Below are 144,179 nucleotides of genomic sequence, written 5' to 3'. Positions count from 1 at the left end.
CCAGCAGTCACTCCTCTTGAAGGACATTGGGTTGGGGATTTTTGTATAATTTATTTAGGCACAGGTGAAAAATAAATTGTTTTTTGTTGATGGAACCGCTTTCTGGTTATTTTTAGTGCTGGGTCCTGTCTGACGCAGGTTCGCTCCTCAATCTGCGTCGACACATAACAATGCCCTTGAAATGGGTGTTTCAACAATACAATGACCCCAAGCACACTAGTAAATGAGCACAATCTTGCTTCCAAACCAACAAAATTAATGCCTCGCAGATGTGAAAAAAATCATGAAAAACTGTGGTTATACAACTAAATACTAGTTTAGTGATTCACAGGATTGCTAAAAAAGCAGTTTGAACATAATAGTTTTGAGTTTGTAGCGTCAACAGCAGATGCTACTATTATTGTGAACACCCCCTTTTCTACTTTTTTTTTTACTAATAGCCCAATTTCATAACCTTAAGAGTGTGCATATCATGAATGCTTGGTCTTGTTGGATTTGTGAGAATCTACTGAATCTACTGGTACCTTGTTTCCCATGTAACAATAAGAAATATACTCAAAACCTGGATTAATCTTTTTAGTCACATAGCACTACTATTATTCTGAACACTACTGTAAAAAGGATTCATGCAGTGTTTTACAGAAATGTAGGAAGCAAGACAAAACGTGCCAACCACAAAAAACCTGAAATCCAAGGGGCAAGTATCAAATGTGCAAACACTTTAGTTTTCAACCTGGGCCTTGAAGACATTTCTTCAGGATTTCAAAGGGAAGGCTTGACTTTGATTTTTCATACCTCCCTTCCCCCTGTAAAATCTAATGATAACAACTAGAGATTCCGAGTTTGAATCGTCTTTAGTAAAATACCAAACTTAAAGTGTGTATCAATTATTGTATTTTTGGATGCTGTCCAGAGTATCTGCAAAGTCATATTTATGACCTTTGCACAATGAAACATGTTGGATCAGTATCCTGACATCCTGGGAATCTTAACACTCTTCTGTGAAATGCTATGACAGGGTTTTATGCTGTTAAAAAGGCGAGTATCACTCTTCAGAACATTTAACGCAGCAGCTCCACATCCACATCTTCCTCCAGCATGTGATCGAATATGTTCTTATAATGATGAAAAGAAGGTTAAAGAAATTTTTGCTCTCTGTTAAGCGGTAATATCTTTGAACATGAGCCCCTTTTGCACTGAACCAAAAAGCTATTCTAATACTTCACTGTGGGTTACGTGTCAGTATTCTATGAATCAGAGTACCTCACATATAGCAAATGGTGCAAAGCTATTTTCAAAATAACAATCAGGGAAAAACAAGAAACCTAAACTAGGTTACAGAAAAATGCAACTTCAAGGAAGTTCGAGGGGTGTAACAACAGATGTGAATTGATTTTTAAAGTAATGCATACTGTAAGTCTACATAGATACACTGACCCCTGAATCAATCTAAATGTACCATGAACTGGTCAATGTGGGGCCTGTGGCATAATGGATAAATATATCAATTTGAACTTGTTAATACTGTCATACTGGTTCAGAATAGGAAAGTTATGCTGTGCTATATGTGCCATGCTAACAATAGCTACTTCTATGTTGCACTTTTATTTTTTCCATTATCATGAAAAACCTCATAAAGATTAGATTTGATTAGATTAGATAGAACTTTATTGATCCCTTGGGAAGAATCCCTCAGGGAAACTGAAGTTCCAGCAGCATTGTTAGCAGCACACAGGGTAAGAAGTACACAGAGTATCAAAAGTGAAAAAAGAAAGTTTGCAAATATAAATACAAATACACAATATAAATTCGAGACCTACTGATCAATACTGGTTTACTGGCTACTACTGTTCCTCTCATTCTCATTCCCGACCTCTGTTTTTCTGTTACTCCTCCTCCCTCTGAATGAGGAGTTGTACAGTCTGATGACCTGGACCTGAACAAAGGAGTTTTCCAGTCTGTTGGTCCTGCACAGCATCATGATACTGAGTATGTATAAGCAGAGGTGCAGTTATGTATAGTGAGCAAGGTTGGGTAGGATTACTTTGAAATGTAATCCAAAAGTAATCAGATTACAAGTAATCCACATGTATGTACATACATACATGTAATCCACATGTATTCTTTCAAAGTAATCCTACCCAAACTTGATAGTGAGTCTATGTCCAAGGAAGTGACAATACTGAAAGGGAAACTATAGGATAGCCACTCTGGCAACAGTACTCTTGAACGAATCCAGGAGTGCTGGGTGCAGATATCTGTAGATCTCAATCAATCAGTCAATCAATACTTGACCTCACACAACTTCTCCTGAGGTCCTCCACAGCAGGCCGGTCAACCAAATCCAAAGCTTTGCCAAAATCATTGTAGGTTGCAAAGAGAAGTTTAATAACACTGAAATTTAAAGTGCGCCTAGAAGTGATGTAATCAGGAATCAATGAAGGTATGCTTTAGCCCAGGGTCTGTTTTGTTTTTGTTAGATTTATCAGGATTGCATCATTATAAAATATAGTCCTTTGGCTCATTTCCCCCCCAAAGAAGGCAAGCTTTCTGCAGATATACCTATACTGACATTTAATGAAGAAATGGTGATTATAAAGCGTCACAAATTATGCTTTTAAGATTCTGGGCACATTCCTGAGCAGCTAAAGTTTTATGGGGTTAAGTTGGAAAAAATAATTAATAAAAATAATAAAAAAACAACAAGATAAAACTGGGTCTTCAATTTCAAACATTTATTAGATCCCCTTCCCACATAACACGATTGAAGCCGACTAGTGCACGAATGAAGAATTGCATGCCATTTGTGAAAATTCAGAGCTGCCTCCAATGCCTCTTACACCTGTCGCTCAAATTATTCACGCACACCATCGCGGCAGGTGTCAGCCACATTCCAGGTGACACACATGAACATCCAACACCGCTCACTTGACACTTAGAGAATGTGTGGCCATTTGCACTGTCAGCATGAAAATAGTGAGCAGACGATCACTTTTGAGCTGGATGTGAAATTTGTCTAAGTGCCCCCACGAGTGTGGCGTTGCAAAAAGCAACACACATGTGACCTGCATGTGTATCGCATGTGTGCGTGTGTCACCCCCCCGAAACACATGTGGCGTACGTGTGTTTTTATGCACACTTGCATAAAATGCTAATATGTATGCACAGACATGATCACATGGGGGTTGGACAGCCATGTCAGAGCGCACACAGCACGGCGAGCTGCCTCCCAGCTGCTGATCAGAGACTCACTGACAGCTACAAGTGAAGTCTCAGTGCACACGATGTGTCACATTAAAAACACAGAGACCACAGCCAGGACAGGCATATTAATAAGTACGACACTACCTACATACACAATTACATAACATATAACTAAAAAATATGATCTGTTGCCCCCGCAACCTGATCTCAGATAAGCGGTTGAAGATGAGTGAGTGATGAGTAACACAGAAACAGAGTGACACGTTGGTGTGTGTGCTGAACTGACAGGGGGCGTGGCTAATGACAGCAGCAGCTGTTGAGATCACTGGTTCTGGATGTCATGGCTGGGGAACACATACTGTGTTTGGTTGGACATAAACTTACAACTGTCCACTGTGACGTGTGTGTGTCTGCTTGATGTCCTCACGTGGACATACATAAAACATATATCGCTGTTGCGACCGGCTGCAGCGAGCGAGTGCACGACACGTACATTGACAGGCTCTCCCAGGTGAAATGGACTGTCAGATCATACACAGCAAGTGATCTGAATGTCACGTCACCTACGTGAGCTCTGTTCCACATGACGCAGTGTCTGTCCTGTGGCGCGCTGTCCACAGGACACGCGTGTCGGGTCGGACACGCATGTGGGGCCGGGTGAACATGCCGGGCCAGCAGATGTGAACATGATAAGAATGCACTGCTTCATTCAAGTCATGTCATGACCGTAAATGTTTGACCATGGGTCATCTACAGAGGAACAGATGGTTCATACTTGTATTGTCCACTCAATAAGAGGGATTCAATAAAATGCAGTGTTTTTTTTAATGGTGTGTGGTTTTATTTTGTTTTCTCCACAGCAGAGGCGCGATGTGGTGCAACATGTTCCAGCTGTTTTTTTCCCCTTCACAACAGGGGCAATCACGACGCTTTTTTCACCGTCTACATCATCTAATTTCTTTTTTTTAAATACGTTTATCTCCTTGTTGATTTAAGTCATTTTACGCTCCTGTTAAAGGACAGCAACAGTAGTGCAGTGGTAAAGTTTCTGTCTGTTAATCAGAGCTTTTGTAAATTGCAGGTTCAAATCCCGCGGGTGCCATGTATTTTTTATTTATTTATTTTTGCCACAGCACCTGCACAATGTGGTTCGACATGCTCCAGCTGCTGGATCATTCATGCCTGCCCAACCTTGTGTCTCTACCGACGTCGGCTTGATGTTTTCATGGTTCGCTCATTAGGGCTGTTTCGCCGTGATTCACCCTGATTCCTACTTATTCGTGCTATGTGTGAAGGGCTGATTAGTGTGGTTCTCTTGTTACTTACATGGTGCTTTCAATCAGTAGCCTAATTCGAAGGCTTTATTTTACCAATCATTCACTGGTTTGCTTCGTCATGGCAGCTCTTGATGGAAACACAGACTTCGCCAAGACTGAACAAAGCTGTCCTGTTAGACTGTGTTGTACATTACTTATTGTTTTCTTCCTTTTTTGTGTCTAATGTCAGTCAGCTGAATTGGTTTTGACTAAATATTCTTGAGATACTGAGTTTAATAACTCAGCTTTGATGCTTCAAGACACAAAGGCTCTCAATTCCAACTCACTGCAAGCCCCAGTTATGTCAGCAAACAGTAATGATCCTTTCACATTTGAACTCATGTAGTGCAACTTGTCAAGCTTTTCAGAATAATTCTTTGGTTGCCTCTTCGAAATAGAAGCTAATGAGCTGTGCCCAATTTAAAGGCCACCGGAGAAGGCGAGTCTTGTCACATCTGGTCTTTGTTCTCAGATTTTGAGGGTATTTGCTGTGTGCATGTAGAAGTAAATTGCTCTACTCCAGAGTGAAGAGAGCTGCTAAAATATGAGGTGAATATTCAGCGGGTGGTTTGATATACAACCCCAATTCCAATGAAGTGGGGACATTGTGTAAAATGTAAATAAAAACAGAATACAATGATTTGCAAATCCTCTTCAACCTATATTCAATTGAATACACCACAAAGACAAAATATTTAATGTTCAAAGTGATAGACTATTTTGTTTTTGTGCAAATATTTGCTAATTTTGAAATAGATGCCTGCAACACATTTCAAAAAAGTTGGGATGGGGCAACAAAAGACTAGGAAAGTTGATGAATGCTCAAAGAACATATAATTGGAAACAGGTGAGTGTGATGATTGGGTATAAAAGGAGCATCCCCAAAAGGCTCAGCCGTTCACAAGCAAAAATGGGGCGAGGATCACCACTTTGTGAACAACTGCCTGAAAAAAATAGTCCAACAGTTTAAGAACAATGCTTCTCAATGTTCAATTGCAAGGAATGTGTGGATTCCATCATCTACAGTCCATAATATAATCAGAAGATTCAGAGAATCTGGAGAAATTTCTACATGTAAGGGGCAAGGCTGAAAACCAACATTGAATGCCCAAGACCTTTGATCCCTCAGGAGGCAATGCATTAAAAACCGACATCATTGTGTAAAGGATCTTAACGCCGGGGATCAGGAACACTTCAGAAAACCATTGTCAGTTAACACAGTTCATCGCTACATCTACAAGTGCAAGTTAAAAGCAAAAGCCATACATCAACAACGTCCAGAAACACCGCCACCTTCTCTGGGCCAAGCTCATTTGAAATGGCCAGACGCAAAGTGGAAAAGTGTGCTGTGGTCTGATGAGTCCACATTTCAAATTGTTTTTGGAAATCATGGACGTCGTGTCCTCCGAACAAAAGAGGAAAAAGACCATCCAGATTGTTACCAGCACAAAGTTCAAAAGCCAGCATCTGTGATGCTATGGGGGTGTGTTCGTGCCCATGGCATGGGCAGCTTACACATCTGTGATGGCACCATCAATGCTGAAAGGTACATCTAGGTTTTGGAGCAACACATGCTGCCATCCAAGCAACGTCTTTTTCAGGGACGTCCCTGCTTATTTCAGCAAGACAATGCCAAGCCACATTCTGCACATGTTACAACAGAGTGGCTTCCTGGTAAAAGAGTGCGGGTACTAGACTGGCCTACCTGCAGTCCAGACCTGTTGCACATTGAAAATGTGTGGCGCATTACGAAGCGCAAAATATGACAACAGAGACCCCGGACCGTTGAACAACTGAAGTCATACATCAAGCAAGAATGGGAAAGAATTCCACCTACAAAGCTTCAACAATTAGTGTCCTCAGTTCCCAAACGCTTACTGAGTGTTGTTAGAAGGAAAGGTGATGTAACATAGCGGTAAACATACCACTGTCCCAGCTTTTTTGAAACGTGTTGCAGGCATCCATTTCAAAATGAGCAAATATTTGCACAAAAACACAGTTTATCAGTTTGAACATTAAATATCTTGTCTTTTTGGTGTATACGTCCCAACTTCAATGGAATTGGGGTTGTAATTTATCTTGAAAATAGCAGGCAGGTACTGCAGATTGTTGCTTTAAAGAGAACGTTAAAACACAGGATTCTCAGCAGTGAAAGCTGTAAAAATGGCAAAATGTGGCATATGTCTAGGATGAAAGATCACCCACACTCTGCTTTAGGTTGGTAAAATCAGTGACAGTGGAATGATGCAGGATTGTGGAAAAATAGAGTTGCAGGAGGAAAATAGGACTGTAAAAAAAAAAAGAAAATTCAACATTCAAGCTATATGTAAAGCTCACTGATGGACCTGGGTTACTGAGTTACCTGTATAGCAGCAGTGTGGTGGCCAAGTGCTTAGTGGACTTGTTTCCAGTGGAGAAGGTTCCTGGTTCAAGGTCACCCATCCCCATTCTCAGTGTACAATCCCAATTCCAATGAAGTTGGGACGGTGTGTAAAATGTAAATAAAAACAGAATACAATGATTTGCAAATCCTCTTCAATTTATATTCAATTGAATACACCACAAAGACAAGATATTTAATGTTCAAACTGATAAACATTATTGTGCTAATATATGGTGCTACTCTGTTTTCATGCGGGTTAAAGCCACTGTCCACTTTGATACTTCCATGTTCTCAGAGTTCTGCATGATGTCCAGTAAACATCCGAAACATCCGATGGTCAGTAAACATCTGTCACGTTTGTCTTGTTGGATTCTTTCATTTGTCTGCCCACATTCAATAAGCAGGTAACATCACTAACATGAACATCCCGTGTCTACATCACGGCTCTTCCTTTGAGATTGCAAACAGAGCCATCTGCTGTCATCACCTGCCGTCACTTTCTGTCCAACTCTGTATGGTTATATAAAATCGGATAAAGTTGTGGTGTAGTTTTCCAGTCGAAAAAACACCCATTACAGCAAGAAATGTTTTCAGCTGTGGGACTGTTATACTCCTAAACATTTTTGCGCTTTTTCATGATGAAAGACTTGGAGATAATGCATGTGAAAGTAACAGTAAACAAAAACTCAGACTGTTACAAAATAAGCACATTAGCCAGGCGCTCCTAATTGAAAATCGCCACTGTATTAATGCTACCGGAAGTGTTGATGTTGATGACACAATGCATTGTGGGTCATTTTTTCCTATATTCGTTAGGGAGAATTGCATTTGACCCACTGCCATCAGTCCTGGTGGGTTTGTATCACATGTTGCACTTGATATAAGTACAAGATTTGCTGGCAGTAGATTGCCATAGAAAGATACAGCAGTTTAGAGGTAGGTGCAAGAAAAGGGAGTTAGCTTTTTAGACTGTTTTCTGGAAAGCCTTAACACTGGCTCAGCCCTGTGTGCTTCATAAGGTCAGCAAAAATGATACCTTGGCTATCACAGCACAGCTCTGCACTATGTAGCTGCTGCTGCTTTAATGTCAAAATGCTTTTATTGGGAGGAATTTTTTGGAAAATCTGTTCTTAACAGCAGCTATACACATTTCACTTATTGTCTGCAGCAGGTCTCGACTCAATCATGTTATCTTTTTTGAATTTGTAAGTGTAATTTCTTAAAATTTGAACCCTAGTGGTCTCCGTCTTCAGCCCGGCAAATTGACCTATGCAGTGGTTCAAGAAGTCTTGAAAAATAGGTTTTGTGGGTTGATCTTACAAAGACATTTTTGACATTGTTCTGCAACATTTTTCAACAGTTAATTATAAATTGTGCAAAAATGCACATTTGAAGTTTTGAACTGTGGTATTGAATTTATATTTTCACAAAACAGGGGTTTTTAGCAAGTGCCCTCCAACTCCACCTTCCCAAATCAAGAAGATACACAGATACTTTCAACACCTCAAATTACATGAAGATGTCTAGCAGGAAGCTGTTCTGTATTGAGCTGGCAGAAGCGTAGAGCAAATATCTTAAAATATTTAATACCTGGTTTGATGCTGAGTGCCATTGTGAAGTGAGACAGTAAAACACAAGGAGCCAGACTGATGCAGACTGAATGAGCCCATTTTCTCTGGAAGCATGAAAGATGACACAATGGAAATACTTTGATAAGTCACATTGCATAAAATCAGCGGCAGTGTGATTGAAGGGATTTACTGCAATCTCTCATAATTTCCCTGAGAGAATCTATTTCCAGCAGAGCCTATTTCAATGGCTCTGCATTTGCTCTGATTATTGTCTCCTGTTCTCCAAAGTCAGGCCATTAGTTTTATAATTACAGACGGTTATATTCTGGAATCATTCATTTTTTTCTCTTTTCTCTGAATGCCTGCCTGCATATTAAGGGTCAATGAGGCATTATATCAACAGACCACATCCTCCAATAATGTTTATGACACCGGTGGCATTTTAGTCACACCCTGAAAACAATCATGATGGCTTTATGGTTCCATTTCAGTAGGAATGCCTTCATAAATCTTAGCATTACATTAATAATTTTGCCAGATTAAAACAAACACAACCTGACATCTATCTATCTATCTATCTATCTATCTATCTATCTATCTATCTATCTATCTATCTATCTATCTATCTATCTATCTATCTATCTACCTACCTACCTACCTACCTACCTACCTACCTACCTACCTACCTACCTACCTACCTACCTACCTACCTATGTTTGTGTGTATGTGTGCACCCGTGTGTTTGGCTTTGATCACGGAAAACCTGGGGAGGATGAACACCGTAAAAACGGAAAGCTGATACAACTAATATTTTTGAAGAAATAAGGGATATTACCTCACAAAAGTGAACAACGGACATTGATAATTACATTCTAGACTCAAACAATAATCCAGCAGGGGGAGGAAAATCATCTATATGTTAAAAGCGATGTGGTATCTGTGTGTGTGTATGTGTGTGTCTGTGTGTGTGTCTCTATACCTACGTTTGATCAAGGACAAACTGGAGAGCTGACATTTGCCGTTTGGTATGTTTATGTATTTTAGGTCAAGGATGAATGCCACTAAAACAGAACATTGATAGGACTAATATTTTTGGAGAAACTACAGATATTAGCTAACAACAGTGAACAATGGACATTGATAATTACATTCTGGACTTACACACTTCAATCCAGCAGGGGGTGGTAAATCACCTTACATTAAAAGTGAAGTGGCATCTGTGTACCTGAGTGTGTGAGTGCGTGAGTGCATGCGTGCGTGCGTGCATGATTTTATTTAGTAAGTTCAGTGGAAGTACATAATATAATTGTAAACACATAAAAAAAATACATGGATGACAGAAGAAAGTGAAAACATTTATATCTATTGTGGCCCATTTAAAAATCAAACAGCAAAATAGAAGTAATAATAATAATAATAATAATAATAATAATAATAATAATAATAATAATAATAATAATAATGACAACAACAAGAACCTAAACAATTTATAAATACATTAAGCCAGTAAATTAACATTAAAAACTTACATAATTAACAGGAAATAAAAGGGGTGAGTTTGTCCTCTAAAAACACTTGAGGTCTAATGTTCTAAAACATTCTGGTCTCACACACCATTCCAACTCTTTATGAAAACTTTGCATAATTTACCACCCTTGAAAATATAAACACTATCTGTCTAGAGCCCTTGGATCCCCACAGGCAACACATTATATATATGGTAAATGGACTGCATTTATATTGCACTTTTCCATCTGCAACAGACACTCAAAGCGCTTTACAGTAATGCCTCACATTCACCCCAATGTCAGGGTGCTGCCATACAAGGTGCTCACTACAAACCAGGAGCAACTAGGAGATTAAGGACCTTGCCCAAGGGCCCTTAGTGACTTTTCAGTCAGGCTGGGATTTGAACCAAGGATCCTCTGGTCTCAAGCCCAATGCTTAATCACAAGACTATCACCTCCCCCATATGTGTGTGTGTGTGTGTGTGCATATATATATATATATATATATATATATATATATATATATATATATATATATATATATGCATGCACCACAGTGTCTGTAAGATGCAACATGGTACCTTTTTTTCCCTCTTTTGCAGGTGTTTGACAAAGTCTAGCAAGTTATTATTACTACTATAACTTCCTATTTGTAAGAGCATATTTTATTCATAAAGACTGAAAGTAAAGTCATTTGTGTTAACAGTGAATGACACACAGAAGTCCCGTGTGTGCCATGTGCAACACACTGGTACAGACAGTACACACAATATTAGAGCAGTGGACCTTGACCTGTGCTGCATGGGGCACAAGATAAAAACATGTTCATCTTAGTGGCATTCATTCTTCTTCTTCATGACTGATAATAAGAGGTAATAATTTAGTTCTCTGATTAAGTCCATTTCTGAGTGGAAATGGTGTCTCCGATAACCACACCTGCTCCTAATCCATCATCAAGCCAACATTCACTAACCATCCAACAAGTGATACACACATCTATGGGATGATACATAAGAAGACCAAAGTTGATTTTTGGATTGACTTGGTGCATCAAAGTTCACCAAGTTTTGATTATCTATATTATAGCAGCCGAGTGGCCTCTTTGTGTGTGTATGCGTGCGTGTGTGGATGTATATGGCTTCGATAAAGGAGAACATGGGGAGAGATGTCATTTGCCATTTGGCATGCTTATGTATTTTGGTTCAAGGATGAACACTGCGAAAATGGAATGTTGATATGACTAATAGAAATTCGTGATACTAGCTAACAACAGTGAACAATGTATGTTGTGCTGCAATGCACCATGGGAGTTCTAAGTTTTAGGGTCTTAAATGTTATTGTGGTTCATGTTAGTTTAAACAGTGTCGTTAGTGTTGTTGATTTATCGTGTCTGTGCTTTAACTTGAAAATTTACAAGAGGAGTTTTTGAGTTATTGTGTTAACCTTGTGCATGTTTACTTATGTACATGGTTGGGAGGGTTACTTTAAAAATGTATTCCAATACAGTTACTAGTTACCTGTTGAAAAATGTAGTCAATAACGTAATCCAAGTACCATAATATTAAAGTAATGTAATTTGATTGCTTTCAATTACTTGTGGATTACTCCAATATCAAATATGCTAATACAGACAAAAGAAACTAAATATAAATAGTCTTGACCACATAGTACAGTTTATTAAGCAAAAATTAAACTGTTGCTTTTACATGGCATGCTCTGTTTTACTTCACATTATGAATTAAGAGCACCACAATATTGTTTTAAACACACCCAGTGTTCACCTGCTAAATTTTCAACAAAAAATGCCAAACAAATGAAGGATAATGAAAACTCAGGCGTTTCCGGATGAATATGTAATTAAAAGTGGCTTGCAGAACAATATACAAAAAAAAAAAAAAAAAATCTGCTACTTGTTCAGTAAACATAACATTATCTTACTTTAGTCTTTCACATAGCATTCGCATCATGTTTAACATATCAGTCCACTTACTGAACTTTCAAAATAAGAACATCAGCATAATGAAAACCATTAGGTAAATACTGTCAGTAAGGAGGCGTGGTCAAGTGATTTGCGTGCATAGAAGTTCAAGAAACAGGTGGAATGTGCCAGAAAGCTGCACATGTTGGCAAAGCCACACAAAAACAAAAAATAATGAGATTATAATGACCCGCGCTGTGCTGCTCACAGTCACACCCACACACAGAGATGTGTACCCACACCACTGACTTTATGAATGAAACTCAGTCAATAAAGGATAATTGTGTAAAAATATAATGTATATATAAATGTATTGTAATGGTTTTAGGAGCCGCGCTGCGCTGAACAGCTGCTGCAGCAGGACGCCTCAGCTCAGCAGCTTGAACAGCGCAGATCTGTGTAACTTTCAACACTAATATTTGGGAATTTTTGTGTGTCAGAGTAAGTTTAATACTTTCCTGACATAATTTAATGTCATTTCATTTTACTGGCTCGATATCCAGGTGAAAATGACATTTTAACATGTATTTTGCAAGCATTTTTCTGAGTGTATTCAGTCGCGGATCTCCATTGAAAATGCATTAACATCTGGGTACTTCATCAATATTTTGCCCGGTTAGGAGACGTCATGTCGCTGTCCATGAAGGGACGTTTTCGTTTCAAAGAAAAAAATATATTATATACAGATAATATCATAAAATGCATTAAAATTGTAATCCCACAAACTAATCCCCATTTATACTAAATACGTATACCTGTAATCTGAATACGTCTTTTTTTTCTGTAACTGTAGCGGAATACAGTTACCTTTTTTTGTATCCTAATTACGTAATGCCATTGCATGTATTCCGTTACTCCCCAAGCCTACTTATGTATCTGTCTGTTTGTCTATCTGTTTACTCAATACACTTTATAGGGGTCATAGATCATATGTGACATATAGGAACACATTACTGAAGTTTTTAAATGTGATTTATCAGTGCTACTCACTGCACTTAATTCCAGAATAATGTGATGTTAACAGTTTCTTTTCCTACAATGTGGAGTTTTGTGCGCCTCTGGTTCATGATGCACTGACACTGAAAATGGGTTCAAATCAGGTGCCCATGAGTGTATAGGTTTATAGGTGAAATGGTTCGTCAATTCAGGACCTTCAGCGTGCAATGGGGCGGTTTGCAGCCGAGTGTGACGCATCCGGGATGAAAATCAGCACCGCCAAATCCGAGGCCATGGTTCTCGACCGGAAAAAGGTGCTTTGCCCTCTTCAGGTCGTTGGAGTGTCCTTGCCTCAAGTGGAGGAGTTTAAGTATCTTGGGGTCTTGTTCACGAGTGAAGGACGGATGGAGCGTGAGATCAACAGATGGATCGGTGCAGCATCTGCAGTGATGTGGTCGCTGTATCGGACCATCATGGTGAAGAGAGAGCTGAGTAGGAGGGCAAAGTTCTCAATTTACCGATCGATCTACGTTCCGATCCTCACCTATGGTCATGAGATTTGGCTCATGACCGAAAGAACGAGATCACCATTACAAGCGGCCGAGATGAGTTTCCTCCGCAGGGTGGCTGGGCGCTCCCTTAGAGATAGGGTGAGGAGCTCGGTCACTCGGGAGGAGCTTGGAGTCGAGCCGCTGCTCCTCCACGTCGAAAGGAGCCAGTTGAGGTGGCTCGGACATCTTTTTCAGATGCCCCGTGGATGCCTTGCTGGAGAGGTGTTCTGGGCACGTCCCATCAGGAGGAGGCCCCGGGGAAGACCCAGGACACGCTGGAGGGACTATGTCTCTCGGCTGGCTTGGGAACACCTTGGGGTTCCCCCGGAGGAGCTGGGGGAGGTGTGTGTGGATCGGAAGGTCTGGGCGGCTTTGCTTGAGCTGCTGTCCCCGCGATCCGACTCCGGATAAAGTGGAAGAAAATGGATGGATGGATGGATGGATGGTTGGAATTTAAGATGGTTAAGTATACAAACCATCACAAAGTTGTAACAATTTACAACTTTATGACACTGAAAAGTTACAACTTTGTGACACTGAAAATGGGTTAAAGTCAGGTGCCCATGAGTGTATAGGTTTAGCTGTGAAATGGTTGGAATTTAAGTTGGTTATAAGAATACATACCATCACAAAGTTGTAAGAATTTACAACTTTGTGATGTTATGTATTCTGTTGTATGTGTCTCTGGGTTTAGATACATCTGCACATATTCCATAATTGTTGAAATGAAAAATATTCAAACAAATTAACAAAAACAAGCTACAGTTGGAAACCACTTGGGAAACAACACCACAATATTAGCCAAGCTGTTTCAGAAATTCCCCCTTCCTATTTTATTATATAGAACAATTAAGAAGAAATGCTCTGTATCCGTATTTGGCTGCTGTTACCTGGAGCGCATTAAAAAAGGTAAATGGCTGGAGGAAGTGCTATTCATATTATCTCGCTTATTTTTCATTTTGCCTATTGTGTAGGTCTTCAGTGAGCTTTCCCTCCTGTCTGAGGCTATTTTTCCCACGTGCTGGGATTTAAAATGTTTCCGAATCTGTAAGGTTGAGCTGCTTATATCCCAGGCTGGCAGGCTGAGGGGTTTGGCAGGAATGACAATAGCGGTGAAAGCTGAACCGTCAAACACGCTGTGAGGAAGAATCCTTCAGCAGTATAACGACTTAATTATCTAAGTTACAGACTCAGATGGACTGCATATATCAGGTATCCTGGAGAGCTGTCTGTTATCACTGCGTACCCCTCATCTCCTCCGGGGTTCCCTCAGGTGCACTCCTGTACGCTGGAATGACTTCCTGTGTGATCCCACCATTAAATGGAAGGCAGCAGACAGAGTGCACCAACGCCCAATAATTATCCGATGTGCATGGCTGCAGTCTCCTTAACAGTTGGTTTATGATTTGTTTTGTCTGTAGACTGAATCTCGAGCAGAATAGCTTGTGTTTGGACTTTACAACCTGCAGTAAAATGTACAAACATTTACTGAAATATATAACAGCCCAAATATTTTTTAAATAAGAAGAAGTGCTCTGAGAGCACATACCTCCACCAGCACTGAAGTAGACGTTTTAACCACAGGTTTCATAAAGAGAAATCTGAGGGAGAAGAATAATATAGGAATCTCCTCATGCTGCACTTTCCTCATCTAAAAACTGGCTTCTTCACTTACTCTATACTGGGTCAGTGTAAGTCAACAAATTGTGCTAGAAAGCTGCAATTCTATTTTTTTCCCACATATTCTGTGAGATTATAAATGTAATATTTATTTCTGGTGGAATTACCACAAAAAAAAAAGAAAAGAAAAAAAGAATAAATGTTTAATCATTAATCGACGGGCTTATGAACACCATCATGCTGTTCCTAATGTGACACTGGCAGCAGAAATAAATATTAACTTTCTATTCTCACAGGTTTTATGGAAAAAATAACAGTTGTAGATTTTCAGCCCAATTTGTTAACTTACACTCACCAAATATAAATTTACCACCTTAAAATCCACCTTCTTTTATTTTTTTTAATTTATTTTATTGTTTTTATTTATTTATGTTTTAAATTTTTTATTGTGTTTTGATCTTGTTGATGTTGTGATTTTTATTCTGCTTTTTAAATGTTTGTGAAGCGCCTTGAGGCGACTAGTCGTGATTTGGTGCTATATAAATTAATACATTTTAAATTTGATTTAAAATTCATATTTTTATTCATAAAATCCAATGACCATATCCACGAAACATCCTGAGGCTAAAAGTAGCTCATGTCATTCCAAGAAAATTCTTAAGAGTTCCTCAAATTCTCAGGCATTTCTTAGAATTTTCCCTTGGTAAGATAAAAGTTATTCACAAAGCATCTTAGGCCTTAGGAGAGGTGCCAAACTGTTAAGAGTAGGTAGGAGGCCTTTTAAGAAGCATAAGAGTGCTTTAAAGAGACAAGATGGCAGAAAAGACAGAGAGGAAGGAGAGATATTCTCCTTATGTTGAATGGCAGTGATTCAGTACCATGCTACCGGCTTGATAATGTTTGTGGTTGACCTCATCAGGAATGAGCTTACTTTTCTCACCCAGTGTAGTAACATAATAATGCTTGAGATGAAGGTCATCACAACACGGCAATACCTGGCTATGGGAAAAATGTAAATTGCAATATATATATATATATATATTCGAGGTCTATTAGAAAAGTATCCAACCTTATTATTTTTTTCAAAAACCATATGGATTTGAATCACGTGTGATTACATCAGACATGCTTGAACCCTCGTGGGCATGCGAGAGTTTTTTCACGCCTGTCGGTTACGTCATTCGCCTGTGGGCAGTCTTTGAGTGAGGAGTCGTCCACCCGCTCGTCGATTTTTTCATTGTTTAGGAATGGCTCAGAGACTGCTGCTTTGTTTGATCAAAATTTTTTCAAAACTGTAAGGCACAACTGAGTGGACACCATTCAATAAATTCAGCTGGTTTTCGGTAAAAATTTTAACGACTGATGAGAGATTTTGGTCTGGTAGTGTCGCCATAAGGACGGCCCACGGCGCCTGACGGCGATCTGCGCTTCGAGGCGGCAGCGTCTCGCCGTTTCAAGTTGAAAACTTCCACATTTCAGGCTCTGTTGACCCAGGAAGTCGTCAGAGAACAGAAAACTTTCAGAAGAAGTCGGCATGAGGAGTTTATTCGGACATTCCATTGTTAACGGACATTTTGTAATGAAAGAACGTGCGGTCAGAGTCGCATGTCGGGCCGGACCCGACCGCGGGGGGGTCGCGACAGGAAAAACACCTCCGTTGGAAACCTTAACGGGTAAGTTGGAACATGCCCAAGCTGTTAAACAATTTCTCAGTTACTCACTTGTTGAAAGCCATCAAAAGCCGCCTGAATTTTACAAATGGTTTTCAACACGGAGGTGTTTTTCCTGTCGCGGCGCACACAGATTTGCCGAGTCGTCATGGAAACGACTCGGCGAATTTGCGCGCACGTCTTTCATTAAAAAATGTCCTTAAACAGTGGAATGTCCGCATAAAGTCTCATGCCGGCCTCTTCTGAATCTTCTCTGTTCTCTCACGACGTCCTGGGTGAATTAAGCCTTAAATTAGGATGTTTTTAGGTCGAAACAGGCCGACGACGGCGCCTGGAAGCGCTGCAGGACGTCCCGCTCCGTGGGAAGTCCTTACACCGACAGAAACACCCCATAATCTCTCATCAGCCGTTAAACTTTTCACCGAAAACCAGCTTAATTTCTCAAATAGTGTCCACTCGGATATTCCTCACAGGTCCAGAAAAAATTTTGATAAAGCAACGCGTGCCGTCTCGTGCAGTGTGTGAAACAAAGGAATTCAGCCGAGAGGGCGGGACCACATCTCACTCAAGGCCTGCCCACAGGGAAATGACGTCACCGACACGCCTATAAAAACTCACGCATGCGCACGAGGGTTCAAGCCTGATTGGTGTAATCGCACGTCATTCAAATCCATATAGTTAAAAAAAAAATAAAAGGGTCGGTTTATTATCTAATAGACCACGTATATGGATTTTATACTTAGAACTATTTAGACTTTTTTGTACTGTATCTGTTTGCACATTTTGTATAATGACAATGAAGAGCATTCTATTCTATACTCTATCACATTCATAGTAAGTAAGTCCCTTCAGCTGCTCCCTTGTTTGCACTCGGGGTCGCCACAGCAAATCCAAGGTGTATCTGCATGTTGAATTGGCATAGGTTTTACGCCGGATGCCCTTCCTGACACAACTCCACATTACATGGAGAAATGTGGCAGGGGTGGGATTTGAACCTGGGGCCTTCTGAACTGAAACCAAGCGCATTAACCACTTGGCCACCACCCCTGTACTCTATCACATTCATACAAATATTAATATATTAATATCAAAGTAAGCGATGCCAGCTGCCAGAGCCTAAACTCACCTGTTTGAGACAAACTTCGCTTGTGTGCTGCAATCTCCCCTCTTGCTTTGGATTGCAGCATGTACCAGCGCTTCTCAGACTTGCAGCTTGTGTGCAATTACCAGCATGGAGAGAAAACATAACAATAAGCTAATCAATATAATAATCAGCATGTGAATGAGGTAGGTTCAAGCATTTTGAAGCCATGTAATAATTCATTTAATTTTGCTGAGTTTCATTTTTTTTTTTTTTTTTTTCCTTTATATAGTGCCAAATCACAACAAAGTTGCCTCAAGGTGCTTCACACAGTTAGGGTCTAATCTTACCAACCCCCAGAGCAACAGTGGTAAGGAAAAACTCCCTCTGATGAAGAAACCTCATGCAGACCAGACTCAAAGGGGTGACCCTCTGCTTGGGCCATGCTACAAACATAAATTACAGAAATAATTCACAGAACAATTCACGGACGAATATATAAGAATTGCTGTTGGTGCACAGGACAGGAGGGTCGCAAACACAAACACAACTCTCATCTCTGGATGGAGCTGCAACTTAGAGAAAAAACAGAATCAGGCATCAGAAAGACAAGAAATACTGTCTAATTTGCCAGCATTAATCAACAAGAAAAACAGAGAAATACTAAAGTGATCGCCGGCCGCTAGCCCTAAACTTCACTAAAAGACCCAGAATTTAGGTGAGGTTGAGGCTGCTGCCCGCTCCAATTACTAATAACATGAATTAAAAGAGTAAAAAGCGTAAAACAAAACTGTACCAGTATCCTAGCCATATGAAAGGGAAAATAAGTGCGTCTTAAGTCTGGACTTGAAAATCTCCACAGAATCTGATTGTTTTATTGACGCAGGGGGATCATTCCACAGAACAGGGGCACGATAAGAGAAAACTCTGTGACCCGCAGACGTCTTATTCACCTTAGGGACACAAAGTACTTGTAGTCTTGCACCCTGAGAATGTAAAGCCTGGGCCAGTACGTAAGGTTTAATTAGGTCAGCTAGGTAGGGAGGTGCCAGTCCATGAATAATTTTATAGGTTAGTAGCAGAACCTTAAAATCTGATCTCACTGGGACAGGAAGCCAGTGAAGAGATGCCAAAAGCCATTTCAATTTTAATATCATCATCATGATATTAAATTATTTTCTTGATTACAACATTTCTTAATACAGTTCAAGTTATATGATCAGTTAATTTTACTGTCCATTCATGACTAAGACTACAGAGCATGTATGTTTTTTCTCTTTCCCTTTTCGTGACAACAATCACAGCTCTTAGAGGACAGCATCATACCTAGCAATTGGGTCAACCACGCCTCCTCACATCCCTGCCCTCCTACGTCTCCTCCTTGCTCAGAGTTGCTCTCAAACAGTTCCTGGATCACTCTTAGGCTAAGATTCTTTTTTACTTTCACTTTTAATACTCGGTGTGCTTCTTACCCTGTGTGCTGCTACACAATGCTGTTGGAACCTCAATTTCGCTGAGGGAGTCTTACCAAGGCATCAATAAAGTTCTATCTAATGCAGTCTGATCTAAAGTAATTCCTTGCCAGGAATTTTTAGGCTAAGTTAGGGGCTCTCTGAGAGGACTCTGAGATGCTTCATGGATAAGGGCCTATAGATCTTTATAATGTATAAGTGTAAATGTGAATACCATGACTGTCTATGCATTACTTCCTGAGAAATGTTAAACACAGGTCCAGCAGGGAGAAAGAAAGCAAAAATAAATTCTGCATCTGCCCATTCATCAGCTCATCTCCAAAAGCTAATGATTTCCTCTTTGGCGTAGACTCCACCATTCGACAAAGTTTAAAAAAATCTTTTCAGCAGTTTTAACTACTGTTGGCCAAAGAAGAAACAGAAGGGAAGAGCTAATCTTGATGCAGCATGAGAGGAGGAAGGGTCCAGATGTGGAGGTGAGAATCGGAAATTTGAATGATGGTGGTGTGATGGTTAGTGGAGGTGAAGTTAAGAATGGATCACTGGAGGTGGGTTGAATTGTTGTGCCATGCTGTGAATGGAATGATAAATGGTGTAGGGCTAATTCTGAATGAAGAGTATATTAAGAGTGTGTCAGAGGTGAAGCCAGTGTCTCACAGAGTGATGAATGTGAAGGTGGAATTCAATGAGGTGATGATGTGTGTCATCAGTGCATAAGCCCCACAAGTGGAACATGAGATTGAGTTGAAGGAAAATTTAAAAAGTGAGTTAGATGAGGGGGTGAAGAGTGTAAAGAAGAGACACTGATGCTTGGAATGGAGACTTCAATGGGCATGCTGGTGAAGAGAACAGAAGTGAGGAGGAGGAGGTGATGGGTAGATATGGAATCAAGGAGAGAAATGTGGACATGCACATTTTGCAAAAAGGATGGAAATGGCTTTGGTGAATATATATTTTAAGATGGAGGAAGACCTGGTGGTGCATAAGAGTGGACGAAAGGGCATACCGGTGGACTATATCATATGCAGAAGATGCAACTGTAATTACAGTCTGCAATTTCTTTTAGGTTGCATGAAGTGGCAGGAGAGAGAACGTACCTCAACACTATTGGATAGTGGATTGTAGGACGAAGAAGGTGGAGGTGAAGGAGGTGAAGAAGAGGAAGCAAGTGAGAGGTGAACCAAGGGTCAAATGGTGGAAGCTGAAGGAGGAAGACTATAGTGTTAAATTCAAGGAGAAAGTAAAGTAGACAGTGGATGGAGGTGAAGTGACACTGGACAAACACTGTAGAAGTGGTGAAGAAGACACCCAGGAAGGTACTGGCTGTGATATCTGAAAATAGGAAGGAAGACAAGGACAACACAAAGGAAGGAGAAAAGGATTTATACTGACTGGCCAGACAGAGGGACTGAGCTGGAAAGGATGCTCAACAGCAGATGTGGCTAAGATACTAATTCTATACAACAAACATTAGCTTCAGCTTCTTATGCTTTTCATTCAGGGTCACCACAACATATTGATTTGGTACAAGTTTTACATTGGATACCCTTCCTGATGCAACTCCACATTCCATGGAGAATGGGAAAGGGTGGCCTTGCACCGAGAACCTTCTGCACTGGATAGAAGCATGTGTAACAGTTTGGTCACTACCCTATACTATACAACAAATATATTCCTTCAGTACAATCTCCAGGGTGTGTTACAAGCAGACAAATTGACTGAGTCAATATACACTGCAAAAAAAGATCTAGGATTTGGTCGATGGTTAACTTTTTTAAGAGAGAAACCAGACTGTTCTGATTAGGAACCTGAATAGAATTTTATTAAGCCTGATGCTTTCAAGTACATACCCTGCAGTGTAACAGCAACGTTATACCCCTGTAATTATTCCAGGACAAGGAAACACCCTTTCCTTTCGCAGAAAGTGACAACAACTCCTGTCTTCCAGTCTCTTGTGATGATACCATGTTTCCAAATGGAAATATTACACAAATTGTCAAGAACATCTTGTGATATTCAGCACCAGTACCACAGGTCCTTGCAGCTTTTTCTGCATTCTGCTGTTTCACTACCCCTAAGGTGTAGTCACACTATGACAGATTGAGTAAACTGATTAGTAACAGATTTAAATAATTTGTTCGGTGCCTAATCCATTAGTCTTCTCTGATATGGGGCTGTGATGGAATGAGTGCACAACTAATAAATGCAGAAGCACAGCTCTTCTGGACACAAACAGAAGATTGTTAAAACCATTGTCTACCAGATGTCAAGTAAGCTAAAGAAGATGCACAGGACAAAATGGTAAATAAACACAAAACTACCAGGGAAGCTCTCCGTCTCATGTCCACTCAAAGTTTTGAGCATGCACAAAACTTTCTGACGGACTCGCTGGACATCAGCTGACATCGGCTGACATCGGCTGACAAGGAACACATGAGAAGAAGATTTGTGCAGGACAAGAACAGACACAAACTGATATCTAAATTTCATTTCTGTGGCTCATACGTTTCCACAATCCGTCACACTGTGACAGCTGCTTTACAATGTCACCAAGAGGAAAACTCCATAATTGCTTCCGCTAATAAAGTAAATAAATGTTATCAGCTCAGTTTGTTTCTCAGCAGAATATCTTCCAAAGGCTTAATCAGATTTCAGTGGCGCACAGGCAAGCTTTCAAGGAAGAGTTGGTTAAATTTCAAGATAATATGGAGACAGCAAGTCTCTTCGGCATCTCAAGTTGTTTTTAATCATTGTCGCCACAGCAGAGCCGAGATGGAGCTGCATGTTGATTTGGCACAAGTTTTATGACCTTCCTGATCCACCTCCATATATCATGGAGAATGGGCAGTGGTGGGTTTGAATTGGGAACCTTCCACAATGGAAACAAGAACACTTAATTGCTTGGACACCACAAGGTAACATGTAAATAATATGTATTAATTGGTAATATGTAGACCTAGTTCGAGTCCCTGTCATGCTAAAACATTTCCTTTGTATTGTCCCCGTTCCTCCAGTTGGGGAAATGCATCAGACTGCATTTGCTTCACCCTATGGAACCCAGAGATAAGCACCAGCACCAGTGAGCCTCAGGGCCTATATAGGACATAGTTGTTCTTCCACTGATTTCCATGTTGTTTGTATTTTGGTGAAGCAGTACCCTCCAGTACCACTTAAGTGCAGTTAAACACAAAAAACAACAACCCTGGACTGTTGGGTCTCAACAGAGGTATGCCCTTTAGCTTTGCTTTTAATTGCCATTAAAGGTTTTTTATGACACGTTGACAGTTACTGTTTGCCAACATTGCTGCCAGACACTTTCTTGTTTGCAGTGCAAAGCTTTAAAGCTTTATATAAACAAAATTTAGCATTTGAATTCTCTTGCTTCTGTCAAACGTGATAATGCTGCAGTACTAGAAAAGAGGATTACCTGATAAAATCAAGATGCTGGTGCCATTATAGCCATTGTTTCCTTCCATTCCAGGGTATTTTTCTGTAAGAGAATAATGTAATACAGACCACACACTTTCTTCCATTTGAAACAGTGTTTGATATTCCTGAGTGTGGCTACTGCTGCAGTATCCACGGAGCTTGTGTGCGTATATCCGTTGACTGATGCCTAATTAGTTGTATGCCTGGAGACCGATGCTACACTTGACCTTTGTGAAGGTAAAGCAACAGCAAATGTTGGCCAGACCACAGGAAATGAGGCAAGAGGGAAAGGTTGACTTGGTTTAAGGTGTTTGTTCACATGCAGGACGCGTGCAAGAGTGAGTTTTATTCCATCACTCCTGAGCCGCGCGGCTTCTTTAATGGGAATCTTTTCATTAGTGCGGAGCTGTTCCTGTCAGTTGTATTCCATCAAGCATGAAGAAGCATCGCAGACATCTACAGATTGTGAAAAATATCAACATGCATCTGCAGAGGAAATGTAGCCATTTCCATGCACCTTTTTAATTTACAGTCGGAACCGCTCAAGGTGTGATACACAGTGGTATAACATGTTCTCAGAAAAACCTTGGGGAATAATAACATATCCAGAAAGCTTTATTGATGCAGGTAGAGGTGAGGTTGCATGGCATTTTACTATTTAATGAGATTTCCTCTGGAAGAAGTTCTGGCAGCTGAGCATCACATCACTGAAAGGAGAACTTGCTCCTCGTGTTGTCCAATGGAGAAAGGAGGATCCTCATTACCCTCTGAGGCTTTGACTCATTAGAAGCTACCAATATGCCCCCCAACCCCAACAACCCCAAAGTTTCTCCTAGTTTTCAAAACATGACATTTTAATTGACACCGTAAATTGACGCAGATGAAGTGTATTATAACATCAGTTTTCTTTTCCTTCTTGATAATTATGAGTATTTTTTTAATGTCATTTTTATATCACCATCACTGAAGCCCTTGGATTTAATTGAACACATCGCTGCTGTTCTTTCTGGGACATGGTGCATTTGAAACTGTTTTTCTTTAGATACCATCCGGCAGCACAGAGATTATAGACGTGAGCTTGTAAAGGCTGAAGTTTCAGGGTTGGAACTGCAGCAGAATTTCAACTGGTTTTCAAGGTAGGAGTTATAAAACACACTTGAAACATGAAACACATATTTGAATGTTTCCTCTTATTCCTCCTCCCCCCCCACCTCCTCCTCCCTCCCACTGCCACCACCATAAATGAAATTAAAGATAAAAAAGAAACTATATTAATTGGTTTTATTGTGCAGTGTTAGATATTTCTGATGAGTGGTGCAGAGGCGTATTTTACATCGCTATTTCAAAGTTCATGACATTTACAGCCACTTCTTTGGTATTTACTTTGAAGGTTAGAGCGGCGGGTCAGCTGCAGATTTCAGCTATTACGTGCTGTTCAGACATTAAATACAGTACACAGAAACACTAATAATGTATGGTTACATTTCACAAAATGACATGACAGTTGTGGAGTGCTTTTGATATAAAGGATTGTGTAAATATTTTAGGTACTAAAACTGTTTTTTTTTTTGTTGTTTTTTTGGTGGGGGGTGGGGTGTAGGGAGAGTTAAAGTTCTAATTTTGAGGTGAGTAGAGCATCTATGCCTTAATTCTCAAAGTCCAAGATCTGTGTGTATGTCTTATTTTGGTTAGCGAGTTTGTGAGATTGTTATTTTTTCATGCATGTAAAATTACCTGAAGATGTGCAGTTAGATTTCTCCAAGCAAATTGTAAAGTATAAGCATGTTTTTTTAAATTTCGATTTCAATTTCAATTTCAATTTCAATTTATTAATTTATATAGTGCCAACTCATGACAAAGTCACCCCAAGGCGCTTCACACAATTCACAACAACACAAATTAATCTAAAATCAAAATTAAAAGCAAGAAAAGCACAGTAAAAAGATAAAACACAGAAGAATAAAATGAAATTACAAAGCAAACACAAACAAATTAAATTAATGATAAGACAGTCTAAAAAAGTGGGTCTTCAGTCTTGATTTAAAGTCTCCACCATGTCAGACTGCCGAATAACAGCAGGTAGATCGTTCCAAAGAGTCATACCACGGTAGGAGAAGGCTCTATACCCTACAGACTTCTTGTTCATCCTCGGAACACACAGAAGCCCTGCGAACGCAAGGGCCTCGCAGGTACGCAGGGCTTAACCAAGTCCGCCAGGTAAAAAGGTGCCAGTTCATGAACAATTTTATAAACCAACAATAAAACTTTAAAATGAAGGGATGCCAGAATTGGAGTGATGTGGTCAAACCTTCTACTTTGTATCAAAAGTCTGGCAGCAGCATTCTGTACCAACTGAAGTCCTCGAATGCTAGACTGCGGCAGGCCAGAAAATAAAACATTACAATAATCTTACCAAGAGGTAGACTTACCAAGAGGTCTGGTTCAGAAGCAGAGGGTAGCCCTGTGGTGGAGACAGAGCAACACGTTGAGGAGAGTAAAAGGAAGGAGAATAAAAGGCTGAGGATGATTTCCCTCGCCCTGCAGTGACAGAGGCATGTATTTCTGCTGCTTCAGCCTATTATACTCTGGGGGCGGTGCCTATATGCAAAAGTTGCTGGAGTAACGCAGGATTTGCCTAGATAAATCCAGCGGTACACAGGGCATTATCGGTGGCAGCAGGACACCGCCGTTCTCACGCGCGTCTTAACCTGCGATTGTAAAGGATAGAACTGGGTATTAACCCCCGTTGCCTGATGTGTGCCGGATGCTATGGCATCAAAACGCCGCTTTATTCTGCGGATTTAGCGGCGTTTTACCCGCGTATTTGCGGATAGTACGGCGGCCAAAACGCCGGCGAAATGCTCTGCCCCTTTCCACCACGAAAACAGCCGGAACTACCGCGAACTTCGGTCTACGTACTGCCCGCCGACAAAACTGTGTAAACTAGGCTTTAGGAAGACAAGAGGGTGTGTTTCTCCATGTGAAAGGGGAGTTACAACAGGAAGGGCATTTAAACCTTGCACCAAGTCCTGATGTGGCTCTATGCTTGCACTGCTATGGTGACCCTGTTTAACCCTGTTAGTCAACAACATAAATCCTGTTGCTCACACTGGAGTCACCCAGCACTTGCTAATGTTAACATATTAGCATTATGTAACACTAGTAAATTTTGTATGTCACTGCTTAAGTGAATGTCTCCAGCAAGTTCAACACTGTCACCACATACTGGCCGAGACAAGGAGGTCACAGAATCCCTGGTTCTTAGTCTGGATCCAGAGCAATCACAAGTTCAATCCAGACAATGTGAATCAATTGATTCCACAAATATATTTATCAAAATAAAATATCAGCAATATGTCCGTGGTTGCATATTTTAAATGGCGTCACATTCTTGTGTATACATCATGCTCTGACTCAAGGAAGGAATATGTTTGTTTCCAAAAGGTTTTTCTCATAAGCTGGTATGGAAATATTCCGATCAGGTAACACTGGCAAATTCACCTTGCATCATTCGGAGGCAGTGGTTTCCCCCCCAGTGTCATGTCATTCAGCCCTTAGCATTCTTGGAGGAAGTTATAATTAACTGAGCTGGGATAAAGCTGTCTGGAGTTGGATCAATATGTAGCCGCGGACAGCACTGGCAGCTTAATCAGAAATTAATGAAGAATATCACAAATGACACAAAATGTACGGCTGATGGCCAATGGATATGTGCTGCATGAGCGGTTGGAATTTCAATGATCATCTTCTTTCTAAAGGTCTCATTGGCATATTTAAACTAGAGCAAGTAAATTGATGAAACCTTTCCCATTTCTCCATTTGTGCCATTATTTTGCTTTTTACACTGTTTCCAAGACAAATAAATTGCCTCATAGTCAAAACAGAGACAATTTTCCTCATCGAATTTTAATGATATCTACATGTATTTGTGAAATGTCTCTAATGTCAGTCATCTGTTATTTCTCGAGCAGCAGATGCCTCCTCATATTACTGGGATAAAATATTCAGTTGCACTGCATTTTTCTCGTGCAGCTTCAAACAGATGCTTCCAGTTAAAATAATCATTATGCACATTGTATAATTGGCAGGTCGGTGCTCCAGGTGAAAGCAGCATACGACAGCTGATGCTATTAAATGGAAAATGTTTGCCAGCTTTGGATCTCGTGTTCCTTGTTTTTAACAGGTGTACCATGTCCACAATAAATAAATAAAAAACAAATGTTCCTCATGCACTGTGCTTTGTGCTCCAGGCTGCACAACTTGCAGAATTAAAAAAAAAAAAAACAAAGAAAGAAAAAATACAGAAAAAAAGAAGTTTGCCATAAACCAAATGTTTTGTGCAGTATCACCCAGTACTAACAAATCATAGCAGGATGAATGCCTGGACCCCTCTGCAGCACCAATATTGTAATATCATGGAGTAATGATTCATTCAAAACAAAATATTAACATGGGACAAATATTACTGTGGGCTTTTTGTGACTTGTCTAGGGATGCTCTCCTTTCACTTACAAAATGATATGTAGACACATGGGCTATCATATTCAGGAACAATATTTTTCATGATGGAACAATTTGATGTGATTCATTTTGGTACAGTATGATGCAGTCTGATACAATTATTTGTTTAATATAGCCATCCATTTACCATGATAAATTACTGTAGAATAAGCCAAAACCTTCAGTGAAAAACCAGTGCTGCAGTGCTGCAGTATCTTGGCACTCCCTTTGCTCACCTTTTGTTTACCATGGGGGCAGCACCACATACAATACCAGAAGGTGCTTCCCCAGACCCCCAGGCCTTCTTGATGCCCTGCCATTTTAAACATTTTTCGTTATTTGCCTCTCACATGCCTGGAAGTTCCTCATCATATCATTTAGGGCCATCAGACTTTTTTTTTCAGTGAATGCTTCTGGGGAGCATTAGCATGGTTAAAACCATTCCACAAGGGGCTGGACTGATTGTGAGATACACACATTTATCCAATATAGCTGCTACATTCTCATGTCCAAGTCCTCATGTTTTTTTTATGAGATGAGAGTAGAGATAAGAGATGAGATGAGATTTATTGTCATTGTCATTACACGAGTGCAACAACAATGAAATTACATTTATACTCCAATTACCTCAGACAAGATACAGCAATTAATCCACAATTATTACTTGTTAACAGTAATAATGGCACGCATCAGGATTAAAGACAACACATATACATTTGACATTGTTTATGTGCACTAAACGTGAAGCAGTCCGTCATCTGAATTGAGGTAAAGTAGGTGAAGGCTACAGCGGTAGGGGCCCGCACCGCCCAGCTTGGGGAGTTGAAGGCTGCAGCAGTAAAAAAAGAGCTGCCTTTGAGGTGGCAGGGAGGAAGCCAGGGTGAGGGGAGGAATGCGACTGTCCTTGCTGGAGTCCCAAGCTGAAAAAAAAATGGTAAGTGCCCATTTTCATCACAATATGATGATTTAGGTTAGGGAAACACATTTTTTTAAAGGTGTATCATTTCTCTCTGACAGTGCAAGGAGCATTCATCTATGTTTTGGTTATGGATATGGTTGAGGTCATAGTGAAGGTTATGGTTAGGGTTAGTGTGTCCCTGCACATCACACACCGATGCAATTGGAGTACCCAACTTGTCAAAATGTACCATTTGCATTAAAATGTGATGGCTTGTGTGTGAGGCCACGCTGTTATACCACCTATCACTCTCGGATCTTGATTTTAGTTGAACCTCACAAACTTAACATTGCTGTGACCAGTCTTGTGAGAGCCTCAAGCCCACCTTTAAACTTTATGAAAGTTATAACATGTGGACATAGTGGCAGCAAAACAAGCTTTATTCAACAATTCACAACATTAAAATTGAGCCATTTATGATTTAATCAGCTGAGTCAATTAGGTCAAATCAGGGTCCGTGTATTGACATTATTGTATCTATTGCTTTCAAGTCAATTTTTGATTAGTATCAGTTAACTGTTTCACCCATAGTATGTCATTAAGTTTTCAGTTGGTCTTATTTGTCAGAGCAAGTGGCTCTGTTGGCTTGAAGTTGTACTACCAATATGTAGACTGGAGGCTGTGCCTCTTGGTACCTATATTTTTGGAGAAAAACAATTCAAACTACACAGACCCAGATCATCAGCTGTAAACACATTGGATGGGGAAGGATTTCATCTGCGTCACGCTGTGGCCCCGGATACTACTCATGGCATGTATAGGATCTACATCTTCTTCTTCTGATTATATTATTATTGATAATGTTCAAATTTTAGCAAAAGATTTTCTTGAGCCAAAATTACAAAAAATGTGGGCCTGTCCAAGTTTTTATGGACCTGACTGCAGATCATTAAAATTGGGTTCTGAAGGTAGGGGGGAAAACAAACAACAAATATGAAACACACAGCAGTTCAGTAACCATGGACAGTGCCTATGAGAGACAGCATAAATCTCTATCATCTGTATCCTTGCAGCCGTAAGGGTATTTTCTCGATTTTGACATACCTTATCAAGTTCCCCCTTTAAGGTAATCCCCCCTCCTCACACACACACACATATACACACTTACACACACTTATCTAAGAATGGCTGTGATCATATGACAGGTTGAGGACCAGCCGGGTATGGGTATACTGTACAGTCATTCAGTGTGGAGGAGAAAACTTTACAACAGCGATGAGTTGCATTTCTTTATTTTTGTAACATGAACATGGTTTTGTGACTTCAATTCTGAGCAGGACAAGAACATTCCATATGAGATGAAGAGTAATCCTTAGCAACAAACAAAACAAAACAAAAAACAAAACAACAAACAAAAACACAAAGCATAGATATACATTTTTCCTTTGATTCGTCCTTGTAAAATATTTGGTGATCACAACAAAACACGAACATGTGCATTGATATAGCTCTTATTTTGGTTTCGGTCACACTTCAGGAGATATATCAGTGTAACCCAATGAGCTTTTCTTTCAACAATATGAAGATAAATTCATTACAGAATAACTCTTAACTTTTTACTATCATTTGACATTTTGCTGCACCTTGACAGGGTGCTCATTTAAACTCTAAAGTCAGTGTCTCAGTTTCAGTAAATATGATGAATAAGTAATCTGGACAGTGAAGTCAAGGCATGTAGGTGTTGTGTAAAGTTTTAATGACTGGGGTTTTCTATATCTCATTCAAATTATTATTATTATTTTTTAAATCGGAATAAGCCTCAATTTTTTTGATCTGGTGACAATGACTTCTCACATTTGTCATTTTCATTTAGATGTTCTTAATCCCACTTAAAGTCTGCCCCACTGTTTCATAGAATTTGACATTGAAAGGCACGATAAAACTCTTGCAACTGTTCAATGACCTCCTGGTCGATCTGCACATGAGTTCTGCCCTTGGACTTGCCAAGGCAGTGAGGTTGGCTGCTGCTTCTGGCTTCTTCAGAACGGAAATCCTTTAGTTCTGTTGAAGTAGAAGTGTTTTTTCTGTGATTATTCTTTTCAATCCTAAAAAATCCTGAACCCGGCCCATTTCCCCTGCTGGATCTGTGATCAACCGTTCCCCGCTCACAAAGTGGATCTGTGGCAGGCGAAAGTACTGTAGCCAGTTCTCCAGGTGCAGAATATACATCCCAATCCGAATGGCATTCCAAGAAGTGTCAACAAGACCTAAACTTCTGTTCTTAAAGGCCAGTTCTTCAAAAGTAGGGATGTCAGGCTTCTTGGAAAGAGTCTGTGTGTAATCAGAGATGGCTCTTGTGACAGGGTTGCGCACCACAACAATCAGCTTGGCCTCGTGGGACATTCTAGAGATCCGCCTTGGTGCCTCTCTGGTGACAAAGTAGCTTGGTGTCTTTTCTAATGTGATCTGGCTGTCGAGTGTTCGTGGCATCAGCCCCCTAGGGAGAGAAAAAGGAATAAAACAAACAAAAACTTAATATTTTCCTGTCCAGCAGAATGATCACATACTTTTCGGTTTTATGGGTGACAGTAAAACTTTAGAGCTTAAGGGTTTAGTTTAAAATGAACAAGATCAACATTAGTCCTTTTTGCATACAACCTAGAATTAGCAAACATTGAGCCAATATGATTAATACAAAAAAAAAAAAATTACCCCCACAGTGATTCTCACATTTACTTTGACTTGTATTTCACTGCAGACAATATGAACTCAAGATACAATATTTCATGCTTTTTAATGGCCAGCTTCATTTTATTTATTGATATACACTACCAATTAAAGGTTTGGATACACTTTCCCGTTCAACTGAATGAAAAATTGTATCCAAACGTTTGACTGGTACTGTACATCTGTTCTTGTCTTTAAAGCCTGCAAGAGATTCCAAATAAACATTGGGATGGGGCAATTTAAGGATAGTAATGAGGTAAACAAGCAAATAAATCTTATTCAATATATATTATCTCAAACAGGTGGTGTTAACAGGTGAGAGTAATCATGATTTTGTGCAAAATCAGTATCCACCAAAAGTTGTTTTTAAGGAGCAAAGATGGGCAAAGGATCTCCAGTTTGTAAACAAATGCATGATAAAAAGTACTGAAATATTTAAAAACAATGTTCTTCATAGAAGTATTCAAATGGATTTCTAAATTTCCCCATCTAAGATGCATAAAATCATTGAACAGTTTAAAGGATCTGGATGTATTTCAGTGCATGAATGAAAGGGACACAAGCCAATGTTGAACAGTCATGATCCTTGATCCTCTGACTGCACTGCAACAAGAACCATCATTCATCAATAGCTGATATAACCACAATGGATTACTTTGGGAAGCCTTTGTGAAGCACAACAATGCAGAGCTACATTCTTAAATGTATCTTCAAACTTTACTGTGTACAAAGAAACCTTATATTAACCTGGTCCAGAAGTGGCATCAACGTCTTTGAACATTGACTTTGACCATGACCCTCATCACACCTTTGATAAAGAGCCACCTGTAGACCATTTTGCACATCTTGATTTGAATCATACCGTAATAATGAAAGAGGAGTACTAATTTTGGGTTAATTCCTGGCCCTCTGAGAAACATTGTGCTGAGGTTTGATTCAGATTAGACTCGGAAGAGCAGGAATTTTTTGAGAAAATCATGAAGTGGACGTAGAATCTGACCTTTGACATTGAACATGTGTGAAGCGCCATGAGACAGCATTGTTGTGATTTGGCATTATAAAAGTAAATTTAATTGACCTGAATTAAACATGACATTGATTACTTTTTGATGGAAGACCAGCCTGAGGAACATTTAGACAGTAGGGCAAAGGCTGGTTTCGCAATTTCCAGATTGACAGTAAAAACCAACATTATACATTGATTATGGAGCAGCTGCTGTGAGAGAAAACACCTTTATTCTCTAATTTGTATTGTCCCAACAATGAAATAATCTGTAAATTACTTAAATGTCATTTCAACAAGACTTCTCTTTGCAAATAAGCTGTCACTGATTTAATGTTGCTACTGCTTCATTTTTTATTTATTTATTTTAAAGATCCATTTATGGAGGCACATCCAACCAGGAGGAGGCCATGGGGAAGACCTAGAACATGCTGGAGAGATTATATTTCCAATCTGGTTTGGAAACGCCTTGAGATCCCCCAACCAAGAGTTACAGGATTTGGCCAAGGATAGGGAAGTGTGGGTTGAGCTGCTTGTTCTGCTACCACTGTATTGCCGGACCCAGATAATTGGCTGAAAATGAATGAGTGAATTTAGGGCATGGCACTTTTTTCTACAATACATGTTAAAACAAGTAGATTTAACATATAGTACATTACTGTTTGGATTTCTTAAAAATTGATGTAAATGAATTCCAAGACATACTCAGTGACTTGGAAATGATCATGCATTCATCCATCCTGTAAAACCTATAAATAACAATGACTGGAAGTCATAATTTAGTTGACTGATAGTAGCTGGTTCACATATCATTATTTTGGCTTTGACAATTTAATTACATTTATGTTGTTGTAGAGATTTGTCCAGATGTACACCACTGAACATGGTATTCTAATACTGGCAGTGTTGCCAAGCAGACTGACCATGTCCCTATGGAAAAATGTTGAAGAATTCTGTAGAACTGTAGAGTCTACAGACGCACCCAATTTGTGAATTCCCTGAGGATTCACTTGAAATTTCACAGGCACTGCTGTGAGATGCCTGCTCAGTGACCAAGAGAAAAACGGCTAGACTTCAAGATCAGACTGTCTCACAGGAATTTGCATGCAATTTGGCTGGTAGACTTACTGACATGGACACAACTGGTTATCCAAATAGGTTGTGGGAGTTCTTTGGCAACCAGATCTTGAAAGTTGCAGAGGACTGTACTGGAGCCATGTCCATATCATGAGGTGTTTCATATTTTAGGACACTCTAAATATCAGAGGAGTCAGATTGCATGAAATCTTAGTATGTACAGGGAGCTATGAAACTGGGCTGTGATGACCCAGAGAATGGACAAAGAGGCGTTTGTTACAGGAATTTGGAATCTGTAATCATGAGACACACCATCTGTGGTCTAGAGAACCTCAGCCGGCTTACAGAGTAATCAAAGCACTTTGCTCATCCAGACCTACACCTCATCCTATTACAGTTATGGCAGAAGATGGATGAGTTCTGACAGAGGCCTCTGCTGTACTGTCACGTTGGGCTGGCTATCATAAAGTAGTTTAAATGGTGACCATATAGATTAATACTGCTCTCTGTGAAGGGGAAGGTGCTTACAAAGATTATTATTAATAGGATTCAGTTTCAGTTACTTGCTGCTTAGTGATGGAACAGTCTGGCTTCACACCCAAAAAAGTTAATTTTCGAGTGCATTCAAACCCTGCGGGCACTCATAGAAAGCAACCGTGAATATCAGCAGTGCTTCTTTGCAGCCTATGTTGGTTTTTGTAAAGCAGTTGATTCAGTTCATTATACTGCTATCTGTTACATCCTGAGAGTTTGTGGGGGCTCCAAGATATTACTGGACATCACAGCCAGGCTATACACAGATACTGTATCATGCAGAAGCCAATTTTCCAGTGATAATTGGCGTTTGTCAGGGTTGTGTTCTGACTCCTACACTGTTCAAATGCTTGTATTGACTGGCTGTTGGGTAGGGTTACGGAGACCAATGACTTGGGTGCTTTTGTTGGCAAGGAAATGTTTACTGCCCTTTACTTAGCAGTCAATGTTGTGATCTTTACTGAATCAGTGGAAACTCTGACTGCGTCCATGACAAAATGTTTTGTGAGTGGATGAGCTTTTCAGGTAACTCTGAAAACCATTAGGGGACCAGTTATCTTCATCAGTTGCTGTTGTGTTGTGTTCTGTATTGTAAACCTTTTTGGCAGAATGGCCTAAGCAGTGGGTCACCCCTTTTGAGTCTGGTTTGCTTGAAGTTTCTTCCTTAATATCGTCAGAGGGAGTTTTTTTCTTACCACTGTCACCTGTGTGCTTGCTCTAGGGGTTGGTAAGGTTAGACCTTGAGGTAGCACCTTGAGGCAGTTTTTTTTTGTGTGATTTTGCACTATATAAACTAAATAAACTGAAAAAAGTCACTTTGAGGCGATGGAGGAGCAGGAGGCCAAGCCAGAGGAAACGCATTAATTAGAACTGTACAATTATTTTCTGTGTATTTTGTTTCTTATTAGCAGGGGTGGTGGATGAGTGGTTAGTGCACTTGGTTTCGGTACAGCAGGTTCCTGGTTCAAATCCCACCCCTGCCACATTTCTCCATGTAATGTGGAGATGCGTCAGAAAGGGCATCCGGCATAAAATGTGTGCCAATTCAACATGTGGATCCACCTCTGATTTGCTGTGGAAACCCCGAGTGCAAACAAGGGAGCAACCGAAGGGACTTACTATTTTGTTCCATATCAATTTAATACTTAATACTTTATTCACAATTAATTTAATAATTGTGAATAAACAGCATGTTAAATGGAAAATATGGTTTGCTTTCATTTGTTCCTTTTATTATTAATACACATATTGGTCATCATCTGACCTTGTCATGCTAAACTTTTTTTTGGGGGGGGTGGGCTCCATGTTTACAATTCAACTTAATAAAAGTTCAGCCCTTTAGTTCTGTTTTTCAGGGATCTACTCTTTTTATTGACTTGTCTGACATTTTATTCTATAAAAAAACATTGATTTAATTTCTCTGTGAGTGTATGTAAATGTGGAATTTACTCTGTGTGTGTGGGGGGCATTAAAAATCTTGCCTAGGGCACCACATTAGGGCCGGCAACTGAACGCTACCACAGTTAACTTTCAGTTAGCAGATCAGCTAACTTTTAAATTAGTCGTGCCAACACCGGCACTGTAGAAAGAAAAGCACATCACAGAATGGAACTTTTGTAATAGTACATTCATACAAAATAACCTGGAGTTAACGGTGTTCTTTCAATTTCATTGGAGACAAAACATGTTGCACATCCAAAACACACATTATTACAATCATCATTATACTGATGAGGTAATGGATGTGTAAACTCTCATTAAGTCAATGTCATGTGCTTTGGCAATAACAAAACTAGCACTAACTAATAAGCATCTTGTCATGGCTGGTAAGACAACACATTCCTTGGCCAGGAGCTCAACTATGCTTTGTTCTTTTGAAAAAAGAAAGAAAAGAAGAAGAAGAAGAAAAAAAACAGCTATTCTACCGGAGCTTCAGCAGAATAACTTGGCAGCTTGGTAAGAATAATTTCAAAACACTACTATAAAATGGCCTTTTAGAGAAGATATAGAACCTGAATTTCTCTTTATTGTAGCAATTGTGAAGGTAGATTTCGGGCGTTAATGCACATTTCTAGTGATTTAAAACAGCACTCTTCATTATTACTGCAGGATGACTTCGATTGAATTCTAACCTCCCTCAAAGCTTTTTTTCTCAAGGTATGGGTAGCAATAGGTTACATTAAACTCTTGGCAATATTGATCCATTTAGCTTTATTTATGAATAGCTTGGCTACTTCAGGGTCACTCGGCCACGATTAATCTTTTATAAGAACATCACCTTTTCAAGCAAACAGTTTTGTTAAACACAACTTGCAGGCATTTGGTGAAGAATTTAAGAAGTTCTTTGGTGGTGTGTTGAGGAAACCGTCCTCATGACCTGGTTCTATACAGTGTTTCCATCCGCGCAGGATGATGATGAGACGATTCTGTTCGAGGTGGTTCAGATGTGCAGCATATCATTTAACGAAAGCCTGAAACTTGTACACATATCTGCTTAAAATAGCTCCACAGTGAAGATTTTACAGCTCTGTGACAGCACCAAAGCACATACAGCACTACTCTAGACATCGTGTTGACTTTACACTAATGTGAGAACATTGCGAGTAGAGGTGAGTGCAAAAATAACCTAATTATGTTATTTTAATTAAAAAAAAGTATTTTTTTTTATCGGGCATGCATAACAGTCCTCAAAGTAGGCTTGTTAATGGGAGTATGTTAGAGCTTGTTTTGAATGAATTGCCATAAGAAATAGAAGAAGTAGAGCTACTTCCTATACAGGCCATGAAGCCCATTGGTGCTGGTGCTTATACCCATATTCTGTAGCATAAAGCACATGATAGCCTGAGACTCCCCGTGGATGGGACACCAGTCTGATGCAGGTTACTTCCCCAACCAGAATCAAATTTATCGAAGTTATTGCCAAGTAATTTTTCACATACAATGAATTTGATCTCATGTTATTGGTGCATAAACAACAATAAAAAAGAAAAGGAAAAAATACTTCTGAAGGACGTAAAAGAGTCAAATAGTCAAATAGGTAAATCTATGTTCACTGTTAAATATAACATAGAAGAATGGGGCTGTGCAAAAGCATGTGATTGGTGTGCAGATGTACACTACCTTTCAGTGCAGGGATGACCAATCTGTACTTTGCATATATGTGTGTGTGTGTGTGTGTGTGGGGGGGGTGTCTTGGGCATTATTTATTAAGGCTGGCACCCATTTACAGCTGGGTAGAGTCCAACAATGCAGATAAAGTGTCCCGTCCAAGGACATAGACAGGTTGTGTGACTAAGACTCAAACCCAGGGCTATTATATATTCAACATTTTCTCATTCAACTATCAGAACCTAGGGTTAGGGTTACAAAAGGACAATTCTACGGTAACACAAACAAATTTCATGCTATTTCTAACAAGAAATGCTATTTCTTGTTAGAAATAGCATTTTAAATGAATTGCAGTCTGGTTTCAGAAAAAAACAGTACTGTCACAGCCACCATGAAAGTCTTAAATGATCATATAAGTGCTACTGAGTCTAAAGAATACTGCGTTGCATTGTTTTTATATCTGTCAAAGGCTTTTGATACTGTTGACCACTTGGTCTTGTGCCAGAGACTGCGCGATATTGGAATGTCTTCAAAAGCCGTCATGTGGTTTGGCAACTACTTGAGCGGCAGAACACAAAGTGTTCAGGTTGATGGTGTGTCTTCCAAATTTTTGTTGACTCAAAATGGTGTCCGTCAGGGCTCCATATTGGGTTCAGTTGTATTTACTATTTATATAAATGTCTTGTGTCAAAACGTAACTGATGCTAAATTTCACTTTTATGCAGATGACACTGTTTTGTTTTGTTCTGCTTTATCATTAGCAAGTGCCTTAGAAAAGCTACAATCTGCTTCTAATGTTATTCGGAGTAATCTTAATCAATTAAGACTTTTGCTCAATTCTGACAAAACTAAAATGATGTGCTTTTCAAAATCAGGGAAGAGAGATGATGTTTGTCAGATTGTTACACAAAAAGAGAAATGATTGATTGAGTTTCAGTTTATAAATACTTGGGATTTTACTTGGATGAAAATCTGTCTTTTAACTACCATATTGAGTGTCTTAGAAAGAAACTCAGGGTTAAATTGGGTTTCTACTATAGAAACAAAAGTTGTTTCTCATTTAAGGTGAGAAAAAGACTGATTCAGGCTTGACTTTTGTGTCAATACTTGACTACAGTGACATTTTATACATGCATGCAAATCTCTCCTCTCTGAAAATGCTGGATTCAGTGTATCATGCAGCATTAAGATTTGTAACAGATTTAGGTTTTCATAGTCATCACTGTAGTCTTTATGAGAGTGTTGACTGGCCTTATCATCGTAGATGGGAACACTGGTATTGTTTTCTTTATAAGGCTGTCTTATGTGATTTGGCTCCTTATTTATGTTCTCTCTTGGTTCCTAAAGTCAATATCAAAAGCTGTAGTCTCTGGCTCGATAGATTGATAATGTACGCTATTCATCGTACACGGACTGTCTTTGGGGAAAGTGCATTCAAAGCATTTGCACACTCATCCTGGTATAACTTATAGAGTCATCTTAAATCGGACTATCACCCAAGTATAGAAGATTTCAAAGCTAGGATCAAGGGCTTTTTGACAACTGCATGCACATGTCCTCTTACCAAATGCAGCTGGTGATTATAATGTAATGATGTGATTTGCTAAATTGTTTTAACTGTTTTTATGTTTATTTTGTTGTTGTTATTTCAAGTGTGTACTTTATGTGGAACTACTGTGCTGCTCTCTTGGCCAGGACTCCCTTGCAAAAGAGATTCTGAATCTCAATGGAATTATTCCTGGTTAAATAAATGTTAAATAAAAATAAAATAAAACACAATTACAGTCTGAGCAAATAGAGAGCTAAAATATGGTCAGATTTTACGCTCATTGTAATTACATTAATACAAAATTACCTACAAAATTCTTTTGGCTTCTTTGTTTTTTCCCCAGGATTGCCCAAGCAGAAGTGATATGGATCTATATGTTGATTTGGCACAGATTTTAGGTCAGATGTCTTTCCTGACTCAAATCAATATTACATGGAGAATATGCATGACTGGTCTGGAACCCAGAACCTTCTGTTTCGGAAGCAAATGCATTAACAACATGGTCGCTGTTATGTGCAGACGCGGGTTGAGGAGTGGACCAGCGTCTGACTGAACCCAGCGCTAAAATAACCAGAAAGCGGTTCCAAAAAACAAAACATTTATTTCCCTTCTGTGCAATAACTGTGTACAACATAAATGTGCGGTTTGTCTGGCGAGGTGAAGGATGCCGCGCTCTCCAGCGCCCAAATGGATCGAAGCCCGACGCTTCTGGACCCAGACTCACCGCCGAACACCCCCCAGGTGGACACGACAAACTGACTCTGTGAAGGATGGAAAAGGTGAGGTAAGTCAACAGCTACAACAAATATCCTTCAAAGGCACACACTATCAGCAACACATTCAGGTCTGAATTTAAGCTTTATGTAAATGAGCAGCTTCTCACAACAGGTGGAGGATCATCATTCCATACGCCACGGCAGTGAGAAGCGAGCTGCACAATTCTCATCAATGTTCAAATATACTGCGTAACAAAATACCAAATTACTGTTAACACTTATTCAGACAATCATCACCTCTGATGTGTGCTGACAGCATGTGTCCCTCACCCTTCCTCCTTCACAGGCACGATGTGTCAAGCCCTGGCGCGGTCCTCAGCGTCTCACAAACGAACGTCACAAGGTCGAGTTTCCGGCAATTCTGCTTGAACCACTCATGGCTTAAATGCAGAATGCCATCTCATTATCTGCTTCAGCTGAAAGTCTTTAAGTTTACACGTGAGCATCATCCACAGGTGCAGCTGATAATGCTGATGAGGGTGAAGGACTGTTCTGCCAGCACCGTCTCCACAGACAAAAACCAGTTTGCATACCACCTGGAGAGCAAAGAAAAGAAAACAACACAAAAACATCCAGCCAAACCCCCAACACACAACAGTCGCTCCTACGAATGAGAATAAAATTACATGTTCATAGCCTTCAGGCTCATGTTTACATGTGCTATGGACAAACTTATAGTTACTTTTCTGAGTACTTAATCTTAAAAATAACCAAGTTAGATTACTAGTTACTTTGTTAGTTACATTCAGCAGCTGCTAACAAGTTGTCCGCAGCTGCTAAAGAAGTAACTGTATAAGGCAGAGGTGGGACGAAGTCATCAAGTCACTCTCAATTCATGAATCAACAAGTCCCCAGTCAAGTCTCAAGTCATAATGACCACCAATTGTTTGCAAGATGACTTGAGACTTGACTTGGGACATGCAGACTGATGACTTGAGAATGACTTGACAGTGACTTTGTCAAGTCATATATACACTCAACAAAAATATAAACGCAACACTTCTGGTTTTGCTCCCATTTTGTATGAGATGAACTCAAAGATCTAAAACTTTTTCCACATACACAATATCACCATTTCCCTCAAATATTGTTCACAAACCAGTCTAAATCTGTGATAGTGAGCACTTCTCCTTTGCTGAGATAATCCATCCCACCTCACAGGTGTGCCATATCAAGATGCTGATTAGACACCATGATTAGTGCACAGGTGTGCCTTAGACTGCCCACAATAAAAGGTCACTCTGAAAGGTGCAGTTTTGTTTTATTGGGGGGGGGATACCAGTCAGTATCTGGTGTGACCACCATTTGCCTCATGCAGTGCAACACATCTCCTTCACATAGAGTTGAAGAGAACACCTCTCCAACGTGCCAAACGCCAGCGATTGTGAGCATTTGCCCACTCAAGTCAGTTACGACGATGAACTGGAGTCAGGTCGAGACCCCGATGAGGACGACGAGTATGCAGATGAGCTTCCCTGAGACGGTTTCTGACAGTTTGCGCAGAAATTCTTTGGTTATGCAAACCGATTGTTCCAGCAGCTGTCCGAGTGGCTGGTCTCAGACGATCTTGGAGGTGAACATGCTGGATGTGGAGGTCCTGGGCTGGTGTGGTTACACGTGGTCTGCGGTTGTGAGGCTGGTTGGATGTACTGCCAAATTCTCTGAAACACCTTTGGAGACGGCTTATGGTAGAGAAATGAACATTCAATACACGAGCAACAGCTCTGGTTGACATTCCTGCTGTCAGCATGCCAATTGCACGCTCCCTCAAATCTTGCAACATCTGTGGCATTGTGCTGTGTGATAAAACTGCACCTTTCAGAGTGGCCTTTTATTGTGGGCAGTCTAAGGCACACCTGTGCACTAATCATGGTGTCTAATCAGCATCTTGATATGGCACACCTGTGAGGTGGGATGGATTATCTCAGCAAAGGAGAAGTGCTCACTATCACAGATTTAGACTGGTTTGTGAACAATATTTGAGGGAAATGGTGATATTGTGTATGTGGAAAAAGTTTTAGATCTATGAGTTCATCTCATACAAAATGGGAGCAAAACCAAAAGTGTTGCGTTTATATTTTTGTTGAGTATATATATATATATATATATATATATATATATATATATATATATATATATATATATATATATATATATATATATATATATATATATATATATATATATATATATATATATATATATATATATATATATATATATATATATATATACAGTGTTGTCACTGTAACTTTTAAAAGTTACTTCATACACTTACTTTATACCAGAGGTGGGACAAAGTCAAGATGTTTCTTGTCTTTGAAACACTGAAATAGGCACAATGCACCTTCTTTGACTTATTTTTGTTCACTTCCCACTGGCACCATCTGAGGATGAAGTTCTACCTTGACACTAAATGTCACGTTTTGCTTAGAGAATATCCACATGCCCCTGTACCATCACCTCTATTCTTATGCCATTTAACATATAAACGTTTGTGTGTTTTAGGTTTTGAGAATCAGTTTGACCTTTCAAGAGACAGTCCAAGAGAGCGATGTGCCGCACGCTGATCACGGGTCAAGTACCAAGTGTCTTGGAGTGACTTTAATGAGGGAAATGACAGGGTGGTTTCTCATTGTTCACGTTCATTTCTCTACTTATTACAAAATCCACATCCAAATATAAGCCATCTTTGGAAGCGTACGACTTCAGATTAACATTTATCAACTTTTAAGCCATGCCACAAACAAAATTCAAACATTATAGAGTCATTTCTTGTCATTAATTGATAATTTCCTTTGCTCATTCCCACACTTGGCAACATTAGTCTCATTTGTACACCTATTTTTATTTATTTATTTATTCTGTAGGCGCAATTAGAAGAAAACGTGACACCAGAGGCTGGTATTCTTAAAAACAAGAAAAACACCCGAAATGAGTTTTGCACATCATCACCCCACCTGTCGCGCAGCACATTTAGTTGGATTTTTATTAAAAAGCTGTGCTGTTTTATCTCAGATAGAAAATTATTTGCAATTAGAAAATCAACATCATATTAATTCCATTTGATCCCCTCCAGCAGTAATCGCTGAGCTTATGTAAAACTTCAGGATCTTTTATCAGCATAGAGAGAAACTTTTAAAATGCTTTTTTTTTTTTTGGTAGTTGGGGGGGGAGGGGGGGTCATGCATAGACACACTGCGACACAGTGAAATTTGATGGGAGTGGTGATTGATTGATTACCACCTTCTCACTCACAGTCAAAACCAAATTCACTGGGGTAATTTGCAGCACGTCTCCGACTCTTCTGCACACTTTAGAGAAACTTTAAGTCAGGATGCATTACAGGCTTGGCAGTGACATTTTAATCACTCTGGGGAAATGAACCGAGGTGTGAAAGATCCACTCAATACAGTAAATAAGACCCGTTTCTGTTTAAATAGACACGGTTCAAAGCCAATACACATGATGTTGACGCTTTTACATTTGCTCCCATTTCAGTAATTCAGCTAAAGATTCTGCTTTCTAACCAGCCCCCCCCCCCCCCCCCCCCCCCCCACCTTAATTTTAAATGACAGTACCCAAAGTAAAAGACAGGCTTATTTTCATTTAATTAATTGAGGAGGAAATCTGCACAGTAAAGGAGCATGGCAGAATTTTCAAGATGGTAACAATTACACAACTGTAACATCTTAAACTATTAATTTATCAAGGTAAAGGCTTAATTAATATTTTTTTTCCCATGAAACTTTATCCACATGATTAGATTCACAATGAAAATAAGGTGTTGGATGAAGATAATTTAAATTACTGGATGTATGTTTATCTTGATCAGCTTTGTGATGTCATATAGTAAGGATGGTAAAAAACATGAGACAAAAGGAAAAGCAATTTCAAAATGTTAATAATAATAATAATAATAATAATAGCTAGAAGCACTCAGAGAGCGCAAACCTCAGCCAAGGCCATAGGGTCACTGATGTCATATGGAATACCCTTTGGCAAAGAGACTTATTCCACATTGTTTCACACATCTACCGTCATGTTTCAGATTCAGTGGTTAAACCCTTAGATCTTCAGCAAATGTATTTATAAAGAGAAACTACATGAACTACACAAGGTTTTTTATTTTTTATTTTCTAATAAGTTTATTCAATGAGGAGAAACAAATGCTAAATTATTGTTGTGTTGTAACTTAATTTTTGTTCAGCCTTTGTGACCCGTCTTCATCAAGTTAGATGCAAAAATGCTGAAATTGGCTCTATCCTGCAATGATAAAGAATCCATAAAAAAAAAATTACTGTATCCGGATCATGTTCCGGATCATTACCAAAAGTTAATGACTTCTACGTTAGGCCAAGATACACCCCTGGTAAAAATTTCATTGAAATCCGTTGAGGCTTTTTGAGTAATCCTGCTAACAACCCAACCAACCAACAAACGGACGCGACCGAAAACATAACCTCCTTGGCGGAGGTAATAATAATAATAATAATAATAATAATAATAATAATAAAAACCATAACCGGGGGAATGAAAATCCACCAGTGACCGTTATTTATAGGTAGTTAAGGTCGTGGAAAGAATGCCAGTGACTGCCATTGGTTAATGAGCTGCAGTGTGCTTAGAGCTAGTCTGCATATTGTAGAGACCCTTGTCAGGAAAGATGACTTTAAGCTTGCTTTCAGCTTGTTTTCATCTTGGAATATAATACGAGCCATGGAATTAATATACATACTGTTGGATTAAACTGCACAGTTTTTGGTACCTTCCAGGAGTAAGTGAGGTCATACCGGACTTTTCCATTGCAAATGGGGAGGCCCACGGAATGAACTCAGTGGTGAAGACGATGGAATATGTCTAAGAATGATTCTAACATGACAAGTATGATCAAATGAAGTATTAATGTGTTAAAATTAAGAGTTGATTAGAAAACGTATGTTACAAATAAGTGAAATGAATGATTATATGAGTTGTTTTTCATAAAGATTGCAGAGTCAGAGAAAAAGAGGAAGTGAAGATGTTGCAAGTGGGCAAGAAAAGCTGATATTGAACAACTGATCAAATGATTAAGATGTTGGTAAAAATGAAATGAATAATAAGGAATGAGAATGTTTGTATATGATATATGAATTGTTTTTATGTGAAAGAGAGTTGTAATGAAATGATTGAATATGATTGATGTGATTTTGAAGAAATGATTTAAAAGAATGAAATCTCGGAAAAGCTGAAGTGTTAACAGAAAAGAGGAACTTGAGAAATAAGTTACTGGTAGGGGCTGCGGGGATTTCCAGTAAAGCAGAAGGAGAAGGGAGGAGGTTTTGAGTCAACAGCGTCCCCATGGTAACCAAGATCATCTGAGGACGACAAGAGTCAAGAACATATATAACCTGTTGAAACACCAGAAAACGGGGTTATTCTTCCAGGGAGAGGTGCTGTTGCCACTACTCCCCTGCTACGAGGAGATCACAAGACTTGACCATCTTGTGAGCAGCAATTGGAATCGTGGAGTGAGAGGACTGGAGCCATAAAAGATCATTTGAGAGAGATTTCAACTCCCACTCAGGCCGTCCAGTCACGGAGTAGCAGAACAATGGAGAATAACCACTGGCCTTAAGTCTGAGTGGGGAATGTTCAACGATTTCTCTCTCAAGGAACATCACCGCATACCAGAATGGATTAGATCAACTTTTGGGTGATTGAAGACGGAATAAATTCTTATGTGGATTAACTTCCTGAAGGATTACAACATCACACAAGGATCGTGGTCAGCTAACGATTAATAGCTGATGAAGAGGAAATCAAGTTCATCGAGCTGGGGACCCTAACCTCAAAAACCTCCTTCCCTCACTCCTAGAAAAAATTGTTAAGAAGTCAATCCAGTCCCAGTCAAAGTAAGATCAGTCAGAATTATTGAATTAAAAACAAAAATCTCTGCCAATCATTATTCTAATTATATTTGAATTACTATTGTGAAATTATCACTATATAATCTATGTTGATTATGTTATTGGCACTTGCAAAACCTGCAGTAAATTTCCAAGCATGCAGTTAAAGTGTTAAGGCTCGGACATTGGATTATTGATGCTTCTTAAGGTGTAAAAGTTAAAGTTTATTGGGTGTACAACCTCAAAAGGCTCTAAAAGGTTAGTCTGGTTTTTTAATGAAAATAACACATCCTGGGGACTTGCTGTACGAGTCACTAAATTTAAAATCTAGCAACATTCCAAGAGCCCTGATCCATAAGAGGAGAGCTGCCGTTAACAGCGTGGCTGGTTCGTATCCTGGTTCCTGAGAAGGCTATTCGACCGGGGTGCGAGATCAGCTTCAGCGGGGTGGACGTCCGGATAGAGGCAGTGAGCAGCTAGACGAATCTCCTCGCCACCAGCTTGAACAGCCTTTGTGCAGCCCTGTCGGGTAATACCCGTGGAGACACGAAGGTCGGACCCCAGAGACAGAGAGCTGGTTTTTACACAAACACACTCATCGGAGGGTGAGCATGTGCCGTGCATCTAAAAAGCGGGATCTGACACCCTGAAAGAGCCTGCGGGGTATCTTACAAATGATTTATCTCTGTGTTGGTGCAGTGGAAGCTAGAGGTCTGAAGTTCATACTTAGCTTCCTCTGGACGTGGCGATGTCATCATTATTATGGAGGAATAAGCCCCAAACATCAGTGCCTTTACTTGAAAGTATCAAGGGATCCACAGTATACCCTGACAGTGCATTCTCATGCAGCTTACATTTTACAGAGGAAGAACAATGTGCACTTTCTACGACACTGAAGCCGATACAGGCGATACAGCTGGCTCATTCTGAGGACAACAAAAGTACTTACATTGTGAAAAAAGACATTTCTAAAGGAATTCTTGCAGAGTTTTGCAGAAACCACAATTTGTACTTATCCTTGTTGCTCTCTTTACGACCACAATTTGCTTTCAAATGAAGCCTTACAGTGTTGTATACTAAAAAAAAAAATCAGTATTTTTAATAGAATCAGTTACAAGTCTCATTAACCCACTATGATTATTATCAGCATTCAAAACAGAATCACTTTAAAAATGCTACATCTGCAAGATTGTTTCTGACCTCCCATTTGGAACAGCAAACTTAGTTCAGTAAGCCTTTTCTTTTCTGCAGATTTTTGTGTCTGAGTTAGAGCCATGCAATATTAGATCAATCACTACTGCAGCCATAGCTTGGGGCTTGGGGGTGGATTTTGTGTTTCAACCCCTGCTGCAATATTTCACAAAGAATGTACATTGCAGAAACAAGGCTTTTTCTAACTGTGAACCATGCGGATAAATTGTTTTACAATGCTTCACCCTCCAAACAGCAAAGGAACCAATTGCTTCAGATAATAGTTCACTGGAGGGAAACGTGCAAAACACTTACAGAAATGCACTGATTGCATGAAAAACTTGCAATAACACATTTAACAATTTCCTTACAAAATGAGACATACTGCAATACCTGCAACACTGAATGAAATATATGCTTCTAAAAATAAGTTACTGCTCCCAAATGCTTGAAACAATTAATGAAACAAATGCTGCAATAAAGTGACAATATCTAGTGGACATTGATCTTAAGATGAACGTGGTAAGTGCTCCGCCTCTTAAGCCATTTGGTGCATTGAAATTAAGGACAGCTGTAATTTCAGTGAAGCATCATTAAAGGGGAAATAATTGTAAAAGAAGCTGCCATCTAGTGGGCTCAGAAAAAAACAGCAAATGCTTCATGAAACCTCATTTGGCTATCTGTAGCCATGGGTGCATGCACAGATGGGTTAATGCACAAATGGATGCACACACACACACACACGAACGAACAGAGTCCATTTGTACTTGTCCAAGACCTTGGTGGCAGGAGTTTTTGGGGGCATGAACAAGCTCAGTAAATATCATGGAAATGATATTTGATATTTTATTTTACTTTATTTTGTTTTATTTTTTTATTCATTTTTTGTGTTGCCAGTATAGCCTCAGTAACAATTCAGATTTTTATTCAATTAATTTATTTTCTGAACAATTTCTTGTAGCTGTCAATGCTTTTTCCTCTCTATTCTCTCATTTGATACACAAAAGATTGATGGAGAACAGACGGCCAACGTGACAGCCATTAAGCATCATTAAATCTCACACGTTTGTTAAAAAATACTCAGAGTCAGAAAAGCCCTTACTCTCTTGGGTTTTGCTTGTTTTATTGTTCTAAAATCCAATAACAAATTATTTGTAAACGAATAATATATTTGGTTCTGTACAAACTCTATTTAACAAAACAGGAATAAATCATTACTTTTACAGCCGGTAAAAGTTTGTAAAACTTTTTTTTTTTTTGTATTTATATTGCAGATTGGATATTACAAGTTCCATTGAGGTCATTTTTCTTGCTGTGCTTTCTAAAAAAACTTACATCTGACTCTAGAGGTGTTCCCTAAATACGAGGTCTGTCAATAAAGTATCGTACCTTTTTATTTTTTTCAAAAACTATATGGATTTCATTCATATGTTTTTACGTCAGACATGCTTGAACCCTCGTGCGCATGCGTGAGTTTTTCCACGCCTGTCGGTGACGTGATTCGCCTGTGAGCACGCCTTGGGAAGGAGTGGTCCTGCCCCCTCGTCGGATTTTCATTTTCTGGAAATGGCGGAATGAAAAGGACTTTTTTCCATCAGAATTTTTTCAGAAGCTGTTAGAGACTGGCACCTGGAAACCATTCGAAAAATTTATCTGGCTTTCGGTGAAAATTTTACGGGCTTCACAGAGAATAAGGACTTTTACTACAGCTTTCAGTACTGCTTTAAGGATGGTCGGTGCGCCACGCTCCGAGCTGCGATGACGCGGCACAAACCACTGGATCATTTCTAAACTGATGGCTCTGTGGATACAAGACCGTTGTGTGCTCTTTCTCTGGTTATCACAAGAGCTGGACATCAGCCATTTTCCGGCAGATTTCACTTTTAACAAGAGATTTTGTCATGGAAAACCGCGCGGAGGCTTTGCGCATCACGACCGATTCGCTGATGAAGCGAGACAAAGGAACACCTCCGTTTCGGCGTGTTAGAGGACAAGTTGGGACATGTCTATCTCGGCTTTCAGTGCTTACCAGTCGAGTGAGTATAAGAGAAATTGTGGAGAGCTGGACATGTCCAAAAAACTCGCATATATTTTTTTGTAGGAACAAGAAAAACTGAAACATTCTTGGTTCCAACTTGCATCGCCACAGTCACCAAACTACAAAGCTGCGTTGGCTCCTGAGTGGCACCTCCCAGGCAGACAAATAATTTATGCCCATGTGTCAAAGTCACAATCTATCTGCTGCAGCCAGGTGAAATGTGTGCATCCCTTTGATCTTCTCCAGTCAATGGTTCCTCAACAATGAGGCATCTACAGTACATGCTGGATCATGCACAGAGAAATGCACCTCCTGGCCAAAATGTCATCGCTAATGTTCCCTCACAATGCTAGTAATATTCCTCATCTCAGTCTCTCTCAGTAAACAGCTGGTTGATATGAAGTCATTCCAGTGGTACCCAAGGATCCTCTGAAGAGACCGAGTGCCAAAAACATCTAATCTGCTTTAGGGCTCGTCACACAAGAGTAAAAAAAAGGAAGTCCTTCTTGCAACTATGAAAAAAATGGTGGTTGTTTGGTGATTGCAGTGAATCGTGTCATTGCTGGCGACCGACTGCAAGGAGTTGCGGTGACCAGATGGTCATACAGAGAGTGAACAGGCACCACCCTGAACCTCTGCATGACCCCTTTCAACAGCAAGGCGACTACACAGTTGCTTGGTGAGAGGAGCCCTGTCTCCAAATCTCCAAATGACCATAGTCTGAGTCAAACTGAGTGTGCTCACTCTCAGACACACTGATGGCAGTTGCGAACAACTGTCATTGAATAAAGGCAGATATATTGCCCACATGTTGCAATCAATCATTGTCAACTTGATACCTAATACACCCACCCGATTGCCTGACAATTACTCTAACCTTCAATGGGTGATTCTAATCCAATTACATTTTTTTTTTCGCAAATCTGATTGGTTAATCATGTGAGATTTCAGACCGTATAATGTCGGATGTAAAGTCACAAAATATTAGATCGTTTCACCTTTAATGTATTACTCCATACCCTGACCGGCCGGGCACACTGCTACGCAGGTGTCAATAATGGCACTATTAGCTGAGAGTGAGAGAGAAATTCGCATACCGACGACGATGCTGAAATGGGTGAATCTAAGATACCATACAAAAGTATTGATGTGGATTCTGATACAGAATTACCATTTCACATTTGATAGATTTGATGGATTTTCACATTTGATGGATTTCTCCACGCCCTGACCGCTGTTGGAGCAATGCTGCCTCGATGGAAAGTCTCTCTGACCAAATTACCTGCAGAAAAATAAACCATGCAAGCAATGGAATTGGGTTAGAATAGGAATAACCCCCCTTGTGTCTGATGATTTGTGGACGTTCATACTGGATTACAGTCACAAATTGAGCTTAAAGGTCAATTTGTGACTACATAACCAGCATGAACATCCACAAATCATCAGACACAACAGGGTTATTCCCTAATTATAGTATTTAAAACTTTTTTGAACCTATTTAACCACCATATTTATAGAAGCTGTCGGACAGCGGCACTGTGCTCCAACTGCAGCTGTCTGTTGGTTGCTGTGCTACTGAATTTTGCTGTTCACTCTCCATGGTTCTGAAACTGTGAGAAACTAAAAACAGAAAATAAAATCTCCCCCACCTTCATGGGGGAGACCACACCAATGCATGCATGCACACCCTTTCGGATGCAGCATATTTGAGCATGTGTTTGAATATGTAGATGTGCACGTTTGCCTAGAGAGCTGCTTTTATGACTCCAGCTTAATGTAGAGCTTACATGTGGACACATGCAAACTTGTACAAACTTGTACTTCTTTTTGTACAAGGGGCCAAAGTTAAAGTTGCTCCAATTTTGGTAAAAAGTGAAGCAAATTAGTAGTTTAATGAAATGAGTTTTACAAAGGAATAGTTTGCAACATGTTACACTGCAATCATGTTGCAGCGTAACATATGTCATATGCTGACTCCAATTGACATTGACATAGTATGACATTTACTTTGGACAGTAAACATTCAACACGGTCAAAACTATTCAATTTATTAATACTATTAGCTCAACCAATAATATGCATTACTTTTTTACCAAAAATGTGCATCTTTAATTTTTGACCCATGTACAAACTGAATTTGACCTTTGTCACCATTTGTCCTGTTTTTACCCCATAAATTCATAACAGCCAGTCAAAGATACTCCAACCTATACCTTTTTGAAATCTTTATGATCAGACAAGCTTATTAGCTGTAGGGGGTCACAAATATAACTCAATTGAGCATCTGATTCTCTGCTCAGGATATTACACATTGCCAAGGTCAGAAGTATAAAAATCAGCTGTATTACTTTGTCACTGTATATAGGCCTCCTGGTCCATATTCTGAATTCTTAGATTCTTAGATGAATTTGGTATGTTCATCTCTAACTTGTCAACTAGTGCAGATAACATTCTGATTATTGGTGACTTTAACGTTCATATAAATAAGCCTTCTGATCCCCTCTGCAAATCATTTATGGAAATTGTGGATGCATTAGGATTTTGGCAATGCATTCGGGACTTGACGCACATTAGTGGAAATACCCTGGATTTGGTTCTCACACGTGGTATTGCTGTCATGAATATTGACATCATGCCTCTTACATCAGTGGTCTCTGATCACTCACTTAAGTTTACAGTTTCGCTGCCATGTTTAGTGGAACAACAACCTTATATATCATGACGGCGATGCATCAACTCCTCAACTAAGACTGAATTTGAAGCTAAACTGCCTGATGTCTTAGCTTCACATTTAGCAAATACCCAATCAGTAAACAGACTTGTGGATAGTTTAAACTCAGTACTCAAAACTACACTCGACATGATTGCGCCACCTGTGTTAAAACTGTGCTCCCCAAAACACAGTCACCTTGGTTCATTGATTACCTGCGTGACCTCAAGCATAAGGCAAGAGGTCTAGAATGGAAATGATGTTGTTCAAAATTATAAGTATTCCACCTTGCGTGGCGTGATGCTATCTTAGACTTTAAGCATGCATTATTGGCTACAACGCAGACCTTTTACTCTGATTTGATCAACAAAAACAAGCATAACTCAAAGTTCTTGTTCGACACTGTGGCAACACATTCATGGACAACGACCTGTAGTTCGCGCTTCGCTAGATTTATTTGATCCTATACCAACAAAACTGTTTAAGGACCTGTTGTCCACTCTTGGGCGGACTGTGCTGGAAATTACTAATCTTTCATTAACTTCTGGATTATTCCTAAATGTTTCAAATCTGCAGTGATTAAACCATTACTTAAGAAACCTAATCTTGACCCTAGTGTATTGAAAAAGTATTGGCCAATATCAGATCTATCATTTTGCTCTAAAATTCTGGAAAAAGTCGTGTCACAGCAGCTCGTGGACTATCTTACTGAGAATAATCTCTTTGAGCCAATGCAGTCTGATTTTAGAAAATATCATTCCACAGAGATGGCTCTCAGTAAAGTGGTGAACGATCTTCTGCTTGCAATGGATTCGGACACCACTACAGTTCTGGTGCTGTTAGAGTTCAGTGCTGCATTTGATACCATGGATCATCATATTCTACTTGATAGGTTGGAAAATCATTTTGGGATTACTGGGAGTGCCCTTGCATGGCTGATGTCATACTTGACCAGTCGTCCTCACTGTGTTTTGTACAGTAACACTACCTCTAACCTTAGTGACATGAAATTTGGGGTTCCACAGGGGTCCGTCTTAGGTCCCCTGCTTTTTCCCTTTGTATAGCACCCCTTGGGCATGTATTCCAGCGTTTTGGGATTACCTTTTACTGCTATGCTGATGATACTCAGTTACACATGCCGATAAATGCTGGTAATCTTGTTCACATAAAATCCTTATAAGATTGCCTTGCATCAGTGAGAAGTTGGATGTCTAGAAACTTCCTACTTTTAAACTCTGATAACTCTGATATGATGGTTTTTGGTCCAGTGAGACATCGGTATCAATTTGACCAATTAATGCTGAGCCTAGGCTTGTGTGTCATACATCACACTGACAAAGTGAGGAACCTTGGGGTCATTTTTGATCCTACATTGTCCTTTGACCTTCACATTAGAAATATTATGAGGCCTGCTTTCTTCCACCTGTGAAATATAGCGAAGATTCGTCCCATCCTGTCTATGGCTGATGCTGAGACCCTGATCCATGCGTTTATCTCTTCTAGATTGGACTACTGCAGTGTTCTATTTTCTGGTTTACCGCAGTCTAACATTAGGGCTCTCCAATTGGTTCAAAATGCTGCAGCCAGACTTTTGACACAAAGCAGAAAGTTCAACCACATTACACCCATTTTGGCATCCCTTCACTGGCTTCCTGTCCCAGTGAGATCAGATTTTAAGGTTCTGCTACTAACCTATAAAATTATTCATGGACTGGCACCTCCCTACCTAGCTGACCTAATTAAAACATACGTACCGGCCCGGGCTTTGCGTTCTCAGGGTGCAGGACTACGTTGTGTCCATAGGGTGAATAAGAAGTCTGCAGGTCATAGAGCTTTCTCTTATTGTGCCCCTGTTCTGTGGAATGATCTCCCTGAGTCAATAAAACAGACAGATTCTGTGGACACTTTCAAGTCCAGACTTGAGATGCACTTATTGTCCCTTTCGTATGGCTAGCATACTGGTATAGTTTTGTTTTATGCTTTGTACTCTTTTAATTCATTTTATTAGTGAACGGAGCGTGCCGCAGCCTCAACTTTACCTAAAGACGTGCGAAGGAATTCGCACGTCGGGATGGAGCAGCAATGGCACACAACAAAAAGCATGTCCATGTTGGAAGGCTCACAGGACAAGTTGTGACATGCCCAGCTGTTACACAATTTCTTGGATACTCACTCGATTGAAAAGCCACCGAAAGCCGTCTGAATCTTCCGAATGGTTTCCAACACGAACGTGCTTTTTGTTGTGCGCCATTGCAGCTCTGTCCCGACGCGCGAATTCCTCCGCACTGTTTCATTACAAAATCTCCTGTAACAGTGGAATGTGCTGCAAAAGTGCTAATGTCCACCTCTTCTGCAATTTCTCTGGTAGTCAGACGATGTCCCGGATCAACACAGACTTCACTTCGGAAATGATCTAGTCATTTCAGCCTGTTGATGGTCGCTCGGAGCGCGGCGCACCCTCTGCCGCTGTGGGCCATCTTTAATCTGGTTGTAATGCTCCTTAATCTGTGTGACACCCAGAGTATCCTCACCGAAAGCCGTCTGAATCTTCCAAATGGTTTCCACCTGGCTGTCTCTTACAGTTTCTGGAAAAATTTGATTCAGCGCTGCTCCAATCGTTCAGCCATTTCCCTGACAATAAAAATCCGACGAGGGGGATGGACCAGTGCTCACTCAAAGCCTGCCCACAGGCGAATGACGCAACCGACAGGCGTGAAAAAACTCACGCATGCGCACGAAGGTTCAAGCTTGGCTGATGCAAGCGCACATGATTCAAATCCATATAGTTTAAAAAAAAAAATAAAAAGGTTGGATAGTTTTCTAACAGACCTCGTATTCTGTTACTTGCTGCAGTGTGACCCCGACCTGGATAAGTGGCAGAAAATGAGTGAGTGAACTACACACACATACACACACACACACACACACACATACATCTTCAAGCCCTTATCCAAGACTGCGTCGGGGGGGCTAAAGCCTATCCCAGTAGTCATAGGGTGTGAGGCGAGATACAACCCGGACAGGATGCCAGTCTGTCCCGGGGCCACATATAGACAAACACATTCAAACCCACAACTGGTTTTTACTCAATTATCATAAAATATTTACTCGGCAATTTTGAATCAGCATATGAATCATTTTCATTCAGTAGATTTTGTTTTTTCTTCAGTATTCCTATGTCTGAAAACTTTGTTCCCATACTTTCATAACTTAACATAGTGAAATTACACCTCATGAAAACCATTTGTCCTAAAATGTTCTGAAAAGCCAGTATAGCTCTCGCTCCCTGCAGCCTAAGCCCATTACCGTTTTGTTACTCAGGTAGACCGTGCAGAGAAAATGTTCTTATGCTGTGTGATTCTCATAATGTCTGAGCTGCTGCACTGCCTAAAAATGGCATCTTCATTTTCCCTTCTATGACAGAACAGATCCAGTCTCCACCCGCGAGGCGGATCCATTATTAAAATATCATTCACTCCGATTACAGCTGTGATGACACCTGATCATTAATCAACAGAGGCTCGCCTTCTTGGGAGTCTATTAAGAGTTAACAAAGAGCAATGCAGACAAATATGGCAATCCTGCAGCCAATTCAGCCAGGTGAGGAAGAGAGGTGAATAACAATTCAGCGTCCTGAGAATCAAGCATCCATTTCTCTAATTTAATTGGAAACAAATTGGCTGAAAATAACACGCTGACTGCGCCAAACAGCTTGCAGATGAGAATCTTTGTGACACCAACCCTCTCCTCTGGGACATAATAGAATCACAATATATTTATGGCAGGACGTACAGCTTCGATTACTGCATAAAATATTTGACCTTGAACCAAAACCTATATAATCGCTGTCATTTCAACTCAAGGCTCTTGTTTTTTTTTCTTTTGTTCGTCAAAATAAAAATTATTCATGGTTGGGTCTGCAGAGAGAAATGACTGATGCTTGCTCTCCATGAGCAATAATGCACTGAATTGACCGGAGCAATGAGCTGTCACATGAACATGGGGCACTGGAAATGATCCACGGGCAGAGAAATTAAGACACTCGTGCACATATTAAAGTCACCATACAGCAGAACTGCACTTTTTTTGATGATAAAATTATTATTTTTTCTTTAAATAGAGACTAACCACTTAGGTAGCGCATGTGTCAGAAAAAAATAGTTTTATAATTTTAAGTAGAATGGCACTCTGAGAGCACATACCTATGGCAACACTTGAAGCACCCACTTCTCTATTTGGATCTGTTTCAAAGTTAATCCTAATACAACCCCTGGTAAAAATTATGGAATCACCGGCCTCGGAGGATGTTCATTCAGTTGTTTAATGTTGTAAAAAAAAAAGCACAAAACACAAAACTAAAGTCATTTCAAATGACAACTTTCTGGCTTTAAAAAACATTATAAGAAATCAGGAAAAAAATTGTGGCCGTCAGTAATGGTTACTTTTTTAGACCAAGCAGAGGAAAAAACATATGGACTCACTCAATTCTGAGGAAAAAATTATGGAATCACGAAAAACAAAAGAATGCTCCAACACATCACTAGTATTTTGTTGTACCACCTCTGGCTTTTATAACAGCTTGCAGTCTCTGAGGCATGGACTTAATGAGTGACAAACAGAACTCTTTATCAATCTGGCTCCAACCTTCTCTGATTGCTGTTGCCAGATCAGCTTTGCAGGTTGGAGCCTTGTCATGGACCATTTTCTTCAACTTCCACCAAAGATTTTCAATTGGATTAAGATCCGGACTATTTGCAGGCCATGACATTGACCCTATGTGTCTTTTTGCAAGGAATGTTTTCACAGTTTTTGGTCTATGGCAAGATGCATTATCATCTTGAAAAATGATTTCATCATTCCGAAACATCCTTTCAATTGATGGGATAAGAAAAGTGTCCAAAATATCAACATAAACTTCTGCATTTATTGATGATGTAATGACAGCCATCTCCCCAGTGCCTTTACCTGACATGCAGCTCCATATCATCAATGACTGTGGAAATTTACATGTTCTCTTCAGGCAGTCATCTTTATAAATCTCATCGGAACGGCACCAAACAAAAGTTCCAGCATCATCACCTTGCCCAATGCAGATTTGAGATTCATCACTGAATATGACTTTCATCCAGTCATCCACAGTCTACGATTGCTTTTCCTTAGCCCATTGTAACCTTGTTTTTTCTGTTTAGGTGTTAATGATGGCTTTCATTTAGCTTTTCTGTATGTAAATCCCATTTCCTTTAGGCGGTTTCTTACAGTTCGGTCACAGACGTTGACTCCAGTTTCCTTCCATTCTTTCCTCATTTGTTTTGTTGTCCATTTTCGATTTTTGAGACATATTGCTTTAAGTTTTCTGTCTTGAGGCTTTGATGTCTTCCTTGGTCTACCAGTATGTTTGCCTTTAACAACCTTCCCATGTTGTTTGTATTTGGTCCAGAGGTTAGACACAGCTGACTGTGAACAACCAACATCTTTTGCAACATTGCGTAATGATTTACCCTCTTTTAAGAGTTTGATAATCCTTTCCTTTGTTTCAATTGACATCTCTCGTGTTGGAGCCATGATTCATGTCAGTCCACTTGGTGCAACAGCTCTCCAAGGTGTGATCACTCCTTTTTAGATGCAGACTAACGACCAGATCTGATTTGATACAGGGTGATTCCATAATTTATTCCTCAGAATTGAGTGAGTCTGCTTGATCTAAAAAAGTAACTGTTACTGACTGCCACAATTTTTTCCCCTGATTTCTTATAGTGTTTCTTAAAGCCAGAAAGTTGCCATTTGAAATGACTTTAGTTTTGTGTCATGTCTGTGATCTGCTTTTTTTCTACAAAATTAAACAACTGAATGAACATCCTCCGAGGCCGGTGATTCCATAATTATTGCCAGGGGTTGTACATCTCTGTAAATATTAATGGATATTCTTTCTGTTTTTGTAAACTTTACAAAATAGGGTATTTTTCAACATTTTCATGAAATTCTCAAGACATTTGAATTCCATTCCAGAGAAATTTTGGTACAGTGCATCTGGAAAGTATTCACAGTGCCTTCATTTTTTCCAGATATTATGTTACAGCCTTATTCCAAAATGGATCTGATCCCGTATAAGCGGTTGAAGATGAGTGAGATGAAATTCATTTTTTCCCCCAAAATTCTACACACAATACCCTATAATGACAATGTGAATTTTTCCTGCAGATTTGTTAAAGATTAAACAAAGTAAGAAATCACATGTATTCACGGCCTTTGCCATGAAGCTCAAAATTGAGCTCAGGTGCATCCTGTTTCCACTGATCATCCTTGAGATGGTTCTACAGCCTAATTGGAGTCCATGTGGGGTAAATTCAGTTGATTGGACATGATTTGGAAAAGCACACACCTGTCTACATATAAGGTCTCACAGTTGACAGTGGATGTCAGAGCACAAACCAAGCATGAAGGCAAAGGAATTGACTATAGACCTCTGAGACAGGATTGTCTCGAGGCACAAATCTGGGGAAGGGTACAGAAACATTTCTGCTGCTTTGAAGGTCCCAATGAGCACAGTGGCCTCCATCATCTGTAAATAGAAGATGTTCAGATCCACCAGGACTCTTCCTAGAGCTGGCCGCCTGTCTAAACTGAATAATCGGGGGAGAATGGCTTTAGTCAGGGGGGTGACCAAGGATCCAATGGTCACTTTGTCAGAGCTCCAGCATTCCTCTGTGGAGAGAGGAGAATCTTCCAGAAGGACAACCATTTCCACAGCAATTCACTAATCATGTCTGTATGGCAGAGTGTGCCAGACGGAAGCCACTCCTTAGTAAAGGGGACATGGCAGCCCACCTGGAGTTTGCCAAAAGGTACCTCAAGGACTCTAAGACCACAAGAAACAAAATTCTCTGGTCTGATGAGACCAAGATTGAACTCTTTGGCATGAATGCCAGGCGTCATGTGTGGAGGAAACCAGGCACCATCCCTACAGTGAAGCATGGTGGTAGCAGCCTCAAGCTATGGGAATGTTTTTCAACAGCAGGAACTGGGAGACTAGTCAGGACCCTCAGACTTGGGGGGAACATCTCTGGAGAGATCTAAAAATGGCTGTCCACTGACGCTCTCCTTCCATCCTGATGGAGCCTGAGATGTGCTGCAAAGAGGAATGGGCAAAACTGCCCAAAGATAGATGCACCAAGCTTGTGTCATCACATTAAAGAAGACTAGAGGCTGTAATTGCTGCCAACGGTGCATCAACAAAGTACAGTGGTCCCTCGTTTATCACGGTAGTTACGTTCTAAAAATAACCCGCGATAAGCAAAATCCGTGAAGTAGTCAGTGCTATTTTTTGCAATTATTATAGATGTTTTAAGGCTGTAAAACCCCTCACTACACACTTTATACACTTTTCTCTAGCAGGCATTAACATTTTCTCAGTTTTCTCTCCTGTGTAAACGCTCTTTTTTTTTCTGGGCGAGAAGATTATAAACAGACACACGCAGAACTCTCCCTTCGCTCAGAAGAATCCAAGTCCTCTCTCGGTGGCCATGGAGCTCTGCAGCTGCGGTCAACATCCGCATCAAAACAGCAAGCGTAGTTTCTGGACCTGTTGCCAGATTTGGTGCAGCTCCACACAGCAGACAGGAGGGCGGTGTAAGTGGCCCACTGCTGTGTTTAACGAGCCCGCAGAAAGTGCATCGGAGGCAGTGAGAGCAATCGCGGTGATACCGACTGGTGCCACGACCGGCCCGCCTGATAAGGACGCAGAACACAATGTGCTGTTAAAAAAAGCATGCAAAATTGCACAAAAAAAAAATCAGCGAAACTGCGAGGCCGCGAAAGGTGAACCGCGTTATAGCGAGGGACCACTGTACACATGTACATAAGTATTCAGAGCAAAGGCTCTGAATACTTCTGTACATGTGATCTCTTAGTTTTTTATTTTTAATAAATTTGCAAAAATAAAAACTTTTTCATGTTGTCATTATGGGGTGTTGTGAGTAGAATTTTGGTGGGAAAATGAATTTACTCCATTTTGAAATAAAGCTGTAACATAACAAAATGTGGAAAAAGTGAAGCGCTGTGAATACTTTCTGGATGCACTGCATTTTAGATTTCTCCTAATTTTCAAGAAAGGGAAAAACAACAACCTTCTGAATCCACCCACTGAATTGATCTCCACCAACAGTTAAGGGATTTTGTCTTGGGCCATGCCCCACCCCTCCACCAATTATAAGAAAAATCAATGTAGTAGCTTTTGTGTAAACACACACATATAAACAGCACTGAACATACAGTATTACCCCGTTGGTGGAGGTAATAACAGATTACATGCTACTTACATTTTTAAAAACATTGTTCTGCAACTGTAACTCAACAACAGAACTTTAATGAATATGAATAAAGATCTCTTGAGTAGAAGAGAAGGCACAGGCTCTTTCTGGATTCATAGTGTAGCTGGCAGCAATGTGACAGTCAAGGATGTTTATTAAGTGGATGGTCAGCACATGCTTAGCATTTTTATATTTTCCTGACATGTAGGAAAAGTACAAAAACAGCACAGGGAGGAGAAGCAGGAGAGCAAAAGCTCAGGCAAGATTTGCTCCCGGGCCAGCAGGGGAAAACTCATCTCCCCAAAGAGGAACACTAACAAGCTGCCAATCTCTTGGTGCGAGCTATAAGGATCAGACTGCTCTGTAATTTCAGGATCACTTTATCTCCAAAGAGATATAAAGATTCAGAGAGATTATTGTACTGAAGAATCCTGGAGAAAAAAAAAGTTCCTAACATCAGCAAATTCCTACTTATGAACAAGTCTGTCTTTGTGTTTTTCGTTTTGCAATTGTTGTTGGCCTTGTAGTAATAGTAGTTAAGATAAGGACAACTTAAATATAATGCAGTGCTAAAATACCCTCGGCTGTATGAGCATTGTGTTTTTTTTTTATAATTTCCAGTTGTTTAATTGCTACCATTTATATATATATATATATATATATATATATATATATATATATATATATATATATATATATATATATATATATATATATATATATATATATATATACGAGGTCTGTGAGAAAAGTATCAGTCCTTTTTATTTTTTCAAAAACTATATGGATTTGAATCACGTGCGATTACATCAGACAAGCTTGAACCCTCGTGGGCATGCGAGAGTTTTTTCACGCCTGTCGGTTACGTCATTCGCCTGTGGGCAGGCTTTGAGTGAGGAGTGGTCCACCCCTCCCGTCGAAATCCCTTTGTCTAACAACTTCCTGAGAGTCGCGCCGTGCTCTGAGGTGCAGTCGTCAGCCTGTTTCGAGCTGAAAACCTCCAAATTTAAGCCTCTGTTGACCCAGGACGTCGTGAGAGAACAGAGAAGTTTCAGAAGAGCTCGGGATCAGCAGTTTATCTGGACATTCCACTGTTAAAGGAGAATGAAAGACGTGCGGACGGATTGGCACGTCGGCAGGCAGCTGGCGCAGCGCGCCGCCACAGGAAACACACCTCCGTTGGAAGCCTTAAGGACAAGTTGGAACATGTCCAGCTGTTAAACAATTTCTCAGATACTCACTCTACTGAAAGCCATCAAAAGCTGCCTGGTTTTTACAAATGGTTATCAACACGGAGGTGTCTTTCCTGTGGCGGCGCGCCGCGCCGGCTGCCTACCAACGCGCCAATCCGTCTGCACGTCTTTCATTACAAAATCTCCTTTAACAGTGGAATGTCCGGATAAACTGCTGATCCCGAGCTCTTCTGAAACTTCTCTGTTCTCTCACGATGTCCTGGGTCAACAGCGGCTTAAATTTGGAGGTTTTCAACTCGAAAAAGGCTGACGATGGTGCCTCAGAGCGCGGCACGACGTCCCGCTCCGTGGGAAGTCCTTAAAGCGACAGTAACACTCCATAATCTCTCATCAGCCGTTAAAATTTTCACCGAAAACCAGCTGAATTTCTCGAATGGTGTCCACTTCGATCTGCCTCACAGGTTCTGAAAGTTCTGAGAAAGCAAAGCGCCAGTCTCTCAGGAAGTTGTTAGACAAAGGGATTCCGACGGGAGGGGTGGACCACTCCTCACTCAAAAAAAAATATATATATATATACTGAAAAAAAATGTTTGAACCAACTTAAAAAGTGTTACAATTTGTAAAAACCTGAATTAAGTTGTTTGAACTTAAGTTTTTAAGTTAGAGTTGATTTAACTTTCAAACTTAAGTTCAAACAACTTAATTCATTCAGGTTTTTTACAAATTGTTAACACTTTTATAAGTTGGTTCAAACATTCTCTTTCTTCAGTGTATATAAAATTATACATTTATTGTTATTTACATTAATTATTAAGATCCTATTGTCTTTCTGACATTTTGTACATGCTCAGTAAAGTCCCTCAATCAATCAATCAATCAGTCATAGCTTTTGACAAGAACTTTGAGTTAGCTGACGTTAGCGTGTATGCTGACATCCGCGACATGTCTTGTAAATTACTCCAGAGGTGTTACGAGGTTACAAAAACTGCGTTTTCAGTTTTAGAAGTTTATTACTCGCTAGCTTTTATATAATATATGACAAAGAGGTTATATTTGCACACAAATGAAACAGTTTGCAGCTAGCCTGTGATGTCACCACGCTGACATCCATGAAATGTCTTGTAAATCAATTCAGAGGTGTTATTGGGTTCCAGAAACAGCATTTTCAGTTTTACAAGTTTTATTTCTCACTAGCTTTTACAGAATATATGAGCAACATGTATATAAACACATAAATGAAGCAGTTTTACAGAGACCTGCCACTGACCTCACAGTGCCACTGTATTCTGATTGGTTGTCATCCTTGCCACTCTGCAGGTGGGAAAGGTTCTGCATGTGCATGAAGGTTCCCTACATGTCCCCAACAAACAACTCACACACTTCATTTGATAATGTGGGATAAAATGTCAGATACTTTCTGAATGCACCTTATACAGTAAGACAGGAAGCACCCAGGACCCTTAAATAAGTATTCAGATGAGTACCATTTCTGAATTTATATTGTTGACTAGTTTCATAAAACAATATGTCACCTATTGGTTGTTAGTGGTGGGCCAAAATATGCAGGGCATCATGGGACATTCTCAATGTCCGAAACCTGGAAGTGGATGATCCACTGGGTTACTATGAGTTTAATGAATGCTGCCAAACAGAAAGTCACTGTTTCCCAGAAGAGATGTTCATGCATCATGTGTGGAACCTTTTAAAAGATACTTATTTGCTGCATGAGTCCTGTTTTTCATTGTGATAAAAACTCTGGTAATCCACCTTTACTGTTTGTTATAAAAGCTAATGTTGTTAAAGACCTGTCAAATATATTTACCATTATAACTGTTATAGTAATTAATTGAACAATGCCATGGAAGAGGAAGAGCACAGATAAGAATGATGAGGTGAGACATTCGTTCATCAGTGCATGATGAAGATGCAGAAAATGGACTGTGTGACCGATTGTCTTATGCTATGTGATGAGATGATACATTATTCCATCAATGCATGATGAACGATTGTTTGGGAACGGACTTTGAGACTGACTGTCTTATACTATCAAATGCTTTCATTCAATGGGCTTTGGCACATTTTGGGACTATATATAAGTGGCATGAAAACTGAATGTATTTGTATTTGTCTTCAGACCTACACTCTGTATGACATGTACCTTTAAAGCTTTAAATAACAAAAGATCTTAGAAACTGAAACCTGTTTCCTCTGGTGTCTCATTTGTTGTCTGTGTCAGATAGTCTTTAGGTAATTTTTCCTAACATTACTCTGTAACATAATACTTAACTTTTGCCTTCTCTTTTCACAGAAATTCACATTTTATGTAATTTAGCATTTTAAGCTTAAAGTGTGAGAAAAACATTTCATGCTCACCACAAGAGCTTGTTATCCTTGAAAGCATTTTGAAAGCATTTAATGACACTGAAAATGGTGCTGAAGTCCTCTTTTTTTTTGGTTGTCTAGGAGATGGCTTGTTACTCTGAAATTCAGAAAGTAACAATCTTACGGCACTCAAAGTGATATGTAGGATTTTATGAGTTTTCTTAAAAACACACACACACCAATAATGACACAGCGTTAAATCGTCTCACACTGCCTTAACTGTTATGCAGCCAAACTAGCTCAGGTCCATTAAGCAGGTACTTCAGCAATTGGGCAGTCAATATGTAGACCTTGGTTCAATTCCTAGTCAAGCTGCCTGTTTGTCTTCTGGACAAAACATGTCATCTACATTGTCTCAGTCCACCCAGCTGTAAATGGATGCAAGTCTGGGTAAGAGAAGTAACCTGCAATAGACTGGAGTCCCATCCAGGGGGAATCAGTGACTCATCCACTTCAAACAACAGAATCCAGCACCAGTTGGCCTGAGGGCAGATAGCAACCCAGTCTCATGGATTGTTGTGATTCAGCAGCATGAAATATATATTAATCTATAGGTTCATCATATTGCCACGAAAGTGCAAAAATGCCATCATGGCAGCACAAATTCTTTCTAATTCATTCCGTGATGGCTGCACGTAATTAAAAGTGCAGTGAGGGGGTCGGTGTGGTTATGGTTAGGAATAAGGGAAGAGGTAGGGTTAGGTTATGGTTAAGGTTAGGGTTAGGGGAAGGAGTAGGGTTAGTAATAGTGAATCATTTCGTGATGTGAGCACAAAAAAAAAAACAAAAAAAAGTGAGACTGGGCTGTTTATTATCACAAGGTGGAAAATTCCCACGTGCCAGTTTTGACAAAGATTGTCAACAAAGCTCCCACTTTCCTATAGGAATACATTCTTCCTATGGGCACTGCACTAGTAGTCTAAACACACAGTATTGATCATCACAATGAAATTGTCCAGACTGAAGTGGAGTAAACAGCCATTTGATTTCAAATGATACAGCTTTATTGGGCATTGGTGCAAATTTGGGGTTTTGTGCTGCAAAATCTTGTGTGGGGGTAAATCTATATGTGAAGATTTGTGGAACTCAAAAAGAACTGTTTTGTAATTAATATTTACCTCTGCACATCCCTTAGCTGGAATGGAATGAAGACGGCTCATTAATAATGCAGCATTACGCCTGACGTTCTCTCACTGTAATGTGCAGTTTTCTGTGCTAAATGAGAACTCACTTTCCATCCTTATCAACCTCACTGATGATACTGTTTCAGAGCTCCCTGCCTCCCGACCCAATTAACGTGGACCTGGAGAATATTCGGAGCTGCAGCCTCTTGTACAATTTCAGTGCTTCTCAGGGAAGTGCTTCTGACTTGTGTGAAATCAATAGAGCTGAGATGCCCTGTTAAGGCTTGATGGTGTATGGCGATGTGTTTTTGTTTGATCTTTATGATTCTGCGGTGAACGGAAGCTGCGGCGGCAGATTTGTGTGGAAATTGGTGGCAGTAGAATGTCAGTTTTATCAGGTCTGCCATACTTATCTGAAAGCCTTCTTGCAATATAAATGAGGCCGTGTGCGATCTATTCAGGAGGCCCAGTAATGAACACTGCACCATTTCTCTTCTGCAGCTAAATGATCTGTCACATGCTTAGGACAGATCACATGCAACAGGACAGATTTTGCGGACCAGATTGTCAGTAGAAACAGCTTGATGTGGGTTAAAGATAAAGATAAATATAAAGCTCAGCTTTATTTATCCCGAAGAATTTTTTTGGCCAGAGTATCGAAAGAGTAAACAACATTTAACAACGGTTAATTTTGTGCTTCAAGTTTTATATTTCTCATGAACTTGGATTAATTAAGTTAAAATGCAATTTTCTATAAAATGCTTTACAGAAGTAGTTCTAAAGTACATTTGGACAAGCAATTATTTGATTTTTGGAATTACACAAAGGGAGGTGAAGCAAAAAACAGAGAAACAGCACAAAGAATGGATAACATTTATTTATGCAGAAAACATGACCAGATTTACAGGTAAGAAAGTTTTATTGTGTTTTCACATCATGTGGTCCTCAGAAAGAGAGTTTAGGTGCATTTGAGTGGAAAATAGTGTTAGTTGTTGACGCGTCACGGAGGATCAGCTGTTTTAACGTGCAGATACAGAGCGGCTCAGCTCAGAATTCTAAATAAAGGAGAAAACAGTATAAAAATGTCTTTGTAAAGCTCAGTGCAGGTGTGCTGATCACCGTGCTTTAAGAGGAGACGACGAGTCGAGCAGCTGCAAAAAACTGGATGAAAAGCTCACAGCTCACTTAAAGTGGGCAGTTCAGTCGAACCCCGACCCCCTGCCCACAGACCAAGTTTAATGCTGCTATCGACCCACAATGAAAAATAATAGTAACGCACAGTGACATGGAGAAGTAACTTTAATCTGATTACTGATTTGGAAAGATTAACGCGTTAGATTACTCGTTACTAAAAAAAGTGGTCAGATTAGAGTAACGCGTTACTAAGTAACGCGTTACCGGCATCATTGTACATGACCTACTGTATTGTACTGTACTGTAAGTTTGGGGAACCAAATACAAATCTAACACAAATCCTATATTTTTACTTCAAAAGAAAGCTATAAAAATTTTTAGTAAGAAACCTTATCATGAGCCAACTAATCCTTTGTTTGTCCAGTTGCATAGTTTGAAATTCTGGGACTTGATTGATGACATCATAATACAAATTATGTTCAAACTTAAAAATGAACTTATGCCACAACATGTTCAGGATCTGTTTGGAATGAGGGACTCCAGTTATAATTTACGAGGAACATACCATAAAAAGTCATTGTATTTCTGTTAAAGGTGTACATATTTGGAATAATTGCCCGGATAATATAAAATCACTCTGTAGTTTGGTTGGTTTTAAAAGGCTCTATAAAAATTATTTGATTACTTGCTATGCCATGTTAAATTAGGTTTATTGATTCTGATTTGATTTTGATTTATTCTGTTTTCTGCACTGCTGCTTGCATGTTTGTGTTTTTTTGAAATTCAGATTCATGGATCAATGTATACTTTGTATGAGTTATGATGGGTATATGTATAATTTTATCTACATATGTATAATTTTTATTTTTAGTTAAAGGGGTAGGCATTTACAAGCTTTTGCTTCTGCCTACACCCTTTCGGGCACATGGGTGCATTGTTGGATTATTTTCTTTCTCTCCTTCGTTGTAAGTTTTTTGTTGTTCTTGACCTGTGTGTGCCAAATTAATTTATTCATTCATTCATTCATTCAGTTATTATTGTTGTTGTTGTTGTTGTTATTATTGTTGTTGCTGTTACACAGCTAACAGTCTTTGATTAAACATTACTATTAAAATGCTATTACTATTACTAACAAATATAATATAAACATGAAGGAACAGCTTGGATTGAACCTAATCTTTTTCTTAATGCATTGCAAAGCTGTTCACTTGTCAAACATAGACTTTGGATTGACTTTAATGTGTTGCAAGGTCACCCAAAATCAAATGTCATGTGATCAATAGAGAATTGACATATGAATACACATTAGTGTTTGATAGAACAGAATAGCTGTATTTTTAACCAGTTCCTCAGATTAGCTAATACAACCCCTGGCAAAAATTATGGAATCACCGGCCTCGGAGAATGTTCAATCAGTAGTTTAATTTTGTAGAAAAAAAGCAGATCACAGACATGACACAAAACTAAAGTCATTTCAAATGGCAACTTTCTGGCTTTAAGAACCACTATAAGAAATCAGGAAAAAAATTGTGGCAGTCAGCAATGGACTCACTCAATTCTGAGGAATAAATTATGGAATCACCCTGTAAATTTTCATCCCCAAAACTAACACCTGCATCAAATCAGATCTGCTCGTTAGTCTGCATCTAAAAAGGAGTGATCACACCTTGGAGAGCTGTTGCACCAAGTGGACTGACATGAATCATGGCTCCAACATGAGAGATGTCAATTGAAACAAAGGAGAGGATTATCAAACTCTTAAAAGAGGGTAAATCACGTAATGTTGCAAAAGATGTTGGTTGTTCACAGTCAGCTGTGTCTAAACTCTGGACCAAATACAAACAACATGGGAAGGTTGTTAAAGGCAAACATACTGGTAGACCAAGGAAGACATCAAAGCGTCATGACAGAAAGCTTAAACAATATGTCTCAAAAATCGAAAATGCACAACAAAACAAATGAGGAACAAATGGGAGGAAAGTGGAGTCAACGTCTGTGACCGAACTGTAAGAAACCGCTTAAAGGAAATGGGATTTACATACAGAAAAGCTAAACAAAAGCCATCATTAACACCTAAACAGAAAAAAAACAAGGTTACAATGGGCTAAGGAAAAGCAATCGTGGACTGTGGATGACTGGATGAAAGTCATATTCAGTGATGAATCTTGAATCTGCATTGGGAAAGGTGATGATGCTGGAACTTTTGTTTGGTGCCGTTCCAATGAGATTTATAACAATGACTGCCTGAAGAGAACATGTAAATTTCCACAGTCATTGATGATATGGGGCTGCATGTCAGGTAAAGGCACTGGGGAGATGGCTGTCATTACATCATCAATAAATGCACAAGTTTACGTTGATATTTTGGACACTTTTTTTATCCCATCAATTGAAAGGATGTTTGGGGATGATGAAATCATTTTTCAAGATGATAATGCATCTTGCCATAGAGCAAAAACTGTGAAAACATTCCTTGCACAAAGACACATAGGGTCAATGTCATGGCCTGCAAATAGTCCGGATCTTAATCCAATTGAAAATCTTTGGTGGAAGTTGAAAAAAATAGTCCATGACAAGGCTCCAACCTGCAAAGCTGATCTGGCAACAGCAATCAGAGAAAGTTGGAGCCAGATTGATGAAGAGTACTGTTTGTCACTCATTAAGTCCATGCCTCAGAGACTCCAAGCTGTTATAAAAGCCAGAGGTGGTGCAACAAAATACTAGTGATGTGTTGGAGCGTTCTTTTGTTTTTCATGATTCCATAATTTTTTCCTCAGAATTGAGTGATTCCATATTTTTTCCCTCTGCTTGGTCTAAAAAAGTAACCGTTACTGACTGCCACAATTTTTCTTCCTGATTTCTTATAGTGTTTCTTAAAGCCAGAAAGTTGCCATTTGAAATGACTTTAGTTTTTAGTTTCATGTCATGTCTGTGATCTGCTTTTTTTCTACAAAATTAAACAACTGAATGAACAGCCTCCGAGGCCGGTGATTCCATAATGTTTGTCAGGGGTTGTATAATAACCATCCCCTATGTAGTATAAGATGACCCTTGTTTCAGTATTTTTCAATTTTTGTTGAGTGTCAGCACAGCAAATCCTGTATGTATGAGTATCTTGATTTGGCACATGTATCACAGCTGTCCTTCCTGATGCAACTTTGGCTGTACTATGACAGTGGAGCATGGGTGGCCTTGAACTGGGAACCTTGTCATTCAGCACAAGCTAGTTCTGCAATGTACCAAAATTTTGAACTTGACCTGTGACCTTGACATTCAATGTATTTTTTTTCAGAGTCAAATTACTTTGTATTTGGTAGACATTTAATCACTCCATTATGTTTGGTCAAAATCCAATAAAAACTCTTTGAGTTATTTTGTTTAAACCTGAACAGAGGGACACATATGGCAAAAAACTTAATACACTCGTTAAAGCATCAGCCTATCCCATTTTTTTTAACCCAAGTTGGTTAAACACACATCCTAAATTAAATAATTTCATGACCCCAACACATAGTAAAATACAAAAAATAATGAGTTTTTCCAATGTTTTTCCTCATCTCTTCCACGTCTTACCTGTGACAACGTCATCAGTGTGCACTGGTAGTAGTTGTGGTGGAATCAAAGTTTATGGTGAAATGGGCTCTTATTTTGAAAGACTCGTGCAAAAAAAAAAAAAAACACTAAGTGTTTTGAGACAATGGCTAGCTTTCTGAAGGTTAAGATGCTAGAATTTCAGTATTGTTGTAAGAGCTCAATAAAGACTCTGAGGTTAATTAGAATAAAGAACTGTCTTGTAGAAACATTCACTCATAACATGACATGGTATCAGAAATTTTGACCGGAAACAGAAAACATCTAATTCATCAGTTTTTGGTTGATTTCAAGCTCTGATGGAATGAGTGGACAACACTGACTGCCTCAAATCACCTCCTGCAGTCTGCCGTGACGGTTCGTCTGCTGCCGACATGAGCAACCTTAACGTCGACTGGACGTCCACTGGCCAGCTACTGTTCATAGCTTGATACATAACAAATGTGCAACCATTTCAAAAGGTCTCTGTCTGATGTCTGCTCAAAATTTTGACCATGCACAAAACTTTCAAAGAAACCGACCAGACATCAGCTGATACGGAACACATTTAATGAATGAGAAAAAAGATTTGTACAAAATTTGGGAAAAAATGGACACAAACAGGTGCGTTATTTGTCATTTATTTTTTTATTTGTAATGAAATCAGACATTTTGTTCCGACAGATGTATTTGTCCTTGCTCGTGCATCTGCCCACCACCTCTTCAGGCAGAATTTTGCGTGGAACACCCTGGACATTCTGACACATGAGTATGGTAAACAGGTTGATAAGCAAACAAACAAACAAAAGTCTGTTGTTTCATGGATGAAAAATTAGTAATTGCTAAACTTATGCAAACATTTCAGCAGCTGTACAATTTGTCTAAAATTGTTAGCATGCTTCAAATAAGAGTTGATGGGAGTTAGTTGCCTCATATTCATTCCATCATGAATTGATGTGTGACAAGTGAAAAGTTGACCTATGTGCATGAGATGAAAAATACAGTTGTTGGTAAAAGTCATTAGGATTCTTGCTGAATGTCAAGTTTCATTGCAACACATTGAACAGTTGTCAAGATATTTCGGTCTGGACCAAAGTCTGACAGAATGGATCGATGCACAGAGGGGAGTGTGGCAGATATATAGATAAAAGGGTGGGCAGTTGGGGAGAGCTCACTGCAGTTCACAGCCTCGGCCCACAGCAAAAGAAGAATGTACATGAACATAATGCCACTTGCTACAGAGACATTTTGCACTAAATCAAAATGGAAAGTCGCTTAATGTGACATGCTACCAACAAACCAAATGCTGTGACAAATAATCACTGAGGGCCAGAGTGATCCAGCAAATGTCACTCAATCACTCGTCAAGATGAACTGCAGCAGCTACGGCCGGGATTTCCACCGTTCTGCTGTCCAAAGCATTGTCTAAATGTAAATCTTTAATATTAGAACATAGATGGTCAGACTGTGATAAGTGTGCAGTATTTCAGTTTAGTAATTTTCTACAAATGGTTTCATATCAGAGTAGAAGCCCCATTTTCAACCAGAGACAGTTTATCTAATAATTTACAAGTGGATGAAATTAAATGTTGCTATGGCACTATCAGCCTGCAATTAAGTGTTGAATTTACGTGATTGAAGGATGCAGCTGCAGTGACAACACTAATGTGTAAGCTAGAAAAATGCATAACACATTTTAGATTCGCCACTGTTGGATTAATTAGTGTTTGGTGCAGCTGCAGCTCTGTTTAACTGTTGCTGTTATCTTTCATACTGATGCCTGCTAATGATGAAATGAACGACAGCATGCAAAATCACATCCCCAGCACACTACATCTATTTGGTCAGATTAGTTCAAAATTGACCACATGCAGCCCACACTCCATTAATTTTCTGCCTGCGGCATGCCTTGCATGATTAAATCTGATGATTTTGCTTGTGGTTTCTATGTTTAAACTTTGAAAAGTCAAACCAGTCAACTGTAGTTGCTACACATTTTCATCAATGAGATCACTCACAGCCATGGTTTATTTCATGTTACGTCATGTGACTGCCTCAACCAATGGAATTGGGCAAAAGTTATAGGTGCATGTAACTGCTTGAATCTGATGCAAAAATAATGTAAAGCTGCGACTTATGTAAAAGTTTTAAATGAATATAAATAGGCAATATATGCCAGTGCTTTCCACTTTTAAAAATTCAAAATTGGAATTTTATACAAAAATTGGTTTGCACCCTTAATGACCTATAAATTATTATTACAGATGAGCATATTTTAGTACTTTCACCCATCTGACAGAAAATATTTTAAATTTTCAAGTTTAGATTAATAAAATTGATGTGAACTCATTTTATATATAAAGTAAGTCCCTTCGGCATCTCCCTTGTTCTCACTCAAGGTGAGGTCACCATGGCAGATCAGACGGAGGTGAATTTGCATGTTGATTTGGCACAGGTTTTATGCCAGATCTCTTCCCAGATGCCATTCCCTATTGCAGAATGGGCAGATGTAAGCTTTGAAATGGGAACCCTCTGCACTGAAACCAGCTTACATACACAGTCCACAGCATAAGTCAGATGTGCAATTAAAAAAAACAAAAAACAAAAAAAACAGATGTGATTGATTTTTTCCCCTCTATAACCAGTCATATGGTTTTGGCCAAAACACTGAAAATTTTTCAAGGTGGTTCTGCTGAAAACCATAAGCTGAATTTCTGCTTTGAAAACATGAGTCAACTCACCTTCAGAACAAGTTTTACGTTTTGTATTTTTTGGCAGATTGAAATTTTCATTTCACTGGACTGACTCACAAACCAGACATTGTATGTTGATAATGAAATTCAGTTGAAATTTCATGAATTCACTATGTTAAGTGGAAGTAAAGAAACAGGGATCTATGACTTATTGACCATGTCCTTTTTTTACAGTGACTTATACTGACATGTGGGGTCAGTGCACCCGTCCTTGATATACTGTACATATTAAACTGTATTATCAGCAGTCTTTGCTTTCATTTCAGTCCGTGTTTAAAGTCTCCTGTGATAAGTGAATCCCCTGTGTTCATCCACCCACAGCAAATCAGAGTTATTAAAGTTTTGTTTTACCCCCGTCCGTTATTAGTTTTATGTCATTGATCATTTTTTATTCAAATTCAGTTTCATGGTCCTATGACTTGATATTCTGGCTATTGTTTTCTTTATATATCAGTCACAGATTGTGGTGGACTTTAGGCTTGGTTTTGGCTGGTCTATGGTGCAACTGTAAGTTTTTATTCTCTAGATGAAACATGTCGTTTTTTATGATGATAACTGATTAGTGTCCTTCAGGAAAGAACAAAACAAATGCCACATATTTCATTTGAACACGAGTGCAATTTCTGTATTGGAAGTTGCTTTGTTGTTACCTGACGTCATCAGATATGGCCATCAGGTATTGCAAAGGCTTTTCATCCATCCGTCCATCCATCTGTCTCTCTGTGCTCAGCATAAATCCAGTCCTATTACTGCCAGAGTCTTAAAATTCACAGGGAACATTCTTGGGACACAAACCTTAGAAACTTCAAAGATGGCTAACCTTCAAGTATTTTAAGAGGTTAAAAACTCATATTCAGATTCAATCTGTTCCATTTTTGTTTTTGAGTGGCAGAGGTGGCAGCCAATCAGAGTAGAGTGGCACTGTGATGTCAGTGTCAGGTGTCTCTAAAAACGCTTCATTTATGTGTTTAACATGTTTCTCATAAATTCTATAAAAGCTAGTGAGAAATAAACACTTCTAAAACTGAAAACACTGTTTGTGGAACCTATTAACACTTCTGAAGGCATTTACAAGACATTTAGCGGACATTAACGTGGTGACGTCATAGGCTGAAAGCTAGCTGCAAACTCTGTTTTCTGTGTAAATATAACCACTTTGTCATATATTTTGTAATAGCTAGTGAGAAATAAACACTTCTATAACTGAAAACACTGTTTTGTAACCTGATAACACCTCTAGAGTCATTTGCAAGTCATTTACAAGACATTTCACAGACGTCAGCGTGCACGCTAACTTTCGTTAACTCAAAACTAACTTCCACGCTTGTCAAAAGCTCATGTACACGCAGACGCACACACTCCTACAGATGCCGTTAAAACATAAATATTGTTTATGATTGATTGATTGTTTGATGGAGGGGCTTGATTGAACATGTACAAATTGTGCGTAACACAATAGGATCTTAATAACTAATTAAACAACTGCAAATTATAAAGAAGACAATGCTCATACAGCAGAGGGCATTTTAGCATTGCGTTATATTTTTTATGTTACAGGCTCAAACAACAATGGTCAGAAGTCAGAAGGTTTACCTATGATGAACCATCAATGACAAGGGAAAAAAAAAGTTGTGCCTTATTCACAGAAAGTATGATTAAGAAACTCTTGATTGTTGTAGAGTTCTTGGCTGCATTAATATTAAATTAGAAAATGATTAATGTTATGTATAACATTTATAATGTTAGGTATTTTGTTTTAAAAGACATTGCAGCACTACCAGTTTTGTGCTTTCCTGGAGAAACATCAGACACAATAAGGCGGTTATGTTTCTGTTTTTTTTTTTTTTGACAATTGCTCAATTGTATGAAGTGTATTGAATCAAAATATCTGCTGATAAATTAGTTGTCCCCACTGTAAAAAAAAAAAAAAAAAAATGTTTATATGATAATGAACTTCATGGGAGTGATTGGCACAAAAATTGTACCAAATATAATTGAATTGCACCAAATGTTTCCTAATATCATAACCACATATCTTCTCTAACAGTAATAAATAAAAATTTTAAATTCACAGCTTCATATCCATACATGATGTGGCATAATGGTGCAGTGGTAGCGATTTGGCATCAGACCAAGAAAGTCCAGAGTTTACAGCACAAAAGTTCACTGAACTTCAAGAAAGACATTTGGCTGCAAACACATCCATAATAGGTCTCATGTGGAGACCCCAATCACACACACAGTTTTATGTCCATATGATTTACATACAACTGAAGTTCCATGTAGTCACATTTTTTTACATATAAGGCCATAGTTTGATACTCATTGCTGTCATTGTCGTAGCAATCCCTTGGTGGTGAGGAAGATTGTCTCTTAATTGATTTCCAGTTGGGATGGCGGATATGGAGAAAATTGAACAGGCCCAGTTGCTCTGATTGTGACACTGTGGGAAGCTTCTGCCAGCCAAGCTCTTTCTCCTTCTTCTTTCTCCCCTTCTTCTCTGTGTTGTCCACCTATATCTTTTTGAAGACTACCACTCCCATATGGGTCAGTGCTCACCAGCTGGCTCGGTCCCTTACTTGTTCTTCTCATGTCTTCCAGTTGATGGAGTAGTTCTTGAGGACGTGCTTCAGGAGGTCCTTGTGACATTTCGTCTGCCAGTTTGTGGACCATTTTCTTTTGCTCAGCTGGGATTATATGATCTGCTTGGGATGGGAAGTCAGCTGCCAACCATCCTTATTATATGACCCCCCCACCGAAGCTGGTTCTTGATGATGGCACACTGTGTGCTCTATAGCTTGGCTTCAGGATGCTGATGTTTGCATGGTAGTCTTCCCTCCTGATGTGGAGGATACTCCTCAAGCAACGTTGGTAGAATTCCTTGAGAGTCTTCAGGTGGTCGCAGTAGGTGGTTCAGGTCTCGGATCCATATAGCAGAGTTGGCATGACAGTGGCTTTTATGGACAAGGAGTTTTGTCTTGTGTCAAAGGTCTTTGTCGTTGAAAACTTGGGTACATAGCCAGTCAAAGGGAGTTCATCTCATCATCGATGTCAGCATTTGAGGACACATGACTCTCCAGGTATGGAAAGTGGGTCATGTTCTCCAGGACCTGTCTGTGCAGTTTCCCAGCAGTGAGCTTTGGATTAACCATGTTGGGTGGAGGCTGATACAACACCCGTGTCTTCTTCAGGTTGATTTTAGGACCAAGCTTGGTGTAGGCTTCATCAACAGTTTGAAGGATTTTCAGAAGACCTTCTTCTGTACAGGATGGCATGCTGCTTTTGTCGGTATACTGCAGGTCCACTCAGGCTGAAGAGCTTTCCATTAGTTCTGTACGCAGTGTTAATTAATGGTGAAACTTTGTCCTTGATCAGGTGGCGGACTGTTGCCATGAAAATGATGAAGAGTGTAGTGGTGATGACACATCCCTGCTTTGATCCTGATTGAACATTGAAGGCTTTAGTTTTTTTTTTTTTTTTGCCATTTACCAGAACTGTGGTGGGTATGTCATCTTGGAGAAGCCCCAGAAGCTTGATGAATTTCTCACCAAATATAAAGGAATTCCACCAAGCAGTCGCTGAGATCTAGCTCCAGATGGATACACATGAGCAGCTCTAACGTCTGCCAGCAGGACCACTGGAAAGGATAACCCTGTGAACCCACATTAAATGTCTTCATGTGGCTTACTCGTGCTCTAAAATGTTCCAAAGGCAGACATCCCTATGCGTGAATGTGACATTTGTAAAACAATTTAATTTGTGTAATACACACTACAATAAAGGCTCATTTTTGTAATACGACCCCTCACGGATTTTTAGTGTTCACAAAAGAAAGAGGCTTCTTTATGTGCATTTAGGGGAAAAGGTACCTGATATTATAATATAAACCTAATGGATGGCTGAGTGTAAAATCTGAAAATGCTTTTGAGGCTGTTGTGAAAGGCAAATTATTAAAATGGTATATGCTTTTAATGTCTTACTTTAATTCATTTATCAAACTCTGAATCCTGTAGTTAGTCTGATGACAATGACAACTGTCGTTCGAGAAGTACAGTACATCCAGAAAGTATTCACAGCGCTTCACTATTTCCAAATTTGGTACAGCCAGTGGTGGGCACTGATTCGATAACCTATAATTATCGAAGCTAGTGTTTTCAGATAAGTTTTAAAACCATCATCGGACCAATTATCTTCTGATAAATTTAGTTCTAATAACTTTCAGTCCCCTAACATTTTTTTTTTTTTTTTGCTGGTAAAGTGAGCAAGTTTAACAGTCAAAAACATTTGTAAACCCTAAAATCAAACATTTTAATCCCTGTTATGTGTAGATCAGTGGTTTATGGCAGACTGACTGTCATCATTAAGCACAAGACGTGATTGGCTGGTCAACACAGGGAGCATTGTGGGTAGTGTAGTTCAGATTCACTTTGGACGTTGGATTGTTACCATCCGCTCAACACAAACAAAATGGGCAAATTTTACCATTATTTTATTTTATTTTTTTGTGGCATGGGATAATTTAATTGTCAAGACTCGGTGGGAGAGAGGAGATGTCATGGCGCAGCTGTGATGGACTTTTCTTCACCGTTTACAGACCGTTTTGGATAATCAGGATGCTTTATGTGGAATATTTTCTTCAGAATTTAGTGAATTCCACTGAAACTAACAGGTAAGAATTTATATTTACTACATGTCTTTTACTCTGCCAATCAATTCATTAATGGACATATTTCGGTTGTTTAAGCCACAGGGTTCAAAGCGTGTGAAAAAAGCAGCAGCATTTAGTTCGTAAATGACGGTGTATATAATACTGAGATAAACTGTGACTTCTAATACTGTGTTTTACTGCTTTTGATAGATGATGACAGTGTTTGGGGTTTTATTTTTTTATTAATTCATTTTTTGTGCGTTCTTTTTGTGTTTGTGATCCTTGAATTTAACCAGCAGCTCCTGCGGTGCTTAAAGTGAAACTGATTTATCAGAAGCTGACAGTGTAATCTGACGTGGCCACGTCCAAATCAGTACTAAAAGTTATCGGTTATCGGTCATCTATAATAAAGATAACTTTTTTAGCAATTTATCAGTTTTGCATCATAAAAGATAACTTTTCAGTTATTGAATTAATGGTTATCAAAGCAAACTTTTTGGTTAGCTGTGCCCATCACTGGTTACAGCCATCCATCCATCCATCCATCCATCCATCCATCCATCCATCCATCCATCCATCCATCCATCCATCCATCCATCCATCCATCCATCCATCCATCCATCCATCCATTTTCTTCCGCTTTATCCGGAGTCGGGTCGTGGGGGCAGCAGCTCAAGCAAAGCCGCCCAGACCTCCCGATCCACACACACCTCCCCCAGCTCCTCCGGGGGAACCCCAAGGCATTCCCAAGCCAGCCGAGAGATGTAATCCTTCCAGCGTGTCCTGGGTCTTCCCCGGGGCCTCCTCCCAATGGGACGTGCCCGGAACACCGCTCCAGCGAGGCGTCCAGGGGATATCCGGAAAAGATGCCCGAGCCACCTCAACTGACTCCTTTCGACGTGGAGGAGCAGCAGCTCGACTCCGAGCTCCTCCCGAGTGACCAAGCTCCTCACCCTAGCTCTAAGGGAGCGCCCAGCCACCCTGCAGAGGAAACTCATCTCGGCCACTTGTACCCGCGATATCGTTCTTTTGGTCATGAGCCAAATCTCATGACCATAGGTGAGGATCGGAACGTAGATCGATCGGTAAATCGAGAGCTTTGCCCCCCTACTCAGCTCTCTCTTCACCACGACGGTCCGATACAGTGACCGCATCACTGCAGACACTGCACCGATCCGTCTATCAATCTCACGCTCCATCCGTCCCTCACTTGTGAACAAGACCCCGAGATACTTAAACTCCTCCACTTGAGGCAAGGACACTCCACCGACCTGAAGAGGGCAAAGCACCTTTTTTCCGGTTGAGAACCATGGCCTCGTATTTGGAGGTGCTGATTTTCATCCCGGACGCCTCACACTTGGCTGCAAACTGCCCCAGTGCACGCTGAAGGTCCTGATTTGACGAAGTCAACAGAACCACATTGTCCACAAACAGCAGAGACGAGATTCTGTGGTTCCCAAACCAGACCCCCTCTACACCCTGGCTGCGCCTAGAAATTCTGTCCATAAAAATAATGATGAGCTGGTCGCAGCACACTGGACCAGCTCTACTCGCTCCATTGGGTGCTTGAGGGTTCATGGGAGTTCGCCCAACCAGTCCACATGTGTTTTGTGGATCTGGAGAAGGCGTTCGACCATGTCCCTCGGGGCACCCTGTGGGGAGTGCTCCGGGAGTACGGGGTCCAGGGTCCTTTGCTAAGGGCTATCCGGTCCCTGTACGACCGCAGCAGGAGCTTGGTTCGCATTGCCGGTGGTTACAGCCTTATTCCAAAATGGATAAAATTTTTACTTTTTCCTCAAAAACACACAATGCCCCATAATGACAATGTGATTATTTTTTTTTTAGATATTTCAAAAGGTATTAAAAATAAAAATAGTAAGAAATCACATGCACCTAAGTATTTGCTGCCTTTGCTATGAAGCTCAAAATTGAGCTCACGTGCATCCTGTTTCCACAGACTATCCTTCGGATGTTTCTACAGCTTAATTGGAGTCCATCTGTGGTAAATTTGGTTGACTGGACATGATTTGGAAAGGCACACACCTGTCTAAATATACCCCCCCCCCCCCAGTTGACAGTGCATATCAGAGGACAAACCAAGGATGAAGTCAAAGGAAACATCTGTAGACCTCTGAGACAGGATTGTCTCGAGGCACAAATCTGGGAAAGTGTACAGAAACATTTCTGCTGCTGTGAAGGTCCCAGTGAGCACAGTGGGGGCTCCATCATCCATAAATGGAAGACACTTGGATTCACCAGGACTCTTTCTACAGCTGGCCACCCGTCAAATCTGAGACATAGGGAAGAAGGGTCTTAGTCAGGATGGTGACCAAGAACCTGATGGTCACTCTGTCAGAGCTCCAGCATTCCTCTGTGGAGAGAGGAGAACCTTCCAGAAGGACAGCCATCTCTGCAGCTATCCACCAATCAGGCCTGTATGGTAGAGTGGCCAGACAGAAGCCACTCCTTGGTAAAAGTCACATGGCAGCCCAACTGGAGTTTGTCAAAAGGCACCTGAAGGACCATGAGAAACATAATTCTCTGGTCTGATGATCCAAAGATTGAACTCTGGTGTAAATGCCAGGTGTCATGTTTGGAGGAAACCAGGCACCATCCCTACAGTGAAGCATGGTGGTGGCAGCCTCATGCTGTGGGGATATTTTTCAGTGGCAGGAACTGGGAGACTAGTCAGGATTGAGGGAGAGACAAATACAGCAATGTACAGAGACATCCTGGATGAAAACCTGATCCAGAGTGCTCTTGACCTCAGACTGGAGCTATGCTTCATCTTTCAGCAGCACAATGACCCTAAGCACACAGCCAAGATATCAAAGGAGTGGCTTCAGGACAACTCCATGAATGTCCTTGAGTGGTCCGGCCAGAGCCCAGACCTGAATCTGATTGAACATCTCTGGAGGGATCTGAAAAGGGCTGTGCACCGACGCTCCGCATCCAACCTGATGGAGCTTGAGAGGTGCTGCAACGAGGAATGGACAAAACTGCCCAAAGATAGGTGCACCAAGTTTGTGGCATCATATTGAAGAAGACTTGAGGGTGGAATTTGTAACAAAGGTACATCAACAAATTATTGAGCAAAGGGTGTGAATACTTATGTACACGTGATTTCTTAGAATTTTATTTTTAAAAAATTTTGAAAAAATATATATTTTTCATGTTGTCATTATTATCATTATCATTATCATCATTATTATATCATTAGTGACATTCACAACATTTTTTTTCAAGACAAAACACCAAATTCTCTGAGCGTTTGTGTGGGCGACCTTCTGTTTTCAGTCTGGAGGATGTCAAATGTGTCCATGTCTTGGCCTCATAGTGTGATGAAATAATAAATGTAATTGTGCAAAATATTAATTATCATATAAAAAAAATCACAGATACAAAGAAAAATACCGCCTTCAATCAATCAATCAATCAATCGATCAATTTTATTTATATAGCGCCAAATCACAACAAACAGTTGCCCCAAGGCGCTTTATATTAGGGATGGTTCAGGGTCACGTAATCCAGCCCTAACTATAAGCTTTAGCAAAAAGGAAAGTTTTAAGCCTAATCTTAAAAGTAGAGAGGGTGTCTGTCTCCCTGATCTGAATTGGGAGCTGGTTCCACAGCAGAGGAGCCTGAAAGCTGAAGGCTCTGCCTCCCATTCTACTCTTACAAACCCTAGGAACTACAAGTAAGCCTGCAGTCTGAGAGCGAAGCACTCTATTGGGGTGATATGGTACTATGAGGTCCCTAAGATAAGAAGGGACCTGATTATTCAAAACCTTATAAGTAAGAAGAAGAATTTTAAATTCTATTCTAGAATTAACAGGAAGCCAATGAAGAGAGGCCAATATGGGTGAGATATGCTCTGTCCTTCTAGTCCCCGTTAGTACTCTAGCTGCAGCATTTTGAATTAACTGAAGGCTTTTCAGGGAACTTTTAGGACAACCTGATAATAATGAATTACAATAGTCCAGCCTAGAGGAAATAAATGCATGAATTAGTTTTTCAGCATCACTCTGAGACAAGACCTTTCTAATTTTAGAGATATTGCGTAAATGCAAAAAAGCAGTCCTACATATTTGTTTAATATGCGCTTTGAATGACATATCCTGATCAAAAATGACTCCACGATTTCTCACAGTATTACTAGAGGTCAGGGTAATGCCATCCAGAGTAAGGATCTGGTTAGACACCATGTTTCTAAGATTTGTGGGGCCAAGTACAATAACTTCAGTTTTATCTGAGTTTAAAAGCAGGAAATTAGAGGTCATCCATGTCTTTATGTCTGTAAGACAATCCTGCAGTTTAGCTAATTGGTGTGTGTCCTCTGGCTTCATGGATAGATAAAGCTGGTGTCAGATCCCGTTATTTTTTAGACACACGGCACACGCTCACCCTCCGATGAGCTCATATAATCATTCATTTCACTTATTTGTAACATACTTTTTCTAATCAACTCTTAATTTTAGCACATTAATACTTCATTTGATCATACTTGTTATGTTAGAATCATTCTTAGACATATTCCATCGTCTTCACCACTGAGTTAATTCCGTGGGCCTCCCCATTTGTAATGGAAAAGTCCGGTATGACCTCACTTACTCCGGGAAAGTACCAAACACTGTTCAGTTTAATCCAACAGCATGTATATTAATCCCATGGCACGTGCTATATTCCAAGATGAAAACAAGCTGAAAGCAAGCTTAAAGTCATCTTTCCTGACACTGGGTATCTTCTGCGTGACAACAAAAATTTAAGCAATGCCGTCTAATAATACTGCCTAAGGGAAGCATGTATAAAGTGAATAAAATTGGTCCTAGCACAGAACCTTGTGGAACTCCATAATTAACCTTAGTCTGTGAAGAAGATTCCCCATTTACATGAACAAATTGTAATCTATTAGATAAATATGATTCAAACCACCGCAGCACAGTGCCTTTAATACCTATGGCATGCTCTAATCTCTGTAATAAAATTTTATGGTCAACAGTATCAAAAGCAGCACTGAGGTCTAACAGAACAAGCACAGAGATGAGTCCACTGTCTGAGGCCATAAGAAGATCATTTGTAACCTTCACTAATGTTGTTTCTGTACTATGATGAATTCTAAATCCTGACTGAAACTCTTCAAATAGACCATTCCTCTGCAGATGATCAGTTAGCTGTTTTACAACTACCCTTTCAAGAATTTTTGAGAGAAAAGGAAGGTTGGAGATTGGCCTATAATTAGCTAAGATAGCTGGGTCAAGTGATGGCTTTTTAAGTAATGGTTTAATTACTGCCACCTTAAAAGCGTGTGGTACATAGCCAACTAATAAAGATAGATTGATCATATTTAAGATCGAAGCATTAAATAATATTAGGGCTTCCTTGAGCAGCCTGGTAGGAATGGGGTCTAATAGACATGTTGATGGTTTGGATGAAGTAACTAATGAAAATAACTCAGACAGAACAATCTGAGAGAAAGAGTCTAACCAAATACCGGCATCACTGAAAGCAGCCAAAGATAACGATATGACTTTGGGATGGTTATGAGTAATGTTTTCTCTAATAGTTAAAATTTTATTAGCAAAGAAAGTCATGAAGTCATTACTAGTTAAACTTAAAGGAATACTCGGCTCAATAGAGCTCTGACTCTTTGTCAGCCTGGCTACTGTGCTGAAAAGAAACCTGGGGTTGTTCTTATTTTCTTCAATTAGTGATGAGTAGTAAGATGTCCTAGCTTTATGGAGGGCTTTTTTATAGAGCAACAGACTCTTTTTCCAGGCTAAGCGAAGATCTTCTAAATTAGTGAGACGCCATTTCCTCTCCAACTTACGGGTTATCTGCTTTAAGCTGCGAGTTTGTGAGTTATACCATGGAGTCAGGCACTTCTGATTTAAAGCTCTCTTTTTCAGAGGAGCTACAGCATCCAAAGTTGTCTTCAATGAGGATGTAAAACTATTGACGAGATACTCTATCTCACTTACAGAGTTTAGGTAGCTACTCTGCACTGTGTTGGTATATGGCATTAGAGAACATAAAGAAGGAATCATATCCTTAAACCTAGTTACAGCACTTTCTGAAAGGCTTCTAGTGTAATGAAACTTATTCTCCACTGCTGGGTAGTCCATCAGAGTAAATGTAAATGTTATTAAGAAATGATCAGACAGAAGGGAGTTTTCAGGGAATACTGTTAAGTCTTCAATTTCCATACCATAAGTCAGAACAAGATCTAAGATATGATTAAAGTGGTGGGTGGACTCATTTACATTTTGAGCAAAGCCAATTGAGTCTAATAATAGATTAAATGCAGTGTTGAGGCTGTCATTCTCAGCATCTGTGTGGATGTTAAAATCGCCCACTATAATTATCTTATCTGAGCTAAGCACGAAGTCAGACAAAAGGTCTGAAAATTCACAGCGAAACTCACAGTAACGACCAGGTTGTTGTGTGGGCCGCTGAAGAGGAGGTACTGCTGGCCCACCACCACCAGAGGGCGCCCTGCCTGGAGTGCGGGCTCCAGGCACCAGAGGGCGCTGCCGCCTCACAGGAGCAGCCAGGGTGACAGCTGTCACTTATCACCTACAACAGCTGTCACCAATCATCTGATCTGCAGTGGTATATCAGCAAGACGACATCTCCACCTCTTTGCCGAGATATTGCTCTACCTAGGAGGTACAGTACTCAGCCGACTGTGTTGTCTTTTTGACATTAACACTTTGTTACTTTTGTGCGTTGAATAGCAGACATTTCTTCCGACGAGAGGTGGAGGTGGTTTTCCCGCCATACGTGTTGCTGGGTGCAAACGCACCCACATTTAACTGTTTTTGTTCCTCGCCAGCAGTACCAGATCCGACACGCGGAGGCAGTGGCCACCTGGGACTTCGGGACTTGGCGGCTCCAGTATTCCCGGGGTTCGGTGGCGGAGGAAATTGTGTGGTTCCGGTTCTGCTTTGGACAGACGTCTCTTATCTTCGAGCCTGCCCACGTGACACATTTTGTGAATTGACTTCTTTGTCTATTATTGTAATCTGTTGTGTTTGTTGTGCTTATTCACAACAGTAAAGTGTTGTTATTTGACTTCCTCCATTGTCCGTTCATTTGCACCCCCTGTTGTGGGTCCGTGTTCCTACACTTTCACAACACAGGTGGACGATAGATAATAACAAATAAAACTGGTTTTTGGGACTTCCAATTTGGATGGACAAGACTAAGAGTCAAGCTTTCAAATGAATTAAAGCTCTGTCTGGGTTTTTGATTAATTAATAAGCTGGAATGAAAGATTGCTGCTAATCCTCCGCCTCGGCCCGTGCTACGAGCATTCTGGCAGTTAGTGTGACTCGGGGATACCTTGACAATAGAAAGCAAACAAGTGTAACTTACACTACTTAGGGGCAGTTACAAAATCACTCCTGTCTGTCTGGAGGACATTAAAAAAAAAAAAATCAAAGACAGATTTCAAAAAGCTGAAAGGAAAGAAGTTCATTATTTTCAAATTTGACAAAATCTGCCTCAAATGTGTCTTTCTCTCATTTCTCATGAGGTCAGGTTAGACACCATTTCAACAAACCCCTATGCCAGGGGTGGCCAAGTTCGGTCCTCGCTAGCCACATTCCTGACACTCTTAGTTGTCTCCCTGCTCCAACACACCTGAATCCAATGAAAGGCTCATTAAAAGTCTGCTAACAAGTCTTTCATTGGATTCAGGTGTGTTGGAGCAGGGAGACAACTAAGAGTGTCAGGAATGTGGCTCTCGAGGACCGAACTTGGCCACCCCTGTCCTATGCTGTCAGTCACCAGTGTGGGAGGTCTGTTTAAACCTGCTCAGATGGATGCTTATGTGAAAGAGCTGAGAACTGATGATCTCACAGTCCAATAGAAAAACTATGCTCTAAATTTTTGCAGTTAAATTGACTAATTCATCCATCCATTTTCTGAATCCACTTATTCCAGTGAAAGGTCACTGGGGAGTGGGTGGGACATTGGGGGGGGGGTGGCCATTGTGTGAGATGTGGCGTACACTCTGGACAGACTGCTAGTCTATGGCAGGGCCTGGCCTCATTGAAAATATTGTTGGATAAAAGGTATCATGTTGTTAAATCAGCTGTTATACTATAGGTGAAATATTCAAGAGCTTATCAATTTGATTTAATACAAGGATAAAGTTAATTCAGCACTGTTTGGAGTGGATCAATTTGTGTTCACTACAGAACGCATACAGTTACCATGCAACAGTACCTGTACAGTAAATTTTACTGTGTAAATTTTACTCTGGCATGAGGAGCCATGATCTCCTTGTTTTGAATGCATACCCTGGGCTGAAGCATACCTTGCCAACTCCACAAACCACAATATAAATGTACAGTGGAACCTCGGTTTTAGAACAACTTCGTTTAACCCTCTGGGGTCCGAGGCATTTTTTGGACAGTTCACTCGCCTGGCATAAATGTTTTATTATTGCTGTTAACAGCTCTCCCTTCATCCCACAATCAGGTTTTATGTCTCTTTTTTCAGGACAACCTGTGCTTTCATAAAATATATGTTTTTGTTGTGTTTTATAAGTGGAATAAAGGTTTACAATCAAAAATAAGAAAGGAAAAACTAAAGCAGAAAATAATTTTCCACACACATTTATTCAAAACACACAGCAAACTATAACCACTGTTTTGACACTTTATGAAGGTAATTTGAGGTCTTGTGCGACAGACTGTACAACAAAAAGGTTCAAACAAACACAAATGCACATTTTGAACAATATATACAAAATGGTCTATGTGTTTTGTTGTCTTCATTTCAAAGCAATTTCTGTCTGCTATTACTCAAAGGTTACATCACAAACTTCTACTTCTACTGTGTTTTGGAGTGTTCTGTGCTGCTCAAAGCAGCTTTCATTCACACTTTGGCCCACTTTGGCTCCTTACAGTCTGAGGAACGGCCCTCCCCCTCACTCCATTGATATGGTAAACAGTGCTTTACGCCGAGAAAGCAACAGAGTTATCCAGTAACATTCACATGCAAACTAGTGGAGCAATCCTGATAGTTACACACTCTTTGTTTGAGCACGTGAGATTGTCATCAGAGGCTCTCCGTCTGCTCCGTCTGCTTCACTGATCACTGTGCACAATGGTGCAGGGCGCATGGAGACCAATAGTATGTACTCATTGGAGCATCCAGGGGGCTATTAAAATGGGCCAACTAGTAACACATCACTCCTGAAAACGATCTTTGGCTTTTCATGTGAGGTAAATCTGCCCTACGATTGGATTTTGGAAAACCATGTGACGATGAACCAATTCCGGACACTCACATTGCGCACCTCATCACACAGCTTCTATGAGGAGTACAAAGATGGCCAATGGTTGGCTCGAAAGTCCGCGGAGTTAACTTTTCAGCAAAAAAAAAGTATGTTTCTATCTCATATCATTAAAAAGTTATTTATAATTTAGTAAAGCTTGGTCTTAGCCATTGTATACAACAGCGTCGGCCAAAGAGGGTTAAGAACAACTCAGTTTAGGAACATATTTTTTGAATGATAAATGTACTTTTCTTGGTTCACGAACACCTCCACTGCAGTAGGTGGTGGTAGTGCACCTTGTTGAGTTGCAAGTTGCCAATTAACTTGAAAGAAGAAGAAGAAGCATGAACATCCATCTTTGGATGCTAATTAAATCATATTTTTGGGGACTGCACGGTGGTTCTTCTAACGGTTTAGTTTGTTGTGGACATTAAAAGTTATGAGGCGTATATTTTTTTTCCAGTAATCATATATTAAGCGGGGCTAATGGGTGAAGCTAAATGTGCTCATGCTGTTAGCATACAACATTAAATCCGACCAGAATTTCACTGTAACAGAGGCGTCTGATCTGTTCAGAAGTTCAGTTACACAGTAGAATTTTTCTGAGTAAAATTTACTCTGCCGGGATAACATTTGGTTCCAGTCTAAATAGAGTAAAATACACTCTATTATATATTACCGTCTTCTCAAATCAAGTGGTTCTACTCCAATAAGAGTTGATTTTACACTGTAATAGAGTATATTTATCTCTATTTGGACTGGGACTAAATGTTATCCCAACAGAGTAAATTTGACTCTGTAAAATTTACTGTGTACCTGATGTTCTTATGGTCTCTTCTGTACAGGTAAGGTGAAATTAAATTGTCTCTTTTATTCCAATTACTGTACAGTATTTTGTATAAGATACTATGCATATTCTTTGTATTTTGTATGTCTTTTATGCATGAAATACTGTTAAAAAGGTAAAACCACTGTGTTGTTTTTGGGGACAGGAACTGATTAATCCATTTTACATAGTTTCTTATGGGAAAATTGGTTTCAGTTTAAAAAAGACATTTAGGAACCAATTAAGTTCTGTACAGTTAAACATATGTTTGCCCGTAATAGCAATTTTTGGCTATATACTGTATGATGTCATCATGTCACTTCTGTGTGATTTCATTATGAATCAATCACAAATATATTGCTGATCAATAAATGCTTTAGACCATCGTCTCAGCTTCTTGAGTGTTGAAGTACAAAAAGGGTAGGTGGTGGTCTCGTGGTTAAACAGTTGGCTTGAGACCTCGGGATCCTTGGTTCAATTCCCTAGCAGACTGTAAAATCATTAAGGGTGCTTGGGCAAGGTCCTTAATCACCCAGTTGCTCTTGGTGTACAGTTGACTGACTTCCAAGGCAGCAACCTGACCTGAGTGTGTGTGTGAATGTGAGGCATCAGTGCAAAGTGCTTTGAGCTTCTAATTCAGATGGAAAGTGCTATATATAAATGCTGCCGATTTAAAGTGTTTTTAAAACAATCTCTAACGTCTAATCACCTCTAGATCTCGATCCAAGTAATATTACCACCAAGTTTGGTCTATCTGAGCTTCTTGGTTGCTTAGATCGAAAATATTAATGTTTTTCAAACCATGTTTTCCTTGACGTTGAGCAATGATCTGTCACCAAACTATTCAAAAATCTAATCACCTCTAGATATCTGTCCAAGCAATATTCCCACCAAGTTTGAAAGAACTCTGTCCAGCAACAATGCCCTGTTGGCAGTCACTTCACCTATGTGCAGAGTAATAAAATTAAATCAACTAAAGTAAGTCAAAATTATGAATTAGTGCAGTGTTAAATTATACTTGGATGGAGTTGATTTAACACTACAATAGAGTCGCACTATTTTTTTTTTTTTATAATGGGATCAGATACATTTACTGCAAATTATAGATATTTAGTGTGCAACAGCACCTGTGCAGAAAATTTTGCAGTGCAGCAAGTCCATCTGATCCCGTTCTAAAAAAGTGTTAATTTCTTGTGTTAAACCAAGTCCATCCAAGTATAATTTAACACCGCTCTTATTGATCATTTTGAATTAACACTCCTAGCAGAATAATTTAACACTACGATATAATTGCTTTAACACTATTTTGAATGGGATAATATGCACTTGTGGTAGTGTAAAATTAACACTGCTGCACAAAGTTTTGCCTGCAGTTGCTGTGACACTGGTGCATTATGGGTATGAGAATGGACATCAACAATAAGGTGTAATGCAACAGGAACTCCATGTGAACAGTCAGTTCAAAGGATGAATGCCAACAAATATGCTGATCAAATCAAATCAAACAACTTTATTAATCCCACAAGGGACACTACTACTTTCAGTCTTCCAGAGGATCTGTTGATTACAGAAAGAATTTAAATCTTTGTTTCACTCTGATACTCTTTGAACAGTTTTTGAATCTGATTTGAATTTTGCCTTGTTGGATTTACATAAAATTATTGACTAGAAATGTTCACCAGGGGTCTTTTCTACAAGTGCGCAGAGAAAGACCCAACTTTGAACCTTCAGATCTCCTTTTATGTATATGTTCTGAAGACAGCTGTAACTTTGGAGTTCCGCATATCATGTTGCTGCTTGTGTGACTGGGCGTTATGGAGCTGCGGGTTCAGCACCACGGAACTATCCACACAGCTGCTTCAACTTTCAGCTGCGGACATCAATTTCCAAATTTACCAAACTTATACATGAGTTGTTATATTAAAATGACATCCACCTTGTTCCTTTCTCAGACATATAGTGACAGTTTGACCCTCAAACCTCCAATTTCGTTTCAGATCTTTTATTTTTTATTTGTTTAATAAATGTGAAGGCGTTGTGTGCTGTTTTCTTTCCTTCTCACCTGTACCAGTCGAGCCCTCTGTCGTAGTTCCTGTCAAAGAAGTGCGGCTCCGTGCCAAGTGCGCGCACGTCTGGATGTATCCGGATAAACTCAAGCACCGCTCTGGTTCCTCCTTTCTTTACGCCCACAATTAACGCGTTGGGCAGCTTCTTATTCCCATATTTCTGCGCAACACTCATGTTTCTCAGCTTCCCCTCAGTCCAGCAACTGTCGGACGAGGTTTTGCTTTGCTCGCGGGAAGCGTTCGATCCCCGCCGCTCGTCGCCCGCCAAAGACCTGACTTCCAGCGAAGCGCAGCCGTCTAATTTGCCGAGAAGTTTCTTGCCACCTCCCGCCGCGTTCTTGCTATTTGGGCATCTTTTGCCGTCGTAACTCTGGTTTGTCATGATCGTGCTGCGGCAGAAAATAATACTGTAACATAAATAAGTGCAGGACAGCGACACTGTGAATATGAAAGCGAATCTGGCGCTGAATCTGTTCGCGGATAAGAAGAGGAGCCTCTGTGCCATGTCTCCATGGGTTCAAAGTGCTGCATGGTTTTCCATTTGAGCCTCCCTCCTTCTCCCGAGCTGCTGTTGGAGTCTGGAAATAAAATAGTAAAGTCAGACGGACACTTCTGCTGCGCATAAAAATCTCCCTCCACAGGCGGTTGCGCTGCGCAAACTTAGGATGCGAGAACAACGTGGTGGTTCTCCTGGAAACAAGTTTTTCTCAAGTCGTTTGAAGTGAGTCATTTAAACCACGTGGCGGAAGGTTTTAACACTCATCCTCTGGCTGCTTTTGTGAGAGGAGAAAAAAAGTCCAGCGCGTCCTCGGCGTGTCTTTCAAACTCCACTGGCGAGATTGTTTTCATGCGCTGCGCACCTTTGCCTTACATATTAAAGTGTGAAGATGTGTGCACTTAGGCTACCCGTATAAATGTTTAATAGAGCCGCTGACGTCACTCACATGCTCATAATTCTATGTGCGTTGTGTGTTTTTTAAAGGAGCACCCTGATTTTGAATACTTTGAGATTTTAACATATTTAATAACAACGATAATTATTTTATTCATATAGAAAAAACAAACAAAATACATTACCACTAACAAATCATGATTTAAATTAAATTAATCAATAACATCAGATAAAAACAGAATTAAAACACTATATAAATAACAATTTCCCACCATCCGCAACATTAGGCATGTGAGTAAAAGTGTCTTTTTTGGTCTGGATTTAACCTAACTGCCTAATCTCACACAGTAGTTTGTTTCACAGCCATGGTGCACAAAATGAAAAACATCAACGCCCTGCTGATTTCTTTTTAACCTCAGGAAGACACAGTAGGCCAGCCCCCCCCGGTGATCTCTAGGCATGTACTTATGGCTAAATCAAATGAGTCATACAGGATGGCGCACTGCCATCCAAAATATGATTAGACAATAACAAAACTCCACCCTCATATGGGCAGGTAACCAACTGAGAGGTGCCAGAGAGATGTTTGAGTCAAAACTCAAACAGCTGCATTCTAGATGATTTGGAGACCCCTGGTGCTTTTAAGTGGTAATCCAAAAAAAAAAAAAAAAAGCATCAGAAAAAAAAAAAAATCAATTCTGGATGACACAAAAGCACAGATCAATACCTCTGCATCAGTCAAAGGCAAAAATGGCCTGATATTTACACTGAAAAAGTGCTGCTCTTGCCACCCCTGTAATATGTGCATCAAATGAGAGATTCATCAAGAATTACATTAAGATTCCTCACAGTCTCACAATGCCGAATCACACAATCACCCAGGAAAATGGTGAACTGATCAAACTGGTTTATTAATTTTAGCAGCCCAGTGAAAGTTGTCTCCATCTTGTATGATGTGAGATGTAAAATTTTAGATGGAATCGAACTGCTCACCGTAACCAGATGGGCCTTAATTCTGCTCATTTCAGCAGCATTACTTCCATTGCCAGCAAATACAACTGCAAATCATCTGCATAACAATAAAAGTTCAGCGCAAAACCACGAATGTCTTTCCCCAATGGTACTACATACATGGAAAATAACAAGTGGCCAGGAACTGAGCCTTGAGGGACACCATGCTTACCCAACAAATACGACCGCAGCTAGGAAATCAGTTTCTCAAAGATACCAAAATAATTCTCAAGCCTATTCAATAGGACATCATGAATCATGTCACAACACAAGGTCAATATTGTGTGTTCTTGTATGATTTGGACCATTCACCTACTGTGTAAAGGAAGTCCCTTCAGCTGCTCCCTTGTTTGCACTCAGGGTCGCCACAGCAAATCCAAGGTGGATCTGCATGTTGAATTTGCACAAGTGTCACACTGGATGCCCTTCCTGATGCAACTCCACATTTCATGGAGAAATGTGACGGGGTGGGATTTGAACCGGGAGCCTTCTGCACCAAAACCAAGTGCACTAACCACTTGGCCACCACCCCTATTCACCTACTGTGTAAAAACGAAAGAAATAATCATATCTAAAAGGCCTCCAAGCCAGTTTGTCCTCACAGCAAATCTATTCATTCATTTTTTTTAATTTCTGCTTACTCTAATCACAGGTTACAAGGAGGCTGGAGCCTATCCCAGCATTCATAAGACATGAGGCCTCATAGCAAACATTCATTCATTCATACATTGTCTGATGCATAGCTGGGTCAGAGTCATGATGTCAGCAGACTAGGCAGCTCATCCCATGCTTCCCTGTCCTCAGCCAAATCCTGTAACTCTGCCTCAAAGCAAATATGCACAGTAAAATCTTCCACAATTAAAAACATCTCACAGTAAAAAGCACCTTAAAAAGTCAAGAAATTCTGAAATAAAATTCTTATTATAATTTGGCAGGTAATAAATTAAAGAAAACCACTTTGAAATGGTAAGCTCAAAGAGCTGTAGTTCAAAGCAAGAGTTCAGTTCAAACTGGACAGTTAAAAACATCTAAAAAACAAGGCTAATCCTCTTCCTCTGCTGGTTATCTGAGGTGAATTAAAAAAAATGGGACAGAGTCATCAGAGCTCAACCAACTCTCCTTTAACTGCAAAAGGTTCAGGCCATGTGAGTTGTAAAAATCATGCAAAACCAATTTGCCTTCCTCAGTGCCGGCACAAATATCTTAGGGTGTCACGTCAGAAATCCCTGAGGTTTCAGCACATCTTCAGCACATCTCTGTTCTACTCATCTGCTTAATGTCATATATATATTTCCTTTTAAAGTATTCAACTTGTTTGTGAATTCTGCTGTGACCAGCTTTCTACACATTTAACTTTGACTTGAAACAGAATGATTTATCAGGTCTGCATTTCCTCACACTGACTATTTTTTAAAATGTGCATGACAGGAATTAGTAATCTTTGAAAGTGCAGCTCATATTTTAAGAGTTTGTTTGGAATGGATATGTTGTAAGCAATAACTGCAATATACCGCTATTTCACTTTTTGAAACGAATAAACAGTTAGTTATTGTGAAATATTTTGGTACTTCATTAATACATTAAGGCAGCCAGTCCCAAATTCAAGAATGCCAAATCTGAAAATCTTCTTGGGCACACCAAAATTACAAAAATTGCCCAAATGAACACATTGTGTCATGATTAGGTCTGTGAGGAGTGCTGTTGTTGTTGAATTTATTTATTTTTTCTCTGTTATGATTGCTTGGTGTTTTGGTGGAGAAGTTTTTCTTGTCTGGTGTTTGGTGCTTGGTGTTGGGCGTTTCCCTCCTGGCCTCTTTCCAGCTGGCCACGCCCCATTCCAGATCCTTCTTCACACACCTGTCTTGTATTTTCTCCTAATCACTCCCTCTATTTAAGTCACACCCTTTTCCTAACCTATTTGTGCGATTGTTGTGCTGTGTGCCTCTGTCAAGCCTTTTTGCTCACTAGTGTTCTGACCTGTCTGCCTGATTTTTGGATTTTGTCTCTGCCTCATGTTCTGGACACTGTTGTTTATATCTGCTGACCTTTCTGTGTACCGCACCCCGTCTGACCTGTTAATATACTTTGAAGCTTTACCGTTTGAATCCAGCATTTGTGTCCTACCACCTGGAACCATCATCTCTGACACATGGTTGATATCTCATGACTTTGTTTAATTACTTCTGAAAATAATATATATATATCATGGAGTTAAAGTAACTCATCACAGTATAATGATAATTGCAAATTTATTTTGCTGAATGTCATTTGAAAGGATTTGGTTCATAAAGACTATTTTTCTTGCAAGCGTGCATATGAACAGTTTCATAGGTCTTATTGTTTATTTATTTTGCCTTGTGTTTGTTTATATACTTTTAGTTGAAATCATATGCAGTGTTGTATATATGAAAATTCTAGTGACCTACAATGTATTTGGTTGCTGAAAAAAACAATATGAGCCCTATAAATGTGTGAGCATTGACAGGGAATTGAAATTAGCCTTAATTTAATCCTTCTAAAATTTTATAGACCAAACACAATTACTCAACAATGAAATTTGTGACAGCCTTAATTATGTTGATTTATAGATGTGGATACTAAATTTTCTAATTTGTGGAATTTCAAGCACATTAATTTTGTGATGCGTGACAGAATTCTGTAAAGAAAAAAAATACATAGAAAAAATATACATGTAGAAAAATATACATAGCTTTTTGGACATACAATGAGTGCCATAAGTGTTTGGACTCCATTTTTCAAATTTTGCCTCTGTAAAATTTGCTTGTAGTTTGCAGGTCAAGGTTTAATTCAAAGAGCTGAACAAAAATATTGCTTTTACTAAGTAAGGAATTGTACCATATCTCACAGCATGCCATGATTCAGCAGCGCAAAATATACATTAATCTACTGGTTTGTGATATTGTCATGAAACGCACCACATTTTTGTCACGGTAGCACAAATTCATTCTAATTCATTCCGTGACGGCTGCACGAAATTAAAAGTGAAGCGGGGGGGTCAAGGGTTGGGTTGGGGTGCATTCCTGTGCATTTTAACAGATGGGAATTGTGCAATTTAGTGCATTCCTGTGCATTTTAACAGATGGGAATGCACCAAATTGCACCATTTTTCTAGAAAATGGTGCAATTTGGTCCCCCAGACACCCAAACTCAATATTGCTCCCCCAACTTTAAAAAGGGTTCTGACTCCCAGGTGTGATCTAAGGTGTACATGATTTAGACCTGGATTGACTATGCATTAGAAATTTGGTGTTTGCGTTGATAACAAAGAACATAACAGTGTGTGTGTGTGTGTGTGTGTGTGGGGGGGGGGGGGGGTGTCTTCAATATGGCTAGTACCTAGAGCTCAGAATTTGGTGCTACGCCCCTGGGAGTAGGGCTAGTAGGAGTGAGTTAAAAAAAAAAAAAATCACGAAAATTTTAATCATTTCGTGACGGGAGTACAAAAAAAAAAAAAAAAGTGAGACTGGGTTGAAGGAATTACAGCTATTTGTACTGTTTCCATTTTCAGACCTCATAAGTAATTGGAAGAACTACCTGCTGAAGAAGAAAAGAAGCATTCAGGTATGATACAAATCAGAGGTACTGAAGTTGTGTTTTCCATTAGTCTTGATTTTAAGGGTTTGTCATTGAATTTGAATGATTGTGCCCCATCTTTCTTGCACAACTTGTTCAGCCTTAAGTTCCTTCTTGTGCTTTTCCTGTCTCAGAATGCAAGGTTTGCTGTGTGTTCAAAGGACCAGAAGTCAGCAGGCCATAGAGTCTTTGCGTATCGTGTTACTGTCACAATCCCTGTCTGTCTTCTTATCCTCTGCCACCTCCTTGTGACTATTCGTCGTGTTATTTTGAGTTTTCTGTGGGTTTTCATATCTGTCGTTGACCTCTGGCTCCTCCTTGTGACTGTTCCTAGTGTTTGATATTGTCTGTTCTCCCTGTAGGTTTTCATGTCTGTGTGCTGTCTTTATCCTCGTATGTCTTTTGTGTTTATTTAAACGTTCTGCCGTTTAATTCCTGAGTTATTGTAGTCTGGTTTCATTCCTGTGTTTATTTTATCATGGTTTTATTTCTATATTTATTGTAGTTTGTTCTTGCTGTTTTATTTTAGTGATCTTGCTTTCCTTGTGTGTTTTTCTTCCTGTGTCTCTCACTGGCTGTTGTCTATTTGTAATTACTCTCACCTGTCATCCATTTGTGTGAATACCTCCAGTGTGTATTTATACCCCTATGTTCCTCCTGTGCTTTGCTAAAATGTTTGTACTTTTGTTGCTTTCTTCTTACTTATAGTGTTTGCCATTGATTGTCTTGCCAACCTTTATTTGCCTCTTGTGAATGTTTCTGTGTTGCTGAGCAGTTGTGGACTGCTCTCCTGTGTACCAACCTTTAACCCTTCAAGACTCTTTATGAACTTGCTGGCGTTATCTCTGCATTGGGGGTCTAAACCATCCTTCCACCCTTGACCGTTCCTAGTTTGTGGAACAGTTTGCTACTTCTGTTGATGCTTTCAAGACTTGTGAAAACATATTTATTTTTCCGGTCCTTATAAATAGTTGAGTTTATCTCAGTTTGACTATACTTTTTGATATGTATATTTGGTGTTGGATTTTAATTTGTGTTTACTTATGTGTAAACTTTTTCTAATTTTATTGATGTGTGATGTTTTGTTACATATGGAAAATTATTATTATTATTGCTTTTGTTTTCCGGTTTGTCTTATGTGGTATTCTAACCTGATCTCATGTCAGTTCATGATGGCATCACAAAAAGTGGTTTAATCAATTACTTTGTGTTACCATCACAAAATGCGTCACAATTTCCTCACCATATCGCAAAATTAATTCATGATTGTATCACAAAATTTGGGGTGACCACATCCTGAAAATGTGATTAATTTCATGACGGTATCCCCCCAAAAAAGCGCGACACTGGACTGGATATTCACTGTATACAGACTGTACGTGTGTGGTCAACCGTCTGTCTGTTGTCACTGGCTGCATTCCTCAGCCTTTATAATGAATATTGGCAGCAGGGTATGCTTCACACTTTTAAAAAAATAAAACAATAAAAAGACCGGGTGTGCTTAAACATATCTGTCTCAGCCACTGTAGTTTATTTCCTACAGTACGGCACAACTCCAAGAAATAAACAAGTGGATGTTTTTTTCCCCCTTTTTTATGTGGCTAGAGCATATAGTCTTTATAAAGTCATCCGTCAAGCCCCTGGAACGGCACAGCCACCAGACAGCATCATTTCAGCTACAACACATGCTGAATGATGTCAGAAAATGTAATAGCTGAAACAATCGCTTGCACACCATGAGTTCCTTTGGGATTCGTTTTTGGTTTGTCTTCTGATTTTGTGAACAGACAAATAAATGTACTGCTCAGTAAAAACAGATAATTCAATGTGAAAAATTTCTGCTGTCAACACCCAACCTGACCACCCACTCTAACCACCCACCCACATCATCACCAACCAAAAAAAAAAAAAAAAGAAAAGCAACAGTGAAATTTATTACCCCAAAGTGCAACAGCATTATTTTTTTCATGGCTTCTGCCTTCCAAAGAGAGCTGGACCTGCTATCAAATCAATTTTCATCAAATGCACCGACAATATTCAGATTATACTGAGCTTGAAAAGTAAGGCAAAATGAGGAGGCTCAGTCTTTTCTCACACACGTGCACACTGGTATGCAAAAACTACATTTGATACAATGCTTACACTTTTACACTTATTTGCTGTGTCATTCTTGGAGTGCATGGTGAACTGCTGCTGGACTACAAGGACACAGCAACAAATTTGTGGCTGTGCAGATGGAAAAGTGCTGTGAATTGAAATTCAAGGACACAGAGTTGGCTTACAAAAAAAGGCTGCAAAAAAGAAAGAAAAAACATGGAATGCTGCAAGAGGATAGCTGTCAGAAATCACATCTGCATACTAGCTGTGATCCTTAGAACTTTTCAGCCTACCCTCATGTGTGTGTGTGTGTGAGTATATATATATATATATATATATATATATATATATATATATATACTCGTGTATATATACACTGAGGAAAATAATTATTTGAACACCCTGCGATTTTGCAACTTCTCCCACTTAGAAATCATGGAGGGGTCTGAAATTTTCATCTTAGGTGCATGTCCACTGTGAGAGACATAATCTAAAAAAAAAAATCTGTAAATCACAATGTATGATTTTTTAAATAATTTATTTGTATGTTACTGCTTCAAATAAGTATTTGAACTCCTGTGAAAATCAATGTTAATATTTGGTACAGTAGCCTTTGTCTGCCATTACAGAGGTCAAATGTTTCCTGTAGTTTTTCACCAGGTTTGCACACACTGCAGCAGGGATTTTGGTCCAGTCCTCCGTACAGATCTTCTCTAGATCTTTCAGGTTTGGAGTTTCAGCTCCATCCAAAGATTTTTTATTGTGTTCAGGTCTGGAAACTGGCCAGGCCACTCCAGGACCTTGAAATGCTTCTTACGGAGCCCCTCCTTAGTTGCCCTGGCTGTGTGTTTGGGGTCATTGTCATGCTGGAAGACCCAGCCATGACCCATCTTCAATGCTGTTACTGAGGGAAGGAGGTTGTTTTCCAAAACTCGCAATACATGACCCGATCCATCCTCCCTTCAATACGGTGCAGTAGTCCTGTCCCCCTTTGCAGAAGAGCACCCCCAGAGTATGATGTTTCCACCCCCATGCTTCACGGTTGGGATGGTTTTCTTGGGGTTGTTCTCATCCTCTAAACATGGTAAGTGGAGTTGATTCCAAAAAGCTCTATTCTAGTCTCATATGACCACATGACCTTCTCCCATGCCTCCTCTGGATCATCCAGATGGTCACTGGTGAACTTCAAATGGGCCTGGACATGTGCTGGCTTGAGCAAGGTGACCTTGCTGCCCTGCAGGATTTTAAACCATGACAGCATCATGTGTTACTAATGTAATCTTTGTGATTGTGGTCCCAGCTCTCTTCAGGTCATTGATCAGGTCCTCCTGTGTAGTTCTGAGCTTTCTCAGAATCATCCTTACCCCACAAAGTAAGATCTTGCATGGAATCCCAGACCGAGGGAGATTGACAGTCATCTTGTGTTTCTTCCACTTTCTAATAAATAATCATAGCAGTTGTTGTCTTCTACCAAGCTGCTTACCTGTTGTCCTGTAGTCTATTCCAGACTTGTGCAGGTCTACAGTTTTGTCCCTGGTGTCCTTAGTAGCTCTTTGGTCTTGGCTATGGTGGACAGATTGGAGTGTGATTGAAGGAGTGTGTGAACAGGTGTCTTTTATACAGGTAACAAGTTCAAACAGGCGCAATTAATACAGGTAAAGAGTGCAGAATAAGAGGGCTTCTTAAAGAAAAATTAACAGGTCTGTGTGAGCCAGAATTCTTGCTGGTTGGTAGGGGGTCAAATACTTACTTGCAGCAGTATAGTATATATATATATATATATATATATATATATATATATATATATACACTCAACAAAAATATAAACGCAACACTTTTGGTTTTGCTCCCATTTTGTATGAGATGAACTCAAAGATCTAAAACTTTTTCCACATACACAATATCACCATTTCCCTCAAATATTGTTCACAAACCAGTCTAAATCTGTGATAGTGAGCACTTCTCCTTTGCTGAGATAATCCATCCCACCTCACAGGTGTGCCATACCAAGATGCTGATTAGACACCATGATTAGTGCACAGGTGTGCCTTAGACTGTCCACAATAAAAGGCCACTCTGAAAGGTGCAGTTTTGTTTTATTGGGGGGGATACCAGTCAGTATCTGGTGTGACCACCATTTGCCTCATGCAGTGCAACACATCTCCTTCGCATAGAGTTGATCAGGTTGTCAGTTGTGGCCTGTGGAATGTTGGTCCACTCCTCTTCAATGGCTGTGCGAAGTTGCTGGATATTGGCAGGAGCTGGTACACGCTGTCGTATTCGCCAGTCCAGAGCATCCCAAACATGCTCAATGGGTGACATGTCCAGTGAGTATGCCGGCCATGCAAGAACTGGGACATTTTCAGCTTCCAAGAATTGTGTACAGATCCTTGCAACATGGGGCCGTGCATTATCCTGCTGCAACATGAGGTGATGTTCTTGGATGTGTGGCACAACAATGGGCCTCAGGATCTCGTCACGGTATCTCTGTGCATTCAAAATGCCATCAATAAAATGCACCTGTGTTCTTCGTCCATAACAGACGCCTGCCCATACCATAACCCCACCGCCACCATGGGCCACTCGATCCACAACAATGACATCAGAAAACCGCTCACCCACATGACGCCACACACGCTGTCTGCCATCTGCCCTGAACAGTGTGAACCGGGATTCATCCATGAAGAGAACACCTCTCCAACGTGCCAAACGCCAGCAAATGTGATCATTTGCCCACTCAAGTCGGTTACGACGACAAACTGGAGTCAGGTCGAGACCCCGATGAGGACGACGAGCATGCAGATGAGCTTCCCTGAGACGGTTTCTGACAGTTTGTGCAGAAATTCTTTGGTTATGCAAACCGATTGTTTCAGCAGCTGTCCGAGTGGCTGGTCTCAGACGATCTTGGAGGTGAACATGCTGGATGTGGAGGTCCTGGGCTGGTGTGGTTACACGTGGTCTGTGGTTGTGAGGCTGGTTGGATGTACTGCCAAATTCTCTGAAACGCCTTTGGAGACGGCTTATGGTAGAGAAATGAACATTCAATACTGGTTGACATTCCTGCTGTCAGCATGCCAATTGCACGCTCCCTCAAATCTTGCGACATCTGTGGCATTGTGCTGTGTGATAAAACTGCACCTTTCAGAGTGGCCTTTTATTGTGGGCAGTCTAAGGCACACCTGTGCACTAATCATGGTGTCTAATCAGCATCTTGGTATGGCACACCTGTGAGGTGGGATGGATTATCTCAGCAAAGGAGAAGTGCTCACTATCACAGATTTAGACTGGTTTGTGAACAATATCTGAGGGAAATGGTGATATTGTGTATGTGGAAAAAGTTTTAGTTCTTTGAGTTCATCTCATACAAAATGGGAGCAAAACCAAAAGTGTTGCATTTATATTTTTGTTGAGTGTATGAGGAAATTTAGTGGTGACAAGACTAGTACTTAGATGAGCTGAAGTTGTTACAAAATTTCTGAAAAATCAGATGAGTATAAAGTTTACACCCAGCTCATGTGTCATTGGCAGTGAAGAAAGAATGCAGTTGTAATTTTCACTCCCAGCATCCCAACCCATTTTCACAGCAAGTCGTGATTCAGCAGCACGAAATATGCATTAATCTATTGGTTTGTGATAATGTGATTAAAAGCGTCTCCATTTTTGTCACGGCAGCACGAATTCATTCTAATTCATTCCGTGATGGCTGCACAAAATTAAAAGTGAAGCGGGGGCAGTTATGGTTGGGGGGGGGGGGGGGGGGGGGGGGGGGGGGGGGGGGAGTAAGATTAGGTTGTGGTTAAGGTTAGTGAGTTAAAAAAAAAAACCCTGTCATGAAAATGTGACTAATTTCATCATGGGAGCACGAAAAAAAATGGGAGACTGGGCTGAGCATCCATACCGCATAAGCAGCAATGCTTCCACTCATCTGTGAATGGTTGTATTGGTCTAAAAATGAAGTGTGGTTTGGCACAGTGCTCATCCATTACAGCAGTAACTTCTGATGCTGGCTGCAAAAGTGAGTGAATCCCACAATACCCTTCTTATAAAATGATCACTTTACACACACACAAAAATGGCTCATTGGATGAACTCAATTCAATTCTGTGCAGGATTTCCATTTAATAAATGTATGTAGCCCCAATGCCAATAAAGCACATCCATGCAAGATGTCATATAATTTAGTTGGGACTACACATATTTATTAGATGGAAATCCAATCCAATGAGTTAGTTGTTTGAGTGTATAACCCAAACAACTGAGTCATTGGATGAACTCAATTCAATTATTCAATTGTCCTGTGCACCAACAGCATTTCCTGTATAGTCGTTTTGTGAATTGTTCTGTAATTTATGTCTGTAGCATGGCCCAAGCAGAGGGTCACCCCTTTCAGTCTGGTCTGCTTGAGGTTTCTCCCTCAGAGGTAGTTTTTCCTTACTACTGCTGCTCTGGGGGTTACTAAGGTTAGACCTTACTTGTGTGAAGCGCCTTGAGGCAACTCTCTTGTGATTTGGTGCTATATAAATGAAAATAAATTGAATTGATAAATTATGGGCAGGATTTTACGAGTTGGCCAGGAGTCAGCCACTACCAAAATGGTGAGCTTGAGCTTCAAACCCACACTTCAAAATCCTATGGTTGACATTGTCATGTAAAAATTATTCATTTTTGCCTTACAGATAGCCTGCCTAAAACTCTTGCACCTAAACTCTGTATTAACTGTCTTAATGTAACCGTGACGCTATACTGATAAAACACACTGTCCCTCTCTGCCTGGTATCCTCCCTTTTTCCCTCCACAGTTGAAACTTTGATAACAACATTCCTCTTCCTTCAGTTTTCATAGGAAAGCTGAACAGTTTCATTTACTGGCAAAATGTATTCATGTGTACATGACTGCTTGCAGCAGCCCTGCCTTTTTCTGAATGTACAAAAGAGTACTTTTAGAGTTGTCTCACACACACTCTTTCCCAGATTTTGCAGCATTGGGTGTGACTTTAAAGCTTGAATTAAAAGTCTGTATTCATTGACAACCTGTCAATTCTCTGATATTTTTATTTTTCCACAAACAGCCTCAGACAGTCTAAAGTCCTTTTTTGCCTCCTCAACATCATCAATGGTTTCAATTTTTCCATATCAATCAATCAATCAATTTTTTTATATAGCGCCAAATCACAACAAACAGTTGCCCCAAGGCACTTTATATTGTAAGGCAAGGCCATACAATAATTATGTAAAACCCCAACGGTCAAAACGACCCCCTGTGAGCAAGCACTTGGCTACAGTGGGAAGGAAAAACTCCCTTTTAACAGGAAGAAACCTCCAGCAGAACCAGGCTCAGGGAGGGGCAGTCTTCTGCTGGGACTGGTTGGGGCTGAGGGAGAGAACCAGGAAAAAGACATGCTGTGGAGGGGAGCAGAGATCGATCACTAATGATTAAATGCAGAGTGGTGCATACAGAGCAAAAAGAGAAAGAAACAGTGCATCATGGGAACCCCCCAGCAGTCTACGTCTATAGCAGCATAACTAAGGGATGGTTTAGGGTCACCTGATCCAGCCCTAACTATAAGCTTTAGCAAAAAGGAAAGTTTTAAGCCTAATCTTAAAAGTAGAGAGGGTGTCTGTCTCCCTGATCTGAATTGGGAGCTGGTTCCACAGGAGAGGAGCCTGAAAGCTGAAGGCTCTGCCTCCCATTCTACTCTTACAAACCCTAGGAACTACAAGTAAGCCTGCAGTCTGAGAGCGAAGCGCTCTATTGGGGTGATATGGTACTACGAGGTCCCTAAGATAAGATGGGACCTGATTATTCAAAACCTTATAAGTAAGAAGAAGAATTTTAAATTCTATTCTAGAATTAACAGGAAGCCAATGAAGAGAGGCCAATATGGGTGAGATATGCTCTGTCCTTCTAGTCCCCGTCAGTACTCTAGCTGCAGCATTTTGAATTAACTGAAGGCTTTTTAGGGAACTTTTAGGACAACCTGATAATAATGAATTACAATAGTCCAGCCTAGAGGAAATAAATGCATGAATTAGTTTTTCAGCATCACTCTGAGACAAGACCTTTCTGATTTTAGAGATATTGCGTAAATGCAAAAAAGCAGTCCTACATATTTGTTTAATATGCGCTTTGAATGACATATCCTGATCAAAAATGACTCCAAGATTTCTCACAGTATTACTAGAGGTCAGGGTAATGCCATCCAGAGTAAGGATCTGGTTAGACACCATGTTTCTAAGATTTGTGGGGCCAAGTACAATAACTTCAGTTTTATCTGAGTTTAAAAGCAGGAAATTAGAGGTCATCCATGTCTTTATGTCTGTAAGACAATCCTGCAGTTTAGCTAATTGGTGTGTGTCCTCTGGCTTCATGGATAGATAAAGCTGGGTATCATCTGCGTAACAATGAAAATTTAAGCAATACCGTCTAATGATACTGCCTAAGGGAAGCATGTATAAAGTGAATAAAATTGGTCCTAGCACAGAACCTTGTGGAACTCCATAATTAACTTTAGTCTGTGAAGAAGATTCCCCATTTACATGAACAAATTGTAATCTATTAGACAAATATGATTCAAACCACCGCAGCGCAGTGCCTTTAATACCTATGGCATGCTCTAATCTCTGTAATAAAATTTTATGGTCAACAGTATCAAAAGCAGCACTGAGGTCTAACAGAACAAGCACAGAGATGAGTCCACTGTCCGAGGCCATAAGAAGATCATTTGTAACCTTCACTAATGCTGTTTCTGTACTATGATGAATTCTAAAACCTGACTGAAACTCTTCAAATAGACCATTCCTCTGCAGATGATCAGTTAGCTGTTTTACAACTACCCTTTCAAGAATTTTTGAGAGAAAAGGAAGGTTGGAGATTGGCCTATAATTAGCTAAGATAGCTGGGTCAAGTGATGGCTTTTTAAGTAATGGTTTAATTACTGCCACCTTAAAAGCCTGTGGTACATAGCCAACTAACAAAGATAGATTGATCATATTTAAGATCGAAGCATTACATAATGGTAGGGCTTCCTTGAGCAGCCTGGTAGGAATGGGGTCTAATAAACATGTTGATGGTTTGGATGAAGTAACTAATGAAAATAACTCAGACAGAACAATCAGAGAGAAAGAGTCTAACCAAATACCGGCATCACTGAAAGCAGCCAAAGATAACGATACGTCTTTGGGATGGTTATGAGTAATTTTTTCTCTAATAGTTAAAATTTTGTTAGCAAAGAAAGTCATGAAGTCATTACTAGTTAAAGTTAATGGAATACTCAGCTCAATAGAGCTCTGACTCTTTGTCAGCCTGGCTACAGTGCTGAAAAGAAACCTGGGGTTGTTCTTATTTTCTTCAATTAGTGATGAGTAGAAAGATGTCCTAGCTTTACGGAGGGCTTTTTTATAGAGCAACAGACTCTTTTTCCAGGCTAAGTGAAGATCTTCTAAATTAGTGAGATGCCATTTCCTCTCCAACTTACGGGTTATCTGCTTTAAGCTACGAGTTGTGAGTTATACCACGGAGTCAGACACTTCTGATTTAAAGCTCTCTTTTTCAGAGGAGCTACAGCATCCAAAGTTGTCTTCAATGAGGATGTAAAACTATTGACGAGATACTCTATCTCCTTACAGAGTTTAGGTAGCTACTCTGCACTGTGTTGGTATATGGCATTAGAGAACATAAAGAAGGAATCATATCCTTAAACCTAGTTACAGCACTTTCTGAAAGACTTCTAGTGTAATGAAACTTATTCCCCACTGCTGGGTAGTCCATCAGAGTAAATGTAAATGTTATTAAGAAATGATCAGACAGAAGGGAGTTTTCAGGGAATACTGTTAAGTCTTCAATTTCCATACCATAAGTCAGAACAAGATCTAAGATATGATTAAAGTGGTGGGTGGACTCATTTACTTTTTGAGCAAAGCCAATTGAGTCTAATAATAGATTAAATGCAGTGTTGAGGCTGTCATTCTCAGCATCTGTGTGGATGTTAAAATCGCCCACTATAATTATCTTATCTGAGCTAAGCACTAAGTCAGACAAAAGGTCTGAAAATTCACAGAGAAACTCACAGTAACGACCAGGTGGACGATAGATAATAACAAATAAAACTGTTTTTTGGGACTTCCAATTTGGATGGACAAGACTAAGAGACAAGCTTTCAAATGAATTAAAGCTCTGTCTGGGTTTTTGATTAATTAATAAGCTGGAATGGAAGATTGCTGCTAATCCTCCGCCCCGGCCCGTGCTACGAGCATTCTGACAGTTAGTGTGACTCGGGGGTGTTGACTCATTTAAACTAACATATTCATCCTGCTGTAACCAGGTTTCTGTAAGGCAGAATAAATCAATATGTTGATCAATTATTATATCATTTACTAACAGGGACTTAGAAGAGAGAGACCTAATGTTAAATAGACCACATTTAACTGTTTTAGTCTGTGGTGCAGTTGAAGGTGCTATATTATTTTTTCTTTTTGAATTTTTATGCTTAAATAGATTTTTGCTGGTTATTGGTAGTCTGGGAGCAGGCACCGTCTCTACGGGGATGGGGTAATGAGGGGATGGCAGGGGGAGAGAAGCTGCAGAGAGGTGTGTAAGACTACAACTCTGCTTCCTGGTCCCAACCCTGGATAGTCACGGTTTGGAGGATTTAAGAAAATTGGCCAGATTTCTAGAAATGAGAGCTGCTCCATCCAAAGTGGGATGGATGCCGTCTCTCCTAACAAGACCAGGTTTTCCCCAGAAGCTTTGCCAATTATCTATGAAGCAAAGTATATATATGATAGTACAAAAGTGTACCTCTAAGTGGTTGTGTAAATGTGGAGCAAGGATTGTTCCTTTGACATATTACCACGGGATCACCAATCAGAGACACACTTGTAATGTATTTTTTTGTTGTAATCAGTTTTGTGCACCTGTCAGGCTTATCTTCACTGACTGGTGCTGAGTGAAGCATTTCTGGAATACAGCATCAAATTTTCAACAGAATAATATCATAGTGCTCAGTGTTGCTGTACTGCTTTGAAGTCAGTTAGAAATACAATATCAAAGGTATTATGGAATTCTGAAAGGGGACAGATTTACTGACTGTTTTCTCACACACACACACCAGAAGGTGGAGGTCATGTGATCACACATGTCTGTCTTGTTTGTTTGTGGATGCTGTAACTTAGAAAACCCTAATGGACAGATTCTGACGACATCTTGTGGAGAGATGATCCTTGGACCAATGAAAAATTCAGTAAATTTTGTTGCTGATATGGATCTATCTTCATTTTCTCTTTTCTTTAGTTGCTGTAACACTGCAAGGTAGGATTTGTTTCGACAATTTGCTCTCATTCTGTGATGTTACAAACTGTCTAAATTAGTCTGTCTACAGCATCCATTTAATTATCCCTCACTGAGAGACGTTGTGGGCTTCACGTAGAGGAGAGAATAATTATAACTGTATATGGACAGAAATTTCAGGTCAAACATTTCAGTCTGTCACATTTGTTAAAAATAAAAAATAAAGATAAAACACAATCGTGCAAAGATAAAAGAAAATAATTTGTTTTGTCTACTTCAGATCAGGTGAAAATCCAATTACTTTTTCAAACTAAAATGAGCACAAGAAAGAGTAAACAAAACACACTCTGATTATTAAAAAAAATATATATATATATAAATTTTAACATGATTTTGAAAACATCCAACTATTAAAATTCTTGCTGTATCTGTCAGTGTTTGGTCCTGATGAGAAAACTGTACTGTGTGATGTTTTCCTCCACCAAAACATCAAATCTAGATTTGCATTTCAGATGTACTTTCTGGCAAATTGTAGTTGAACTTTCAGGCATTCTTTTCAAGAAAATCCTCCTCTGTGTACCACTTCATCCTGTATAACTGGGGATATGAAATGCAAATTAACACCATTTCTTCAGTCACAGCTACAGAAGCCTATAACTTCTTCTGGGTTGTCTTGGTGGCTTTCCTCACTCTTCTCCTTCTTGCACAGTCATTCAGTTTTTGAGAACTATCTACTCCATACAGATTTACCATTGAGTGCCAAACTGTCTGGATATCTTCATAATTGATGTAAATAAAGTCCAATACATATTCAGTGACTTGGAAATGTTCATGTATCCATCACCTGAATTGTCTGAAGAAAACTGGCAATAAAACTGATTATTTACAGGTATTATATCAAAGGGGTCCATTACTCACGCAACCCATCATCTTGACTTTTTTAATTAATATCATGCTGTAGAGATTTGCTTTCAGTTTGAGTTTAAGGAAGATCATTTTATAAATTTCTATTTTTTTGTATTTGAAATGTGATAAACAAAATAAAATGTGTGAAATACGAAGTGTTCCAATACTTTTAGAGGGCCCTGTGTGTGTGTGTGTGTGTGTGTGTGTATGTATATATATATATATATATATATATATATATATATATATATATATAGGACACTGGGAGGTAGCAGGAGCTCACACTTTGAATCAAACCCAACTATATACATCACTTGTCCACCTCTGATGCCACAGAGCCACCTGCTCTACTTTATTAAAGTTAAAGTTGATTTTAATGGCACACCACTATTTTTCACTAAATTGGAGCCAGGAGTTACATATTTTGCAAGCTACCCGAGCTACAAAATTAAACTTGTGGCTGTTTTTGTGTGCAGAGTAACGGTTAGACACACTCTTGTGAATTCTTTTGCAACAATTCTTCAAGGCTGTTTTAGAGCGTCAGTGCCACAACCACTGTGACAAAATTATTTCTACTCATCTTCTTCCACAAGTTCATATCCATTTTTCTCTTTGTTGCTCATGTATGGAGAAAAGATGCCAAGAACAAAAGCCAAGCACTAACTAAAGGCCATAGAACAGCAGGTCAGCTTTCTCCTTATACCCACCCCAGCGCCAACTAATTGCTGCTGACATTTTACCCGTTTTGTTTAAATCAAAACAATTTTGATGCATTGCTTTCTCTTCTTCTGCAAGAAAGGGGGACATGGTTTCGAAATGCCACCATCTTTGTCATCTACTGAGCACCTCAATATCTGGCAAAATCATTTAATTATCACACCATGTGCTTTGACAGTCCTCAGTAACTTCGTGAATACAACAAATACTGCTGATCCTCTTCTGTGGAAAACAATCAATACCTACTGAGAGGGCACCGCCAGGTAAAAACACAGTAAGCTGTCAGCACTTGTGAAATTTTTAATTATTTATAGATCAAGCAAAAATATCACAATACCGCCCCAACACATCCTCCCTCCCTCCATGTTCTAACCATCTTCCCCAGGTTCATATTTTAATAACATGTTTTTAAATAAGGATTAATTGGGAAAGTAATTACACTTTAAAATGTTGTATTATGTGTAAACAACAGCTGGCAAATCAAGTGGAACTTTTTTTTTTTTTAATTAAGTTGATGATATAATGGTCCCCATTTATCACAACCTTTTGATTGGGAGCAGTGCTCCTAAAAACAGGTGTCTCAAAGGCTTCAAACCTTCAGGAAAAATGTTTTGAGAGTGCCATCACTAATTTGCAGTAGTGACAAAAAGTTCTGATATCATCTCCAGCCACATGTTCTATAAATTCTTTAACTCTCTGTGGTCGATGGATGCACTGGTGTGTATACTCTGTTTTTGATCATGTTTCTATGTCACAGAGACTTTATTTGACCACTTACTGAAACTACCCCACCCCATTCCCTGGAATAAATGGAAATTTATTTTTTGTGACGGACTTTCCAATGTTCAATCATTGAAGGATATTTCTGGATGGAATGAAGACAGAAATCATCTCGCTGGAAATGGTGAATGATTTTTACATTTATTTTACACTGATTTTTATTTTATTTTACACTACAATTTGTCATATGTGACACTACTTTCATGAGCCAAATACTTTGCTGAATCCATTTCTCACACCAAAACAGTTTATCCACATGAAAAATGTATATTTTTAAAGATAGAGTTGAAACATTTTCTAAAAATGCTTTTCATTTTTTCAGATGTAAAGCCAAATTATTTCACATTCAGTGTTCTTGACAAATATGCGGCACATTCTGAAAGCTGAGTTTGTTGTGAGCATTTTGATATCCAACAATTCAACATTATACTTCTAAAAGTACCTCAAGAAGGGAATTCTGAAACTATGGACAAATCAAGAAAATACCCCTGGACCACAGGTTCTCCAGCCAATTTACACTAAACTCATTTTGTGGATGAAGGTTAAGCCCAGAATTGTCCTGAATGGGTTAATTATGGCAAAGGTCAAGCCCAATGTGGTCAATGTTAAAAATTTTGATTTTATACTTTTTTATATGTTGGTGGGTTTTGAATTTTCTAACCAAGCCAGATTTACCAAAGGTAAATTAATATGTCTCCCAGGTCTTTTGGCCCACTTTTTTAAAACTAAACTCTGTATGAAGATGAAAGTTGCCATGGGAATTGCCCCTAAAGGGATGAGTTTGGCAAAGTTTGAGGACAAGGAATTTGATTTTCTACCAATCTGGACCAAATTGGACAGACATAGATGGATCCCAGAATTGATCCAGCAAGGTCAGGCAAAGGGCAATCCTTCAGGTCAAGGTCATGGTTGTTGGGGTCAAAGGTCAGATTTCCACCAGGCATTGTATTGTGTTATTCACAAAGAAAGCCTATCCAAGATAGAATGACCATACTGATTGATGCTATTGATTGATGTGCTACCTCTCTACCATAGCCATCGGTGTCTTCATGCTCATGAGTACTGTTGTCTTGCTCACCAAATATTAAGTATTATAAGCACTGATTGAATATTGTTTTTTTTTTTTTTTTTTGAGGTGTTTTCTGTGAAGCGCCTTGAGGTGACACTGTCATGATTTTGTGCTCTATAAGTTGAATAAATTGAAATTGATGAAGTTTGTACTGTTCCTTTGATTTGCTAATTTGTTAAGCAAAGTACTTAAATATTTTCAGTGCTCTCCAAAAGCATTTTATTAGTTAAATGGCTCTTTGGTACATATGATTTTATTAGTGACTTATTGTCACCCACCCTGTTTTTATGATAGACAGCTGACATTAGAGCATGTTGTTCAACATGAAGACACCAACCTGCCCTGAGCAGTTCCAAATACAGCTCGTTATTGATTTAGACAAATTACAAGGCTGATGAATTGTGTGTGTGTGTGTGTGTGTGTGTGTGTGTGTTGTCCTTGATGGGGGTGGGTGGACAGGGGATGGGGGGGGGGGTTCACTGACACAGACAAAGACTTGCTTCAGCGACTGATTGATCACTGTGTACGCCTACATCCCCATTTCTGCCGCTTAAATGCAACAAGCGTCGATGGATGCCTGTGAAGTGGATTTCGATGCTTCTTCTGTGACTCTTAGATTTGTTTTCTTTGATTGCATCTGCACAGATTCTTTAGTCTGGATTTTGGAAAAGCACATAAACAGAAAGTCAGTAATCCCTGCTCTTATTTTCAGGCTCAGTCTGAATCCAGATAAAATGAAATCTGGCCCTCAATGGGATCATGAATCACAGAGCAGCCTCAAATCGGGGAATAGGAAAAACCTGATAATGACAAAATGGACACAGTGAATGCATCTTTGCAAACAAATATGTCTGTTATTCTGGGTAAATTACACTGTTTGGTATGAGCTATAGACTTTGAGTATATTTATTAGTCAAGAACCAATATATTTTTCAGAGACAATTCAGCAAAACTGGGTGTACCATTTGTGCAAATAGAACAGCAGCGAGCCTGCGAGCAAAAGTGAGTTCAGGCAGCCAACTTATTTGGGTTTATACTATGCTGCATTCCAGACCAAATTTCATAGAATGTCTTTGCTGAAAATTCACAGTTCTGAAATCAACGTATTCCATTTCTCTTACTCCAAATAAATAAATAAATGGATGTATAAGTATTATCTCAGTTTACGCATGGGTGTTAATATTCTTAAATTATTTTCAAAAACTCACTCACTGACCACTCCATTAGATATAAGTGAATTTAGGCTTAAGGAACTGTCTGTTCAAAATAAAGCTAGCAGCACTGTAGACATATTTTAACATTCATCTTTTCTAACAAGGTGCACAGTAAATTTTGTACAGTTAAATTTAGTCCAATATACTCTATCACAGTGCTAAATAATCTCTATCACAGTGTAAAATCAAATCTCTTTGGAGTAGAAACACTTGATTTGACAAGACAGTAGAGCTAATTTCACTCTATAATAGAGTGTATTTTACTCTATTTAGACTGGGACCAAATGTTATCCCGGCAGAGTATATTTTACTCTGCAAAATTTACTCTGTGCTTTTTATAATTAACTAGTCTTTTTTATTTCAGTGTAAAACTAAGTTCAGCTTCTCTCTTTTTTCCACTCTGGGGGGTCACCACAACAGATCTGAATCTGCATGTTGATTTTGGCAGAGGTTTTACACCAGATGCCCTTCTTGACACAAGTTATGGGAGGTCTTGTACAGGTATTCTTCCGCTCTGGAAAAAAGAGGACTGCCTCTTCGTTACCAAACTGCCACATTTTATTTCAGTATTGTATAGGAAAATGCATCTATCTGTAGCTGGGTATTTAATTAAATTCAATTAAATTCAGTTTATTTCATTTATGTAGCACCAAATCACAACAATGTTGCCCCAAGGTGCTTCACACAAGTAAGGACTAACCTTACTTATACTCAACAAAAATATAAACGCAACACTTTTGGTTTTGCTCCCATTTTGTATGAGATGAACTCAAAGATCTAAAACTTTTTCCACATACACAATATCACCATTTCCCTCAAATATTGTTCACAAACCAGTCGAAATCTGTGATAGTGAGCACTTCTCCTTTGCTGAGATAATCCATCCCACCTCACAGGTGTGCCATACCAAGATCCTGATTAGACACCATGATTAGTGCACAGGTATGCCTTAGACTGCCCACAATAAAAGGCCACTCTGAAAGGTGCAGTTTTGTTTTATTGGGGGGGATACCAGTCAGTATCTGGTGTGACCACCATTTGCCTCATGCAGTGCAACACATCTCCTTCGCATCATCCGTGAAGAGAACACCTCACCAACGTGCCAAACGGCAGCGAATGTGAGCATTTGCCCACTCAAATCGGTTACGACGACGAACTGGAGTCAGGTCGAGACCCCGATGAGGACGGCGAGCATGCAGTGAGCTTCCCTGAGACGGTTTCTGACAGTTTGTGCAGAAATTCTTTGGTTATGCAAACCGATTGTTCCAGCAACTGTCCGAGTGGCTGGTCTCAGACGATCTTGGAGGTGAACATGCTGGATGTGGAGGTCCTGGGCTGGTGTGGTTACACGTGGTCTGCGGTTGTGAGGCTGGTTGGATGTACTGCCAAATTCTCTGAAACGCCTTTGGAGACGGCTTATGGTAGAGAAATGAACATTCAATACACGAGCAACAGCTCTGGTTGACATTCCTGCTGTCAGCATGCCAATTGCACGCTCCCTCAAATCTTGCGACATCTGTGGCATTGTGCTGTGTGATAAAACTGCATCTTTCAGAGTGGCCTTTTATTGTGGACAGTCTAAGGCACACTTGTGCACTAATCATGGTGTCTAATCAGCATCTTGATATGGCACACCTGTGAGGTGGGATGGATTATCTCAGCAAAGGAGAAGTGCTCACTATCACAGATTTAGACTGGTTTGTGAACAATATTTGAGAGAAATGGTGATATTGTATATGTGGAAAAAGTTTTACATCTTTGAGTTCATCGCATACAAAATGGGAGCAAAACCAAAAGTGTTGCGTTTATATTTTTGTTGAGTGTATTTACAATGATGGTAACAGACTTCAGGTGACTTTATAAAGTCTTTTTTTTTCAGGTAGCTCAGATTCATTTGAGTTCCAAGTTGTCTTGAATGCAGCATTAGTTCACCTTGATTCCACTGACTGTAAAATCGCTGCACTCTCACTTTGCTGGCTCAACCCAGCACACACCTGTGCAATTAAACAGTTTTTCTCTGGGAATTTCACTCCCAAGTATTTGCAAATTCTAGCATTTGCTGCAGAGAGTGACGAGGTCACTGCCTTGATGCCATACCTGATCTGCTACACTTACATAAATAATAAAATAATAATAAAATAATAAAATATTCAGCTTGAAATGGGTGGATGAGTTTTATTCATTACCTGGTGTGATTCTAAATTTTAGGTTTGGTCATTTCAAGGTATTGGACAATAATTGAAAGTGACAAACACAGAAGGGAATATCCTGTGGCAAGTTTATGTCAGTCAGAGATGAGAATATTTAATTTGGTGATATTGTGCTTCAAGCAAAACTGTAGATTGTTTAATTTTAGCACAGGCTGATGTGACCTGATGTGACTACATGCACAGAATAATCCGTGAAGCCTTCTTTACACTTAAGAAAGACTTTGAGAAAGAAAGGAATTTTACATTATTTGAAATTCCATGATAATGTGAAATATTGGTAGTTACTACCATATCCAGTCACATTAAAGAGAGAACTGGAGAGGCATTCATCACCATAAAAAAATGCATCTTCAAAGATATAAAATGGTCATTCATTCAACTTTCCATTTATAAAATTCATATTGATTTCCCTTAAAAGAAGAGAAGCAAGTCCTATATAATTCCAGAGGCCCATTGGTTCCGATGCTTATCCCTGGTTTCCGTAGCATGAAGCAGATTAGAGCCAATGACAGTCCATCACAGCTTACTTACCCAGCCAAGGCTGGTACTGATTTACATGTGTGGACTGGGACAATACACATAAAGTGTTTTAGCCGTAGGCACAGCCAGGTAGCGTTAGAAGGAATGAAACCAAGCCTATTATTTGGTAGTCCAACTCCTTTCCCACTAAGTTACCTCCTCTGCAGAATTGAATCTCAAATAAATTGCATTCTTTTAAATAAGACAAGTGGGTAGACATTTTCCTTTTTTTAAATTTATTTGTCAAAGCTAAATTCCTGGTACTGTAAATGTAAGTAATGATATTATCCTTAGTGTAATATTATCGGCATACACAGCAAAATCCTTATTAGAAATAGTCATGTTTAAATGCAAATAAAACAACTTCAGGAGCACATTTTAAAAAAGTGGAAAGAGGAAACTCAGGACATATCCATGATATATTTAAGAAAACATCACAGACACACAGTGGTGGCCACCAAATCTAGACTATGGAAATAGGAGGGGAAAGTCAAATTAAAGCTGACAAACAAACTTATTAAAGCTACATATACAGTCAGGTCTATAAGCCCTTGGACACTGATACAACTTTTCAAATTATACCTAAGTAAGGATAAAATCGTCACCTGTACAGCTATTTTACTTTAAACAAGCCAGTGGATGAACACATGAACATTTCGAAGTATACAGTTTCTTAAATACGTATATATCTTGCACTTCATCCATCCATCCATCCATCCATTTTCTTCCGCTTTATCTGGAGTCGGGTCGTGGGGGCAGCAGCTCAAGCAAAGCCACCAAGACCTCCCGATCCACACACCTCCCCCAGCTCCTCCGGGGGAACCCCAAGGTGTTCCCAAGCCAGCCGAGAGATGTAGTCCTTCCAGCGTGTCCTGGGTCTTCCCCGGGGCCTCTCCCCAATGGGACATGCCCGGAACACCTCTCCAGCGAGGCGTCCAGGGGGCATCCGGAAAAGATGCCCGAGCCACCTCAACTGACTAATTAGGAAATACAAAAAGTATGGTACAATTCAGGTGCCTTATGGCAAACTCCATGCGTGCTGCCACAGTTACTTTATACAGTTACTTCATTAGCAGCTGCGGACAACTTGTCGGCAGCTGCTGAATGTAAATAATAAAGTAACTAGCAAGTTAACGGTTATTATTAAGATTGAGTACTCAGAAAAGTAACTATTAGTTACTTTGCTGATTACTCACTAAAGAACAACCAAGTTAGATTACTAGTTACCTTATTAGCTACATTCAGCAGGTGCCGATGAGTTGTTGGCAGCTGCTAATAAAGTAACTGTATAAAGCTGCAAATGAAGTAACTGTTTAAAGTAACTAAAAAGATAATTAATAAAGTAACTTTTCAAAGTAAATGTGGCAACACGGCTAAGGAGTGGCTTCCGTCTAGCCACTCTGCTATACAGGCCTGATTGTGGACAGAGGAGAACCTTCCATAAGGACAACCATCTCTGCAGCAGTCCACCAGAGTAATGCTGGAGCTCTGACAGAGTGATGGAGGCCACTGTGCTCATTGGGACCTTCAAAGCAACAGAAATGTTTCTGTACCCTTCCCCAGATTTGTGCCTCGATACAATCCTGTCTCAGAGGTCTACAGACAATTCCTTTAACTTCATGCTTGGTTTGTGCTCTGAAATGCACTGTCAACTGTGGGACCTCATTTGTAGACAGGTACGTGCCTTTCCAAATCATGTCTAATCAACTGAAAATACCCCAGGTGGACTCCAATTAAGTTGTAGAAACATCTTGAGGATGAAGTGGAAACAGGATGCACCTGAGTGCAATTTTGAGCTTCTGGCAAAGGCTGTAGATACTTATGTACATGTGATATTTTTTAAATAAATTTGCAAAAATCAAAAAAAAAAAAAAAGAAGAAAAAAAACATTTGATAACAGATAATCAGATAACTGAAAAGTTATCTTTGATAAAGATAAAACGATAAACCACCCAAAAATGTATCGGAAGTTATAGATAACCAATAAATTCCAATGTTGTCTCTGGTACATTTGCAACTACTAATAAACTGAATTTGAGTTTTAACACCACAATAGCTTCTAGTAATATTAAAAGTGACAACAAACCCAAACAATGAGGCCTCACTTTTATCTTTGAACATCCTGCTCCTGCTGGAAGCTCCTGTTTACTACACAGCTTCCAGTACAGAGACACCCTGAAAGCAGCCATAAAGCCAGCTCTTGATCAATTACAATGCTCCGGTCAGGCGGGGGTCTTGGAAAATAAAGTCATGCTGACTTATGGTTTTGATTTATAAATAACATTAATACCAATACAATAACTCCATTAATGTCAATTCTGTCATTTGTACAAAGTTAAAATATAACATATATCTTTTAATATTGAATAATGCACTAATTGTGAGGTTTTGTAACAAACACAGATAGATCACAAAGGATTCTGGGTAAAAGTGCCTCTGCTAAACACTGATTGGTTCAGTCATTCATTATGTAAACCATCACGTTAATGTGATGTGTGTCATGTGTTGGTGTTTACAGATAAATGTGCTTTTGTAAAATTTTCCATTTTTTATTTGTAAAAACAGGCATTTTTATGGAGCCCTGGAAGTGTCATCGCCAAATGTTTTGCAGGTGGAGAGAATGTGCGCTCATTTTATTAGTGCCATGTGCATGTTTGATGATGTTGTAAAACGTGCACTCAATATTGTCTTGACACATAAATGTTGGCTTTACACTGTGCGAGTTTTGGCCCTTTTTCAGATGATTTTTCATTCGTGCGAGAATTTTTTGGACCGAGTTTCAGGTTAATTGTGCGTCCTGCATCGTGTAGTGTACATGGAGTAACAAGCTGCGTTTAACATCTCACGACCACCTCCTGATCGTATGGTCGAATGAAAATCAAACCTGTTTGATATTATTCTGGTCAGCCGTCGTGAGTGTATCCTGCTCCTGAAGAGCTACAAGCATCCAACCGCTCACACTGTGCATGTGCAAACACCACAGAGCTGTCTTGTAATGTTATTTTTTGTTGTTGTTTTGTTTTGTTTTTAAACTTAATTTGTAAAAAAAAAAAAAAAAAAAAAAAAAAAGCCATTTGCAAAGCCAAAAAGTTGATTTGACAACCATCTGATATAACTGGGGTCAAAAATAAATAGAACACTGTCATCTACTGGTGCCCAGACGCTTAGTACTTAGGGCAAATACTGCCATGAACACTACTGGCCAGTAGATGGCAGTAGAGGCCTGAAAAACTTGCCAAAACAAAATCCCAGATAATCCATGTCTGCTACATTTAAGATGCGTGGAATTTAACAAACGCAAATACAATAACATCTATAAACCCAGAGAATATATTCACGAGCGTTTTAGGCACTAGAGTTTAATGCTGCTGTCCATGGAGCCTGAACAGAGTGTCTGAAATACATTTGTCCTGTCGTGAACATACTGGGATTAGACTATCCTACCCATAATGCACTGCTGGGCACAGCATGTGCTCACTAAAACCTTAAAATTAAAACTAAAACATATATCTGATATTTTTTATAAAACGTCAGACACGACAGTAATTTTAAATAACTTGTCCAAAATTAGTTTGGTTAAAATTTGAACCATAAGTTAAAAAATGTATGCCTCTGGATGTCTTGGATGATATTGCCAGCGCATCAGTATGGTGTTAAAGGAAATGATTTTTTTTTTTTTTTTGTGAGACCAGTTCTCTTTTGCCTGCAGAGGATAGAGTGGTTTCTTCAGGAAGCAGCTCTCTTCTGTTTGCAGAGAGTAGAACTATGCATCTGTTTAGGAAACCTTTAACAGGTAGGGGCTCAACTGATTTTAAATTTTAAAAGTGTTCGTCACTGTTCATCTTTGTTTACTATGTTATCAGTCTAAAAGTTATCGGACAAAAATGTATCGGAAGATAATTAGTCCGATAATGGTTTTTAAAGTTATCTAAAAAGATAATCCGATAATGAAAACATTATCGGATCTGTGCCCACCACTGGTGTTAATGTAACACTGGTGGTTTTACTGTGTATGAATGAAAAAAAAATACAATGATGAAAATAGTGTTTTTCCCCTGATTTAGCAAATTTCTGTGAAACTTTCTCACTGCATACCTTTCTCAACCATCTGTCACTTGCTTTTATTATCTGTAGCTAAATTCATTTAAAATCCTTTCTGGAGTGTGGTGTGGAGGTTTAAGCACATTATTTGAGTATTTTCACCATAGCAGCTATGAAACAGTCAGAAAGAAACACGTTGCTTTATTATTACATTTTTCTGTGTGGAAGCTGTCCGTCTCACTCACTTACAACCACACCTGCTTCTAATCCATCATCAACCAGGAATCCACTAAATATCCAGCAAATGCCACACAAGTCTGCAATATATTGCAGAGGCAAAACATTGCTTTTTCAGTTGACATGGTGTATCAAAGTTCACCACAATTAAAACAGTTTGTTATTATATGATATTTTAATTTGGTCATACTCCTACTCCACAGGTCGCATTCTATTACGATCCCACATGATCCAGAAGAAGTGCAAAAACCGGGATGAAACGGCTTTGTCCAGTTTGCCTCCTATTAGGCTGGCTTAAAGTATATACCTGGCAGTCTACTCAAAAACGAAAGTAAAGCTGTGCCCGGCTGCATCGTCAGCCAGAACCACAACAAAACACTGATTTGGCTTCAAATTTTTATTCCGATGAAGCACAGTCAAGCACATTTCAAGATGTACTCAGTTGAACTACCCTGTTTAAAGATGTTTGAATATGACTGAAGCTGTTAAGAGTAAGAACACCCAGAAGTGACCATGTAATGATGCAGATTTGGGGAATTGGAAATTTCACCCTGATTTCACAACTGCTGCCAACGATGTTCGTAACTACTGCGTACTAGGGATAGACCAATAATTGGCTGGGCCGCTAATCTGCATCGGCCGATAATCTCTCTGGGTACTCTGTAGGGATAGACTGATAATCGGCTGGACCGATAATTGGCCAGGGGCAACTATTAGCCCCAGCTGATCATTGGCCAATGCCGATAATTGGCATCGCCGATACTCAGCCAATATCACCTCATGCCCATTACCAGTCTTTCTCTACTGCGTATACCAAGTTTGTTCAAGATTGACAAAAGATGGATCAAGAAGTTACTGTAATGCTTCAAAATACACCTCAATTTGGAATTTGGGCGGAAACGGGAATGAACAACAAAATCATTTATTGTGTTAAGAACCTGGAGGGGTGGATTGATTTATAGACTCTTTCTCTCCGATTGTTCTGTCTGAGTTATTTTCATTAGTTACTTCCTCCAAACCATCAACATGTCTATTAGACCCCATTCCTACCAGGCTGCTCAAGGAAGCCCTACCATTAATTAATGCTTCGATCTTAAATATGATCAATCTATCTTTATTAGTTGGCTATGTACCACAGGCTTTTAAGGTGGCAGTAATTAAACCATTACTTAAAAAGCCATCACTTGACCCAGCTATCTTAGCTAATTATAGGCCAATCTCCAACCTTCCTTTTCTCTCAAAAATTCTTGAAAGGGTAGTTGTAAAACAGCTAACTGATCATCTGCAGAGGAATGGTCTGTTTGAAGAGTTTCAGTCAGGTTTTAGAATTCATCATAGTACAGAAACAACATTAGTGAAGGTTACAAATGATCTTCTTATGGCCTCGGACAGTGGACTCATCTCTGTGCTTGTTCTGTTAGACCTCAGTGCTGCTTTTGATACTGTTGACCATAACATTTTATTACAGAGATTAGAGCATGCCATAGGTATTAAAGGCACTGTGCTGCGGTGGTTTGAATCATATTTATCTAATAGATTACAATTTGTTCATGTAAATGGGGAATCTTCTTCACAGACTAAGGTTAATTATGGAGTTCCACAAGGTTCTGTGCTAGGACCAATTTTATTCACTTTATACATGTTTCCCTTAGGCAGTATTATTAGATGGCATTGCTAAAATTTTCATTGTTACGCAGATGATACCCAGCTTTATCTATCCATGATGCGAGAGGACACACACCAATTAGCTAAACAGCAGGATTGTCTTACAGACATAAAGACATGGATGACCTCTAATTTCCTGCTTTTAAACTCAGATAAAACTGAAGTTATTGTACTTGGCCCCACAAATCTTAGAAACATGGTGTCTAACCAGATCCTTACTCTGGATGGCATTACCCTGACCTCTAGTAATACTGTGAGAAATCTTGGAGTCCTTTTTGATCAGGATATGTCATTCAATGCGCATATTAAACAAATATGTAGGACTGCTTTTTTGCATTTGCGCAATATCTCTTAAATTAGAAAGGTCTTGTCTCAGAGTGATGCTGAAAAACTAATTCATGCATTTATTTCATCTAGGCTGGACTATTGTAATTCATTATTATCAGGTTGTCCTAAAAGTTCCCTGAAAAGCCTTCAGTTAATTCAAAATGCTGCAGCTAGAGTGCTAACAGGGACTAGAAGGAGAGAGCATATCTCACCCATATTGGCCTCTCTTCATTGGCTTCCTGTTAATTCTAGAATAGAATTTAAAATTCTTACTTACAACCCCTGGCAATAATTATGGAATCACCGGCCTTGGAGAATGTTCATTCAGTTGTTTAATTTTGTAGAAAAAAAGAAAATTACAGACATGACACAAAACTAAAGTCATTTCAAATGGCAACTTTCTGGCTTTAACAAACACTATAAGAAATCAGGAAAAATAATTTTGGCAGTCAGTAACGGTTACTTTTTTAGACCAAGCTGAGGGAAAAAAATATGGACTCACTCAATTCTGAGGAATAAATTATGGAATGACCCTGTAAATTTTCATCCCCAAAACTAACACCTGCATCAAATTAGATCTGCTCATTAGTCTGCATCTAAAAAGCAGTGATCACACCTTGGAGAGCTGTTGCACTGAGTGGACTGACATGAATCATGGCTCCAACACGAGAGATGTCAATTGAAACAAAGGAGAGGATTAGCAAACTCTTAAAAGAGGGTAAATCATCACGCAATGTTGCAAAAGATGTTGGTTGTTCACAATCAGCTGTGTCTAACCTCTGGACCAAATACAAACAACATGGGAAGGTTGTTAAAGGCAAACATACTGGTAGACCAAGGAAGACATCAAAGCGTCAAGACAGAAAACTTAAAGCAATATGTCTCAAAAATCGAAAATGGACAACAAAACAAATGAGGAATGAATGGAAGGAAACTGGAGTCAACGTCTGTGACCAAACTGTAAGAAACCGCCTAAAGGAAATGGGATTTACATACAGAAAAGCTAAATGAAAGCCAACATTAACACCTAAACAGAAAAAAACAAGGTTACAGTGGGCTAAGGAAAAGCAATCGTGGACTGTGGATGACTGGATGAAAGTCATATTCAGTGATGAATCTCGAATCTGCATTGGGCAAGGTGATGATGCTGGAACTTTTGTTTGGTGCCGTTCCAATGAGATTTATACTCAACAAAAATATAAACGCAACACTTTTGGTTTTGCTCCCATTTTGTATGAGATGAACTCAAAGATCTAAAACTTTTCCACATACATAATATCACCATTTCCCTCAAATATTGTTCACAAACCAGTCGAAATCTGTGATAGTGAGCACTTCTCCTTTGCTGAGATAATCCATCCCACGTCACAGGTGTGCCATACCAAGATGCTGATTAGACACCATGATTAGTGCACCGATGTGCCTTAGACTGCCCACAATAAAAGGCCACTCTGAAAGGTGCAGTTTTGTTTTATTGGGGGGGGGGGGGGTACCAGTCAGTATCTGGTGTGACCACCATTTGCCTCATGCAGTGCAACACATCTCCTTCGCATCATCCGTGAAGAGAACACCTCTCCAACGTGCAAAACGCCAGCGAATGTGAGCATTTGCCCACTCAAGTCGGTTACGACGATGAACTGGAGTCAGGTCGAGACCCCGATGAGGACGACGAGCATGCAGTGAGTTTCCCTGAGACGGTTTCTGACAGTTTGTGCAGAAATTCTTTGGTTATGCAAACCGATTGTTTCAGCAGCTGTCCGAGTGGCTGGTCTCAGACGATCTTGGAGGTGAACATGCTGGATGTGGAGGTCCTGGGCTGGTGTGGTTACACGTGGTCTGCGGTTGTGAGGCTGGTTGGATGTACTGCCAGATTCTCTGAAATGCCTTTGGAGATGGCTTATGGTAGAGAAATGAACATTCAATACATGAGCAACAGCTCTGGTTGACATTCCTGCTGTCAGCATGCCAATTGCACGCTCCCTCAAATCTTGCGACATCTGTGGCATTGTGCTGTGTGATAAAACTGCACCTTTCAGAGTGGCCTTTTATTGTGGACAGTCTAAGGCACACCTGTACACTAATCATGGTGTCTAATCAGCATCTTGATATGGCACACCTGTGAGGTGGGATGGATTATCTCAGCAAAGGAGAAGTGCTCACTATCACAGATTTAGACTGGTTTGTGAACAATATTTGAGAGAAATGGTGATATTGTGTATGTGGAAAAAGTTTTACATCTTTGAGTTCATCTCATACAAAATGGGAGCAAAACCAAAAGTGTTGCGTTTATATTTTTGTTGAGTGTATAAAGATGACTGCCTGAAGAGAACATGTAAATTTCCACAGTCATTTATGATATGGGGCTGCATGTCAGGTAAAGGCACTGGGGAGATGGCTGTCATTACATCATCAGTAAATGCACAAGTTTACCTTGATATTTTGGACACTTTTCTTATCTTAAGGATGTTTGGGGATGATGAAATCATTTTTCAAGATGATAATGCAGCTTGCCATAGAGCAAAAACTGTGAAAACATTCCTTGCAAAAAGACACATAGGGTCAATGTCATGGCCTGCAAATAGTCCGGATCTTAATCCAGTTGAAAATCTTTGGTGGAAGTTGAAGAAAATGGTCCATGACAAGGCTCCAACCTGCAAAGCTGATCTGGCAACAGCAATCAGAGAAAGTTGGAGCCAGATTGATGAAGAGTACTGTTTGTCACTCATTAAGTCCATGCCTCAGAGACTGCAAGCTGTTATAAAAGCCAGAGGTGGTGCAACAAAATACTAGTGATGTGTTGGAGCATTCTTTTGTTTTTCATGATTCCATAATTTTTTCCTCAGAATTGAGTGATTCCATATTTTTTCCCTCTGCTTGGTCTAAAAAAGTAACCGTTACTGACTGCCACAATTTTTTTTCCTGATTTCTTATAGTGTTTCTTAAAGCCAGAAACTTGCCATTTGAAATGACTTTAGTTTTGTGTCATGTCTGTGATCTGCTTTTTTTCTACAAAATTAAACAAGTGAATGAACATCCTCCGAGGCCGGTGATTCCATAATTTTTGCTAGGGGTTGTATAAGGTTTTGAATAATCAGGTCCCATCTTATCTTAGGGACCTCATAGTACCATATCACCCCAATAGAGCACTTCGCTCTCAGACTGCAGGCTTACTTGTAGTTTCTAGGGTTTGTAAGAGTAGAATGGGAGGCAGAGCCTTCAGCTTTCAGGCTCCTCTCCTGTGGAACCAGCTCCCAATTCAGATCAGGGAGACAGACACCCTCTCTACTTTTAAGATTAGGCTTAAAACTTTCCTTTTTGCTAAAGCTTATAGTTCGGGCTGGATCAGGTGACCCTGAACCATCCCTTAGTTATGCTGCTATAGACTTAGATTGCTGGGGGGTTCCCATGATGCACTGAGTGTTTCTTTCTCTTTTTGCTCTGTATGCACCACTCTGCCTTTAATCATTAGTGATTGATCTCTGCTCCCCTCCACAGCATGTCTTTTTCCTGGTTCTCTCCCTCAGCCCCAACCAGTCCCAGCAGAAGACTGCTCCTCCCTGAGCCTGGTTCTGCTGGAGGTTTCTTCCTGTTAAAAGAGAGTTTTTCCTTCCCACTATCGCCAAGTGCTTGCTCACAGGGGGTCGTTTTGACCGTTGGGGTTTTTCCGTAATTATTGTATGGCCTTGCCTTACAATATAAAGCGCCTTGGGGCAACTGTTTCTTGTGATTTGGCGCTATATAAATAAAATTGATTTGATTTGATTTGATTTTGATTTATGTCTCTATCGAGTCACTCACTGTATTTTAGAGATGGAATGCTTAGGCTTATCCAACAACAAGTAACCACTATCTGCGAGGACAAAGATTTTCCACTTTCTCCTCAATGAAGTAAGCAACAAAACTGAATTTGTCACTCTTGTTAACAGTACTTTACTACAACAAATAATAAATATGCAAAAAGACCTAAGCTAAAAATCTATAAAATCTATAAAGCTATAAAATCAGACACAATGTTGTAAGAAGGAAAAAACAAAACATTGCTGAACTTTTGTGCTTCTCCTGTAAAAATGCATTTGGTATTCATATCACGTTCACTCGTGTACAAAAGTAGATCCCGAACAGAACAGTAAAGTACCAAACCATATCTATTATTGAAGTGTGGGGGAGAATTTTTAGGGCACTCTGAATTTCTATCATATTCATAATTTATTTTTAAATCCATCATCACGCTCCTCCAATATTCAGATCTCATTTACTGTCATCCATGCAGACTCTGAGCATTCATCCTCCTGGTCTCAGTTAATGTTCTTATCTGGATTTAAGAGAAGATTTGAAAAGAAAAGATGCTTGATCGTGACCATGGAAACACATGGCACAAAAACAAACATGCAAAGAAAAAATCCCAGCATGTTCCTCAACAGTAGTTGCAATAGTTTCCTAACTTAAGTGTGTGGAACAATATCTAAATATTCTTCTTCATTTAAATACTGAATGTGATTTGCCACAATCCAGCTTGGAATTGTGATTGATTTGCCAAAACATATATGATCTATGTGAGAAATGAAGCATTCAGATTGGTGTATCAACACAAACCTGATTGTTACAAATGCTGATTGAGGTGTTAACATTTCTGTCTAGGTTGTTTTTTCACAGATGCTTGGCTTTGTATCGACACTGTTCCTGCAGTACTGCGGGAAACCTGACACAGCCAGCGTCTGTCAGTGGAGATAGTGGAGCATCATACAGAAGAATGAAAAATAAAAAGGGAGAAAAGGCTTCAATCATTCATCACCTCTCTGTGCACCAGTGTCACAGGGGAAGAGATTCAGAATAAAAGGGAGGGGGGAAAAGTGCCAGGGATGCAAAAACTGCAGAAACCACAAAGAATGTTTTTGTTGATTTTGTTATGGTTTTTACATCTTTGGATAGAACTGCAAAGAGCTCAGAGTGGATCCACTAAAATTCTTCAATAATCACAAAGTAAGACTTGTCTGATATGTGTATTTGTATTGAGGGTGTTCTGGAAAGCATGTCTTCATAGACAGAAATGCAGAATGTGCAAGTCACAACAACCTGGTGAAAAACATTTCATCCAAGAACCACAGTGTTATAAATAATTGTTCAAATTATTATATATCATCCAGTTATGGAAACGACCTTCGGGTGAAGTGTGGGAGCATGTGTCTTGTGTCACAGGATTGATCCATCACATTATATCAATGCACAGGGTCCTGGATGGCAACCACCCAGACAGATAACCACTCAGTACCCATTTCTTAAAAGTAACTATCCAGCTGTAGCAGCCAGGTGTAACATAGGCAACCTGTTAACTTTCTCCAGCTGCAGGGGTCCTCAACACCTGGGTGCTGGATCTTGCACAGAGAAATGGGCCACATGACCAGAAGGTCTTTGTTGATGGTCCCTTACCATGCAAGTGATATTCCTCTTCTGAGCCTTGATAAGTAGTCCAGGATCATCCAGAGACTTGGGGCCTCATTAATAACTGTCACACATGCACAAAGTAGGACCTAAAAAAAGGCACACCATTTCATTCAATTTAAATGCATGCTGTGTCATCTTCTTTCTGCTGCTCCCGTTAGGGGTCGCCACAGCAGATCAATCGTTTCCATCTCATCCTGTCCTCTGTATCTTCCTCTGTCACACCAACCGTCTGCATGTTTTCCTCAGCACATCCATAAACCTCCTCTTTGGCCTCCCTTTTCTCCTCCTGGCTGATGACTCCATCCTCAGCATCCTTCTCCCTATATACCCTGGGTCCCTCCTCTGCACATGTCCAAACCAATCTCACCTCTCTTACTTTGTCTCCAAACTGTCTCACCTGAGCTGTCCCTCTGATATGTTCATTCCTAATCCTGTCTATAAAAAAACAAAACAAAAACAAACAAACAAACAAAAACACTCTAGATGAAAAAGTGATATGGAAACTCTAACCCACGAATGTTATGCTTATCATTACAACCATACTTATCACTACACATAAAATGATGCTGTGTGCTAGTGAATCAGAACTCTTATATTTAATTCCAATTAACACATAAAACATATAGATATATTTTATGTTCTTGTGGTTCTTTGTGATAAAAGTAAGTTCCTTCGGCTGCTCCCTTGTTTTGCAGTCAGGGTTGCCACAGCAAATCTGAGGTGAATCTACATTTTGAATTGGGGTTTAAACTGGGAAACGTCCGCACTGAAACCAGCTGCACTAACCACTTGACCACCACCCCTGTCGTTGTTCTTTGTGATATTGAGCCATAATCATTCCATAGATGTTGTGTGGGCCGCCAGAAGAGGTACTGCTGGCCCACCACCAAAGGGCGCCCTGCCTGAAGTGCGGGCTTCAGGCACGAGAGGGCGCTGCCGCCACGGACACAGCCGGGAGTGACAGCTGTCACTCATTAATTCCTGACAGCTGTCACACATTCTTCATCATCACACTCCATAAAGACCAGACGTCATCTCCACCTCGTTGCCGAGATATCGTACTTCATTGTAGGTAATATCCTCAGCCTTTTTGTGTTTATCTGTAATCTGTACATTGTGAGTGTTTGCAGGCGTACCGGTCCCTTGTTTTGTGGAAGCTGAGTGAGTGCAGGACGGCACTCTTTTTCTCTGAGGGATCACTGCAAACACATCAGCATATTGAGTGAGAGGTGGAGGTGGCATTCCCACCGCTGTTGTTACTGGGTGTACACACACCCACACTTGACTGTCTTTGTTCTCGCCAGCAGTACCAGATCCGACAGTCGGGGACGGTGATCACCTGGGAATTCGGGACTTGGCGGCTCCAGTATTCTCTGGGTTCGGTGACGGAGGAAATCGTGTGGTTCCGGTTCATCTCAGGACAGACGTCTTCTATCCTCGAGCCTGCCCACACGTCACCTTTGTGATTTGACTGTAATTATATTCTGAGATTGTCTGTATATTCGTTGTGCACGTTTCACAACATTAAATTGTTACTTTTTGGCTCATCTATTGGCCGTTCATTTGCGCCCCCTGTTGTGGGTCCGTGTCACTACACTTTCACAACAGGATATCTCGGCCAGCGTCATGGACTCCGAGGGGCATCACCCGGTTGTTGAACGACCAATGGGAGAGCAGGGAGCGCAGGCGTCTGCAGGAGACGTGATTGGTGAGCTGCAGCACATTCTCACCGGCTTTATGGCTCGGTTAGATCAGATGACTGAGCAAAACATCCTCCTGAACCGCAGGGTGGAGGCTCTCTCCGCACAGATGGCGGCGAGCGCTCAGGGCGCTGTTGCAGTTCGTCCTCCTGCCGACCCTGTGCAGGATATGAACGTTCCAGTGGTGGTTCAACAACCCCTCCCACCATCCCCTGAAGCATACATAAGCCCTCCTGAGCCGTACAGAGGTTGTGTGGAGATGTGCGCGGACTTTCTTATGCAGTGTTCGCTCGTCTTCGCACAACGTCCCGTCATGTACGTGTCAGATGCTAGTAAAATAGCTTATGTGATTGCTCTGCTTCGGGGTAAAGCACGCGCCTGGGCTACGGCGCTCTAGGAACAGAACTCACGGTTGTTATCAGCATACACTGGGTTTGTGGGGGAGTTCAGAACAGTGTTTGATCACCCTAACAGAGGAGAGACCGCTTCAACAGTGCTGCTGTCAATGAGACAGGGACGCGAGAGCGCAGCTGCTTATGCAGTCAACTTCCGCATCGCGGCTGCGAGGTCCGGCTGGAATAACGTTGCGCTCCGCGCCGCCTTCATAAACGGACTGTCGTTGGTTCTGAAGGAGCAGCTGGTAGCTAAGGAGGAACCGCGGGATTTAGATGGGCTTATCGATCTCGTTATACGGTTAGACAATCGGTTGGAGGAACGCCGTCGGGAGCGAGGCGAAGGACGTGACCGGATACGCGCCGCCCCTCTCCCTTCCGGGTTCGAAAAGGCGCCGCCCTCCCCACGCTCCACAGCCACAGCGCTCCGTGGGGCAACAGCTCCCCCTGCTGACGTTGTTAGAGAAACGCACAGGGCTAAAATGAGGAGGCTGATCCGTGGAGAGTTTTCTCTGCAGCTCAACTGAGCACACACAGAAAAACTGGCCCAAACGGCCAAAACAACAACAAGACTGGGCTAAGGGGGGGTCAAAACATTCAAGTGAGACACACACAGATTGCCACACGACTCCCAGTAACAATCCTGAGCGGGGATTTAACCCTTCAAGCCCCAGCACTGGTGGACACGGGGTCAGAAGGGAGTCTGCTAGACAGCAGATGGGCAAGGGAGGTAGGGCTCCCTCTGGTGGCGCTTCCTTCGCCAGTGCAGGTGCGGGCACTAGATGGCACCCTCCTCCCTTTAATCACACACAAGACACAACCAGTAACTCTGGTGGTGTCTGGAAACCATCGGGAGGAGATCGAGTTTTTTGTAACTCCTTCTACCTCCCGCGTGATTTTGGGCTTCCCATGGATGTTGAAGCACAATCCCCGGATTGATTGGCCGTCTGGGGTGGTGGTTCAGTGGAGCGAAACCTGCCATCGGGTGTGTTTAGGATCCTCGGTTCCCCCCGGTTTACAGGCTAAGGAGGAGGTCAAAGTCCCTCCCAATCTGACGGCAGTGCCGGTTGAGTACCATGATCTTGCTGACGTCTTCAGCAAGGATCTGGCACTCACCCTTCCCCCGCACCGTCCGTACGATTGTGCCATTGATTTGGTTCCAGGCGCTGAGTTTCCGTCCAGCAGGCTGTACAACCTCTCACGACCTCAGCGCGAATCAATGGAGACCTACATCCGGGACTCATTAGCTGCCGGGCTGATCCGGAACTCCACCTCCCCGATGGGGGCAGGTTTCTTTTTTGTGGGCAAGAAAGATGGCGGACTCCGTCCATGCATTGATTTCAGGGGGCTGAATGAGATTACGGTTCGCAACCGATACCCGTTGCCATTGTTGGATTCCGTGTTCACCCCCCTGCATAGAGCCAAAATCTTTACTAAGCTGGATCTTAGAAATGCGTATCACCTGGTTCGGATCCGGAAGGGAGACGAATGGAAGACGGCATTTAACACCCCGTTAGGTCACTTTGAGTACCTGGTCATGCCGTTCGGCCTCACCAACGCCCCCGCAACGTTCCAAGACTTGGTTAACGACGTCTTGCGGGACTTCCTGCACCGATTTGTCTTCGTATATCTGGACGATATTCTCATCTTTTCTCCGGATCCTGAGACCCATGTCCAGCATGTACATCAGGTCCTGCAGCGGTTATTAGAGAACCGACTGTTTGTGAAGGGCGAGAAGTGCGAGTTTCACTGCACGTCTTTGTCCTTCCTGGGGTTTATCATCTCCTCTAACTCCGTCGCCCCTGATCCGGCCAAGGTTGCGGCGGTGAGAGATTGGCCCCAACCAACAAGCCGTAGGAAGCTGCAACAGTTCCTCGGCTTTGCTAATTTCTATAGGAGGTTCATTAAGGGCTACAGTCAGGTAGTTAGCCCCCTGACAGCCCTGACCTCTCCAAAAGTCCCCTTCACCTGGTCGGATCGGTACAAAGCCGCGTTCAAGGAGTTGAAACGACGGTTCTCTACTGCGCCAGTTTTGGTGCAGCCCGACCCTAGCCGCCAGTTCGTGGTTGAAGTGGACGCCTCTGACTCAGGGATAGGATCCGTGCTATCCCAGAGCGGAGAGACCGATAAGGTTCTTCACCTGTGTGCCTACTTTTCTCGCAGGTTGACCCCAGCTGAACGGAACTATGACATCGGCAATCGAGAACTCCTTGCAGTGAAAGAGGCTCTTGAGGAGTGGAGACACCTGTTGGAGGGAGCGTCTGTGCCATTCACGGTTTTCACTGACCATCGGAACCTGGAGTATATCAGGACCGCCAAGCGGCTGAACCCCAGGCAAGCCCGCTGGTCACTGTTCTTCGGATGTTTTGACTTCCGGATCACCTATCGCCCCGGGACCAAGAACCAGAGATCAGATGCCTTGTCATGGGTACACGAAGACGAAGTCAAAACGGTGCTGTCGGATCCACCGGTGCCCATCATCCCGGAGTCCGCTATCGTGGCCACCCTCACCTGGGACGTGGAGAAGACCGTCCGGGAGGCCCTGGCACGGAGCCCGGACCCCGGAACCGGTCCAAAGAACCGTTTGTACGTCCCACCAGAGGCCAGAGCTGCAGTCTTGGACTTCTGTCATGGTTCCAAGCTCTCCTGTCATCCAGGGGTGCGAAGAACCGTGGCAGTTGTCCGGCAGTGCTTCTGGTGGGCGTCTATGGAGGCCGACTTCCGGGAATATATCCAGGCCTGCATCACCTGTGCCAGGGGCAAGGCAGACCATAAAAGGTCCCAAGGACTTCTTCAGCCGTTACCCGTGCCTCATCGCCCCTGGTCCCACATCGGCCTGGATTTCGTCACGGGCCTCCCGCCGTCCCAGGGCAACACCACCATCTTCACGATAGTGGACCGATTCTCCAAGGCGGCCCACTTTGTGGCCCTCCCGAAGCTCCCAACAGCCCAGGAGACAGCAGACCTCCTGGTCCACCACGTCGTCCGTCTGCATGGGATACCCACCGACATCGTCTCAGATTGTGGTCCCCAGTTCTCCTCACACGTCTGGAGGAGCTTCTGCAGGGAACTGGGGGCCACCGTGAGCCTCTCGTCCGGGTACTATCCACAGACGAACGGACAGGCAGAGCGGGCCAACCAAGAACTGGAACAGACCCTCCGCAGCGTAACATCCGCACACCCGACGGCCTGGAGTAACCATCTGGCCTGGATCGAGTATGCGCATAACAGCCAGGTGTCTTCTGCCACCGGCCTCTCCCCATTTGAGGTGTGTTTGGGGTACCAGCCCCCATTATTTCCCGTGGTGGAGGGAGAGGTCGGTGTGCCCTCGGTCCGGGCCCAACTTCGGAGGTGCCGTTGGGTGTGGCACACCGCCCATTCTGCCTTGTTGAAGGCCCGGACGAGGGCCAAGACCCATGCAGACCGCCGGCGGTCCCCGGCCCCTGCATACCAGCCCGGGCAGGAGGTGTGGTTGTCGACGAAGGACATCCCTCTACAAGTACAGTCACCAAAACTGATGGACCCTTCAAAATCCTCAAAGTCCTCAGCCCTGCCGCAGTGAAGCTCCAGCTCCCGGCTTCACTGCGGATCCACCCGGTGTTCCATGTTTCCAGGATCAAGCCTCACCACACCTCACCCCTGTGTGCTCCCGGTCCGGCGCCGCCTCCTGCCCGGATCATTGACGGGGAGCCGGCTTGGACTGTGCGCCGGCTCCTGGACATCCGTCGAATGGGCCGGGGGTTCCAATATCTGGTGGACTGGGAAGGGTATGGACCCGAAGAATGCTCCTGGGTGAAGAGGAGCTTCATCCTGGATCCGGCCCTCCTGGCCGACTTCTACCGCCGACACCCCGACAAACCTGGTCGGGCGCCAGGGGGTGCCCGTTGAGGGGGGGGTCCTGTTGTGTGGGCCGCCAGAAGAGGTACTGCTGGCCCACCACCAAAGGGCGCCCTGCCTGAAGTGCGGGCTTCAGGCACGAGAGGGCGCTGCCGCCACGGACACAGCCGGGAGTGACAGCTGTCACTCATTAATTCCTGACAGCTGTCACACATTCTTCATCATCACACTCCATAAAGACCAGACGTCATCTCCACCTCGTTGCCGAGATATCGTACTTCATTGTAGGTAATATCCTCAGCCTTTTTGTGTTTATCTGTAATCTGTACATTGTGAGTGTTTGCAGGCGTACCGGTCCCTTGTTTTGTGGAAGCTGAGTGAGTGCAGGACGGCACTCTTTTTCTCTGAGGGATCACTGCAAACACATCAGCATATTGAGTGAGAGGTGGAGGTGGCATTCCCACCACTGTTGTTACACTTGACTGTCTTTGTTCTCGCCAGCAGTACCAGATCCGATAGTCGGGGACGGTGATCACCTGGGAATTCGGGACTTGGCGGCTCCAGTATTCTCTGGGTTCGGTGGCGGAGGAAATTGTGTGGTTCCGGTTCATCTCAGGACAGACGTCTTCTATCCTCGAGCCTGCCCACACGTCACCTTTGTGATTTGACTGTAATTATATTCTGAGATTGTCTGTATATTCGTTGTGCACGTTTCACAACATTAAATTGTTACTTTTTGGCTCATCTATTGGCCGTTCAATTGCACCCCCTGTTGTGGGTCCGTGTCACTACACTTTCACAACAATAGAGACTGTTCAACTGTTAAATATATAAGCTGACTTATTACATAAAAAAACACATTTAATATTTCATCAGCTGTCTCACACCTTAGCTGCTGACATGTAAATATAATAGTTGTGGACATTAAAGGGTTATTGTGAGCATTTGTACAAGGTGTGATGTTCTGCCTGCTGTTACTAAAAAAAAAATCAGTCCTGCAATTTTACGTATATTAAAAATGGGTCCAGTTTATTTTCACATTTGAAATTACATTAGGAGAGATTTTATCTAAATAAAGACAGCAGTGAGATCACATCACAACATGCAAAGGATTGAGTCAACTGTACAGATAAATAATTGTCTTTTCTGTTATTTCGAAAGTTTCATGCTGATTCAGGTGAACAGCTTTTTAAGGTTTGTTAAAGCTTCTTCAAGCTTGTTAAAGTTATGCCCACAAATGATTGTGATGTCACAATGAAGACGTAACATATAGCATCATAAGTGAATGGTTGGGGAAAACAAAAATACCTGAGGACTTGTTGGTGCCACACGAAATGCTTGTTTTCTTGCTTATCCTTTTAGTTGCCACAATAAGTACACATTGCAGGCTTCATGTGTATAAGATAAGATAAGACGTTATTGATCACACAGTAGAGAAATTCACATGACAACATGCTTTAATATCTTTGAGGTGTTTAACATTGACCACATGTGATTGAATGTGTTAAAGGTATGATATACTGTAGATCAACTGGCACACAATTGCAGGTACTTTGTAATTTACAAAGACAACTTTACTTGCAGGTGTGCTTTTATAAGTCAGTTTTTTTTTCATTTTGTTTGTATGTAATACTTTCAGTATAACTCCTACACACTGTTTTGAAATCAGCTCCCTGATACTAATGACATCCGGTTATTCCCTAAGCATCCAACTCTCACAATCGTACAGTAGGACAGGAAGTACCACAACTTGAAATGTCTTGGAATTTTTCTACTGCTGCAAGATATCGGCATTGCCATTTGCCTCTATCTAGCCTCCTTCTGAGTCCACAAGCTCTTCCCATGCATAGACTGATCTACGTGTTCATCACTTTAATGACATCAATCAAATCAATTTTATTTATATAGCGCTAAATCACAACAAACAGTCGCCCCAAGGCGCTTTATATTGTAAGGCAAAAGCCATACAATAATTACAGAAAAACCCAAATGGTCAAAATGACCCCCTATAAGCAAGCACTTGGCGACAGTGGGAAGGAAAACTCCCTTTTAACAGGAAGAAATCTCCAGCAGAACCAGGCTCAGGGAGGGGCAGTCTTCTGCTGAGACTGGTTGGGGCTGAGGGGAGAGAATCAGGAAAAAGACATGCTGTGGAAGAGAGCAGAGATCAATCACTAATGATTAAAAGCAGAGTGGTGCATACAGAGCAAAAAGAGGTGAATAAAAAGAAACATACAGATACACTTTTGATGGCCATGTTCAGGAAGTCATTGAAAGTATGTACACTCAACAAAATATAAACGCAACACTTTTGGTTTTACTCCCATTTTGTATGAGATGAACTCAAAGATCTAAAACTTTTTCCACATACACAATATCACCATTTCCCTCAAATATTGTTCACAAACCAGTCTAAATCTGTGATAGTGAGCACTTCTCCTTTGCTGAGATAATCCATCCCACCTCACAGGTGTACCATATCAAGATGCTGATTAGACCCATGATTAGTGCACAGGTGTGCCTTAGACTGCCCACAATAAAAGGCCACTCTGAAAGGTGCAGTTTTGTTTTATTGGGGGGATACCAGTCAGTATCTGGTGTGACCACCATTTGCCTCATGCAGTGCAACACATCTCCTTCGCATCATCCGTGAAGAGAACACCTCTCCAACGTGCCAAACACCAGCGAATGTGAGCATTTGCCCACTCAAGTCGGTTACGACGACGAACTGGAGTCAGGTCGAGACCCCGATGAGGACGATGAGCATGAGCTTCCCTGAGACGGTTTCTGACAGTTTGTGCAGAAATTCTTTGGTTATGCAAACCGATTGTTCCAGCAGCTGTCCGAGTGGCTGGTCTCAGACGATCTTGGAGGTGAACATGCTGGATGTGGAGGTCCTGGGCTGGTGTGGTTACACGTGGTCTGCGGCTGTGAGGCTGGTTGGATGTACTGCCAAATTCTCTGAAACGCCCTTGGAGACTGGCTTATGGTAGAGAAATGAACATTCAATACACGAGCAACAGCTCTGGTTGACATTCCTGCTGTCAGCATGCCAATTGCACGCTCCCTCAAATCTTGCGACATCTGTGGCATTGTGCTGTGTGATAAAACTGCACCTTTCAGAGTGGCCTTTTATTGTGGGCAGTCTAAGGCACACCTGTGCACTAATCATGGTGTCTAATCAGCATCTTGATATGGCACACCTGTGAGGTGGGATGGATTATCTCAGCAAAGGAGAAGTGCTCACTATCACAGATTTAGACTGGTTTGTGAACAATATTTGAGGGAAATGGTGATATTGTGTATGTGGAAAAAGTTTTAGATCTTTGAGTTCATCTCATACAAAATGGGAGCAAAACCAAAAGTGTTGCGTTTATATTTTTGTTGAGTGTATGTAATATACATATGTAATAAGTGTAAAATCAAAGCTGCCTCTAATGCCTTGTACACCTGTTGCTACAAGTATTTGCGCACACCAGCAGCTGAAAGACAGAGTGTGCCTGTGAGAGCCCACACACACAAACATCTAACACCGCTTGCTTGGCACTTAGAAAATGTGTGGCCATTTGCACTATTAGCATGAAAACAGTCAGCAGATGATCACTGTTGAGGTGGATGTGAAAGTTGTCTGGGAAGGGCCTGTCAGCTGATCACAGCACACTGACAGCTGGATGACAGCTCAGTGCACACATTAAAACACAGAAACCACGCCAGGACAGGTATATAAAAAATTACGACAATACCTACATACGCAATTACATAACAAATAACGACAATGAATGACCACATAACACAGAGACACGATGGTCTGGGCACTGAACAGACGGGGGGTGTATGCTCACAGCGGCTGCTGTTGTGATCTGTGCTCCTGGATTTACCAGCTGGAGAACACGTGCCATGCTTTGAAGGACATGAACTTACAACATTCATCAGTGAGGTGCATGTCTCTGCCTGCTGTCCTCATGTGGAAATACATAAAAAGATATATCGCTTTTGTGACGTGCTGGAGGACGCGCACAGCTGCGAACATTGACAGGCTGTCCCAGCTGGAATGGACCGTTAGTTCATGTGAACATGCAGCAGGCGATCTGAATGTCAAGTCTGTCTGACAAGACATGCATGTCCTGTGAGCGGAGCACCGTAGGACCATATGACAAGCCAACAGTGTGACAAATACAACACTTTCAGTCACATATCAGCAGAAATATGCTGCAACAAAGCCATTTGGTCAGTTATCACAATGCTTTTTTTAAAAAGTACATTATCTGCTTGTTGATTTTAGCCATTTCATGTTCCTGTTATAAGACAGTGATTGTAGTGCAGTGGTAAAGTTTCCATCTGGTAATCAGAGCTTGCAGGTTTGAATCCTGTGAGTGGGATTTATTTTTTTATTTATCAGGGTTATTTAACCATGGGGTTCTCGTAAATAACATGCCCTTTTATTTATTATTCATATCAACCCATTGATATTCACTAATTATACAGCTGGTTTATATTTTATTTTTCTCCACATCAGTGGCACGATGTGGTGCACCACATCCCAGCTACTCGCATGACACCATCATGTGCATGATACTATTGCAGCCGGCTTGTGCACGCCTGCCCATCAGCTTGATGTTTTCATGGTTCGCTCTTCCGAGCTGTTCCGCAGGGATTCACTCTGATTTGTAGTTATTCGTACTATGTGCGAAGGGGCCGTAAAGACCCTCTCAGTACAACAAGTATTAAACAGAACACAAATCTGTATATCTCCATTATTGTACTCAGCAACAATGACAAAGATTTTCTCTTAACCATTAAAACAGGTCGACCCATTGCCATGAACATTCTGATTATGAATGCAAAGGTGAAACAGACAATGTTAATCTACTGGAGCTGAATCATTAAATCATCATTTAAAGCTCATTTTCAAGGACTTACTTTTGTGCTTGTATCTGCACCTTGTGGGAATGCAAGTCAAAAGTCTACACTTTCTACATTTCCCAATTGTTAGCCGATGCAGAACGCATCAGTGATACAAATTAATTATTTAAAATGAGCAAATGTTACACAGTAGTTTTTAATTATGAGCTGAAGGAGATGCATGTTTGATTTCTCTGTGGATTTTTTTTAATCTGCTGCCAATAAGTCAAGGCTTATTGGGAAAAAGAAACTTAGCAAACAAACTTTGTTAGCAAAGATAATAGTCCTTTGAATGATATTTAACTGATGAATCCCTTTAAAAGCTTATGACGCACCTCAGCGTAGCATGATTGATTATTTCAACATGCCAGCATATAAAAAAGAGGCAGTGTGTATGATTGCATATATATATATATAGTGTGTGTGTATACATTCCATGTCAGCATATACTCATTACAAATTGCGGCCACAAAATATCCATTTTGCTAATGGAGTAATAATCAGCCACCTCCTGTATATAGATGACATCAAACAGTCTGCCAAGAGTGAGCAAGACATTGACTCACTGATCCGCCTCACCAGGATTTACAGTGAGGATAGCGGGATGTCATATGGATTAGATGTGTGGCTGAATGGTGGCAAAGAGTGATCTGGACTGAGGGGGTGGAGTTGCCAGAAGGCAGGATAGGGGACATACAGGACAGCTACACGTACCTGGGAATCCCACAAACCAATGGGAACCATGATGAAGATGCAAGAAGGTTGGCCACAGCCAAATACATCCAGAAGGTAAGACAGGTGCTGAGAAGCCAGCTCAGTGGTAGGAATAACATCCAAGCAATCAATACATATGCCCTACCAGTCATCAGATACCCAGCTGAGATATTGAGTTGGCCTCAGGTGGAGATAGTTCCTCACAATACACAGAGGTTTCCACCAAAAGTCACAGCACATACGAGGTCTGTTAGAAAAGTATCCGACCTTTTTATTTTTTTCAAAAACCTGATGGATTTGAATCACGTGTGCTTGCATGAGCCAACCTTGAACCTTCGTGCACATGCGTGATTTTTTTCACGCCCAGCTCTTCCACAATTTCTCGGATAGTCACACGACTGAAAAGCCACTGAAAGCCATCTGAATCTTCCGAATGGTGGAAGAGCTGGGCGTGAAAAAAAATCACGCATGTGCACGAAGGTTCAAGGTTGGCCTCACATGTCCTGTGAGGCTTCATCACGGAGGTGCTTTTGCTGCGCCATCAGCTTCGTGCCGATGAATTTTGCTGCAACTCTTTTCATGACAAATCTTCTGTCACAGTGGAATGTGCTGAAAAGTGCTGATTCTGCAATTTCTCAGATAGTCACACGATGGTCCCGCATCACCACAGCATTCACTTTAGAAATGATCTGGTCATTTCAGCATGGTGATGGCCGACCGGAGCGCGGCTCGCTCTCCACCGTTGTGCGGCCGTCTTTAAACCGGTTTGTACCGCTCCTTAATCTGTGTGATGCCCATAGCATTGTCACCGAAAGCCGTCTGAATAATCTGAATGGTTTCCACCTGGCTGTCGTCCAGTTTCTGGCCAATTTGATGCCATTGCACTGCTCCAGTCGTTCCGCCATTTCCTTGCAAAGAAAAAAAACGACAAGAGACTCCAACCATCCTCACACAAAGGCTGCTTACAATCAAATGACGCAACCGACAGGCGTGAAAACAATCACGCATGCTCACGAGGGTTCAAGGTTGGCTCATGCAAGCACACGTGATTCAAATCTATCAGGTTTTTGAAAAAATAAAAAGGTCTGATACTTTTCTAACAGACCTCGTAGTAGCAGGATGCAAGATGCAAGTGTCAGGATCTGGATTTTTGTATTACGATGTGTGTGGTGTTCTGTTTAGTTATTTTGTGTTATGGTTTTCTTTTGACATTAGTTATCTTGCTGTTTTCTTCGTGCTTGGGGTTTTCTGTCTCTATCTCTCTTGTTTGTCTCTGGTGCTTGGTGGTGGATGTTTCACTCTGTCTGGCCACTCCCTCATTCTGGTTCTTTCTTCCACACCTGCTTCTTATTTGTAGCTAATCACCTGGGTGTATTTAAGCTTCACCTTGTGCACTCTTTCTGTGCCAGATCAATGTGCCTTCGCGTCCAGCTCTGTTTCTTGTTTCCTCATTGTGCCTACTGCCTGTTTTTTTAACACACCTTTTTGCCTGATGGTAGTGGTATGTTTGCAGAATCTGAACTGCATTTTTGTGTACCGGACCCAGCTGACAACTGAAAATAAATTGAAAATTGAAATGGAAGATTATTGGTTGAAAATAAAGAAATGTATACACCAAACAGCCAAGGTAATTACATATTATTTAGCAGTTTAGCGATCCACCAAAACAATTTAATACAAACATGTCAAGTTAATCAGTTTGAAGAGGCAGAATTCAATTTCAGTTTATTTCATTTATACAACACCAAATCACAACAACGTTGCCTCAAGGCATTTCACACAAGTAAGGTCTAACCTTACCAACCCCCAGAGCAAGCACACAGGTGACAGTGATAAGGAAAAATGCCCTCTGATGATTTGAGGAAGAAACCTCAAGCAGACCAGACTCAAAGGGGTGACCCGCTGCTTGGGCCATGCTACCGACACAAATGACAAAACAATTTACAAAACAAACATACAAGAAATTTTACTGGTGCACAGGATAGGAGGATGGATGGAGCCGCACCTCAAACAGAGAGACAAAACAGAATAAGGCGACAGCAAGGCAACAAATACAGTATAATTTGTCAGCATTAAGCAACAAGAAAAACAGAAGAAATACTAAGGTGATCGCTGGCCACTAGCCCTAAGCTTCACTAAAAGACCCAGACTTTAGAGAAAGTTGAGGCCACAGCTTGCTCCGTTTCCTAATAATATAAATTTAAGAGCAAAAAGCATAGTAACATATGTCAGTATGCTGGCCATATGAAAGGAAAATAAGTGCAACTTAAGTCTGGACTTGAAGGTTTCTACAGAATCTGACAGAATCTGACTCAATCAATCAATCAATCAATTTTTTTATATAGCGCCAAATCACAACAAACAGTTGCCCCAAGGCGCTTTATATTGTAAGGCAAGGCCATACAATAATTATGTTAAAACCCCAACGGTCAAAACGACCCCCTGTGAGCAAGCACTTGGCTACAGTGGGAAGGAAAAACTCCCTTTTACAGGAAGAAACCTCCAGCAGAACCAGGCTCAGGGAGGGGCAGTCTTCTGCTGGGACTGGTTGGGGCTGAGGGAGAGAACCAGGAAAAAGACATGCTGTGGAGGGAGCAGAGATCGATCACTAATGATTAAATGCAGAGTGGTGCATACAGAGCAAAAGAGAAAGAAACAGTGCATCATGGGAACCCCCCAGCAGTCTACGTCTATAGCAGCATACCTGAATCGTTTTATGATACAGGATGATAATTCAGAGACCACAAGAGGAGACCGCAAATTGTCATTGAAGTTACACAATGAAAGACCGTGAAATCAGTTGAAGAGTTCAATGTTCCATACACACCTAAGTTTAAGTTATATACTTCCGGTTGGTGCAATTCAAAGTTTTTCAGTATCTCTATGAACTATCACAACAACATCAGTGTGCTGGACAAATGCTTGCCCCATAAGAAAATGAATTACTACATGCTCCGGGTGTCATACTGGGTTTCCTGCTGAACTCCATGTATGGTCCTAACCATTTCAGCCTTTGTAATGAAGCTACCTATATGTGTATAATACATTCATATCACAAATCTTTTTCAATGAACAATTGATTTGTCTTGGACTATTTGAAGGAGGCAAAAATGAGCAGCATTGCAATGATCAGCATTGCAATGAGCAGCGCTGACATTGCTTTACAAGGCTGTCAGAAGAAAAGGTGGTGGCTCAAGGCTGCAATTTGGCTTTAACAAAAACAGGGTAACCTGGGACTATTCACAAGGTTGTGTGCTACATAACCAACAAAGCTCCCACTGTGGTAATAGCCTGCAGAGACACTCTCCGAGAAGAAATTCCAAGAGCACTGCACATAATGTACTCACCATTATGCAGATTTTAGGATATTTATCAGAGGACTGCTGTTGGGAATTACCAAATGTGCACTTAAAGCTGTAAAGTTTGCACTCTTGCAGCTGGATCTATGTAAGTAGTTAGATAAAAATCTACTGTTGTCAGGTGTACAAAGTGCAGACAATAAGTAGAAACAATCCTAATTTAAATCATTAGGTGGTTGGGTGTGTGCACTGTGCCAGATTAGAAGAGAACTCCTTCAAACTGGAGTGCTGACGTAAGTCCCTAAGGGCCCTTTTTGACGATACTGTTTTGTTGTTGGTTCAGAGACAATGCCAAATTTGAACTGGTTCCTTGCATTTCCACAGACAAACTGGTTCTAACACACACACAAACTTCCAATGTAGCACCAAATTCGTACTAGGTCAAGAGGTTAGAATCTGGCAAGAACAGTGACGTTGGTGAGTTAAGGAGGGTTTGGGATGAGTTTTCCCAGGATCTGGAGAAACTAGGTTTGCAAACTCTGCTGGGGCTACAGTAGTGCAAGAGCATGCCTGGATGTTCCACTGTTCTTGGCAAGTGTTGTTGCTAGTAATTATTTTTTCAACTGTATAGCAGCTGTTGTCGTACTTCAACTTTGTGCCTTCATGTATATTTGAAAAAGGCCCCTTCAACATAATATGAAGTTGGGCGAAACAAGCAGAATCAGACTGAATTGGGCCGAATGGGCCAAACTCAATACATTCAAGCCACAGTCGGGAGGGATAGACATCCGACATGAACTGATAATAATATTTGATTAGTTGCATTGTTCCTTGTTTGTCTTGTTGTTATCCATATACAGTGGTGAGGGGAAGCTGCAGTCCAATTCTATCACATTTTTAAATCAAGCCTGACTGGGTAGCTGATATTTTTCAAGGGTGGTAATAAATTACGCAAAGTTTCTATAATGAGCTGGAATGGCGTGTGAGTCCAGAATGTTTTTAGAACCTAGACCTCAACAGTTTTTTAGAAGAACTCAGCCCTTTTCCTTGTTAATTACATTATGTTTTTATGTTAATTTACTGTCTTAATGTATTATAAAGTATTTGGATTCTTGTTGTCATATTACACACTATTAATATTATCATTATTTTACTATTATCGGTATCATTAATATTATTTTATTTTATTATTACTTCTTCTTTGTCATCTCAGCTCATCTTCAACCCGCTTATACCGGGATTGGGTCGACGGGGCAACAGCTCTAGCAGGGGACCCCAGACTTCCCTTTCCTGGGCCACATTGACCACCTCTGACTAGAGGATTCCAAGGCATTCCCAGGCCCATGTGGAGATTATAATCTCACCACTTAGTCCTGGGTCTTCCCTGGAGTTCCCTCCAGATGGACATGCCTGGCACACCTCCCTCAGGAAGGCAACCAGGAGGCATCCATACCAGATGCCCCGAACACCTCAGCTGATCCTCTTCAATGTGAAGGAGCAGCGGCTCTACTCCCAACCTCCACCACGGATGGACCGAATCTCTCACCCTATCGTAAGGGAGATACCAGCCACCCTCCTAAGGAGCCCATTTTGGCCGCTTGTTACCGCGACCTAGTTCTTTCGGTCATGACCCAACCCTCATGACCATAGGTGAGAGTAGGAACAAAGAGTGACCAGTAGATCGCGAGTTTTGCCCTTTTGGCTCAGCTTTCTTTTGTTACAACAATGCAGTAGAATGAATGCAACACCGCCCCTGCTGCCCGATCTCCGGCCAATCTCACCCTCCATTGTCCCCTCACTCATGATCAAGACCCCGAGGGTACTTGAACTCCTTCACTTGGGGCAAGACGTATTTCCCTACCTGCAATAGGTAATCCATCGGTTTCCTGCTGAGAACTATGGCCTCAGATTTAGAGGTGGTGATCTCATCCCAGCCGCTTCACACTGGCTGCAAACCAGTCAAGTGAGTGTTGGAGGTCACCGGCCGATGAAGCCAACAGGACCACATCATCTGCAAAAAGTAGTGATGAGACCCTGAGCCCACCAAACTGGAAACCCTGCTCCCCCCGACTACACCTCGATATCCTGTCCATGAATATCACAAACAGGATAAGTGACAAGGCGCCGCCCAGGCGGAGGTCAACCCCCACCAAATTCCAACAAGTTTAATCAAAAATTATCCATATGTTTTTGAGAAATTCTGGTGACAAATAAAGCAACCATCCCACAGACATGGGCGAAAATGGAACATTTTTTGGAGCTGTCAATATGGATTCATTGATGACTATGTACACTCGCTCTCCGAAAATGTTCTGTGTATTTTATATTCCTATACTCAGTTGTTTTCTCCTTCAAAGATAACTGCACAGGAATGAACATAAATCCTATACATGACCATCAACTGAGTGCACTTAACGTCATAATACCCTGAATGAAATGGAGTTTTCAATTCCCCATCTTAGTGAAGCTGAACATTCTATTAAAGCAGATGACAACTAAGAAGACTCCGGATGACAGAGTCGACACATCCACAGAGTGCGGGCACTGATATATTTGCAGTCAAGCTTGAGATTTTTCCATGCTGTTAGTGTAATGTGGCTTTGAGGGGAGTTGAAAATGACTTAAATCAAAGATAATTGCTGAAGTTTGTCATATGTGACCAAAACAGGGAATGTATTTACACAAAATTTAATCAGGACATAAATATTTCTTTTTCCCTCAATATTTAGATAACAAAAAATAATGAATGAATTAATTTTAGTTATATTAGTTGATTCTTTTACTTTTGAGTATTTTGACCTTAAAAATGTGATATTCTTAGTTGTGAACCATAAAAGCTAAAATGAAGTGAAATGCAGATTGGCTGCTTTTGTTACAGGTCTGGACCCTTGCTGGTTCACTGCAGTGCATACAGATATGTAAGCACACAAAAATGGAGGTTTTGGAGATATAATAACACAATACAGGCATAACAAAAGTAACATTTAAATAAAACAGTTGATCTTACACTAACTGAAATATTATTGAATGACTCCTATAGATAGGTATGTTGGAACTTCTTCAGATGATGCAGAGTCATGGAAGCAGTAAGGAGAGATGAGGATGAGGGAGGTAAGATCTGGTTGTAATTTAGACTGCCCAGTCTCATGTCTTTTTATTTATTTATTTTTTTTTTGTGATACCACCTGTTGCTGATTAATTTTAACCCTAACCATAACCCCAAATGCCCGCCTGTCACTCCACATTTTGTGATACCATCATGAAAATTTAATATATTTCATGACAGTATCATGAACTAATAGATTAAATGACTTTTTGTGATGCCTCCATGAATTTGGTGTGAGATCGGGTTGAATTTAGTGATTAACAAACTAACTCACTAATACACTTGCAAAAGAAAGTTCAGTGGCTTGATCTGGGTTTTGTTATTATTTGCAAATATGGGATATACCTTATATGCCATCAACATTTATTCATTCTTTCCTTTTCTGCTGCTTATAAACATTTATTCATTCTTTCCTTTTCTGCTGCTTATAGGTCCAGGTCATGGTGGCAGTAGACTGATGAGCTCAGCCCACATTTTCAATCATTGGCCAAGTCCTCTAACTTTTCCTGAGGATCGCGAGATGTTCCCAAGCCAGCTGGGAAATATAATCCCTCCAGCATGCCCAAACCCCCACAGATGGCTCCTTTTGATGTGAAAAAGCAGCATCGCTCTCCAGTTCCTTTCTGGATATTTGATCTTCTCATCCTGCCCCGAGTGTTAACCCAGAGACCTAACAGAAGCATCTCACTTCTGCTGGTCATTGTACGGTACCTAATTCTTTTGATTCTTACCTAAAGTTCATGACCACAGGTGAGGATATAGGACATCTTGTCTTTTTATGGATGATGCGGTTCTGTTGTCTTCATCTGAAAGTGATCACTGACATACACTGGGCAGGTTTGAGGTTGAGTGCAAAGCGACTGGAATGAAGATCAATACCTCCAAATCTGAGATCATTTTACTTTGTTGGAAAAGGGCATTGTCCCCTCTGGGCAGGGGCGTAGGTTTGCATATGGACCATAGGGACAAGTCACAACCAATATTTTGGGATGGCAAAATAGTCCCTACCAATATTTAGAATTTTTTTATATAACAAAATCATTCACTATTTTTTTGTGAACTCGATACTATAATTTTAGTCGTCACATTTTGTGTTTTCGACGTGCCAGAGTGACAGGGTTACCCATGTTGCAATTTCATTAGCTCACGTTCTTCTCACATGGACGTAAACAAAGCGCATCTCGTGGCAGGCAGTGCTTCATTTGTAAAGTGGGAGGTCCCAGAGCGCAGAGGATGGGTGGCTGGTGCAGTGTTGCCAGATGTACGATAATTATCGTATTTGTACGATAGTTTTGCCCTCTGTACGATGTATGATCAATAAATGTACGATCATAAATGTACGATCAATAATGGGAAAAAATCCAATATGTACGATAATTTCAGTTGGTTGCCCAAACACGCATCTCTCTCTGACACCCAAGAATCATTTTGCAGGTGTTGCACTCAGGCGGCATCAAATGCTGGCGACCGGGACAGTCATTTGAAAGCCCGCCCCCTCTCCATACAAAGTAATGAGTTCCCATCCAATCTCTGCCGTGACAGGAAGATTCCCCAACCAACATCTTTTTTTTTTTTTCGAAACTTTATTTCAACAATGCAATCAAACGAACAAAACACAAGAGCAAAGAGATATACAAGAAGAATAAAAAAAAGTTAAAGTTCCTTATGGAGGTGTCAACTTTTTTTCTGTGTTCAACAAATCTTTCTAGTCTGGTAGTGCATTTGCTTGTGCATTTGCGTTGTTTTTGTGCCCTAGTTTCCCCATTACTATAATTACTGTTTAAAAATGTGACATAAAATTCTTTGTAAATTAAAAAAAACAACGCTAAAATAGCTACGTTGTATGCGTTTTGTTTGTGTACGATAATTTCTCCCAAAATACGATAATTTTGAGGTTTTGGTACGATAGTTTCATATTTCATATCTGGCAACACTGCTCCGGTGCAGAAAAACAAGAAGGGCGGGGGAGGGGCTTGCGAACAATGCTGTGCGCCACACTTAAAATAAACTGCACACCCACACAAACACGCACGCACACCTTCACAAATGACACTAACACCCTGCCTTTTCCTCAAAAATTACTACATTTATGTTTGCTGTCTGTACTTTTCTGTCACTTTTGCGCTCTTTTTCATACTTTTCCCTCGTTTCAAAAGTCACCGAACGCACTTTACCGTAATATATGCAACATATAGCATACTGTTGGAAAGCACGGGT

At 40.5% G+C, this 144,179-nt stretch overlaps 1 protein-coding gene across 1 annotated transcript; it reads right to left on the bottom strand.

Annotated features, from left to right (window-relative positions):
* Positions 1-29,395: 29,395 nt before the first annotated feature.
* Positions 29,396-88,629, bottom strand: hs3st2 (heparan sulfate (glucosamine) 3-O-sulfotransferase 2). The gene is given in 5 exon segments (XM_034191071.1): positions 29,396-30,049; positions 30,051-30,162; positions 30,164-30,198; positions 30,200-30,614; positions 88,003-88,629. Coding segments are annotated over 5 exon segments (1,134 nt in total). The 5' UTR covers positions 88,512-88,629; the 3' UTR covers positions 29,396-29,986.
* Between the last annotated feature and the right edge of the window lie 55,550 nt (positions 88,630-144,179).

The sequence above is a fragment of the Thalassophryne amazonica genome, chromosome 16 (assembly GCF_902500255.1).
Source record: "Thalassophryne amazonica chromosome 16, fThaAma1.1, whole genome shotgun sequence".
Lineage (NCBI taxonomy): Eukaryota > Metazoa > Chordata > Actinopteri > Batrachoidiformes > Batrachoididae > Thalassophryne > Thalassophryne amazonica.
Note: the sequence above shows the minus strand (reverse complement) of the source record. Positions and strands in the feature narration are given on the sequence as shown.